At 41.8% G+C, this 144179-nt stretch overlaps 2 protein-coding genes and 1 pseudogene across 2 annotated transcripts; all 3 read right to left on the bottom strand.

The window, feature by feature from the left end:
• Positions 1-1710: 1710 nt before the first annotated feature.
• Positions 1711-5170, bottom strand: uqcrfs1 (ubiquinol-cytochrome c reductase, Rieske iron-sulfur polypeptide 1). Its single transcript, XM_070836226.1, has 2 exons — positions 4918-5170; positions 1711-2814 (listed from the first exon to the last, which is right to left on the bottom strand). Exons 1-2 carry the CDS (start codon positions 5126-5128, stop codon positions 2204-2206), a joined length of 822 nt encoding a protein of 273 aa, XP_070692327.1. The 5' UTR covers positions 5129-5170; the 3' UTR covers positions 1711-2203.
• A 40936-nt stretch (positions 5171-46106) lies between these two features.
• LOC139200920 (uncharacterized) lies at positions 46107-112807 on the bottom strand (annotated as a pseudogene).
• A 17191-nt stretch (positions 112808-129998) lies between these two features.
• Positions 129999-130859, bottom strand: LOC139200837 (uncharacterized; the record flags this gene model as incomplete). The annotated part of the gene is made up of 1 exon (XM_070830014.1): positions 129999-130859. A coding segment is annotated over exon 1 (861 nt), but the record flags the coding sequence as incomplete, so codon positions are not given.
• Between the last annotated feature and the right edge of the window lie 13320 nt (positions 130860-144179).

The following is a 144179-nucleotide window of genomic DNA, read 5'->3' as shown; positions in this document are numbered from 1 at the left end:
CTCCACCTTTATGAGCTGCAGTAAAATCATCAACACATTAATACATCAATAATTAAAATTCAATTATATGATTCTGAAATGGGCCACATTGCACAATGAGTATTGTTACTTTAAGTATATTTTGATATTAATACTGTTTGTACTTTTACTTAATATTTTGAATACATGACTCTTACTTGTAAGAGCATCTTTAGGTTTCAGTATTGTTACTAAGTAAAACATCTGAACACTTCTTCCACGACTCCCTCTTGTTCATGTAATTAGCGGCAGATTATGTAGGTCTTTCCAGTAAGCTTCCCATTAGGAAATCACTGACCCATAAAATGGAGGCTTGGTGGTTTTTGGTTCGATGCCGTGTGACCATACATTTAGTGAAACATGTTCCAGTCCATGTGAGCGCGTTACTGTGGAGACTGCAGTGAGGGAGGGGGATATAGAGGAGGGCCGGGTGCTTCTCCAACATGAGGGAACCACTGAGGCAGAACAGCTTCAACACAACTACAGCTCACCACCCAGAACACGTGCTGGACCTGCAGGAGATCCTCCTGCTGTCCATACAGTCAGTCGCTGCAATCATTGTGCCTGCATTTACTGTGAAGGGTTTACACAGTATAATAGACAAGGAATGTGCTTAATCTTTTTGAATTTCTTCTTTAAGGAAAAGCAAAACCCTTTTTCCACGAGTACCTTCTCACCATCTCGCTGAGTAGTTCCCATGAGATTTCTGACACGAGTGCAGATCAAGTTGGCACTTTGATGTTTCCGGCAACCACTGATTTATTTCTATGATGCTGCTCATCAACCGGTGGCTGCTCTCTCTGTTCCCTGCAGTTCGTGGGCCTGAATATATGCAAAACCAGCCCAGATCATCAACTACTACATGACGTCACTGCTGACCATTATCCAGGTCACTCAGTGGAGTTTAATGATCACATCTAATAAATGGCACATATATACAACAATATGTTTACAAGACTGTCAACATTCTAGCTTGCATTTATTGCTGACTGCACAGGGTCTCGTGTACATTTTCATTTGTTTTGACGCTTTAACACTGGAGCCCCACAGGCCTTCTTGGCAAACCCTTTAGCCTTAAATAGGCCATGTCAATGAAATACGTATTTGGTCTTTTATCGAGTCACACGGAGACTGCATCAGCTCCACAGCTTTGGATTTCCAATTTTCATTCAATTTCCAGAGTTCTAGATCTGAATTCACCATAAATGTTGGAAAACAATTGTATATCTAAATGATAACCACTATTTAAAAAGAAAATCCCAGACAATTTGTTACTCCTTAAATTGATTTCTGAAACTTTCTCTTGTACAATTAGTATATGGTTTACTTTTAGCTTTGTCAATGTGATGCAGATAAGGAGAACAAATTTATATACTGGATAACCTCCATGTGTGATGGGATTATTCTTGTCTCCATGCAGCCAAACTTGGATGTAATAATCAAGTCATCCTGCATGTTCTCAACTCAATACTTTCTACAGTCGCATTCTGACTCGGATACACTCTTCTGCACTAAACACTTGGCTGCTCCGTGGCAACAAGACTTCAAATAAATAGTGCATGTCCTCAATTCCAGATCACAACAGCATGATATTACTCACCATAAAACTCACCAGTCCTGCTATAAACATGTGATACCACAACAGAAATACACATTGTAGACATTATAAGAGAAAAGGCTAATCAGTCCAAGTTGTCAAATAAAATAGAGATCTTTATTTACCAGACCTGCACACATTTGCTCATTGAGTTGGAATATAAGTTAACAAGATAAGCAGGTGTTTATGTGATGTTCACATCATATTCAGGAGACGAAGTATTCACCCATTTCCCTCAGACACTGTTTGCTAAATGATTTGCATTTAAAAACTGAGATTAAAGGAAATAGCATCATCTGTTTGCTTTCATTATGTTAAAGTGAATGCATTACATTAAATACAACCAGTGGAGAGGACGACTAACATTGGCAGATTTGATCCTGTTTGGGAAAAATGCAACTGAGTGAGAGACGCTGCAGAGAACTAATAGTAGCAGGTCTAATCAATACTTTTCTCCAGCCGGCAGAACTGAAAAGACATGAACACAGTATTACACCTGAACATTTCCTCACTGGACTGAGTAGGCCTTTATCATAGATGTAGCCACCATGCTGTTGTACAATCAAAGCTCAGTCTGAGGAGTGTTCTTTATCCAACAATCACTGTGTCCTCATCTGGAAACTCATAGAAGGGAACCTCCAGGTTGAGGGGGGCGGGGCCTTTCCTGATGCGGCCTGAGGCGTCGTAGTGGGAGCCGTGGCAGGGGCAGTAGTAACCACCAAATTCCCCGGCGTTGGCGATGGGCACACAGCCCAGATGTGTGCACACTCCGAGGACAATGACCCACTTGGGGTTGAGGACCCGGTCTTTGTCGTGCTGGGGGTCACGCAGCTCTGCGAGGTTCACGCTGGCTTCTGTGGCGATCTCCTTTTCTGTGCGGTGACGGACGAACAGCGGTTTTCCTCTCCATTTGAAGGTCATGTTCTTGCCTTCGGGGATGTCGCCGAGCTTGATTTCAACCTTGGACAAGGCCAGGACGTCAGCTGAGGCGCTCATGGAGGAAACAAACTGAGAGACCACCGTCTTGGCAGCGTAGACACCCACCACAGTTGTGGCACCTGTGAGCAGGTACGAGAAGGCTCTTCTGGCCTCACTGCTCTCCTGGGAAGACTTGTTGGGGTTGAGAACCTCCTGGCGCCTGTAATCAGAGAAGTCTGGTACCCTCATGTCTGTGTGGGTGAATCGGACTCCTGCAGAACCTGCACACAGAAACAAATGGGCCATCAGTCACACTGCGGTGAATGTAAACATGATCACTGTGGCTGCCAGAGACAATCCGCTGCCACTTTGGTCAGCATTTGTGTGCCGGTCTGCAGCTCACATCTCTGATGCCTGAAATTCACTGTCTGTCTATTCAAATAAACTGTAATGATGTTTGACATTGACATCACATAAGCTTCTTACTTTATCACCACACATAAAACAGGAAAAGTAGTTGTCCTCGTCTGAAGTTAAAGAGAGAGAGAGACAGGGGAAAAGTGATGGAGGGAGTTAGTCTGTTAAATCTGTATTCAGTCTCCTCCTGCTCTCTCTGATCACCATCATCGAGTTTAAATGGAGCTGAATTCACCATGTACTTCTCATTTATAGACTTTTCTGTTTCTGATGCAAGACGGCTAAGCAGGCATGAAAGCTTATGGTGGCTCATTAATACAGCCGTCATTATCAAGCTGCTGTTGATAAAATGACTACTTTAAAATCACTAAGTTGCATCATTTCTGATACCTTTCCAGTGGACACTAAAACCTGGACAAAGCAAGATTCTATCTACTCTGTTCAACAAAGTTTAAAGAAGGTTTTCTATAAGGGATGGGAAGATTTACAGATTGGTGCACCAGCATCGAATTTCATGACACGACTGCCCCAATTAAAAAAAGCACACCAAAACCAGAGCATCTGCAGATTAATTCCAAACCTGATGTGTTATGATTGATAGGCTTACTCACAATACAGGATAAATAAATCCCTCTTTCTATTATCTATAGCTTCCATGCTGACTGTTGGGGACCCTGGGGCTGGTGTTCCCTTTCCATCCCATTTCTCTGGCACAGGTTGTCGGAATATTCTAACCAGGAGCAAAGGAAAGTTTAAGGCCTCTGCTATACTTTTTCAATTCATGAATGATTTGCTGATGGCATAAGAACCAAGGAAGTAAAATCAAACCCTCCCTAACATGATATTGTATTCTCTTGCATGGCATTGAATCTCATTATGTTGAGTCAAATTGGATCAAATCGCACTGCATTGCTATATGGGTGACATATTCTATTCTATTGCTCTCTTTAACAGGTCAAACATGCTTGAACGGGCCAAACAGGTCTTTATCTAGACCTGTTTTTACACCTGATGACTTTACTGCTTAACAATGACAGCCCTGAAATGGCTGGCTTATGGAAATCTTCAGTTGCAATGTAGGGAGATAAAGTGTTAATTTTGTCACTAGCTTAAAAGGACACCGTCTTTTTCAACCTGTTTTGTATCATTATAATATTGGTAGTATGTGCATATATGCAATGTAACTTTCCTCTGTCTCTAGAGTAAGGGTTTGGTGATTACTAGTGAGTTCAAAGTCATGATAGTTATCATAAATCTAAAAGGACATATGCTACAACACAGGAGATAGGGAAGGACCCCAAAATCCCCACTAACTGTTACCATAGAGTAAAATCTGGTTTGGTTACAGGCTGATCACAGGGACTGTAAAACACTGGACAGGTGACATCTTTAGTGCACACAATGACAATTCACACTGAAAACGGGGCACTTAGACAACAACTCACAGGGCTGACAGGGGGTCATGGGGACAGTAAAGCTAACGACAGTAAAGCTAACACCGGCTAACGTTACTCAACAGAACGACTTCTGTTGAGTAACGTTAACAAAGTCAAAGCTTCTGCAGTTTTTCCTTTATCCAAATCAAGGGTCTGATGATAGAAGATGCAGTGTGCTGTACAGGTTATACAGCCCCCTCAGGCAAACTGAGATGCTGGACTACATAAATAAAATATATTACAGGGAACAAGAGTAACATCTTTCCTTGAAGTTGACCTCAGGTTAGGCCGCTCTTTAGCCACACAGGCTAACATGGTGTTAGCTAACAACTTGGAAATGCCGGCTGCTAACATTAACTAGGCGAATTACGTAATAGCCAACTGCGTGGAGTTTGTAACATAAATGTGACGGGACGCTCTTTAGTGCACAGACACCACATAGTCTTTGACGTTAAGTTTCAATGCGCAGGTTAATGCAGAAAGTGTATTTAGCCATCGAACGCTAACGCTAGCAGTCAATGACAGACTTACCATTGATGCTAACTGTCACAGCAGGCCCCGTCTTCGGGCTTTGACCATTTAGCGACTCGCGGCACAGGAACTGTTTTTTCGGGTTCAGCAAAATCGTCTCTCCCTGTACAACAACCCCAGGTACCAGAGCTTTCAGGGGGCCGGCCACAGCAAAAGCCGTCGCCTGCATGTAAGGGGTAAATGGCCCCGAACGGGCAGCAAGGGACATCATGATTCCAGCTAAGTGTTGCTACGACGACCTTGTGTGCTTTTACTGAGCAGCCAACGGCATGACGTAACTAGATGAATTGCGTGATTACGTCACGTAATCACGCATTCTTAATTTAACTCAGCGTGTGACCAGTGTACATGTCAGTTATGTCAGCTTATTGTAGCCCATTTGTCATTTTCTCCCATTTACTAAAATAGAAACGAACGTCTGACTTTGGTTGTGTCTCATTTTCTGTGTGACTGAAGAGAAATATCTAAAAACCTAAGAGTACTCCTAACATTGTACTCATAGTACTCACAACATCCAAATTGTTGAATAAAGGTGAAAAATAAACCCATGTTGTCAATCCAACAATACATAACTTGACCTAACAACAATATGAAATACAGCTAAATATATTTAAAAACTTATAAAAACACTAAATAAATTAAATAGAAACATCTGCATTTATCCACACCTTCCTATTGACACACCAGGGAGGATAGAGAAAGGATTCATTTATCAGTTTTGATGCATTAGGGAAAATTTGCAGAGAATCCACAAACATATAGTTATGTGTGACACATTTCACTTTCAGATGCCCCGATCGGATGCCTCCTGGACACCTCAGATGCCTCCTGGACGTCTCCCTGGGGAGGTTTTCTGGGCATTTTCCGGAAGGAGGCCCCGGGGAAGACCCAGGACACGCTGGAGGGACTACGTCTCTCGGCTGGCCTGGGAACGCCTCAGGGTCCCACCGGACGAGCTGAAGGAGGTGTCTGGGGCCAGGGAAGTCTGGGCATCTCTGCTAAAACTGTTGCCCCTGCGACCTGACCCTGGATAAGCGGTTGAAAATGGATGGATGGACGGATGGATGGACATTTCACTTTCATTTTCAGTAAAAGCACTTAAAAAGTCCACTGCACATAGTCATTGTCCTGATAAAACAACCTCAGCACCACATCTCAAGGGTTGTATATATACTAGGCCAATATTTTATATAACAAGAATGTTATGTCAGTCGGGCCAATGCTTCACTCACAATTCATAGACAACAATAAACCAATATCCTGGCAGTGTGGACTTAGAATCCAAGGTCTGACTCCTGCTCCAGTTGCTTTACACTTAGCTGCAGAGAGAATTTGCAGAACCACATCATCTACCATCTACTTTCTCCTGTGTCAAGGCTTCTGTCCATGGAAATCCCTAACTGAATTGGTGATAAGGCACAATGTACACTTGACTTCCAGCTGAGAACACAGACACAGCTCTCTGTCTGGTTACACAAAGTCACTGCACCCCAAATATCTCCAATGGACATTCATTTACAATAGCACAGCTAACAGCTGGGTGTGGAGGAAGGAGCAGTGAATGTGTGAGTAATGTGATCGGCACAATCCTCAGCTACCTCATGTAAACCCTGGGGACTGCGCTTATTTAAGTAACATATATTGCTGTAGTTATTGAGTTGTAGTTCATTTACCAGAGAAAGTTTTATTGGTTTCATTTAAAGTTATACAGTAATTCTTCAGATGTGGTTGAGCAGCTATTTTATCAGAAATTCAATGTTAGAGCAGCTGGTGTATCTGTTTACAGTGCAGCCAAACAAACTCAAAAGTCAGTCAATAGTAATTACAACATCCATGTGATGTCATGCTGCACACTCAGCCAGCAGTTTCCCACACAACAGCAGGACACAGTAAGAGGAGGTGTGCAGCCTTTCGCCCACAGATCTTCATCTAACAGCTCACTGTGGCTGCTCCTCACTCACACATTGCTCCCTGCTGATGAAAAAAATCATGAAAATGTGACTTTTGATTAAATTTTTTTTTAATGCAGAACAACAGCAGCAGTACAAAATGTTGTGTTAGCATTAGCAGTCAGTCAATCTCGCTCTGATATAGTTGTAGTAGAGTGAACAGGAAACAAAAAGGCGGATATCAATGAGAGGAAACTGTGTGGTTTACATGCTGCATAATTAATGGGAATCATTCTGATTTAGGTTGGAAGTCTGAATATAACACAGGAATGGCATCATCATCTATACTGACTACTATATATAGACATAGTTGTTGAATGTAATTACATGAAGTGGCTCTTGCAGAAAAATGCTGATCATAATCAATATCAAAAATGAAGTTTGATTCCATGAAAGACTGATGAATCATTTTTGTTACAAGTGTAGAGATTGCAGTAAAATGTATTAAAAACACTTGCAGCAAACGTATGATTAATCTTGTCATTGATGGTATTCTGGGATTTTGCAACACACTGCACTTTCCACATTCTGTTTGGAAACTAGGTTGCATAATTATTTTAGCAGTCACACACAGGAAATGGTTAGCACAAAGAAAACCATAGAGAGCATCTGGTTTATGGCTGAAGATGATCAGGTAATAGTATCAGTGTGTTCTGAAAAATTACTTCTGTAGATAATGTTTGATCTTCTGTGAACAACCAGGACTGGACAGGAATAATAACACCATGACAATCTCTAAACCAGCGAAAAGTTTGGACACACCTTCTCATTCCATGGTTTTTCTTTCTTTCATTATTTCATTATTTATATTAATATTGAAGGCATCAAAACCATGATGGAACACATGGAATTATGTGGTGAACAAACAGTGTTAAACAAACCAGAAAATGTTTTATATTTTATATTTTAGAGGGCTTTGCTGGTGACACTGTTGGTGAATTATTCAAAATTCAAGGTACAATTAACCAGCATGTCTACCACAGCATTCTGCAGCGACATGCCATCCAGTCTGGTTTGTGCTTAGTGGGACCATCATTTGTCTTTCAACAGGACAGTGACCCCAAACACACCTCCAGGCTTTGTAGGGGCCAAGAAGGAGAGTGATTGAGTGTTGCTTCAGGTGATCTGGCCTCCACAATCACCCAACCTAAACCCAATTGAGATGGTTTGGGATGAGTTGGACCGCAGGGTGAAGGAAAAGCTGCCAACAAGCGCTCAGCACCTCTGGGAGCTCCTTCAAGACTGTTGGAAAACCATTCCAGGTGCTGATTGAGATAATATCAAGAGTGTGCAAAGCTGTCATCACAGCAAAAGGTTTGAAGAATCTAAACTATAAAACATCCATCCATCCATTATCTATACCGCTTATCCATCAGGGTCGCAGGGGAGCTGGAGCCAATCCCAGCTGACTTCGGGGCGAGAGGCGGGGTACACCCTGGACTGGTTGCCAGCCAATCACGGGTCAGACACGTAGAGACAGACAAACACTCACTCTCAGGGCAATTAACCAATTAACCTAACCTGCATGTCTTTGGATTGTGGGAGGAAGCCGGAGTACCCAGAGAAACTATAAAACATATTCTGGTTTGACACTTTTTTGTTTACTACATAATTCCATGTGTGCTCCTTCATAGTTTTAATGTGTTCAATATTAATCAACGATATAGAAAATAATAGAAATAAAGACAACCCATTGAATGAGAAGGTGTGTGCAAACTTTTCACAGCTATGGTGTTTTTACTGTTTACTGTTTTATCGGTAAAATAACTTTTATTTAATGTTAATACTCCTAAATATATCAAAAACAGTTAAAAACAGCAATGATCATTTGATTTTTGCTGATAAATCTTCATAATGTTTCTATACTTTTTTTGCACTTAAGCTCTGACTGGGCATGGTAGCTTGGAGTCACTGGAACTACTTCTATCTCAGAGAAAAGAATCAGCAGCTCTTTATTTTCTACACTATTTCCATGCAGACACATTTCCTGCCTTCCTACAGGGTATGATTAATTGTTGATGCCATTTCTACATTTTTTAAAAACACGGGATCAATGTGGGGAGGGCAGTTGTGATATTATGATGTGCTGAGTGTGACCCAGCAAGCGTGTATTCTAAATTCTAACCAAGTTTCTTCCTGGTGAAAATATCTGTAACTTTCCAGCATTTAGTGTTACTTTCCTGCAGGGCTTTCCCCTCTTGTCTCACATTTTCTATTTCTCTTCTAGTTCTCTTCTCTTTCTTCTGTACTGTCAATTTTCTCTCTGCACTGATTGTCCACGTGCCCTCCACATGGACTCCACGCTGAGAGATCACGGTGATGATGCGTATGGGCTGCGACTAATCATCTGTGATGACAGGCAAAGATCATGCCATCAGGTTAAATGTAGATTGGTGGCTTATGGTCCACAGGCCTGAGTGACACTTAATTGGGTATTTTTCCTGATTAGCAGGAGGACTTGTTAACAAAATCAGAGCTGTGTGTTCCACTTAAACTGACACTTACGCCCTTTTAGGTCTCAAATCTTTAACAAACTCAATCGTCTTCACCTCTTGTGACTCTCAGCTTCCCCTGTTCATGCGCAATTCACTTTAGGACTCCCACATTAAAGGACACTTCCAGCTCAATCTATCTTTTGCACTTGAATTTAAAAGCACTTTTACTGTTTCTGTAGCGTTACTGAGGACAGAGGTTGTCCTCCAGCTTTGGCTCATCTTCACAGATAGGGTTGTTAGGCTTTGTTTCAGAGGCTTTTTTTTGTTATTTTGATGAGGTTTTGAAATAGCCAAAGAAAGTCACAGTTAGCTTTTAATCATGTCTCGTAAAAGTGAATATGTGGGTCAGTTTTAGTTATAAGAGAGGTGTGACTGGATCGCTGAAAGTGGGGATGGCTTTGTGAATATGGTGCAATATGGAGCTGCAGAGTTAGAGCAGAGGGTTAGATGAATTAATAAGTAAAAGAGGTGTAGGAGCCAGAATCATTGTTTTCCCTTTATTCATTTCTGTTTTTTGAGCCAACCCCATCTAGTGGCCGGAGGATGGGGATAAAGACGAGGCAGACTGTCAGGAAGGTGTGGCTGACCAGAAAGAGACAGTCTTTTGACCTCACAGTCAAGACCTGGATCTGTGCACCTGATAATCCTGCGTTATCTTTAGCATCCTTATTTAAAATAGCATCTTCAGTTATGAGTTTTGTGGACATTATTATGTTAAGAATAAATAGTGCTTTATTTTGAACATTTCATTTATTTGTTTATTTTATACTTTCTCGGTGGACATTGGTCTTTTGGAGGTGTCGAGTCAGACGCTTCTGCTCAGCCACCACAGTGGTTATAAACTCAGCTGGAATAACCACTACACCAAGTCAAAAGACTCTTTTAGCAGGCGAATCGACAGGACTTCCATCAAGTAGAAGGAACTCCAGCAACAAATGCAGGATTGGAGTTGGAATGGAGTCATGGAGGATGATGACCACATGGCTTGATTGTTTGGGAGCTTGGTACGTACAGCCTTCTTTGCCTTTCTTAAACTAAGGAGCCAGAGGGAAATAAAGGAAATCTGCTACTGGAGTGGATTATATTGAAATTGTCCAAACCGTAAGAAGTCCACTATAGGAGAGGACTATTGGATGTTTTGGATAATTTCTGGACAAAGGATTAAGAAAAGATGGCTCATATTGTAAAAGGAACAGAAGAAGAGGAAATAATGGCCAGTAACTCAAACAAAGGTCAAGAGATGGATGAAATTGAACATATAGCTAAGTTAAGAAATATCAGAAGAGGAAAACTTGCACATTTAACAAGAAGGAAAAATATAATGATAGAACTTATGGAAGACGTGTCTTGTGCGCATGAAGTTAAAGATAATCTTCTGAAATACAGGCAGCTGTTGGAAGATTTTAAAGGCACACATGAAGCGTATTATGAACTTCTGAGTGAAGAGGAATCTAACCAAGATGAATATGAGTGGTTTGGGCCTAAAATGGCAGAAATTAATGTAATTCTTTCTTTGGTGTCTGAGTGGCTGTCCGGAGTATGTGAGCCCAGGCAGGCTGTAGGATCCCAAGAGATGGAAGTGGGCCCCAGAGACAGTGCATCCCAAGTCTCAAGAGCTTCTTCTGTAGCCTCTGCTAGGATCCGTGCAGAAGCAGAGCGAACAGCCATCATGGTCAAAATGGCAGCACTGAAGAAGAAGCATGATCTGGAGGAGCAGGAGGAAGCACTGAACAAAGAAATGCAAGCATTAAAGCACAAACGGGAAGCTTTGGAGCTGAAAACTCAGTTGAAGGCCTCAGCTTCTAAACTTGCTGTTCTTACATCTGCTATAGAAGAACAAGACACTGCAGAGGTCAATCCAACAGCAAAACTACACGCTGAAGAGCAGCAGCCATTTGCAGAAACACGGCCAACTGAAGGTAATGCCAACAAAACTGTTTCTAGCATACAGGTACCTAGTGTTCGCCCCAGGGATGGTGTCCATTTTCAGCCCGTCATAATGCAGTTAGACGGACTCAGTACTATCCATACTCAAGCCAGCGGTGACCAGGCAGCCAGTACTTTCAGTGATAACAAAGAAACGGTTCAAAATCCAGATGTGCCTAAGAGAGTGTCAGATCAGCTCATGGCATCCTCATGGAGCAGTATAAATCAGGATAAACTGACAAATATTCTTGAATGCCAAAACGAGACTACGGCAATTCTTGTTAAGCAACAACAACTCTCTAATCTCCCACATAAAGAGATCCCAATTTTTAGTGGTGAAGTTTTGTCTTATAGACCATTTATCAGAGCCTTTGAGCATACCATTGAGCTTAAGACTGACAGTGAGGCAGATAGACTGTATTTTTTGGATCAGTACACAAGCGGCCTTCCCAGAGATCTTGTAAGGAGTTGTCTCCACATGAGCCCAGACAGAGGCTATAGGAGAGCTGAAGCTTTGCTGAAGGAACACTATGGAGATGAATTTAAAATTTGCTCAGCTTACATGAAGAAAGCATTGGAGTGGCCTGCAATTAAAGCTGAAGACCCAAAGGCATTACAAATCTTCACAATATTCCTGAGAAGTTGCTTTAATGTTATGGAAGAAATGAAATATGCAGAAGAAATCAACTTGTCATCAAACATGAAAAACCTGGTCATGAAACTTCCCTACAAGCTGAGAGAAAGGTGGAGGTCATATGTGTGTGAATTTGAGGAGAAGCGAGGGAGACGACCCCAATTTAGAGATCTTGATGAGTTTTTGGAGAAGCACGTGAAGATAGTTTCTGACCCAGTGTACGGCGACATTCAGGATAAGCCCACCAGAGCCAAAGAAAAGTTGTCCCTTAAAATGAAACCTAAGCCAGGAAGCAGCTTTGCAACTAGTGTCTCCTCTGTGGTCTCTCAGCCTGCTGAAAAACCCAAGAGTACTAACCTTTTTCTCTCTTGTTGCCTGTGCAACGACAATCACACTTTGAAGCATTGTACTTCATTCCAGAAAAAGAGACACAGAGATAAAGTCAACTTCTTAAAAGAAAAAGGTCTGTGTTTTGGCTGTTTGCAACATGGTCACATAAGTAAACACTGTAGACATAGACTTACCTGTTCAGTGTGTGCTAAACAGCATCCTACTGTCCTCCATATTGAACAAATATCAAGCAAAGACAAGCAGAGGCAGAGCAGTGAGACAGAGATCACATTAAACTCCTCTAGTGAAGCTGTGGTAATGCATCCCAAAGCATGTGGGCACATTGGGGCTGGTACTGGGGCCAGCAACGTACTGTCAGTGGTGCCTGTAAAGGTAAAAGCTTGTAAAGGTCAAAAGGTCATCGAGGTGTATGCATTCATAGACCCAGGCAGCACAGACACTTTCTGTACAGAACGCCTCATGTCTCAGCTGAACCTTAAAGGAAGAAAATCAAACATCTTATTGAAAACAATGAGTCATGAAAAGTTGGTGCCAACATATGTGGTCTCAGATCTTGAAGTTTCAGAATTGAATGAACACAACTTCATCAAGTTACCTGATGCATTCACCCAAAAGGAAATGCCTGTCACAGCTGACAACATACCCAGAAAGCAGGATCTTGCTAGATGGTCTTACCTGCAAAATGTTAAAATTCCAGAGATAGACAGCAATATTGAGCTGCTGATAGGAACCAATGCTTCCAAGATCATGGAACCCTGGGAAATTGTTAACAGCCAGGGTACTGGGCCATATGCAGTGAGGACCCTGGTGGGATGGATAATCAATGGACCTTTAAGATGTGGTGAGCTCAGTGGACACAGTGACTGTTCCCATTCAGTAAATAGAATCTCTGTTGCAAATTTAGAAAAGCTTATGATTCATCAGTACAATTACGACTTCAATGAAAAGGCATCAGAGGAAAAGCGTGAGTTGTCACATGAGGATAAAAGGTTCCTCCAAATTGCAAATGATTCGGTTTCACTGCTAGATTGACACTATGTTCTTAACTTGCCCTTCAGGAAGGATGATGTGCAAATGCCAACCAATCGCCACATAGCCATGCAACGTCTCCTCAGCCTACAAAGAAAGTTTAAGAGAAATGAATCATTCCACAAAGAGTACACTGCCTGTCTCAGTGAGGTTATAGCTAATGGATATGCTGAGATTGTCCCACAGGAAGAAATGGATGGAGCTAAAGGAAGAACCTGGTATATTCCACATCATGGAGTCTATCACCCCAAAAAGAAAACCCTCCGGGTGGTGTTTGACTGTGGAGCTGTGTATCAGGGTAGGTCACTCAACTCTGAACTTCTTCAAGGTCCTGATTTAACCAACTCATTAGTTGGTGTACTGCTCAGATTTAGGTTGGAGCCTATTGCACTTATGGCAGATGTAAAGTCTATGTTTCATCAAGTCAGAGTCTCTAAGCCAGACATAGACTTCCTGCGTTTCTTGTGGTGGCCAGAGGGGTACATCGAACAAGATCCAGTAGACCATCGCATGCTGGTGCACATATTTGGAGCTGTTTCATCTCCTAGCTGTGCTAATTTTGCCTTGCGACGAACAGCTGAAGACAATCCTCACTGCAGACCCCAGGTAACAGACACCATAAAGAAAAATTTCTATGTGGACGACTGTCACACATCTGTGCCCACAGTTCAGGAAGCAGTGCAGCTGGCATCAGACCTTGGCGAATTGAGTAACAAAGGAGGTTTCCAGCTCACCAAGTGGGTAAGCAACAGCAGAGCCGTGCTGTCGAGCATAAAAGAGGAGGAGAGAGAGAAAGACATCAGGTCACTGGACCTCGACAAAGACCAGTTACCAGTGGACCGTGCCCTTGGACTTCAGTGGAGTGTGGACGACGACACCTTCAGGTTTGGGATTGTAGTACCTGAAAAGCCACACACACGGAGGGGAATCTTGTCAATGGTGAGCTCTGTGTTTGATCCACTAGGCATCCTAGCTCCTCTCACTCTTCCAGCCAAGCAGCTATTACAGCAGCTCTGTAAACAGAGCTGTGGAGCCAATACCTGCAATTCAGTCAAAACAATGGATTAGTTGGATTAAAGATCTTCCCAAACTAGCGGACTTTAATGTTAGACGCTGTATTAAGCCCAGTGATTTTGGAGAACCACAGTCCTTTCAGCTGCACCATTTTTCTGATGCTAGCGAGACAGGATATGGAGCAGTAAGCTACTTCAGGATGAAAAATGACCGAGGTGAGATGCACGTTTCCTTCATGGTAGGAAAGGCAAGAGTAGCGCCTTTAAAGCAAATGACAATTCCTCGGCTTGAGCTCACTGCTGCAGTGTTGTCTGTTAGAGTAGATAAGATGCTAAAAACTGAGCTACAACTCCCCCTAGAAAGTTCCCTATTCTGGACTGACAGCCAAGCAGTAATAAAATACATTGCTAATGAGAGAGCAAGATTTCACACATTTGTGGCAAATAGAGTCTCTGTCATAAGAGAAAATACTGACGTCCAACAGTGGAGATATATTGACAGTAAACACAATCCAGCAGATGATGCATCCAGGGAGCTGAGTGTAAAAAAAGTTCATGGAAAACAGAAGTTGGATCCATGGCCCAGAGTTTCTGTGGGAGCCCCAGCACACATGGCCAGCAGAAACTAAGAACCACGACTCTCTACCACAAAATGACCCAGAGGTCAAGGGTTGCACTGTTGTGTGTAACGTTGTGATCCAAGAAGTTTCAAGTCCAACTCATAAACTTGTGCATTTCTTCTCAGATTGGACCAAGTTACGAAAAGCAGTTGCTTGGTATCAAAGGCTTGGAAAGATCCTGCTAGCCCTGGCTGCTAAAAGGAAAGAGCTTGCTTCCATGGTCAACACACGTTCTCAACAGCAGAAGTCAACTAGCCAGCTGCCTTCAAGTCTACAATCGGTGGTCAACATATAACTCTAAAAGATCTTGGCATTGCAGAGAAGGCCATCGTAGCATATACTCAGAAGCAAGCATTCCAACATGAGCATGAAAACTTAAAGACACCATCTAGTGTCCAAAAAACAAGCTCCATTTACAGGCTGGACCCAGTCTGGACAGATGGGCTGTTGAGAGTAGGAGGAAGATTGTCTCGGGCAGCCATGTCTGAAACCATCAAGCACCCCATCATCCTTCCCAAATGGTGTCACATCTCTGATCTGTTGCTACGCCACATTCATGAAAGGTATGGTCACTGTGGAAGAAATTATATCCTTTGTCAGCTGCGAAAGAAATATTGGATAATTAATGGAAATAGTGCAGCAAGAAGAGTCATATCAAAGTGTGTTTCCTGCAGAGGGCTTAAAGGCAAAACAAGGGAACAGAAGATGGCCGATTTGCCTCAAGAGAGAACCCTACCAGATCTACCACCTTTTACACACGTTGGCATGGATTACTTCGGGCCAATAGAAACAAAAAGAGGAAGAGGTCTAGAGAAAAGATATGGTGTGCTGTTTACCTGTATGTCTTCCAGAGCTGTTCATTTGGAGATGGCCTGCTCCTTAGATACCGACTCTTGTATCCACGCCATAAGAAGATTTGTCTGCAGACGTGGTAAGGTAAAGCACATCTTGTCAGACAATGGCACCCATCTTGTCAGTGCAGAAAAGGAACTAAGAAAGGCTTTGTCCAGTTTCAACCCCAGTAAAATCCAGGATGCCATGATGGACAGGGGTATAAACTGGAGCTTCAATCCACTGGGAGCATCTCACCATGGTGGAGTGTGGGAGAAATTAATCAGAACAGTAAAGTGGGTTTTGAACTTCAACATCGACAGACAGTCAACGACGAAGGTCTCCACACATTGCTTTGCGAAGTTGAGGCAATCCTTAACAATCGTCCAATTACTACCACATCCTCGGACCCTTTTGATCTGGAGCCACTTACCCCCAACCACCTCCTTCTGCTGAATTCTCAACCTGTTCTTCCTCCTGGTGAGTTTTCCAGAGCTGACTCCTACGCCAAACGCCGATGGAAGCAAATACAGTACCTAGCTGACCAGTTTTGGGGGAGATGGACGCAGGAATACTTGACACTGATGCAGGAGAGGCAGAAGTGGTCCAAGGTTAAAAGGAACTTCAGTCCTGGAGACATTGTGGTAGTAGTAGATCCGACCTCCCCCTGGTCTTCATGGCCTCTGGGAAGAATCCTGGAGACTAGGCCTGATTCTAAAGGACTGGTCAGGTCAGTCAAACTTAAAACAAAAACGGGCATCTTAGAGCGACCAATTACAAAGCTCTGCCTGCTTCTGAAAGAAAGGTGACTTTATTTATTTTTGTACTACAGTAGTGAATGTTGGCTCCTTTCAATATTTTGATATGTAAATGTTAATGCTAAGGCTAAAACATTTAGGGGCTGGATGTGTAGGAGCCAGAATCATTGTTTTCCCTTTATTAATTTCTGTTTTTTGAGCCAACCCCATCTAGTGGCCGGAGGATGGGGATAAAGGCGAGGCAGACTGTCAGGAAGGTGTGGCCGACCAGAAAGAGACAGTCTTTTGACCTCACAGCCAAGACCTGGATCTGTGCACCTGATAATCCTGCATTATCTTTAGCATTCTTATTTAAAATAGCATCTTCAGTTATGAGTTTTGTGGACATTATCATGTTAAGAATAAATAGTGCTTTATTTTGAACATTTCATTTATTTGTTTATTTTATACTTTCTCGGTGGACATTGGTCTTTTGGAGGTGTCGAGTCAGACGCTTCTGCTCAGCCACCACAGTGGTTATAAACTCAGCTGGAATAACCACTACATGAGGCATGAATGAATAAAGTAATCTAAATGAGAACACATTCTTTGGAAATGAAAACAAAGTTTTTGCCAGCTGCCATTGTGCTGCAGCACCCTCAGAAGCTTTTATGGTTGGGCATTGCACCCCGGTGCATGCATGTGTTAGCACGTTAACCCACAAGATGGTAAACACGCTAGAACATCATACCTGCTAAATACATGGACGTATGAACAGAACTGGATACAGTGTTGGATGTCAGGCCCCCATTCAATCATGAAAGCTGCTCAGTGGTGCATGAAGCCTAAAGAGGACGACTTCACGGGTATGAAATTACCTAAATCTTCTACACATAGACAACGTCCAAGGGAAAAAGTCATTTGATGAACATCACTGTGGTAATTACGTGGTTTGGCAGCTATGTCAAATTGGCTTGACAGCTATTGCACCTCCCTGGGGGTTTGGCTAAACATCATTATCATAGTATTGTCATTGTGAGCATGTTAGTATGCTGATGTTAGCATTTAGCTCAAAGCACTGCTGCGTCTGAGTACCGCCTCACAGAGCTGCTAGCCTGGATTTGGCTTGTTATGTTAATGCTTAAAGGAAACGAATGGTCTATTTTCTTTGTTAAATTGTATTTTTATAATTGTAAAGTGTTGTCATATAGTAAAAGATTAAAAATCATTTTGTCTTGTCATTTGTTTGATAAATCTAGTCCTATGTGTTCTCTGCTTCTCAACAGAATTGTACAGAATATTTTTTTTATAGAACCTGTGTTGCACTTTTATGCTTTCATTGGATGTTTGTGTGTGCAGGTGTTCACCACCATTACCAGAAAAATAATTGCAACAAAAGTCTGCAGTGATGTGAAAAATAAGCAGCATCAACTGGAGCATTTTGTTATCCATAAATTAGCATTTCATCTCCTCCCTTTTATTTCATTGCCCAAATTCCATTTCAACTATGGCTTATCTGGACTGAAAGTAATCTCAGTCCATCGTGTTCAGGTGGATGGTTCAGTAAGTGTCCATATTACCACATTTACCCACATTACCCCCCTGTGATCCTTTGACTTGTCTTGTTTTGTGGTGCAGGTGAGCAGCCTGGGGGAGTGCAGTGAGGCTCAAGTGTGTGAGGTCTTCATCTGTTCCTCCCATAGTGTTTGAGCGGAGGAAAGCAGCAGGAGACAAACCAGCTGCTGCTTTTGGCTTTTCACTGCGAGGTCATGTGATGTGGGAGCAACTATGCAGAATGATACTGACCTGCTGCTCATATACTTATTATAATGGGAGACTCAAGAATTCGGAGCATTTGTCTGGATTCATGTGTGCATTGTGTTTAGGATCAGTGGGAGTTTTATGAAAGTCAGAGTAACACTCTCAATAACATGTCTTTCTTTTCACCAACTGCTCTGTATTGTGACCTTGCTTGTTATCTTTTTTTCTACTTTTATACAAAAGATGATAATTTCCCTCAGTTACCCTTATCTTGTCATAGCCAATAAATCTGAACATCCTCAGGCTTCTGTAAGTACAATGTTGCCTTACAACAAACACTGTGGCGTATGTCTATAGGCTATAGGCCTATAGTATGTTCCTACTCTGGACCTCTGTTTGAGGTGAGGATGACAAAATAAGGTATGAGCAAACACACAAGGTATGAGCAAACACCTTTTTTCCTTCCTGTTTTAGGTTAGAAAACCTAAAACAGGAAGGAAAAAAGTTGTTTATTTTGTCATCAGTACCCTCCAGTATTGGTAAGTAGTATCTGGTCATTTTCAAATGATTTATGAATTTAAATCAATAAATAGCAAAAAGTAAAAAGCTGCAGAACTTGGTAGCTCATCTTCTCCTGAACATCAACAGTTATCTAATCCCTACCTTCACACCTTGTTCACCTTGTGTAAGTGCATACTTCACTGGCAGAGAACTAGGAAGTATTAATGTACATTGGAATCTGTAACCTAAAATCTTACCAAATAACATCCTGCTGATCAAACCCAGATGATCTTATACCTGCTGTATTCTGCTGCAGAACTGCCTTGACTGGAGTTTTCTGTGGTCTTAGTGGCAGCTGCAGTCCTGAATCCACTCCAATGTGCCCATCCTCTGCACTGACACTGCTGCTGCCACCTGCAGCGCTAAATGCATTATCTGGTTATTTAGATGCCTCTCTTAAGCCATCTTTTCACGTTGTTTAGATTTGATATTCACGTAAAAAAAAGTGAGTCAGGAACAGTCCACTGCAGGCTGGCTTCCACAGAAATGAGGGTCAGGACCCAAACATGATAGGCTGGGGGTGGGGGTGGGATAGAGGTGTGGGGAGATAACAGCCACCCAGAACCAAATTGCTCTGCTCACTGAAGTGGGCTGATCGCCACAAAACAGCCCCTTGAGTCTGTTTTTTTCCCCTTTCCATTAGCCCTGAAATAAAACACCCTGAAAAAATTGAAATTTGAATTATTTGTACAGGGCTAATTTTAACAAAAAAGAAAGAAACATGCAGTTAATTTGTGGAGTTTGAAGTGGCAGCTAAAAGAGTGTTATATACAAACTCTCCCCAGGGGTCTCTGCAGGGAGCGCCCATGAACTTCTTGTCCTCCCCCTTCGGCTGTGGTAGCCAGTAAAATTTAATCCTGTAAAGAGGTAATCCCGCAGGGCTTTTAGAAGATGTGTTAAGTCCTTGTAGCTCCACTAGCTGCTCCACACAATTCACAACACATTAAAAAGCTGACAGCTTCACCTCTGACCCTCCAGCTTCAGTTGTCCGACTGCCTGCTAAAGTATTATTCTGGCACAGCTGGACTCCACTGAGAGCGCAGGGATTACACCGCCACTGCTTTGCCACAACTGTCATCTGGTGCAATTCCCCAAGAGGCCGACATCCATATACAACTTCACATAAGTCACATGCATGCACTCCTGAATACACACAGATGCATGCGTGCTCCCTGAAGACGTCCATTCATCTAAAAATAATACGCATTACATTTGCCCTGTGATCATGACCCTGTGGAGCATTTATGGCTCCAGTGCAGATAGCTTTAGTTTGAGTTACACAATTTCTAACTTGAATAGTGAGATCTAGAATTACTGTAGGCATGGAGTACCCTAGAAAAAAAAAAACATCATGAGTGTTACGCAAATTCTTGGGCCACCTTTTGCTCCGTTCTGCTATTTTGCCCGCTTCAAAGCTTCTAAAGAATATTCATATTTGTCATTTCAAATCAAGAGAATACTGCTCTTGTGTCAAGTTTTTAGCTCCTATAATTTGGGGCCTTTGTGGGAAATAAGTGTATAACATTGTCATGGAGTCTAAAGGTGGGTTTTTAATGTGCCTTTTCAATTTCCACAGTAAGTTACAATGCTGAAAATCACAAAATGTTCCATACTGTTTTACACATGGCTGAGTATTGATAAAAACAAAATGCGATTGGCAGTTTGATCCCCAGCTTCTAAACGTCCACTGAGGCAAGACACTGCAAAAATAACAGTGTATGAGTATGTATGAAAGAATAATCTCTTTGATGTAACATCAAACTGCTTTGTGTAGACAAAATATCTAGAAAGGCACTACACAAATACAGAGCATTTACTATTTAGATTACTTTGATATTGACAGAGCAGCAACTGCAGCAATCTGACAGATGTAAGGCATCTTAATCTCCTTCATGAGCTCCAACCGCTGACTATGTTGCTGTTACAACACCTGCCAGCACTTGTCCCCTTCACCTCCCACATTATCTTTGTCTCATCTTTCTCCCACCAGTGTGAGGGGTAATGCGTTTAAAAAGTTATGTTGCACACGTTATAATATGTTATATTTACTATGTCAACCTGGATCCGCAGCACAGCACCATGGAGGACATGTGCTTGGCGAGGGCTAGCCAGCACCGGGGGGAGAGATCCCAGGAGGGGGGTGCTCCCACGCCGAGCGGCTGTCCCTGCTGAGTTGAATCACCCAAGCAGACTGCATGGACCCCACCTGTTTACTTGTCAATGGTTTTCAAAATGTTTTTCAGCTTTCCTTTAAGGCTGCCCTCCTTGTTGACTATCAATCTCGCGTCACATAATGTATGCAGACTGTCCGAGGAGCAGCAGTGAAAAGTGTTTTTTTTTTTTTTTTTTTTTTAAAAATCGGCTACACCAGCAAGAAACAATAATTAATAATGGAAACTGTTTAAAAACTAAACTGCCAACAACCCCCTCACCCCCCCCACCCCCTTCCGCCACCCTTGAAAGACCTAAGAGAACCTAAAGTCTCACCAGTCATTACAACCAGAGGCTCAAGAACAAGGAGGACTCAAAAGCAGGACACCAGGAAGTTTTTAGTCAGTTTAACACAGGTTTTAATGATACGCTAGATTTCACAATACTATCTGAATACAAGACAAAAGGTGTAGCAATACTTTCCTTCGTTAGATGGACCACATGAAAACAAGACGATCTGGCACAGGACAAAGGGAGACGCAGACTATTTATACATGAGGTAATGGGGAACAGGTGGAGACAATCAGGGCGGGGCAGACAATCACCAAGGCGGGAAAACACACAAGGGCAGGAAGTCAAAACAAAACAGGAAGTGAGAGACGAGACAAAACACGAGTGAACAAAACCAACTTAACAGACACGACGAGACATAACACCAGCAAAATGAATTGAATGAGTTTTCCAGGGGGCAAAGAAGCCATGTCAATGGAAATCATACTTTGTAGTATTTTTTGTAGTATTTGGTATCTGAATTTGAGCTAGCATATTTGAGAAAGCAGTTTTTGACTACTTGGATAAAAGTTTTTGACAACTTGGATAAAACCTCTGAATATTAGGGAGGTGAAATCTGAATTTGAGAGTCCTAAAATATATACTGGATATAAAGGTTATAAAACTGAATGACATGGAAGTGACTATTGAGAATCTCACAGTGAGTGAAATTCAGACCACATAAATTCAGAAATTCAGAAATTTCAGTCCAAGTAACCACAGAGACTTCAAGGTCCTCAAGCTGCGAGCTAAATTCTACAAACTTTTTTATCAGAGAGAGTAATATACGTCTTGGTGCTCACCTCAAACCCTTTTCTTCCTGTCTGACTCTTTGCCTCAGTTATCTCTTTTTACTGGAAGGTGTGCACACATATACACATACAAATACGCACTGAAAACCTCTGCAGGAGGTCTAACGTGAACCAGATCAAGAATGATTTTTCAAACAGATGCGCTAATTAGTGGAAAAATTCGTGGATGAAAACTGAATGGATGGAAACATTAAGCAGGGAAACATATTTCATGCATCGTTTAGCAGCTGAGAAGCATGCTAGACCACCTTAAACTATCTGAAGCAATTTAGATATAATTATTTGAGGGTGAACAACTTTCTATTTCTCTTTCGATTTCTTCTGGGGCGGCTGTGGCTCGTCCATCAATCGGAAGGTTGTGGGTTTGATCCTCGGCTCCTATGAGTCAGCATGTCGAAGTGTCCTTGGGCAAGACACTGAACCCCAAGTAGCTCCTGAAGCAGTTTCAGTGTGTGAAAGCATAGTCTCCTCCAATTTAAATTCCTCCTGAATGAACAATGGGTGAATGAGGATGTAAAAGGATGTGAAATGACTAGAGAGGCGCTATACAAATACAGACCATTTACCAAATGCTTCTTTAGTAGGCTTATCTTTTATTAACCTATAGGAGCAGTGCAATATTTCAAAATGCTCAAAATTATACTTAAGTGCCATACTTGAGTAACCAATGTTTAAAAACCCAACTATCCACCCTGATCTGTTGGCTACAGCAACAATGTCTCTCCTCAGTTCCAGTCGCAGTGCAGAAGTGCAGCAGGCTGCACCTCAGGTTTAAAAAAACCTACTCTAACACCAATCTGCTAGATGCCCTGTGCAGTTAAGCAACTGAATTCATTAAAACAAAAGAGATGATGAGTGAATAATCATGCCACCAAATCAACTGAGGGGTGATGCGTAAGAGCATTTTGGATTGGACCACATGTAGTGGCTGAGGGTGCATCTTCCACTGTTATTAGCAAAACTGAAGTCATCTGGGGTTGCACCATTTCTGGGGCATCTGGATTAAATTTGGTTGTTAGAGATAATTAATAATTATCAGAGACAATTAATTATATTAATTAAGAGGTACTTTTGCATCATTTCTTCCAACAGAGAAAATATAGCTAATCTAACTCATTGAGTCTCATTGAATATCCTAAACTATCAGTTTGGAATTATGAATAATAATGAACTTAATGACCACAACCATAGTTAACATATTGATAGCTAGTTGAAGTATTTTGGAGTTCTTGGCAGAGTAGAGGTTGGAGTAGAGGTGGAAATAAGATTCATTCTACTTTCATCAGTAAATATCGAGTCCATAAACATGTGATTGTTGTGCATAAGTGAATGTTAGCTGAAGGTGAAGTGATTGCTGCTTGTTGCAGGTCACAGAATCTGACGGGTCACACATTAAGGCGTAAGAGCGACGGCAGGCTGAGCACTTGTCCTCATAAAAACATTTTAAAAAAGAAAAGAAAAAAACAAGTTCTTACTTGAACGTGTTAGGTGCTAGGTCAGTAAATAAGCAAGTACTTCTTGTTCCAAGCTTTAGCCTTGAGTATCTCCACACAGATATATCTGGAGGTTGCTTGGTTGATTTTGTTAAAGGTTTACGTAAAGGCGGCCATCCATGTTAGTCGGTCTTGTTAACAGCTGCATCTCTGAGTCAAGCATGTGTGTCAGTTCGTTTGCTGTGAAGCTTAATGTATCCAGCTATTGTACCACCTTAGAACCACATGCAAAATTGAAGAGTTATCTGAACCATCCCTTTGTGAAAGTCATAATGTGATACAAATTGTTTTCATTCTCATCAAATCATCCATACTTGGTGTGGTGATGAGTGTTTACTGGGCACATATTAATGTATGTGACCCTGATCTTACCTTATGATGAACTTACAGCAAATGTTAGCAATGAATAGATTTGCTCTGTAATTTCAGCCATCTTAATAGCATTTCTCACAAAGCACAGCCACATATTTGAGAGATTGTTCAGTATGAATAAATGATCCCATCTCCCATGAACAGTGATCACCTCCTGCTGATATGAAACACAGACAGACTCTCCCCTCTTCCATCCTCTCACTCTTTAGATTAGCTTCATACTATATTTCTCCCCAGAAAGCTAAGGGCACCTTCAAAGGCACTTCCCGTCCTCTGAGATGTGGAAAGCCTCGGGATGTAGAATTGAGTTTGCAGTCAGAGGGGGAACCACAGCAGGGATTGCAAACCATGGACAGAGAGCCCTAGGGATAGAGGTAGTGGTCAGGAGAATGGCTGCAAAGGGGAAGGAAACTTTTATTGCCGCTGTGATTTATGGATTATGGGTTTTTAATGGTTTGCTGTATACGACTGCAGATTTTTCTGGAGGAAAGGAATTTGTATCTTACTGCATGGCTACAGGGACGCAAAGAAAAATGGCACCTCTATTTTTTTCCAATAACAAGGTCAACCAACCTGTCTCCTGGCTTCTCTTATTTGCATTGAGAGGCGCTTATGACACACACTTAATTTGTTTTAAAGGATAATAGCTACTGTGCAACATGCATGTCCAGTTTGATCACACAATTAGGCTCTGCCATGGGCCACTTTTTAGACATTGTTCATTGGGAGCCGCATCATTTCACAGGCTTGGTATAAACATAAACCTACATGTTCTCGCTGTGTCTCGTTTTTTTCTTTTTAGTCCTTTAAGAATAAAATCTATTTGTATAACTTTGCACACCATGATTGATAAATACAAGTGTATGTTTTGTGTTGCAACATAATTTAAGAGATAGGTCATCCATGAAAGGCTTGAATCTAAGTTCTGGCGTGGCTGCTTTTGATGGAATTTCTTTTAAACTAACAACCTGTTTGCATTTGTGAGGCACCAATGTATTCTGGTAAATTCAATGGGCCATGTTTCATTTAAGTGAGGCAGTATTGTATTTACATGTTTATCTTAAAAAAGGTATATACTGTATGTCCAAATAAAAAAAAGATGCAACAAATCAAGTAAAGTGGGTGCAAACAGATGTTAGGTGCTTAGATTTAGACTGTCCAAGGATTAGAGTATTGATCTTTAGAGTGCAAAGAGTTCCAGCCGATTGGAGCATAAAACAAATAGCAGATTTTCTAAGCTTAGTACAAACTCTAGGGACTCTAGTAAACTCTGATCTTTAGACTGAACATGATCTGGTCCAAAGTTCTAGTTTAGCACAGCTGTCATTTGAAATGGAATCTTCCCAGTAGGGGCTTTGTAGATAAATAAATACATGTGTTTATCACATCTGGCAGACAGAGAAAACCACCCGACTTTTTCATACATGATGTGTGTTATAAGCATCGATCAAAAGAGATAAATTGAGGCTAAAAGAAACTCCTTTAGATTATCAGAAGCAACAGTCCACTAGTCAATGTTAAAATCATTTCCTAGTTGGTATTCCGGGAGAGTAACTGATCAATAGGCCTAGCAGCAGCTGCAGAGGGTCCATAAATCCCAATGACAATAGTATTATAACACCCAGCATTTATCTTTAGGCCAATAAATTCAGAACATTTGTGCATGGTAATGGCATGTAAAAGAGAAACATAAAAGACATAGATTACCACCACACCTTCCAGTGCTGTCAGTTATAAAAGTCTCCACACAGGAACAACCAGGCTGTTGATGAGACATGCAAACCTGCTGTAGCTAACCCTCTGCTGCTCTGCTGTAATCAAACCATGCATTAAAAAGCAGCTTGGAGCAGTAGTGCTAGGGTGTGTAGATAGAGGACTAGCTCACAGGTGATCCCCTTGGCAGGAGAGCACTGATAGAAAGGCCTACCTCCCTGCTATGTGATTGGATAGCAAATTGGTATTCCTGACTGGATAGTCAAATGACATGTTAACCTTAGCATCCCCATTGGCTATTGAGGAGGAAGTGCCAAATGTGGGACAAAAGTGCTTGTACTCGTAAATTTGATTTGTAACTGGTTACATGGTATTCACACATTCAAGAGTTCTGCGTGAACTTTTTTCACCGGCAAACACATAGACGTGTGACTGCAAACCTGATGTGTAACAGTTTTTGGCGTTGCAAAACACTGACTTGTGACTGCAAACCTTTGTATCCATCTATAACTTACACATTGCAAAATATTTGTGGAAATCTTTTTCTTTTATTCACAAAATGTCATACACAACTACAGATCTCACAGATTCAAAAATGTTTTTGTTTTTTTTACTCATTCACACATTTGAATGTATTCATACAAAATGTTTTCACACATTCAGACACAGTGGTACACAGCTACAGTACCCTTGAAACTTTTAAAAACTATTTTATTAACCAATTACTTCATCATGTACATCCATCCATCCATCCATCCATCCATTGTCTATACTGTTTATCCTTAAGGGTGGGGGGGCTGGTCATCAGTCAATTGCAGGGTAATGTACATATATGAAATATGATATTGATTGTAACTAATGGAAATGTATGCATTCTGTATTTTCTCAACCACTTAGAGATGGAATAGTACGTTTTTTCAGACATTAATTTAATCTCATCATCATAACAATCTACTTTTATGATATGGAATTGTAGTTGCTGTTGACCATTGCTGTTTGACTTTTAAAGTGCATTTTATTCGGGGAATGTGAACCTGTCGGATTCTCCACTGATCAGCACTTGATTATTTAAAGGCACACCCGATGTCAATCAAGCACAGAGCGAATCTGACGAGGCAACATGCGAAACACACGGCTGGCTCCTCTATGATTTTACTGTAATCTATGTCCTGGTGTGCATTGGAACATCATTTTTTTTTTGGTTTAATGTGGTTTACTCTGCCCCAGCTAGCACCCAGAAGAGAAGCACTGCTGTGCTCAGGGTATCTTCAGTTTTTCTTTTTTTTTTTGCCTACTTTTAACTCTTTTTGTTGCCATATCTCAGAGGCTGCAGATGCTTAACCTGTAGGAAACAGGCAGGAATATCTATCTGCCCGCTCCAGGAGCTCAGTCCATTGTCTGCGCTGAGACAATGGCTTCTGTTGTAGGAAATCAACTGTCTCAGTGCATCAATACACTTTTGGTAGTCAGGGATATTACAGTATCTCATATTATAGGTGAGTGTGTCAGAGGCTGTGACAATCACAGTTAATCATTCCGTATTTTGCTACTTTGGTATTTTTGCTTAAGTAAAGGATCTGAGTACTTCTTTCATCACTGCACAAAGGACACATTCAGTCTCCCTGCTTTAGAAGAGACTCCATATGGAGGAACTAAACTCCAGCAGTGATTAGATTCAAGCTTATTGCTTTCTGTATAGGTCCTCACTGCAGATACAGCACATACACTGATTTCTTAGTAAAAATTAAGTTCAATATTCTCCAGCAGAAAATACAAAAATACTCACGCAGGTAATTCACCTCTAATTGTGCATAACAACTTGTCAGGTATCCCTATAAATAGCAATATACAGTGCTGTGAAAAAGTATTTGCCCCCTTACAGATTTCTTCTGTTTTTGCTTTTTTGTCACACTTACATGTTTCAGATCATCAAACAAATTTTAGTATCACTCAAAGACAATCTGAGTAAATACAAAAAGCAGTTTTTAAATGATGATTTCATTTATTAAGGGACAAAAGCTATCCAAACCAACCTGGCCCTATGTGAGAAAGTAATTGCCCCCTAAACTTAATAACTGGTTGTGCCACCCTTGGCGGCAACAACTGCAATCAAGCATTTGCAGTAACTGGCAATGAGCCTTTCACATCGCTGTGGGGGAATTTTGGCCCACTCTTCTTTGCAGAATTGTCTTAATTCAGCCACATTGGAGGGTTTTCGAGCATGAACGGCCTGTTTAAAGTCATGCTACAGCATCTCAATCGGATTTAAGTCCGGACTTTGACTAGGTCACTACAAAACCTTCATTTTGGTTTTTTTGAGCTATTCGGAGGTGGACTTGCTGGTATGCTTCGGATCATTGTCCTGCTGCATAACCCAAGTGCGCTTGAGCTTAAGGCTGGACTGATGGCTGGACATTCTCCTTCAGGATTTTCTGGTAGAGAGCAGAATTCATGGTTCCATCAATTACGGCAAGTTGTCCAGGTCCTGAAGCAGCAAAGCAGCCCCAGACCATCACACTACCACCACCATGTTTGACTGTCGGTATGATGTTCTTTTTCCGAAATGCTGTGTTAGTTTTACGCCAGATGTAACGGGACACACACCTTCCAAAAAGTTCCACTTTTGTCCCGTCAGTCCACAGAATATTTTCCCAAAAGTGTGGGGGATCATCAAGATGTTTTTTGGCAAATGTGAGATGTGCCTTTGTGTTCTTTTTGATCATCAGTGGTTTTCGCCTTGGAACTCTCCCATGGAGGCCATTTTTGCCCAGTGTCTTTCATATTGTTGAATCATGAACACTGACCTTAACTAGTGAGGCCTGCAGTGCTTTAGATGTTGTTCAGGGTTCTTTTGTGACCTCCTGGATGAGTCGTCGATGCACTCTTGGAGTAATTTTGGTAGGCCGGCCACCCCTGAGAAGGTTCACCACTGTTCCATGTTATCTCCATTCGTGGATAATGGCTCTCACTGTTGTTCGCTGGAGTCCCAAAGCCTTAGAAATGGCCTTTTAACCCCTTCCAGACTGATAGATGTCAATGGCTATGTTTCTTGTCTGTTCTTGAATTGCTTTAGATCGGGGCATGATGTGTTGCATTTTGAGATCTTTTAGCCTACTTCATATTGCCTATTTAAGTGATTTCTTGACTCTACAGCTCTGGCAGTAATCAGGCCTGGGTGTGGCTAGTGAAATTGAACTCAGCTTTCAAACATGTGGTTAATCACAGTTAATTCATGATTTAACAAGGTGGGGCAATTACTTTTTCACATAGGGCCAGGTTGGATAGCTTTTTTCCCTTAATAAATGAAATCATCATTTAAAAACTGCTTTTTGTATTTACTCAGGTTATCTTTGTGTGATATTAAAATTGGTTTGATGATCTGAAACATGTAAGTGTGACAATAAAGCAAAAATAGAAGAAATCTGTAAGGGGGCAAATACTTTTTCACAGCACTGTAAATAGATTTGGCTTTAAGTATGCACCATCGCTTGGTTCCTGTGGGTCCTGGTCCTGGTCCCGCTGATGTGGTTCTCTGGTTCCTGTGGATCCTGGTCCTGGTTCTGCTGATGTGGTTCTCGGGTTCCTGTGGATCCTGGTCCTGGTCCTGGTCTTGCTGATGTGGTTCCCCATCAGCCAATGGATGTGCGTTTGTCCAAGGCTACAGTCTGTCCGTCCTTGGGAGCTGGATCTCTCCTTCACTGTGGTGCTCCCGGAGGTTTCTCTTTTCCCACTGGGTTTTTTGAGTTTTTCCTTCCCGAAGAAGGAGGGTCATAAAGGGCAGGTGATGCCTCAGACTGATCCATCGGACTGATCCATTGGCCTCATCGACTGCTAGACTTTATTAGATTGTTTGTTCGCTTACACTTCTTGTTTATTTCAGTGAACTTTGTAAAGCACTGTGAGACAACTGTGTTGTGATATTGGGCTATACAAATAAATTGAATTGAATTGATCCTTTTGTTAGATGGTGAACTCCTGTTTCCCATGGTGATTCTAATGTCAGTGACATGCTACAGTGTTTCATTTTCAGGACCAAGTGATATGAGAAAAGAAACATGCTGGATCCATGTTTAGTGCGTTCTTTATATCGTCAGTATGTATTAAGATCAGTGCCTCCAACCATCAGTGTTCTTAAATCAAAAAAGACTAATACATTGATTTTAATGGTACCACCAGTGATCCTCAGGAGATGATCAGTCACTTTGGAGAATGTTGAAAAATATATTTTATCTGAATAATACATTCCTCATGGCTCTGGCTCAGGCCATTAGCGTAATTAGAAAGTCAGACTGCATTAAATTGATATGGATGTATTGCCCGAGGATGGAGGAGGAAAGTGCATATGTGTCTGTGTGCGTCGTCAAGTGAATGAGAGTGAGGATGAAATTTGTAGTCAAATTCAGGAACTAGACAAGTCATTAATCATGACAAGACAACAGGGCTGCCTCGTGCATGTAGCTGACTGGCAGGAATTGTTTAATGTGATGTAAAGTCAGAGTCTACATACAATCCCAATGAATTCATCAACACATGATCAAACATTCAGTACTGTAATTAAACTAGTGTGGATGAAACATTAATGACCCATGTGATTAAACTGGGCCATGCAGCTGCATCAAGAAATGGGTTTAGTATAATATGAGAAATAAATATAGCAATGTTTACACGTATATCAGTACTTCCTGAAAATAGTAATGGTAAGTATAAGAAAATATTTTGCATAAATTATTAATATGGTTCAACATAATGCAAGTTCTCTCCTAACTTAGTTAACATTTATTTATTTAATTTCTCTTCAAAGAGTCAAAGGTATCAGTATATCAAACACCTGTCATTTTTAGGCACTGGGGTGTCATTAGTCAACAACAGTACTTGCAATGAGTGAAAATAGTCAGTGTGGCTATTTACACCCAGGTAAATGTTGGAAAAAATATGTTTTTTTGGTGCCTAAACCTAACCAATCAGTGATTGAAAGTTGACAATAGTAAAAGAAAACCCAGATGTACAAGTCAATATGTAAATTTATGTACAGTGGGGCAAAAAAGTATTTAGTCAGCCACCAATTGTGCAAGTTCTCCCACTTAAAAAGATGAGAGAGGCCTGTAATTTTCATCATAGGTACACTTCAACTATGAGAGACAGAATGGGGGCAAAGAATCCAGGAAATCACATTGTAGGATTTTTAATGAATTAATTGGTAAATTCCTCAGTAAAATAAGTATTTGGTCACCAACAAACAAGCAAGATTTCTGGCTCTCACAGACCTGTAACTTCTTCTTTAACCCTAGAACACTAACGTTAAAATTAGTAACACTATCACTAACGTCGGGTATATTTTACCCGATATAATATCCCGGATAAAATACAGTTTTCATCAATTTATCTAAAAGTACAACATTGTATGCAAAATTGTAGTACTCTTCTTTAATTTCCCAATATACAATATCACATAAAATAAAAAAAAGGGTACCATGGGGGACCCTTTAAAAAGGCAGCAAAATTATTGAAAAATCAGGTAATCCTTAACGAGAAATTTCCAAACAAAAAAAATAATGGAGCTGGGAACTTTTTCTTCGGTCCACCCATTCCTGGGACATGTGAGCCTTGTCAGGTGAAGGCACAGTCTTCCGGCATCACTGACAACTGTGGGATTTAAACACATACACACTAACATCGGGTAAATTCCACCCGTAAAATATGTTACTCTCTATCACTAACGTCGGGTGAAAATCACCCGAATGCATGCCTCTTGAAAAAACCATAGATGGGAGGAGGGAAACAAACATACCATTAATAACATCAGTGAGCAGCCTGAAGCTACCCAAGGACCCATGCAACTCAGACAGCAGCAACACAATGAAAACCACATGACAAGAATTGTGTGGGTGAAAATCACCCGACGTTAGTGTTCTAGGGTTAAGAGGCTCCTTTGTCCTCCACTCATTACCTGTATTAATGGCACTTGTTTGAACTCGTTATCAGTATAAAAGATACCTGTCCACAACTTCAAACAGTCACACTCCAAACTCCACTATGGCCAAGACCAAAGAGCTGTCAAAGGACACCAGAAACAAAATTGTAGACCTGCACCAGGCTGGGAAGACTGAATCTGCAATAGGTAAGCAGCTTGGTGTGAAGAAATCAACTGTGAGAGCAATTATTAGAAAATGGAAGACATACAAGACCACTGATAATCTCCCTCGATCTGGGGCTCCACGCAAGATCTCACCCTGTGGGGTCAAAATGATCACAAGAACGGTGAGCAAAAATCCCAGAACCACACGGGGGGACCTAGTGAATGACCTGCTGAGAGCTGGGACCAAAGTAACAAAGGCTACCATCAGTAACACACTACGCCGCCAGGGACTCAAATCCTGCAGTGCCAGACGTGTCCCCCTGCTTAAGCCAGTACATGTCCAAGCCCGTCTGAAGTTTGCTAGAGAGCATTTGGATGATCCAGAAGAGGATTGGGAGAATGTCATATGGTCAGATGAAACCAAAATAGAACTTTTTGGTAAAAACTCAACTTGTCGTGTTTGGAGGAGAAAGAATGCTGAGTTGCATCCAAAGAACGCCATACCTACTGTGAAGCCTGGGGGTGGAAACATCATGCTTTGAGGCTGTTTTTCTGCAAAGGGACCAGGACGACTGATCCATGGAAAGGAAAGAATGAATGGGGCCATGTATCGTGAGATTTTGAGTGAAAACCTCCTTCCATCAGCAAGGGCATTGAAGATGAAACGTGGCTGGGTCTTTCAGCATGACAATGATCCCAAACACACTGCCTGGGCAACGAAGGAGTGGTTTCGTAAGAAGCATTTCAAGGTCCTGGAGTGGCCTAGCCAGTCTCCAGATCTCAACCCCATAGAAAATCTTTGGAGGGAGTTGAAAGTCCGTGTTGCCCAGCGACAGCCCCAAAACATCACTGCTCTAGAGGAGATCTGCATGGAGGAATGGACCAAAATACCAGCAACAGTGTGTGAAAACCTTGTGAAGACTTACAGAAAAGGTTTGACCTCTGTCACTGCCAACAAAGGGTATATAACAAAGTATTGAGATGAACTTTTGTTATTGACCAAATACTTATTTTCCACCATAATTTGCAAATAAATTCTTTAAAAATCAGACAATGTGATTTTTTTTTTCTTATTTTGTCTCTCATAGTTGAGGTATACCTATGATGAAAACTACAGGCCTCTCTCATCTTTTTAAGTGGGAGAACTTGCACAATTGGTGGCTGACTAAATACTTTTTTGCCCCACTGTAATTTTCTGTTGGTCCGATTTCAACCCCGTTCTCTGAAAATCCTTTACCTAAACTACTGAACCACTATACCAACATTCATCTGAAATGGGATTTATCATTCTTTACACTGCCTGAGCAGAGTGGGTATAAATTGCTGTATACCGGCTGTCTGGCTATTTGCCCGCAAGCGTAAATAGACACTCCATGATGGTTAGCTTTCAACATCTAAATACATCTGTCATGTGACTTTGATCACATAACCAACCTGAAAATCAAAAGAAAACATTTATTTTGAGAAATGAAAAAAGTGCTTTGATTACAATTACAATCTTTAAGATTTGCATCTAATCAAACCCTACTTTTAATACTATTTATGTTTACGCTATAATCGCAGTTTAGTTGTTTTCATTGTGAACGGGGTAGTCTACCATGCTCACCCTGGATTCAGATTGCTTTCAGATGGATGAAGGGTTGACAGGACATTCTGCAGCATATAATCAAGTCTGACTGTTTGTAATTTGATCTGACTGATATCAGCCCCTCTGTTTACTGTTCACTCTGCTACAGCCATATCAGAGCTGGATTAGCTTACCGCTGATGTTAACACATTTCCCATTGCCTCTGCTTCACAAATACTTGACAAACACAGGATGGCATTTATCAAAGTGCACCTAACATACAAGACAACTTTTCAGTATTTTATCATCAGCAAATCAGCTGTAAGTCTGTCAGGAAGCAGTGGAGGAGTGAGGAGCAGTTACAGTGAGCTGTTAGATGAAGAACTGCCGGAGCCTTGCTGCACACTCGTCAACATGTAACCAACTCCTCCTGCAGTCCTGATGGAGTCATATGGAGCTCTTAATTGTTATTGACTGACTTCTTCATTACACCAACCCAAGTTTGTTTGGGCTGCACCGTAAACAAATGCGCCAGCTGCTCTAACGTTAGATTTCTGACAAGACAGCTGCTCAACCGCTGTTTGCTGTTGTGTTAAATCAAACCTGCTGTTGCCATGGTAATCATGGGTGTCGCCAAATCCACCAAGGCCTTATTTTTCATACATGGATAATTCAGGTATCCAGATTGGATGGTTGACAAGTTAGGCTAGTTTAACATTCATCTGGAACTGTTGGCAGAGCCACACATGATAACTGACCAAAACTTTTTGAGTGAACTAAATATATGAAGTAATTGTCAGATATATGTTCTTAGATTTATAATGAAAGAGTGTTGAAATTATGTCAAGTTGTTTTATTTCGTTTGGTCTTGTCTTGTGCCCATGTTGTCACATGACTTCCTGTCACTTCCTTCTGTCGTTATCTTTCCATTTTTTGCGTGTTAGTATTATTTCTTGACTTCGTGTTTTTTCCTGCACGTGGGATTTTCTGCCGCTCCTGATTATTTCCACCTGTGTTCACTTGGATTGAGCATATATTTAGTTCACATCTCCCTTTGTCCTGTGCCACTCTGTCTTGTGCTTTGTGTCAGAGAGCCAGCGTCAAGTCAAGTCAAGTCAAGTCAAGTTCAGCCTAGTCCAGTCCCTGTGTCTGTGTCTATGTGAGAGTTTTGAGCCAAGTTTTCCTTTGTATTTTGCATTTCTGGATTTCAGTACTTTTTCACTATAAGGAAAATATTTTTTTTTGTTTATTCATGTTGTTTCCTTACAAGAGTGATTTTCTGTTGTACTTTGATTCATGCCTCAGAGTCCAATCGTGACATTCTGTTTTTAGAAGGCAATGTGCAAGTTAGTGTAAAATCAGTATGATCTGTTATCATAATTATCGTGATTAAATGTTCCTTTGTAAAGAAACAAATGTAGTTTGAGAACAAAATGACAAAAAACAAAGACTCAACCTAAAAAAAACTCCTGTGAACACTAGGCGACAGCAGTGTGCTTGAATTCTGATGGCAGGATTTTACTGTATACCCCCTTGGACCCATGGATGTATAAAGAGAACTGGATATAGCATTGGAGGTGGGGCTCTGTTCATTCCTGCGAAAGTTGGTCAGTGGCCCATGAAGCCAAAAAAGTTTGACTTTCTGGGTGTAAAAGTACCTGGATCTTCTGCATTGTTGGGCCCGTAGAGCATGCGAACTAGCATCTTGGGCCTGCTGAGCCTGCCAGCCCTCCACTAATTTGAATGGGGATTAAATGAGTTAATTGCTTGGCTCCTCTAGACTTCACTAATCAAACTGAATGGATCAAATTCTGATGGTGAAACGAGTCATTTGATGGAGGTTGTGACTCTCCAAACAAAACATATCCGCTGATTCACAGAAGTCTCTTTCACAATGTAAGTCTATAGAAAAAACTAGTTTTGGGACCAGTGACATCACGTGACAGACGCCATTGTTGTAATTACATGGTTGTCTGATGAATAAAGATTGATTGATTGATTGATTGATTGGTTTGTCCACTATACAAGCCTCATAGCCAATTTCTAGGAGTTTGCTTTGACCACAGTGTGGTCAGCAATAGTAGAGTGGCATCATCTGTATTTCTAGTGGTTGATTTAACAGCACAGATTTTACAGTTCTTAATACAGGATGTTCTGTGTTACTTTGCTTGTCCTGTATACACCCTTCTGTAATGCAACCACTATGGTTACAAATGCTTGGACTAACATGAACATAGTGGAGCATTTAGCGGTTAAAGAGTTAGGAGTTGGTGGAGACCAAAAACCCACAAACGCCATTTCAAATCAGTGACCATGTTGTGCTGTGACTGATGGATGTAGAAATAAGTAACTGTAACAAGTTCAACATATCAGCTTAAAAGTTGATGTATTCAATATTGTCTATAAAGCTTGTTATAATGAGGCCAAAATATCCGTTCATGCAGGTGTAATGAAGCTGTTGGTCTACTGCTCAGGACACGATTTGTTAAATCCTTTTATTACAATTATGATTTTTTAAAAATTATACAAAAACAAATGATTTCCAATATCCAGGCATGTTTCCCCCTGTGCCACTGTCAGGACAAACTGTACATCCCACTGCTGAGCTCTAAGCCCTGACACACTGTCAGCACTACTTTCCTATGGTGCATGCTGCATGTCACAAACACTGCAGCCTTTAGGGGCTGCTAAGTCTAACAAGGTGTGCATGAGCTTTAAGGCTTTAGCCTTTTAGTCTGGTTATTCCCTGGGATTCCAGCATTTTACTCTTCCTCCAGTGGATGCACTGGAAGATGTTTTTAAAATGCTGACACAAATTTAACTGTGGTGAGAGACTTTAAAAGCAAGAGCAACACTAGAGAAAAAGCCTGCTATTCCCCAAAGATTTGGAGCAGACTTATGTCAAAACATTCTCCCACAATGTTGTGTGTGTGTGCGTGTGTGTGTGTGCGTGCGTGTGTGTGCGTACGTGCATGTGTATGTGAATGTGAGTGTGCGCAAATAAACACCTTGTCAAACGCAGGACTGCCATGATAAGAGGCTACTGTGCTCTCACAGATCTCTGCAGAGGGCAGTGGGGTCTGTGTGCTCCTGTTTGGGATCCACTAAAAACCTCCTGCACTTTAAAAATTCAGCGTCTATAAAAAGAGGTGCTCTGAGGGGAATTTGGTTCCAACTAAATAAACTGCACACTCACAACCATTCTTGGTAAACTCCATTTTTACTTGTTACTTGCATGACTACTCTGCTTATTTTCTGCACCCCCCCAAAAAGGGCCGGTATTAGTGGGTGTTCCTGTAGTGGGTCAGTACGTATAATCACTGCACTAACACAAAAGCCGCACATGAGTCTGCGGCAGTCCGACACATTTTTGTCCGCTGGTCAAAAATGTGTCCTTTATAAGTCAACAACATGACGGGTTAATGTTGTGACCATCCGCTTTAATTTGTTTCTCCTGCCATCCTGGAAAATCATGTTTTTTGTCAATTGTTAATAGTGGAAGCGGCTCAATCGTCTCTATGGAGTGAGGATGCTCCCCTTTTCCTCACTGTTGTCATTTCCTGTGAAATATTTCTCAACATAAAAACATGACAGTGTCCTTAACCACTGAACAATATGGCGCAATATGGCAATATGGCTTTCAACTGTAAGAACTGCCACATGTAAAATGTCATTTTCTAGAATACTAGCTTAAATATCTGACATAAACTTCTTAACATAGATCATCTAGATGCAGTGGTATTATTTGATATGTTCAATAGATATATCTCTTAAATAAGTACACCGTGTTGTGGGTGCGTTCCACTATTGTTTTAGGCTCTCCACCGTCAGTTGGCCCCTGTATCTTTTGAGAAAATGTCAGGAATGTAAAATGTGAAGTTCCTCATCTAATTCTATATTTAGTAGAATATGTGGCTGAGAATTTTTAACGTGAAATTAACTTTCTTAAAACAGTCAAGCGCTCATATGTTATGTGTGTGTGTCACATCCCTTATTAAGAGGGTCTTCGAAGTGCTCTTTGAAACAAGGTCTGGAATGCCTTGTGTCCATGAAATGAGAAAATTAAAACTTTGTCATTGACTTGTTTTTTGAATCAAGAAAGAAGTATTGTTGAGCTGTCAAGGACACTGTCCTCAATCAAGCAATCAAGCAATCAATCAATCAATCAATCAATTCATCAATTCATAATATTATCATTCATAATAAGTGTTATCTCAAGACACTTTCCAAGTCTCCAATAGAATCAGTCGAGCCGCATCAACTATTAAAAACAGACAAAAAACATAATTTTCCATGAAAAGGATGAGAAATGAATTAAGATGGATGGTCATAGCATTAACGTCTGCTCTCAGGGCCGTCAGGGGTGTGCTGAGCGATGCAGAGCTGGGTATGTAGAGGTATATTATGAGCTACATTTTGTGATAATAGTCATGCAGTCATTCAAGCTCCTGAATTTTGTGCACGCTAGATACATTATTCGGATTGTAGTGTCTCAGAGCTATGGCATAAACTTTGATATTATTCGTTTAATTTATTTTGTTGCTCTTGGTATGTGCCCAATTTTGATTTCTTAGTACAAAAACCTTGATATTATTTATTTTGACCTCCTTCGTTGTTGTTTACAGGACATTTAAATGTTAATGTTAAGCCTGCATAAAACATTTTGTTCTCTGAGCCCAAAATAAATAGATCCATTTGTGTATTTGCACAATTCTCATCATTGAAAATAGAAATGATTGCACGAAGAAGTATTTGAAGGTAAAAGCAAGTATGTTCCCCCAGTAAAACATGATCATTTCTACCACTGTCTGTTCATCAGCACACCATAATTGAGACAATATGACAAAATGTAAACTAATATATGCTAAAAATCAACATTAGGGGACATTACCTGTAGGCTGACAATGCTCCAGTAGCGCTGCATTGTATTACAATTAAAACCACTCAATACATGTCTGTCCTTAAATCTTACAATGTCGTATATGTACAATTATACGATAGATAAATGTACAGACTGCATCAAGTCCTTTATTGCCGAAGTCGAAAACTGGGACTGGATCTGTTTTTTCTACTTTTCTTTTAAATAAAATATCTGCACTCTCCATTGCCGATGTAAACTATCCGTCTAACCCTATCTGCCATGTGGACATTTGGGAATTTGGAGTCCCACAAGCTGTTGCCGGGCTGTGAGAGGACTGCAGCACACAGGCTAGGCCCACAAGTAAATCTGACATATCAGGACAGAGAAAGAGCGTCAAGTCTCTGGATTGTTTACTTTCCTCCATGGGCATTCAGCTCACATAAGTCTTGACCAGTAACAGGCTGTGAGGGTGGAGGCAGAGCAGAGCTGAGAATATGATGACTGTTATGGCTTGGAAAAAAAGAAAAAAAGCAGAGGGCAGCTGGAGGAGTGTCAGATGCAGATAGCAATTTGAAGGAGGACTGAGTAGAAATACTGCAAACTCTGGACTTCCTGGACTTCTGTCGAAATACATCATAGCTGACAAACATGAATGTTGTATCCTGTAAAAATTGTGCTCTGTGTAGATGCTCAGAGAGCTATTTTGTCTAGTGGCTGAGTAGTGGAGAGGCGTATGAACCTATTTACAGTGCTGTGAAAAAGTATTTGCCCCCTTACATATTTCTTCTGTTTTTGATTTATTGTCACACTTACATGTTTCAGATCATCAAACCAATTTTAATATCAGACATGACCTGAGTAAATACAAAAAGCAGTTTTTAAATGATGATTTCATTTATTAAGGGAAAAAAGCTATCCAAACCAACCTGGCCTTATGTGAAAAAGTAATTGCCCCACCTTGTTAAATCATGAATTAACTGTGATTAACCACATGTTTGAAAGCTGAGTTCAATTTCACTAGCCACACCCAGGCCTGATTACTGCCAGAGCTGTAGAGTCAAGAAATCACTTAAATAGGCAATATGAAGTAGGCTAAAAGATCTCAAAATGCAACACATCATGCCCCGATCTAAAGCAATTCAAGAACAGACAAGAAACATAGCCATTGACATCTATCAGTCTGGAAGGGGTTAAAAAGCCATTTCTAAGGCTTTGGGACTCCAGCGAACAACAGTGAGAGCCATTATCCACGAATGGAGATAACATGAAACAGTGGTGAACCTTCCCAGGGGTGGCCGGCCTACCAAAATTACTCCAAGAGTGCATCGACGACTCATCCAGGAGGTCACAAAAGAACCCTGAACAACATCTAAAGCACTGCAGGCCTCACTAGTTAAGGTCAGTGTTCATGATTCAACAATATGAAAGACACTGGGCAAAAATGGCCTCCATGGGAGAGTTCCAAGGCGAAAACCACTGATGACCAAAAGAACACAAAGGCACATCTCACATTTGCCAAAAACCATCTTGATGATCCCCCACACTTTTGGGAAAATATTCTGTGGACTGACGGGACAAAAGTGGAACTTTTTGGAAGGTGTGTGTCCCGTTACATCTGGCGTAAAACTAACACAGCATTTCGGAAAAAGAACATCATACCGACAGTCAAACATGGTGGTGGTAGTGTGATGGTCTGGGGCTGCTTTGCTGCTTCAGGACCTGGACAACTTGCCGTAATTGATGGAACCATGAATTCTGCTCTCTACCAGAAAATCCTGAAGGAGAATGTCCAGCCATCAGTCCAGCCTTAAGCTCAAGCGCACTTGGGTTATGCAGCAGGACAATGATCCGAAGCATACCAGCAAGTCCACCTCCGAATAGCTCAAAAAAACCAAATTGAAGGTTTTGTAGTGACCTAGTCAAAGTCCGGACTTAAATCCGATTGAGATGCTGTAGCATGACTTTAAACAGGCCGTTCATGCTCGAAAACCCTCCAATGTGGCTGAATTAAGACAATTCTGCAAAGAAGAGTGGGCCAAAATTCCCCCACAGCGATGTGAAAGACTCATTGCCAGTTACTGCAAATGCTTGATTGCAGTTGTTGCCGCCAAGGGTGGCACAACCAGTTATTAAGTTTAGGGGGCAATTACTTTTTCACATAGGGCCAGGTTGGTTTGGATAGCTTTTGCCCCTTAATAAATGAAATCATCATTTAAAAACTGCTTTTTGTATTTACTCAGATTGTCTTTGAGTGATACTAAAATTTGTTTGATGATCTGAAACATGTAAGTGTGACAAAAAAGCAAAAACAGAAGAAATCTGTAAGGGGGCAAATACTTTTTCACAGCACTGTATAGCCAGACATTCAGTGACATTCAGTGGAGAGACATAACAAATACAGCAGCCTCTCTCAAGACTTTCCATGTGTCATGGTTTTAAAACAAATTCTAACAGTTTATGATGCCAAACACAGCACAACAACATTAGAGCAGCATTTTAATTTAGGAAAATGTCTTTGATTCCCAACAGGAATCCAGAAGATGCTTTCACACTTATTCAATCACTGCAGCTCAAAGGAACATGAGAGGGCTCTATGATGATAATCAGAAATGAAAACTGCTGTTGTCTTTCTTTTTTTAAAACAAATCCACATTCTGTTAATTATCTCAGTTAATTGACACATTTCAGTCAGATAGACTATGAACTACTCCTCCCCTCTCTGCTTTGGCAGTAGAAACAGTCTCATATTTACTTTCTGTACTGTATTGTCAGCATTAATGTATCTTCATGTTTTTTAGAAGCATAGTAAAATATTGTCTTGACTTGGTGTTATATTCTGTTTAACGCTTCTGTAATAGTTACAGCAATAACAATACACAGTTGTTCATATAAAAAGTTGTAACAGCCTGTTTCTTGTTATTTACCGCTCCACTTTTGTCTCCATCAGCTGGGCTGGGCCACTGGAGCAAGCAATAGCTATTATTGTGCTAATGGTTAGGTTTCTCCTACAAATTAAGAGGCTGCTTTAGAAGAAGTTGAATGAAGTCAGAGCTCCAAGATTGGCAATGTGTCGCCCTGGTATTGATAATACAAATATTAAGATGAGCCTTTATTATCAAAAATTAGATTAAATAGAAAGTGTTTGGCATACAGTACAAATTATTGCAAGATATTGAATATTACTGCAGACCCACTACTGTTTGACTGATGCGAACACCATTTGAAACACTTGAATGAGTGTCAATTTTGTAGCATATGAATGAAGACTCGAGGAGATATGGATTGTAGTATTTATGTGCAGAAGGAGTCAGAATCAGGAGAATAGTTATAGCTTTTTTAATAACAGAAGCAGGGCATAGGTACAAACCTAAACTTGACTATTAATAGATTCTTTTCAATTTCATTTCATGTGCCTCAGTAGTGGATGGAAATTTCAAAACACCTGCCATTTTATGTGATTATTGATGTTAAGATTTTTGTTGCAAACACACACATAATAATAATAATCAGGGCTCCAGCAGCGAGTGATGCTGCTTAGACCTCCAATAAAAACAGTCCTGATTAGTCTGCCTGGAAGTAAAAGTAGGTGCTGTGCCATGTTGTAAAAGATAGAAGCAGCAGAATTTGAGCCATTGCTGCAGTCTGTACATGTAAACCATTAAAGCCTTACACTCAGTGCAGCAGCGCTAAATACAGAGCAATTACATCAAAAATGTATTGAAACCATGTTTATATTCAAGTGATTGGAGATCGAGGCTTAGCATAGTTGCAATTCAGTTCCTCTAGTGAAACAGTTCACCTCAGCATCTCTTCGAACATCACCATGTTTATTCTACAGACAAATTGGCTTGTCGTAAAGGGCACTCAGCTCTTTCCTCTTTCTTCAGCCGTGTTGAGATCTATTCTTCGCCTCACTGGATGTCCAATAGGTTTGAGTGTTCAACAGATAGAAGCTCAGTCAGCCAGCTTGATGATGTGTATTTAAATGGGTTAATGCTGTCACACGCATCGACTGGGTTACACGTGCAGTCAACTGTGAAGAGCTTCTTTGCAACAATTAACAGACAGACAAAGGAGCAGATAGATGAAAAATGGCATTGTAAATATGACAGTAGTGCAAAAGACAGGTGTGATAGAGCTATGCACATGTCGTTACAGAAGCAGTGTGAAAAGAGAGCTGTTATAGAGGTGTGCAGATGCCACTCTAAACATGGTGGTAGCGCAAAATAGAGTCAGAAGTCGAGTTCAGTGGGCAGCCAGGTTCAGATGAGTAACAGCTTGGGAGAAGAAGCTGTTTCTGAGCTTGGTTGTATTGACTCTCCCTGTAGAGGGAGAGGGGAGAACAGTCTATGTCTGGCTTGTGTGGAATCTCGGCTGATGCTGAGACCTCTGTGTAGGCAGTGTTTGTGGTAAATGTCTTTTATGGCTTGTAGCTGGGCACTGGTGATATGCAGGGACACCTTAATGACACACTGCAGCCCTCTCTGCCGATGCTCTCAGCGGAGCTGTGGTAATAAGAGGTGAGACAGGCTGGGGCTCCTGAGCCTCTACAGGAAATACATGTGTTGGTGGGCGTTCTTCACCAGGAAGTGGGTATTTGATGTCCAGGACACGTTGATGTGGACACCAAAATAATGCTGGCAACATGCTCCACTTCAACCTCATTGATATGCACGGGAGAGTGGCAGCAGCTTCTGGACTTTATGAAGTCCACGATAAGCTCCTTCAAACTTCTTTTCCTCTCTTGCACATTGAGGAATAGATTGTTGGAGGTGCACAATGATGTGAGGTGCACGAACTGAGCAGTTAGAACATAGTTAGAAATAACCTTGATTATGAATTTCTACAAAATTGATATCATTGTCATACATGTGTGTAGTTTAAGGGCCACCTGGTGGGTTGATAGTACATCTGCACAGATAGGGGTCCTCTGCACACCATATGCAAGAGAAAAACATGAACTGGAGGTGGGTACATTTGAGCAATGTTGCAACTAACATTTTTATGTTTTATGCTTTAAATTTGCAATTGCAAAAGACACTGTTAAGGAGGGTTGTGTGTTGCTTATTTTGTACCACATTGGCTTTGTTAAATGCGGGTTTCACATATTGCATTTATCACTTTTGTGTGAAATGAAGGCTTCTGTTGACTTTCACGGACTAATGCTGTTTCATATCCCATTTACAGCCTGTTACAGAGGTAAGACATGGTCACCAGTATAAAAGAAAATATTTTCTTCTGTCCTAAAATGTTGATGGAAGGTTTTTGAACCGCAGCTATAATATGTTGCTTTATGTAGGCCACAAAATGGTGTTCCATTGAATGTCTATGGGCAGGTATAGCAGATTCACCCTCTTTTTACAATGTTGAAGTCTTTTAGTCTTTGCAGTGGTACGTTTGAGAGTGGATCATTTTACCACTGACAGTGACTCTTATAGTAGTCAATAACCTCCCACTCAACATGATGAGTAACACTATGTATGCAAAGCCACTGGGTCATCATTTTTTTTCTTGGGTAGTCCAAGAACTGTTATCCCCTCACACTTGGCACTCACTTTTTGCTTCACAAGCAAATCGAACACATCTCTGCATTCCTCTGATGGATTTTTAAATGTCTTGGCATACAGAGGAATGGCCTTGGTCATTCAGAGGGATTTGCAAATCTGCATGGGCACACACAGTGCTTTTTATTATGTCTAATAGTTCCATGATGTAGACCTAATAAAAGGAAATCTGGATGATCCCAGAGTGGCCCCCAGTTTCCGGCAATTGTCGTTAGATGTAGACAGAGTTTGTGACATTGCTTAGACCAGACGGGGGCTCCACTTCTGGAACAAATTATGAAAGAAGATCCAGTGCCTCGTGTCAGCAGTTGTGTTGCAGTAGATACAGTTAGAGGTACTGCTACAGCAATTGCTAGTTTAATCCTTAGAGGTCCGCGATCACACCGGCATGATCAGATTACGTGACGTTTTCAAAGCGGCAAAACAAAACTGGAGCACTGATGTACTTCACTCGAAAATGCAGACTTGAAACTCTCTCCCATTTTTGTACTATCAAATTAAAACTATTATATCTCCGGTTTTACATCTATCTTGTCTATCAATGTCAAACAAAAACTGAGAGAGAGTTTCAAATCTGCACTTTCGAGGGAAGTTGACAGCAGCGCTTTGAAAACGCCACATGATCTCATCACGCCGGCGTGACCACGGACCTCTAAGGGTTAAGCCTGTGGTTTAGGTACTTATTGGGGAGAAAACCCATTAGAACAGCAAAGCTGTAGAAAGCAGCCACATCACCCATTCACAGGCTTCCCAGTGCTGTCTTCTCAGTTATGGTCAATTTGTGAAACTGATCTGCCCATATGCCAAGGGCACTGGTGCTTTTTGTATGCAATGTTTGCAGACAGCACTTTAGCCCCCCAGGATAATTGTATGTAGACCATCATCTCTTCACAGTTGTCCACATTCCCAGAAAAGGTCCGAATTGTCAATGTAGGAGACAATATGGAAGTCACAAGCCGAGGAGAGCCACGAGTCCGGCGATAATAGCCTGCTGAAGCGTTGTAAGTGGGGATTGGATCAGCTATATAAATGTGATTTCCTGATTAAGTGTTGAATAGATGCACAAGTCACACACAAGTATCTTGGACTGCTGATGGATGTCATATGCCCCAATATGTAGTATAATCTTATCAACACTGGATACATCCTCTGAGTCTTTGACACGAATTTCACAGACAGTGATACCAGGAAAACAGCAAGTTGTTGCTGATCTCATCCTGACATTTTTGATTATTGAACCACCTAACATTAAGGTTGTGAGCTGTCTGGAGGAATCTGAGGACTCTGAAGCCCTCTGTAATACCAAGTGAGATTGCAGTGATCAGGGGAGCTGAACGGTTGATCTGGGATTGATCAGTTGGAGGGCCTGATTCACACACTAAAGCTATGCTTCAGGAGCAAGTTGGGGTTCAAGTTGGGGTTCAGTGTCCCTCCCAAGGACACCCCTTTGGGTGAAGAAAAGCTGAATGGTAAATATAATGATCTGGAGATGGTTGACATGATTCCACTATCACAAGGAAGAAGCTCTCATTCGTTTTGATGCATTTCTCTGTGGTCAGACGCACATCATGCCTGGTGATGTTTTCTAGAGACCACCTCATTTCATCATTGAAAGGATCATCATGTGAAAAATGTGGTTTTCCTCTTGTGACTGTTAACCAGTAGTTTAGTATTTGAAACCATAATTTGTTAACTAAAATAATACTAAACAATTCACAACAGAGTACTGATGCTGCATTTTATTGCTATAATCGAAGAATGTTAACATTATAGTCTAACAAAGTAATAATAACAATAATAATTCTATTCTCTTGCTGTTTTCTGTTTTCTGAGTCAGGTGTACACTGTAAAATTTTGCGTTGTAAATTTACAGTAAATTACTGGCTACTAATTGCATTACTTTCACAGTAATTTGCTGTAAATATTTTTACAGTAACTTACTGTAAATATTTCACAACAAATTACAATAAAACTACAACTGTATACTGTAATTTCACAGTTGCTGTGACTTTGACTTTACTGTGATAGAGCAGCATTTACCTGTATAATTACAGTAATTTGCTGTAGTTCATTTTACTGTAAAAGTACGGCAATTTGGTAGCCAGTAATTTACTGTGAAATTACAATTTAAATAATACTGTAACATATTGTAAATTTTACTTGTTAACTGTGATTTTACAGTTTTTTACTCTTACAAACATGCTTTGGATCTGTAAAAACAATGGCCATTTTAAACTTTTAATACTTTTAAACATAGAAAAAAAAAAAAGCGCTTGAAAGTGTACTTTTAAAAACATTTAAAAACATTTTTGAACATTACAGAACAATCAAATTTTTGCATTTCTACTTTGACAGCCATTCAAAGTCCACAAGTTTTTTCAAGAGAGTGCTCACACGTGGGTTGACACCACTCCGCTTCTTGCCCTTTGAGCCGGTCTCAGGGTTGATTCCCAAGAAGCACCTGTAAACAATAGGCAAAGAAAACAACTTTAAGTTTTACACCAATTTATATATTGCATAATTTATCCAAGGTACATGCAGTGGTGCCCCTTTCCCTTTAGGTAAACCTACACCAAGGCAAGAAATAAGAGTGATACAAGCAAGCAGATCAGGTATGTAGAAATAGAGACACACATGGAAACACTGAAAAACACTAAAAAAGAAAGAATTAACAAAGGTGAAAAGTAACAAATGACATTTACTCATGTAACTGTAATTGAATGGCTTTCTGTGTACTTGTACTTTTTTAGTTTATTTAAAGGGTGACTAAACCCCAGAGTTTCAGCTTAAGTGTCTCTGATTGGAAATTTAAAGTAGAAAAGCACTCGGAGAGTGCAGACCTCTTTTTGAACCTGGGCTGTATTTAGGATTGGTCAGTAGTGCAACTGAATGATAGGAACCAAAATCAGGCTGATCGGCACAATTAAGTTTAATTTTTGCCTGAAACCAAAAGTAAGTTTGAACTGGGATGTCCGGGCAATTTCTGTTTGCGTCAAAAGTATCCAAATAAAAGTGTTTGTTTTGCTACTAACAGGCTCAGATTGTTATAATAAGTATTATGGAGATGACCTGTACCTTTTTATTTATGTGACGTCGCTCATGCCCTTGATACATCCTGTTAGGAGTCTGTGTTAGGGGTGAATTTTATTTCTGATTATTATTGAAGATTATTTTTGAAGTCATGAAGTCATATGTATGTATGTCAAATATTTAGTAATAATCTGAATAGTAAAATATGGGTAAATGATGGCAGCACAGCTGATCGAGGCTCCCTGCTCTTGCCTCTGTGTGTGTGTGTGTGTGTGTGTGTGTGTGTTGCTGCTTCTGCGTCTCAGCGGTGCTGTTACCATTTACTGATGTTTTTAGAAATAAAATTCACCCCTAACACAGACTCCTAACAGGATGTATCAAGGGCATGAGCGACGTCACATAAATAAAAAGGTACAGGTCATCTCCATAATACTTATTATAACAATCTGAGCCTGTTAGTAGCAAAACAAACACTTTTATTTGCATACTTCTGACACAAACAGAAATTGCCCGGACATCCCAGTTCAAACATACTTTTGGTTTCAGGCAAAAATTAAATGTAATGAATACAGTGCCGATCAGCCTGATTTTGGTTCCTATCATTCAGTTGCACTACTGTCGATCCTAAATACAGCCCAGGTTCAAAAATCCATAAGTTATCCTTTAAAGTACATTGTGAATAAAGTACTATTTACTTTTACTTGAGTAGATTAACAGACTGATAGTTCTACTTAGTAGTAGAATGTTGTCAAAGTAATGGTACTTTCACTTGAGTAGTACTTTAGCCCTCTTTCCACACCTGGAATTAAGCAAGCTATCAAGTCATATACTTGACACCCAAGTTAGAAAGGTGTATGTGGTGACAGTGGTGACCAATATTGGTAGGGAACATAGTGGTAATGAAAAATTCCTGACACAATGATGTGCTAAAATTGATGAGGTTGTGTTACCAAAAAGGAGCATATGCCAGCAGCTCATAGGCTGTGTGCTCTCTTTACCATGCTATCAAAAGGAAAAAGTTGAAGAGCGTTACAATACCTTTGGATAAACTCCAGAGTGCATGAACCATCCTCAGGATACTGCAGATTGAAGCTGTAGTAGCTCGCAAAAAGTGCAGCTATACCATTGATGAATCTGGCATGTGGTCCCATCACCACTTGTCCTTCGATGCACAGCATCCAAGCCCTTGGCTTCATCATGTCACCTGAAATGAACAGCAAAGAAAATCTAAGTCAATGTACTCCCCTGGAATGATGGAAAAAAGCAATCTGAAATATCTGAAGCCACTGACTGGACACCAGCTAATGGCACTACTTTTAAATATCAGTATCAGAAAGATGGAGACATGCTACAATATTAGAAAAAAACATGTCAAAACATTGATCAGCAAGTTATTTAAAAATATCATTTCTAGCTTACAGCTACAAAAGTCAATATAAAATCCAGATATACCGTATCTTGGACAATTAAGCAGGGGGTGCTCGGTAATGCCACTGTCCTCTGCACATCAGCAGCAGTGTCACACGGCTATAAAATAAGACATAGCATACATCTATAGTAGCAAAGTTTCAACATGGTACATAAGAGATAGTCCACTGGTCTCACTGATTTAGAAGTTAATCATAGAAAACATTATGTGTTAACATGTGAATGAGTGTGATTAAATGTATGCAAGTGTCAAAGATATCATACAGTACTGTCTAATGCAATCACAACCAGCTTTTTTTTTTATCTTTTAAACAACTTACATCAGTCTTAAGCATAATGGCATTCTCTGGCTCTTTGAAATATGCCATCAGGAGCAGAAGGATACATGCAGCCTTGTCTGAAGCCTCTGGCTTGTAGTTTGCCACGATTTCCTCGATACCTGGCTGACGGTTGAGTTCCTGGCAGAACTGAATGACAGTACTGCCTTTGTTGTTCAGGGCCTCTTGCATCTTAATAAGGATGGAGACATCCGTCAGCAGACCAAAGTGGGAGTAAAGGCCTCTTTGGGAGAAGAGAAAAGGCCATTCCTCCTTAATCTCTGTGATGGCTGGTGCAGGCACACTGTTGGTATCGGCGCTGGATTACGTATGTCTTCTCCATCAGAGGTTCAGCTCTTTCTGCCCCGCTCATCCCTTCCTCGGAGTAGATGTTACGCAGTTGCCTTTTGATTTCATCCAAGGTTGCCTCGGTTTCTCCAGCAGGAAGTTCTGCAGGACACCACCTGACACTGGTTCATGTTGTGCTTCAGAAATATCAGAGCTTGAGTCACTAGGCCCAGGCTGGCTCAAAGGCTCTGTGGGACCAGACGTATCTAGAACTGAATCTTCTAGATCTTCTACACGTCTATTTGCATGTTTCCTGGAAACATGTGAGGCAAAACTAGATGCAACTGTACAGCTGCAGTCACAATCTCTGAATGGGCATTTGATTTTGAATCCTTCTTTTGAGTGTGACTTCAAATGATTTACAAAAGAGGTTACTGTAACACACTTGAATGCACAAGACTGAGCCACACACTTTAAGGATGTGTCAATTGGCTTGCGACTATAAGATCCTTTGTGGTCTCTATACATGTGGCTTTTCAGTACAGTGGCTTTGCGGTACATCCGAGTACAGTAAGGCACACCACATTGATAGTTGTAATGGGGAGTGTTACTGTGATGCTTTGTGTGCTGAATAAACAGTCTCAGACACATACCAAATTTACAGTGGAACATCATTCCTCAAGGTCGCAGTGATGATTGCCTGGGTGAAAAAAAAACAAAAAAATAGCTGTTAACTGATGCTGTAGATTACTTTATTTCACCTGAAATACAAATAAGTTCACTAAAGTGCTGCACAACCCCCTAATGTTACTTGCTGCTTTACTTTGAATTTTCCACAACTGGTGATACTGCAAATCAAACTACACAAATATATCCATATAAAGGTGATTCAGGTCCAGCTGCGTTTTGTAAAGCAGTATCTCAGCAACCGGCCTCCGTTACCACCGTCGTGACCAGCGGTGCACGCTCGTGTTGTCACTGAAGTCTGTTACAGCTTGCATGCACCCAGCTAACAGAGGATCCTGGTGCAGCGAGCGCCCTGCCACTTCAGTGACACATATCGCCGACACAACAACTCGAAAATTAAACTCGTTTATTTTACCGACCAGCTGTTGCAGTCCTAGACTGCGGTCAACCCGTTTAGATCCCCTCCAAAGTTCACAGCAACCCGGAAAATGTAGTTAAACGAGGACGTTAGCATTAGCAAGCTACAAGCAACACGACAGTTGTAATAATCTACTAACTCGTTAGGTAGCATGTGCAACAAAACCCTCGGATCAGAGAAATAAGACATTATCATATGACACACACATGCACACGTTTCAAATGTTACAAAAATATATCATGGACAAATGTGTGTGTTGGTGCAACAGAGCGCACCGATTATTTTCAGACTGTCTGCAATCACATTTAACCGTGCTGGAGCAACACTGAATGAAAACAGACTAGCTATCATTAAAGAAAAGAAATAAATGGAGAGTAACGAGGATGTGACCGCCAAAAGATTAGGCATCGAGCCAGCTCCCACAATGCAGTGTGGTTCATGTAATTTGTTGTGTTATCACAGTAAATGGACTGAATACAGTATTTTATTGTGAAATAATACAGTAAAATGTTGTAATGTCATGGTAATGCAAAGCTTACTGTAATTACCTGTTCCTACATTTCACAGTAAAATTAAAAATTACAGTATTACATTGTGAACAGGGATCACACTCCTCAGCCTCCCCGGGAAAGTTTATTCCAGGGTACTGGAGAGGAGGATACGGCCGATAGTCGAACCTCGGATTCAGGAGGAACAATGCGGGTTCCGTCCCGGTCGCGGAACACTGGACCAGCTCCACACTCTCCATCGGGTGCTCGAGGGTTCATGGGAGTTTGCCCAACCTGTCCACATGTGCTTTGTGGACTTGGAGAAGGCATTCGACCGTGTCCCTCGTGGCATCTTGTGGGGGGTGCTTCGGGAGTATGGGGTCCGGGGCCCTTTGCTAAGGGCTGTCCGGTCCCTGTACGACCGGAGTAGGAGCCTGGTTCGCATTGCCGGCAGTAAGTCAGACCTGTTCCCGGTGCATGTTGGACTCCGGCAGGGCTGCCCTTTGTCACCGGTTCTGTTCATTATTTTTATGGACAGAATTTCTAGGCACAGCCAGGGGCCGGAGGGGGTCCGGTTTGGGGACCGCATGATAGCATCTCTGCTTTTTGCGGATGATGTTGTCATGTTGGCTTTGTCGGGCCGAGACCTCCAGTGTGCACTGGGGCGGTTTGCAGCCGAGTGCGAAACGGCTGGGATGAGAATCAGCACCTCCAAGTCCGAGGCCATGGTTCTCGACCGGAAAAAGGTGGTTTGCCATCTCTGGGTCAGTGGAGAGTCCTTGCCTCAAGTGGAGGAGTTCAAGTATCTCGGGGTCGTGTTCACGAGTGGGGGAAGGATGGAGCGTGAGATCGACAGGCGGATCGGTGCAGCGTCTGTAGTAATGCGGTCGCTGTATCGGTCCGTCGTGGTGAAGAGGGAGCTGAGCCAAAAGGCAAAGCTCGCGATTTACCGGTCGATCTACGTTCCTACCCTCACCTATGGTCATGAACTTTGGGTCATGACCGAAAGAACAAGATCTCGGATACAAGCGGCCGAAATGAGTTTCCTCTGCAGGGTGGCCGGACTCACCCTTAGAGATAGGGTGAGGAGTTCGACCATCCGGGAGGGGCTCGGAGTAGAGCCGCTGCTCCTCCACATCGAGAGGAGCCAGCTGAGGTGGCTCAGGCATCTGTTTCGGATGCCTCCTGGATGCCTCCCTGGGGAGGTTTTCCGGGCATGTCCCACCGGAAGGAGGCCCCGGGAAGACCCAGGACACGCTGGAGGGACTACGTCTCTCGGCTGGCTTGGGAACGCCTCGGGGTCCCACCGGATGAGCTGGAGGAGGTGTCTGGGGCCCGGGAAGTTTGGGCATCTCTGCTAAAACTGCTGCCCCCGCGACCCGACCCCGGATAAGCGGTTGAAAATGGATGGATGGATGGATGGCATTGTGAATATTACAATTAAAGCCTGTAAAATGACAAAACAGTAACTTATTGTGAAATATTACAGTTAAATATTGTGAAACCCTGGTAATATTTTACAGTGTAGAGAAAACAATGTATTGCAGCAGTTGGAAGGTGAAGATGAAGGGATGGAGCAAAGCGTGGACGGGAGCAGGACAGGACTGAGAGCGAAGCTGGCAGAGGTGTGGAGTGTTGCCATGTGAGCTGGCAGGAGGACAGAGAGCAGAGTGATCCTGAAGCACATGAAGCAGCGGCAAATGTAGGATACAAACGCAAGGAAAGAACGTCACAAGAATTATCAGTGGTGACAAACTCAAGGAAGGAGCGAGGAAAGGGAAACTTCCACATTTGCGACAACAATCTGGTGGGTAGAGATACAGATGAGGAGATGAGTTGATGAACGGCAGGTGTGTGAGCAGGGGGAGATGAAGAGCCAGGTGTGCAGGGAGGTCCCGGAGCCTGAAGCTGGGAGACTGAGAGGACAGTAATGACAACACACAGACAGATAGGGGAGTAGAGACACACAGGGAGGGGTGACACAAGACACAGGGAAACAGACTGGCCAAGTCCACAACACAATTTTTCTTCCATGTGAAATGAAAGACATCTTTGCTTGTTAAATCCCTTTTTCAACCCTCAGTGCCTTGATTTACTGATGCAGTACATGCTCGTCTTCTCCTCTGATGATGTTGTGTTCAGGAGGCCACGTTTGGACTTGTGGGTAATACCCTTGGAACAGTGCTGTATTCTCTGTAACGGCAGGAAAGCAGGTGCACTGGCAGATGAATTGGGAGGTCACTTGGTGTGTCTGGCCTGATTAGCATGAAACCATTTTTCTAACTTCTGCTGCTGAGCTCACACTTTGCTAAGTAGCACAATATGCTCTGAAAAGATACACAGAACTATGGGGATACATATTAGTTTTTTTTTTTCTGGGTCAGTATCACTATAGGGTTTTTCTAGGACCTCTTAACTCCCAAAACAATGTATTCAAATTTCTTATGGACAGAAAATGAACTAAACACTGAAACAAAAGCCTGATCAGCAAACTGCTTAACCATCACGCTGAGCTAAATTCCTGACTGAGGCCTGTACTACAAATCAAGTACAAGATATGCATGGTATCATCTTGTTGCCTGGTTTTACTAACTGTAACAACTGCAATCAGGGTAAATCTTCACAAAATGGTGGTTATGAACTCGGTAGGTTGATAACTACTGTCCCAGTCCCAGTCTACTTATGTTCATATAAAAGGGGTGGTGTTTGCCGCATATGACCAATCACAAAGACAGACAGGCATATTTCACAAATGAAGAACAAATTATCATATCAGAAAAACATGCCAAATTTAAACACATAATTCAGGCAAAAAGCAATGCAGTCACAGATGCCAAGTAGACCAGTAGCCTCAATCACATCAGACATATATAATAGTGTGACCACAGCTCTTCTCTGCCTGTTGGTGTCCTTATAACCACACAGTGGATGGTGCCCAGAGGTACAGTGTTCCAATACAAAAGTATCCCATAGCACAATGAAACAACATGAAAATCACCATACTGAAAGATATAGGTTAATTTTTGAAAGCAACAGCTTTCCATACACCAGGAACAAGATCCAGGGTTTCATAATAGTCTATCTTACAACACATCCTGAGATATCTGCTCTGGTCATTTCTTAGTTGAAATTGGCTGCTTTTAAAAATGTTAGTGTAAATGTAATTACTTCAGAAGAGCGTTATTGAAGAAGACCTTATCTAAACTAATTTTCATAAAAACAATACAAATGAATATGCAGCCTGTCATGTCTGATAGTGCCGCATTTTACCTAAACTGTGTGGACAGCAATTGATCTTATTTAGTCTTAAAGCTTTTAGCAAATAGAGAGGGCAGTAAGACTGAGAGACAGCACAGATACAAGTCTGATGCACTGAAGTGAATGTATTTCATTCCCAGTCGTCACCCAAAGGCATTTGCCTTTAAGAAACTATTCTCCGCCGCTAACTCAGCCCTTCAACCTGCATGCATAATTTCCTTGGCAAGAGCCCTGTTGTTATTGAAGGCCACTTAGTCAATTGACTTACAGAATGCATCTGCAATTAGCTAGTTTATAATTGCTTGTGGGCCATTATTGATTCACCGTTCTTTAGTACGTATCCCTCGGCTGAATGAGGTCACTCTTAGCATAAAATGATAATCATGGCTATGTATTCCAAATCAGAGAAATACAAGAGCTGAGATTACACATTTCTGCCCCTCAGCTTTCCATTCAAGCTTGACAGTGATTTCAAGTGACACTATGTTTAGATAAAACATGACTGACTGGAAAATTACAATACTTAACACTACACCCCTTCTCTATCCCTCTTAATTTGCTTTACCCTGAAATTGAAATGACTGAACAGACTAAGTGCGGCGTGTGGTGCTTTTGCTGCTCCTGGGGAAGAGGTTGATGCCCATATACTTCAACAAACCTACACTCACAAGCTATCAATAGTGAGCAGAATAATGAGTGCAGAAAATTCATATGGCTGTCATTGCTCAAGTCATATCCTTTTTGGACCTCACATATCTGACAGGTGAGGAGCTATACCTGCATTGAAAAGAACAAGCATTTAATCTCACACTCTTCTGACCGCCTCCCTGTGGAGGCATCTCAACCAAGCTGAACTGGGTGGAGACCACAGATCCAGAACACATGCAGGATTTTAAAGTACCAGCCATCCACACATGTCATGGTGACAGCAGGCAAACTAGCCCAGACGGCCCTCTCCTTGGCCACATTCTTCAGCTTTTCCTGGGAGGCAGGCCAGATGTGTAATTCCCAGACTTTCTATTCTGTGTCTGCCCCAGGCTCTCCACCAAATCAGATCTCCCACCATCACAATGGACTCCTTTCATGAGGGAGCAGTGGCGCTACTGCAAGCTCCCTCTGGACATCTGAGCTCCTCACCCTTTGGCTAAGGCCAGACACCTTGCCAAGGAAAATGCAGGACGCAGAGCACATGTGCAGCGCACATGCACAGGCCCAGGGCCTCCTTGCCAATTGGGGGCTCAGAGAGAGGGGTGAAGTACCTCAACCTTTATTTTAAAATGCTTATGTTAGATGTATTAACATAAACAACCTTACTTGTTTTTCCAGTTCTATGGAGATCACACTCAGTGGTGGACAGTCACATAAGCTAGCAGCTTTTCAGTTTGCTTTTGGGTGTAGCAAAAGAAAAAAAAAAGAGAAAAAAAAATAATGAGGAAGGTTTTACACAAATTTCTCTCTGGTCCTTCAAAGCTCACCGACTGCAGCTGTAAGACCCTATGCTGTGGAGGCTCCACACCAAGCCCCCAGGAAGTGCGGCAGGCTTTGATGCCAATTTTACATAGTGGCTGAACCGTGTAATTACAACAATGATGTCCGTCATGTGAAGTTATTGGGCTCCAAAGACTCACATTGTGAATGAGACGCCTATAAATCAGCTAATAAATTTTTTTGAGAGTCACAACCCCCATGAAGTGACTCATTTCACCATCAGAATTTGATCCATTCAGTCTGATAACATTTGGGAAGTCTATGCTTCCGCACAATGAATTCATTTTATTCACATTCATTATAGCCAAGTAAAAGTATAGTAAGACAATCAACCCATGATTGCTATGTAATGTTAGTATAAATTACATGTATAATATAGAGTTATACTTTCCATTGTAAGGAATTAAGAAAAATACAGTCTGTCTGGTACAATCTACCCATTTAATCTGTCTCTGCCCCTCCAGGTCTGTCCATTATTGCCCATATGAGCCGTTCTGAGGTCACATGTAGATAAAGTAGCTACTAGTAGGCCCACAGAAAGTGCCTAACAAAAAATATAATGTCTTAAAACTGAAGATCATACAGATAAATAGATAGCAATCTCCTTGGATAGATTAAATACTTTATTAATCCCAAAGGAAATTAAAGTAAACGGCATCCACTTGACATTAATCAAAATACAAAAACAACGAGGTAGATAAAAGAAACCAATTAAAGGCTGAATTATATACAATAACTACACATTGTAACTCAGAATCTTTAAAACTAGAGTAGAGACTCTAGAACCTCAACCATAAATATAACTTTAATATATTATTTGCAGTTCGGTGGTTTGGGCATTTGGTCAGGATGCTTCCTGGATGACTCCCCTTGAAGGTCCTTAGAGACCTGGGGCAGACCCAGAACCTGCTGAGGGGAACACCTTATGCCTTAGGATCACCCAGGAAGGAGCTGGGAGAAGGATGTCTGGTGTGCCTTGTTTGACTTGTTTCCATCAAACCCGACCCTGGATTAGCGAATGAAAATGGATAGACATTTCCTGAGTATACACTGTTTCAAACGCTGCTGTAGCTGGCATGCCAACTTTGTCTGGGGGTGTAATGAAGCTTCATTTAGTGCAAAGTGCATAAAAATGTAAAAATGTACATTACTGAACAGGAATTGTGGGCAGAGAGAAGAGGAGCTGAACTGATTAAAGAAAAACATATGATTTGTTGACACTGGACTGCACCATTGGAATACAGAAATAAATGTTGAGGTCAATTTGTCAACATGTCAACAACATGTAAAAGAGCTATTTTGTTAATTATGTGACATTTAATAAAATAGCTAAGTTGTCCCCTAACATAGGTTTGCACAGGTGAAGAAACCGAATGCTGGGCCCATTATTTGGCCAAGTTTAGCTAGCTAACTAGTCTAGCTTATTAAGTCACAGACTTAAAAGCTATTTAACTAGCTAATGTTACAGCTAAATTAGCTGTGGCTATAGTTAAGTATTGCCAAGAATGGGTTTCCAGCATATGAATGGCACTTACAATTTGTTTTACATTTAGCTACCCCCAGCTATCTAACATCAGCTAACTACTATTTGTCATTCTAGCAGAACTAGGGTTAAGGGATAGTTTGGATTTGTATTGTATGAAAGACGTGAGTGGTGTATAATACGTGTCTACCAAAAGATTGGGGTCCGCACAGTCTGTCCCAAGAGTCTTGACACAGACACCAAGCAATGTAACTTTCCTGATAGGGTCAGCAGAAAAAAACATGTTTTAGCGATCTAAAGGACGGCCCACTTTAAATCCTGTCCTATCCTGTCCTTGGTATGTGTGACAGATATGTGTATTAGATTAGCATTGAGTAAATTAGAGTAGCATTGTAAATGGTTCCCATGTTCATGGAGAACCTGGAAATTCAGAGACTAGTTTTCAAGTCATGTAAACACCTGGAAATTAATTAAATGACCAAATATCCTGAAAATAATTTATGTTATTTTAATCTAAGTACCTCACTCTGATTGCCTACTTATTATTAGTATTATTAAATACATTTAAAAACTGAAACTACAGTGTACATTATGGTGTGATTTACCACTTTATTACATTTTGAAATTGTTACTGAGGAAGAACATATTCAATTTTGTCCCTGTTCGAAGTTCATTTGAGGGGCCTGGAGTATAAACCAGTCTTTGGAGTGACCACTTTAACTGGCAAAATTCAAGAAAGTGTAACACAGAACACAAACAAGGTGAGGACAACTTTGCAAGGGGAACAAGAAGTGCTTAAACATTATTTTAAATGTATAATTTTGGTAATTTGCATCACTAGTCTAGACTTGCAGTCATTTGGCCAGTGCTACTGTGAATAAGGAAAATTTTGAGGCAAATCAATTAACCTGAATTTGGGTTTTCACAACTTTAGTTACAAGCGCAGACTGTAGAGATTATGAGTAATTTATCTGGATGTCACTTGATTGTACTTTTGATAAGTTAATGTTACATGTGAGGGTAATATTAGCCGTTTAGAGGTATTTCGATTAATCTGTACTGGCTTGTACAGCTATAATTGTTACAGTAGAAACAGCCTAATGATCGCAGTTACAATGATCAACTGCTTATACTGCCTAGACTGCCTGTATAAAAGCAGTATAATAATTCACTTGTAGTAATAGTCTCATTTTGTGTCTTTTCTTATATGACAATGTATGTAAGAACATTTTAAAACTATGGTAATTGTATTTTTCTTTTTACTTTACTCACATGAAACCCTTTCTTAGCAGTAACATGTCTGCCTCCGGCTGGCTACCTGAGGCTGGTGTTGTGCACACATTTTTCTCGATGAAAAATGTAATGTCCTCGAAGTCTATGACAAACTGTCAAAAACAAGCCAACGATTATAGAGTATTTGAATGAAGCACAATAGCAATTTGTACAGAACAGTAATTTAAAATAGCGAAGCTGACTGTTTCATTACTTTATATTCATGTAATAAATATACAAATGTTAATTAGGTGCCAATCTGCATGAGAAATAAAGAAAAATAAGAAAGTCTGTTGTAATATTCATCCAATTATAGTGATCAATTTGACCTGGACAGATGTGATTACCATAAGTAGTTTACACTATATTGCAGCTTTTTTTCTTTCTAGCCTTTTTGCCTAAGGGTTTATATCTTCAGTTAATCTTCAGTTCCTTTATCAATCAGTGCATAACAGTTTACATTAAAGATTATTATTCCCTATACCGCTATAGCAAACAGTAGAAGTCAGCGGGGACTGAAACACAGGTGTACTGCTATCAACAGTGCTGTTTGAATATTTTTAATAAGATTGTTAAGACAGAAATGCTTTTATATTTGTTATGTTTGTGTTTATTTTTTTCAGTACATCTGTCCTTATTGTGGTCATGGTCGCCTCCACCATGCCTGCTTCACACAGCATGTGTGTCACTACCTGTCTTGGCTACTTGGCTTTACAGCTGCTATCACACTGTCCATCTTAAAAGAACAACAATAAAAAACTGTATTTAAAAACTGTTACCTATAATTTGAGGTGTTACACCTCTGTTATGTTACATAATAGTGTTGTCAACATAAGTCACCCATTATAGTTAACTTTATATTTAATTATAACTGAAGCATTTATTCCAAAGAAAGTAAGCAATGCGGATCTTCCAAGACTCAATGATTACAACAACCATGAGGACCAGTGCTTGTTTTGCCACAACTTGCAAGTTTGACCTTGTATTCTTTTCTATTTTCCAAAAAATCTTTTGGGAAAGATCATCAAGACCATCAAGAGGAGAAGTTGAAATTGGAGACTTCTTCTGCTACACCTTTCTCAGAGTGATCTGATGCAGACTCTGCCCGTTTTCCACTCCGATTTTTTGTTGTTTCGGTTTCTAATGTTTCGTTGCTCGTTTGTCAGAGCAGTGTCATCGTGCACGACATCTTGAGCAACAAATGACATTGCTCACATTGGCAACAAGACTGCTGGCACTACGCCCATTATCTATATTGGTATTGGTATTATAAAGTACAGCGCCTTACTATGATTTTGCATGTTGTTATATATTTGTATTAGTAGTATTATTATTAGTATTATTAGTAGTGGTATTATTGTTATTATTATTATTATTATTATAAGACTCTGGACTCACCTGGTGCAGTATTTTACCTCTGTGTAATAATTTGTCATAATAATTTGAATACATCTTTTTTTATTCATACTTTTATATATTTATATTTTACTTTGTGTTTGAAGTGTATTCTTATTCTTATTCTTTTGGAGCTGTGTGTAACAAAAAGCAATTTCCCCCTGGGGATTATTAAAGTAATTCTGATTCTGATTCTGATTATATGTGCACCCTCCTCATAAGTATTTACAAGAGATATAGGGCTGTCACTTTCATCCTTTGCTCTTGGAGAAGAAGAAAATAGTGGCACAGTGATGTTCTTCAGGCATGTACTTCCCTAATAAAAATGATTTGAAAAACATAAAAAATATGACATTATTTCAGAGTATTTGGCTGTTATTCATAAAAGAAGTTTGTGTATTTTATGTCCTGTAGATATTCAACTTTGTATTTGGATGCAGTTTAAATTTAACAGTGTAACATCAAGGTAACTGAACTAGATGAATATACAGTATGCAGTTCATCCACATGACAATTGTTGCTATTAAAAGAATATTTAAGTGTTTTCAAAGCTTCCTACCACTGTAGAATCATGCTATGTTCGGCTGGCTCACTTGGAGAACAATTCTTCCTAGACATTATGCTGGTAAAAATGTGACAATTTTCTTTTTTAAAAAAACTTTTTTTTCCATTGAATGTATTGAAATGTTTAAGTTGGCAAAGAAGTTTTGTCTCATTGCTTCATTGGTAAAATTTTGCATAATGCTCAGCCTGGAAGGGCATTATCCCACTTATAACATGGTCACTGGAGTAAGAAAATAAAAACAAGACAATTGGTAAATATTTTCATGGATTTTTCAAACAAAATCTGAGGTTTTTCACAAGCCGTAACGTTTCCCTGGTAAGACCTGAGGGTTCCCCTTCCACAAGGTTCTTATGCAAAGGAATCTTTCACTACTGTAAAAAAAAAATCACTATGAATCTTAGATACAACTTGGCAACAGGAAATATTTCTAGACTACTCAGCTCATAGAAGCCTTTGGCTTTAAGTATGAGCCAGAAAGCTATTGTTATCCCAAAAAGATTCAGACTCATTAACACTGCGTACAGAAGACAAACAGTAAATATAATTTCACAGTATGTGTAACAATAAGACTAGACTAGCTATGCAACCATGTCATTGTCCCCAAATTAATATCAAATTAATTTCACGAGCAAACAATAGGCCGTGTGTATTGTTGCTGTCGTCTGCAGCCTGAAGAAGGTAGGTGAATGAGGGATGCGAGATAATTGCATATGCTTATGTTTACCCTGCTGAATTACCGCCCTGATTTTTCCACACGCTGGCACTTCTTGAAGATCGCCAACAAAAGCCCCAGATCACAGGCTCGCTCCTGTGGCTAGCAATCACTGTGTATGAACTGTTCAAAGATGCAATCAGGAAGTGATGATGTGGTACAAATTGTCCGCAAGCTCAGACGGGCACTGTACTTGGTGCAGTGTGTGTGTTACAGTCTCCTACAGTGTTCAGAGGATCAGACACTGAAGGACGACACTCACGGCTGGAAATAGGTTTGCTTGTTAACGTGTTACAATAAATCGTAAACAGGGGCTCTGGCTGTGTCCCAGTTGCTATGGTACCTACTTAGTAGGTGTTCTATATTACATTTTATTGGACATGTTGCATCCAATCAGAATCGAGTATTAACCCAGACAATGGTATAATACATATTATGGTAAATACTTCATCAGTTTAAAACAATAAGTTGCCTGATTCTTTTTGAGGTATGAAAAAAGGTCTCTGTGCCTCAAAGTGCTCACCACACGGATAATAAGTCTGGTCTCCACGTCTGTCTTCTCATGCTCAGCATTCACTGGTTCAGCCTGTATGGATCACAGAGAGGGAGACTTACCACAGACAAATACTGTAGATTTATTAAGGAATCCATGTGCCAGGTTATCTCCATCACAGGTGTCTTTAAATGCAAACAATATAACTTCAATTACTTAAATGTTCAACAGGTCATAATGACAAAAAAGGTGGTGGACATCAAAGTGCTCAAATTGTATTTGTTGCCTATTAATTTTGAAGATATTTCGTGATCACCTAATACATGTCCTGATAACTGTATTTTACAAATACGCTACACACACACTAATATATGTGTTTGCTGCCTGAAGAGAAAATGCCAAGATTCAGTTGTGTTAGGAGAAACTTTATAAACACTGTGAAACGCTGTGGACAAGATATTCTCAGCCATTTGCAAGTTCTTGTAAATGTGTTCTTCCTCAGATTGAGCTGGACAGAAGGGTGCAGTACACATGGTCACAGACACAGTTTTTTCTTACTCTATCATTTCCCACCTGTATTGCTTTATTTTTTCCACACAGTTCTGTTGAATAATGCATCTCTTGAAGCATTCACAGCACAGAATAGAAGCCACACTAAAATAGTCAGTAGAGGCACATCTCTTGCCCAGCCTCTAATTTTGAGTAACAATCAATATGTTAGTTACTGTAGAAAAACAACAATCTGTATTAGTGTTTTACTAAATGCTGGGGTATCTTATTTCAGTGTCAGACAGGGACTATTTCTTTGGTCACAGAGACCGAGTGTCACACAGAGGCCGGTGGAAAACGTAATGGGTGTGCTATCATTGTGCAGGCTGTGACTTCTTGCAGTGAACAGTCACAAGTATGTACATCACTAGCCATAAATACACTAGCAGGACAGAAAGCACTGAAGTAAAGTCATGGATACATTTTATATACTATATATACTATATACACTGTTGCCCATAAAGTTGGAATAATTGTTCAATACCCCCAATTTTGTTAAAGCCTGAATACACAGTTTGCAAAGGTTAATTGTGGTTTAAGTTTCACTGTGATATGTTTGGAAGAGTTTGATCAATAAAGTTGAGAAGATATACACTTTATTTATCAAGAATAAATCACATTGTCACAATCATTTCATGAGAAGAGGTAAAAAACATTTTATTCCAACTTTATGGGCAACAGTGTATATATATATATATATATATATATATATATATATACTAGTAAGGTGATTTTGCTCAGTTTATTACCCTCTAGCAACTTGTCAGGTTGACTCATCTCTGATCAATTAAAAATGATGCAGTGTGGCATAGAGACATCCAAAAAGGTACTATATGTCAAATGGTGTGGCATCAAAAATAATGTGCAGAGTAATTGTGCCTTAATGCTTTTAGGTGCAAAGCCAGAAAATGTCCTTATAATAAACTACCATTGCTTCCGGACAGCAGCTGACAGTGTTTGATCATTTTCAAAATGATTTAGAGCAAATTATGTTCCCTTGAAAAGATGTATGAGCTTAAATGAGTGTTAGTTGAGGTTAAGAATGTTGGTGCTGTGATTGAACTCTCTGCATTAGACAATGATGAAACAGCAGCAAATAAATTGGCACTGATGGAGGTAAGATGGCCTGTCTGAGAGCCAGCACTTTCATTATTACCATTCACACTCTCATTTCACTCTCCACATTCCTCATTGTGCGCCCCCCAACCCCCCCTCTATTTTTACCCTTGGGTCTGGATGGAGCTCTCAATGAAGTCAATACCACCCACGAAGAACTTTTCCGTGGGGCAAAGAATTTATCATCGTGAGTGGATTTCAGTTATGCTCGATCAATTTCTTGATTTCTATTAATACAAACATGTAAGCCATTGAGCCTCTTCACAACATGCAGCCGCCCAATTGATCAGGGCCTGCAGCAGATAGAGGCTGGTGGAGAACAGCCCTGAATACAAATTAATTTACAATGTTGAACCTCTTAAAAAGGGAGGATGGGACCCTGACTGGAGATGTGGAAGGCCTTGTGTAATTATGTAATCCTAATTAGCAAAAAGGGGTCACTGACACTTATTCTAGCAGAAAAGATATGAGCGGGCATTAAAACCTCAGGCAGCTGGACTCTAAATCCTCACTGGAATAATGATGCAATGTACAGAGTGCATACATTTCACATTCATTTCCCTACAGGGACTTTGATTATTGGCAATAACATTTTAATGGTGTGAATTAGAATAACAATGAGCTATCAGACTGTAAAATAGCTATTTATTACTACAGAAGCAATCAGTCAGCCTTGTTACAATTTTGTGGTTAAGAAATTGTGTTTTAATCCTCAGTTCCTCATAAAATACCCTGTACCACTAAAGCTTTAGCAAGTGCTCATTAACTAGAGGGTTTGTCAGGGTGATACCTAAGCATCACAGTTATTCTCTTGTGTTATCATTTTCTGTTCTGCTGAGTTGGTGGAGAGTTTTTGTGAAGACTTTGGTCTGGTGCTGTACATCCGAATGGAAAACAGCTCATTGTATTTGACACACGTTATTATATATCTTATTTTGCAAATCATTTGATATATTGTGATCAATATCTGAATAGTCTTACTAATATTTAACTCGTTCCCAAGACTGCTGTCACAGGTTAAAACATGAGATTAGTCATATTCTGTTTTCTTATCAACAAATCCCATGAAAAGACACAAATGAAAAACGTGTTAGCTCTTATCTCAGCATTGTCTGATTTCCTGTCTGAGGCTCCCTGCATCAAGCCCACTGGTTCCTACTGAAGATCTTTAAAAACATGTCACAGATATATAGTTTATTTCTTACAACAGCAAATGCTTGTCAAACAGGAGGAAATAACACATTTGTTGTTGTCCATTTTATTAAGTTAATTAATTAAATGAGCAAAACCTGTATTGAACAAATGTGAAAAAAATGTTTCTGTATTGCTTTGTTAACGTTAGGAATAGAAGAAAAGAGTACATACATTCCAATAAACTATTATACACAAGAACGTGCACTAGTTATGCCTGGTTGAAATTGGTGGAATTATTTTTAAGCTATATCAGATGTATGCTTGAGACCAATTTTTTATTTTTATTTTGATAAACTAAACTGTTCTAGACTCAGCAAGTAGGTGAGATATCAGTCCTCTAATCATTGCTATCCACGCTGTACCACTTACAAGGTGCTCATCGCTGACAGTAATCAGTATTGTATGGGCATGCACCCCAGAATAGCTAGCTAAACTGGAAAGTGACTGAGGACAACTTTCTGCAGATACAATGCAGCTCAATTAGTTATTAATTAGTAAGATATAATAGCTGTAATAGCCCTTAGCCAACTCTTGATTTGTGAGCTACAGTATGTGGGGGCTGATGTAGTTGCTTGTGACTAACATAAAGCAACTCACCGTAGCAGTACTCACACTGTTTTTATTTCAGGGAAACCATCTCGTGGTGCCAACGTTACTACAAAACTAAATGGTTCATTGACAGTTGAAAGATTTTGTCAGAGCTACATTAACAGCAATGGTGTACTTTGTTAAGCTTCAACAGAGGACTGATTAAAAGTCTTTGAAATTATATCAAACATTTACAAAAATCACCCTTGATAGTTACCTTATTTATCAGGAATCAGGAATCTTTATTGTCATTATACAAAAGTACAACACAATCGTATGCAATCCCCTTCAGTGCATAGAAGGAAACTTTAGATAAATAAAAAAATAAAGACATATAAAAAGGTTAAAAAGATTAAAAAATGGATGGCACAAGGTAGAATGTTAGTTTAGTTTAGTTCGGATTATTAAGTGGTTTGCATGGTTAGGCCAGCAACGTGAGGAAGGGGCCTTTGAAGACAGCACCACTAGAGTGCATGCATCCTTTATATCTCGTATTTTCCACTTTTAAATCTTAATTTCAATTTTTAACTCATAATTATGATAAATGATCTCATAATTATCTCTTAGACATGAGGGGAGTACTTACACTTGTTGCCTACTTTTAAAAAATAGTGGTCTATAATATGCTCAAACTGATGTTTTGCAGGTATAATGTTTACCATCTTAGTTTAGCATGTTAGTATGCTAACTGTTTCTAATTAGTAGACCTGAGGTTGATTGGAACATCATTAGTTTTGCAGGTATCTAGTGTTTACCAAAGTTTTGGGAAAAAAAAAAAATTGGTGCCAGATTGATGGTGCTAGATGAAAAGTTTTAGAGGATCACCAAACTCATTAGGATTCGTCCTGCTGTTTAATACTACAGCCAACAGTGGTTTAACAGCCACTTTGTCAGAAATCTAATCTTGGTGTATCTCTTTACCGCGCAGCCAAACTCCTGTTGTTTTAATAAAGTAGCCATGGAATAATACAGCCTCCATCTGATTTCGATGCTGCACACACAGCCAGTGGTGTTCCCACACAACAGCGGGGCACAAAAGTTGGAGTTGAATTTGAAGTTTTAATGTGAAGCAGCTGCAGTGGGGTGTGATGTGTTAGCATTAGCAATAACTTAGTGTTCGCTCTTCAGCTCTGATATGACTGTAGAAGAGCGAACAGTAGTGAAGCAATTGAGAGTAAAGTGAAGTATCTAATTTTGTCATCTGTGTTTGTATTGTTTATATCACCCAGCCCTAAATTTAACAAGTCAAAAGCACTTTCTCCTGAAGTGTGAAATCAAACTAAAAGAAACTCAACTAGATTGAAAGTACTTAAAAATCGTAAGGCACAGACTAAATGCACCTGTGGTTCTATTCACCTTTAATGACTTGGTGAAAGTTCAGTAGTACTCCAGGCAGCTTATTTTCTCTACCTGCCATTCTCTGAGCCACATTTGCACTTTCAGTATGTAGAGGTCAGGGCTTCAGAGTAGGATTTGGCAATTGATTCTGTCTGCCATTGTAGTATCTGATGGATGCATCTAAGGAGTGGTATTTATGATTGTGTCCACTTGGTGTTTATGGCTGTGCCTGTTGGTGTCTGTCTATCTAAAGGAAGCATGAACTCGACAGGAGTGATTGATTATACCTCCTTGTTTGGGTACAAATGGTTGTAAGTATTTTGGTACATTCCTGTACCTTTTTAACAAAGACATCAGCTGTTGAACTAGGAAGTCGAGGAGAAGTATAAAAGATGACCAGAGAATGGGCTCAGGAGAAGACAGGGGACAGAGGCAGCAGATTCGGCTGGGGATTACGCTGTCTGGTCCTACAATTGGCTGAACGTCTTCCCAGGCTTCCATGGTGCCTGTTAGACAACTGACCTTTTTGCAATAAACCTATTTTATTCACTAAGTCGTTGTCAGCGGAAGTTTCCTTTCATCAACTGCACATCATCGGCATCAGAGAAGACACAACACCATCATTACCAGCTCTGCAATTATACAGTGGGGCAAAAAAGTATTTAGTCAGCCACCAATTGTGCAAGTTCTCCCACTTAAAAAGATGAGAGAGGCCTGTAATTTTCATCATAGGTATACCTCAACTATGAGAGACAAAATGAGAAAAAAAAAAAAATCCAGAAAATCACATTGTCTGATTTTTAAAGAATTTATTTGCAAATTATGGTGGAAAATAAGTATTTGGTCAATAACAAAAGTTCATCTCAATACTTTGTTATATACCCTTTGTTGGCAATGACAGAGGTCAAATGTTTTCTGTAAGTCTTCACAAGGTTTTCACTCACTGTTGCTGGTATTTTGGCCCATTCCTCCATGCAGATCTCCTCTAGAGCAGTGATGTTTTGGGGCTGTTGCTGGGCAACACGGACTTTCAACTCCCTCCAAAGATTTTCTATGGGGTTGAGATCTTGAGACTGGCTAGGCCACTCCAGGACCTTGAAATGCTTCTTACCAAGCCACTCCTTCGTTGCCCTAGCGGTGTGTTTGGGATCATTGTCATGCTGAAAGACCCAGCCACGTTTCATCTTCAATGCCCTTGCTGATGGAAGGAGGTTTTCACTCAAAATCTCACGATACATGGCCCCATTCATTCTTTCCTTTACGCGGATCAGTCGTCCTGGTCCCTTTGCAGAAAAACAGCCCCAAAGCATAATGTTTCCACCCCCATGCTTCACAGTAGGTATGGTGTTCTTTGGATGCAACTCAGCATTCTTTCTCCTCCAAACACGACAAGTTGAGTTTTTACCAAAAAGTTCTATTTTGGTTTCATCTGACCATATGACATTCTCCCAATCCTCTTCTGGATCATCCAAATGCTCTCTAACAAACTTCAGATGGGCCTGGACATGTACTGGCTTAAGCAGGGGGACATGTCTGGCACTGTAGGATTTGAGTCCCTGGCGGCGTAGTGTGTTACTGATGGTAGCCTTTGTTACTTTGGTCCCAGCTCTCTGCAGGTCATTCACTAGGTCCCCCCGTGTGGTTCTGGGATTTTTGCTCACCGTTCTTGTGATCATTTTGACCCCACGGGGTGAGATCTTGCGTGGAGCCCCAGATCAAGGGAGATTATCAGTGATCTTGTATGTCTTCCATTTTCTAATAATTGCTCCCACAGTTGATTTCTTCACACCAAGCTGCTTACCTATTGCAGATTCAGTCTTCCCAGCCTGGTGCAGGTCTACAATTTTGTTTCTGGTGTCCTTTGACAGCTCTTTGGTCTTGGCCATAGTGGAGTTTGGAGTGTGACTGTTTGAGGTTGTGGACAGGTATCTTTTATACTGATAACGAGTTCAAACAAGTGCCATTAATACAGGTAACGAGTGGAGGACAAAGGAGCCTCTTAAAGAAGAAGTTACAGGTCTGTGAGAGCCAGAAATCTTGCTTGTTTGTAGGTGACCAAATACTTATTTTACCGAGGAATTTACCAATTAATTCATTAAAAATCCTACAATGTGATTTCCTGGATTCTTTCCCCCCATCCTGTCTCTCATAGTTGAAGTGTACCTATGATGAAAATTACAGGCCTCTCTCATCTTTTTAAGTGTGAGAACTTGCACAATTGGTGGCTGACTAAATACTTTTTTGCTCCACTGTATGTTAAGAATAGGACGATGTCTACATCAATGTAGTGACATGCTGAAACGTTACACCACTCCTCCTTCTTTCTCTGATGAGATAGTCTTTAATGTCACCCTCCTTAATGGGGGTAGAGCAGTTCACACATTACTCTATTTTTCTCCTTTTTCAGATGGACCTGGAAGAAAGCTTCATGACCAACCCAGTCTCAGGGAAGTTCATGAAATAGTCACAAAATGTAATCTAAATTTAATCGTATCCCTGTGCATGAATTTCAAACCAATGTATTTCTATACATTCTCGCTATAGATAACGAATAAAAAGCTTGATTGTTTGTAATATCGAGGAGGTAATAATTCAAACTGATGGCTGTAATGGTAGTCCGCCGTATTGTTGAGCCTTCAAGAACACTATCGTGTTTTTATGTTGAGAAATGTTTAACAGGAAATGACGCCAGTGTGGAAAAGCAGAGCTCTTCGCCTCCACAGTAACAGTCGCACCGTTTTCACTAATAAAAACTGACAAAAAACATGATTATTCAGGATGGAAGGTGAAATGAATTAAAATGGATGGTCATGTCACAAACCCCTCATATTGATGATTTATCAAACACGTTTTTCTGACTGGCAGCGGACCCTCCGGGAAAACAAGGATGAAATCTTGTGGCTAAATGTTGAGTAATGTAGCGGTTATAGTTAAAACACAAATAAACAGTGACATGAAAAAATGAGAAATTCTCAGATTTGAATTTTGTGATTATTTCAAGAACTTCTGTGAGACTGGGTTGCAGTTGCAGTTGCTGCACAGCTGATTTTGTGAGTAAATAGACCATTACAGTAGTCTAGTCTACTTGCTTGCTTTTGACAGGAAACCCCTTAATTTTAAAACATTCTTATGGTGTAGAAAACTAATCTTGAGTTGACTGATATGAAGCTTAGCAGAATTTTTGTCAAAAAAGACAATCTGTGTTCATTATTCTATCGCAATCAAGAACAATAAAATGTCCACTAGAGATCAGTAATGCAACTTGAGAGAACATTTCATGCTCACTCTTTATTCTTTTTTTCGCTCTCTGTCAGTCTCTGTTGCTCTGTGTTTTCACTCTGGGCATTTCACTGCTTGAGTTTAACCTATCGTATTTTGCCACAACCTCAGTGATCCAATCATCTCGTTGCTGTCAATGTTTGAAACTGTTTCTCTCTCTCTTGCTGTCAGTTCTCATTTCAGTCAAATTGATGCAATGTTTAAACCCCAGGGTCAAAGCCATTTTTTCCCTATTTTTGCTTCGGCTCATCTCCTCGTGTAATAATCTTTGTATAACCTCAACCCTGCAATACATCAAGTTATAAGCATCCCTCTTTTAGGACCATCTGTGCTATCGGAATATGTAATGCCAAATTCACAACAAGTTATTGTGGAAGTGATTTCACTCATGCAGACAAATTTCCAAGCTCCAGGTAACACCATAAGAGTTTTGGTGGAGTTGTGGTGTGCTCCCATCATCTCGGTCATGGGGGGGGATCACCTGAGCTTCATCAGTTCACTCAGATGATCTGTAAAACATGTCAGACTCGGTGCTACTTGTAATAACAATTACATAGCAGTATTACATCATAAGTACAACTACTGTAGATCAAACTAGTCCTGATACATCAGGCAACAAAGCTGCACCTCCAATATGAGGCTAAAGATGAGCTTCTGAGTCTAGCAGTTGAGAGAGGGAGCACTGCAGCCAGATTTAATAGAAAATATTCAGAAGCTAATGTGCGCTTGCAAGAAACATCCTGTTAGGGATAGTACTTAGCTAGCTAGCCATACGTAAGCGTAACATTATAGTAGATTTTGAGGGCTGCAGCAATTTCTGTCAACTTTTTTTCCATCTCTACTGTGTCATAGTACAAATGGGAGGACACAACACTCTTCGACATTCCATAACTCCCACTTTCTCACCTTTTCCACCATCCAAGAAAATCGAGACTCGCAACCTTTCTTGCGTCACTCTTGAGTCTCCTTTATGTCTACTATCTACCCAGTTTGGAGCCCATCAATTGGCTGTTGACAATGGTCACATCATTGATTTTACTGGAATATCAAAACGGGAAACACACCGTGTCACCAAATAATCAAGATGATGGGAACAGGCCCCAGCTCTACCAAACCTCCCATGATTTTATTCTGACATTGGACATTTCTTTGCGTCAGTGAAATTGATTGAAACATTGTTTGGTATAAGGTGCATAAGATTTTTGTAAAGCTTGGGATCTTGCAGGGTCACTATTTGCAAGATTACAACTAGATTCTTTATGAGATTATTTCCTATCTTGTTCCAGGCAGACATTTGAAAGCAGGAAAAACTGTTGAACAATGAAGCAGAAACGGAAACAGCTTTTGGCCACAGCTACCCTTATATGTGGAGTAGTTTGGTCTGAAAAACCAGCCAAAAAGAAAAAGAGAAGATGCTGCAGAACATGTACATGACCGTGGTTGGGAAAACAAGAACAGCAACGTCTGTCCTACAAAAAGAATTGGAGTTAAGTTATAAGAACTAGCTCTGTAATTCATAGTAATGTCAAGGCGTGTTCTGCCATACAATATGGCTCAATGCCACAGCTTATTGGCCAAGGTTTTCATTTAATGATAGTCACCAGCTCATTGGTTACAATCACCTTCTGTTTGTGACCAAGATGTCTGTGATCAAATACCATGAATAGAAAATTGATTTTAATAGCAGCAAGCGCAGCTATCTCTTCATAGTATTTGATCAGGTGGTTATCAGTAAATGACAATAGTGGCCAATGAGCTGTGTCACTGCATCATATGATAATACTAGTGATAGTAATTTTAGCTACAGGTGTGTAACCCCATGTGAGGAAGCAACACTCCCTCTTTTCCCTCCCTCACAGATCACTTGGTAAAATTTGACCTGCTGAAATAAATGCAACAAAGAGCATAATTCTTGCAAAATGTATATTTATTGAGCTTTTCTTTGTCTAAAGCTCCAACGCTGCACAATAGGACCAAATAGTGTGAAATAGAGGAGTAACTATTAAAGTGCGTTACAAAGACAATACAACCTGCTTTTAAAATACTGTGCCCATTATAATGAGAGGATCCCTTTAGCATTTGAGAACACACCCCTCAAAAAGTAAATACATGACTAAAAACAGAAGAGTCAGCTACACAGGCTGTAACACCCGTTGGTCTACACCTACTGAACTGTAGAAATCGGCTTTATCTGTTAAATCCAGATACGCATGTAATTTAGGAAACAAATTCACAAAGTTGGATAAGATGAGAAAATCTGAACTGAACTGAACATAATGTCATGTTTGTGATCATAAAATGCACATTATGCATTTCTATTTTAACATTTACTGTCTAGCACTTTGAACAACTTTTAACTTTGTAAAATTTCTAAAATGAAACCATTCCTGTCTGCAAAGACCTTGAAACAGTTACTCCTGCTTTTATGTCATTACAGCTAGCTTATTGCAAATCACCTCTTGCAGCAAAAACTCCCTCCCATCACTACAATTAATCCAGAATGCTGCCACTAGGATTTTATGAGAAAACAAGAACGCATTACATAGTTTTAGAGTTAATTTTAAAATTGTACTTATCCCTTTTAAAGCCCTGAAGGGGTTGATGTCATGGACCCTGAGGTAATCTAATGCAGTTGTCCTCGTGGTCCCTAATTACAGACTGAAAAACAAAGATGGTAAAGCATATGCCATCAGGGCCCCCAGGCTTTGGAACAACCTTCCTGAAAAGATCAGGTTGAATTAGTCTATTTATTCATTAAAATCTCTTCTTAAAACACACTTTTATGGTCTTGCCTTTCTATGACTTGTGATCATACCTCCCTCACCATTTGTTTTCTTGTTTTATATCTTATTGTTATATTTTGTTATGTATTATTGCTTATACTATGTATTGTTGTATTGATGATGCCTGTCCTTATGTGTTAATGATTAATACGTTTAAGACTCCTGTTTTGTGTTGTCTAGAAGTGTCTAGAAGGCTATTTGATGTTAAGTAGTTGTTTTTTCAAGTAATTTGCAGAGGAATGGTAAGTTGGAAATGGGCATATTATTAGTAATAAGTGTTGCATCAAGAATGCTTTTAATCAGGAGTGGTTTAATGACCGTAAAGAAGTGCTGCAAGGAATACACCTGACTGAAGAGAGCAGTTAATAATTTCTAATACCTCAAGTGCTAACCAGTTAAAAGCAGTTTTAAAAAATATGGTAGGGAGTGTCAAAGAAGCAAGACCTGTGCCACTCAACAATACTCTCTATACAGACTTTGTTGTGCATGTGTCTGTCCACCTACCTGAGGCCTGTGGCTCTGTCTTGTATTTTCATCCTGTTTTTATCCAGTTTTTAGGCCATATTTTAAGTTACATCTTTCAGACCTTGATTATTTTAACTATACGTTTAGCAAATCTCAGTATTTCAGTCATTGGATGTGAATTTTAAATTGTTTTTTTAAGATCTGTTCTAAAACAACCATGCCAGTAAGGAGGACCATAAGCTTCTGCAAAAAGCACATTAAAAAGATGGCTAACCTGAAAGAGGATATTTGTGGACTCTCTGATGAGCCAGTTCCATGGCCGTGGCATCAGGGCAATCGAAATGGATCGCCTATCTCAGTGCTGCCATCCAAGACACAGCTCTGTAGGACCTCTCCACCGGTCCTCAATCGTCCTCCTTCTCCGAACCCTCTGTCATCCTGGGCCGGGGTGGTGGTCCAGGGTTGCAGAAAGACATTCTTGGATGGTGCTACCTCACCCCCTGGCCTACATCTCTCCAATTGGTACACAACCCTGTCTGATGACCCACCCAGCTAAGGCCGATGCTTCCACGGCTCAGCAGCCCTAATCCCGTGCAAAGTCCTGTTCTTCCTATCTCTAGCCATTGGAAGAGGCGGTGGTCAAGTCAAGTGCTAATTCTAGAATCATTTCCCCCTCCTTACAATGGACAGAGTCCACCCAAACAGGCTGGGTAGTTGAATGCTAGGGATTGATGTCATGGACAGCTAACGGTACAGTCCACTCCATTGAGATTCTCCGTGTCCATCCATCTCCACAGAGTACTATTTTCTCCGTCAGCTCCCTCCATCGGCCTCATCTGTCATCAACCCTCTCACCAGGAATTTTCCAAATACAGACCATTACCAGGCACAGAGCCTCCTGTTCATAATCTTAAGGTGGGAACAATAACAATTTATGATTTATTCACTGTGTGACCATTTCTTTCCCATCTGCTCTGAAACCTTACAATGTTGAACTCGTAAATGCATGATCTCTTGGGAATAAGTCCTTTATCATTAATGATTTTATTGATTCTAATCTGGACAGTTTTATGATTACTAAGACCTGGCTGTCTCCAGGGGATGCTGTTCCACTCATGGAGACTAGCCCCCCCAATGTTGCATATTTTAATATTCCCAGGCCCTCAGAGAGAGGGGATAGTCAAGCTGTGTTTTATAAGTCTGATCTTAAGTGGTAATTTTATTTTAACAAGTGAGTGATAAATTATTACACATTGAGAAACCAAATGTTAACATATCAGAAAGGATGCAAGAATGACTTACTTTTCCAACTTAATACTAAGAAACAATCACAACCCTAAAACACTCTTTAATGTAATTGAATCTCTTATCAATGGTCCTCAACTCCTTCACCTGAACCTGATCTTGGGCTTTCTGAGGAGTTCCTTGCTTATTTTCTAAATAATATAGTGAACATCATGTCCCAAATCCATCTTGATTGCATCCTCTTTATTCACAGTGTTAACTCTAACTTTTACTCACTTTCAACCCGTTACAATTTCATTATTTGAAAGTGCAGTCTCCCAGACAAATTCATCCTCCTACATTTTTTTGCATCTTTTGCAAATTTTCAACAAGTCTCTGACCTCTGGTTCTTTTCCTTAGAGTTTTAGGCATGCTATTGTTCATCCCCTGCTAAAGAAATCCAATTTGGATCCCCAGTCCTTAAGCAATGACAGACCTATCTCCAAATTGTCTTTTTTAGCCAAGGTTCTGGAAAAGATAATTTCATCCCAATTGATCTCTCTGAATAATAATAGTGTTTTTAATAGTTTCCAGACTGGTTTTAGAGCACGTCATAGTACTGAGACAGCAGTTATTAAAGTTATGAATGACCTGCTGCTGAAAGCAGACAGAGACGATTGCTCAGATTCAGTTTTTATAGATTTAAGTGTTGCCTTTGACACTTTTGATCACAATATCCTACTGTATCGCTTGGATCAAAGGCTTGGCTCTCAGCCCGTAGCTCACTTATCCCTCCAACAGAACTTTTTTCATTGTTCTGAGTGACTGTACTTCCTCAATAGCTCAACTGAGTTACGGTTTCCCTAAAGGCTCATTCTTGGCCCCATCTGTTTTCCATATACATGCTGCCACAGTTATTAATGAACTGAGACTCATTAAATCTTATCTTAATATTTTTCTCTTTGAAAGCTTTTGATAACGCTTGATGTGCTTTTATTGTAACTGTTCCTAATTATCTAATTTTTACATCCTATGTGCTTTTATCCTTTGGTTTTATTCTCATTTTAACTGTCTTGTCTGGTTTTACTTTGTTTTGTAAAGCACATTGTTAAGAAAAGTGCTATATAAATTAAGTTATCATTATTATTATTATTATTATTATTATTATTATTACAAAGTGAGACATGACAATATTATTCCAGAAAAATTGAAGGGTAGGTTCATTTCTGGATGCTGAGGCACTAATGTTTTTTGTCATGATAGTAATCTTCTCATTAAAAAAATTAAGGGAATAGCTCACACTTGTCTGATGGGTTGTGATGGTGGATTAATAAATTGATCGACTGTGGAGAGGAGCACTTTGCTTACGCTGATACTTTCATTAATGATTTTAGACAAGAAAAACTGTCTGGTCTGTGAAATTTATTTGTGGCAATGATCGAGTCTATCCTTGAAGATTTCATGGTAAATCTCAGGTTTTGTCTTTCTCCACTTTCATTCTGCCTGGTGTTCTGCCTTTTTATTTTTATTTCTAGTTTCTAGTTTCAACAATATGAAATAAATATAAATGGATATAAATAATATTTGACATTTTTGAGTTGAAAAATAGCATCCTTAATTCATGATGCCAAGAACAATGATAACTCGTTTGCATTTTTCTTAAAGTAAAGTAAAACTCTGACTTTCAGAGTCAGATTTACAGGAAGAGCATCCAAGAGGAAGCATGTCGTTGAGCCGCGGACACACACACACACACACACACACACACACACACACACACACACACACGGCCTCATTACAATAGTTTCACTGCAGCTCAACTAAATATATGAATCCACAACAGAGTACCTTAAATTCACCATTCAATTGGCAGCTTGCACAATGCCTACTATCTCATATCACCATTCTTTACAAATACATAGATAAGGGACATATTTGGCCAAGGAAGAGGGTTAAATTTGCTCAGAAAAAGAACGCATTTGCTCTGTACCTTCTGTGTGTTCTTAATTTGCCATCGCATTTCCACAATTCACACTCATTCAATACAAATAAAAGTATATACTGTAGTGTATGCATGTTTTTACCTTTACTTGTAAATGAAGTCCATTCGCTTGTCCTTCTGGACAAAAATCTCTGTGACTTTGTTGTAAACTACGCAGGGTCAAATGTGAAGTTTTATATTGCATATTTTATGTTTTATATTTCTATTAGTGCGTAGAAGAAGAGCGATAGCAGAACAAGCATAAACGCGTGGGCCCCTTCAATGAGGCAGAGGTACTCTCCAATAATTCAGCCTGTTATCTGCACTTCAGTCACTGTCCAGTTTGGATCAGCCACTTAACAGGACAGGGACAGGACAGACTACAACAGATTGTCAGAACTGTTGAAAAACATATTATTAAAAAAAACTTCCCCGTCATTTAGGATGAATACATTCCCAGAGTCAGGAGACAAGCATCACTGCAGACCCATCACATCCTGGACACAACCTGTTCCAACTCCTACCCTGTGGTAGGCACTACAGAACTGCATTGTATGCCAAAACAACATGACAAAAAAAAATTAGAGATCCTGTTAACCTGTTAGAGTAAAATAATAGAATAACAGTGCAAAGCCTTTCAGGACAATAAGATGGCATCGCAGATGGCAGCCTTGATGTTGTGCTCTGTGGCTTTTTTGGTGATTTGTTCCATTTTCCGCTCTCCCTCTCTGGATCATATTCACCTGTGAGCTTTGTGAGCGCTTGCTACAGTGAGACACCAGGTACTTTGAGCTCCTGACGATCCCTCTGATGAATGTCGATCTCAAGCCAACAATATAGATGAATTGCTGCTTTTCAATACAGCAAACTGGGACTTTTTCCTCATCTGCCTTCCTGCACCTCAAAGATGGCTTGGTGAGCACATCCTGAATAGTTCACTATATCTGAACGTATTTACGTAGACTGCATAATGGAGCTACTGAAGAGAACAAAGGGAGGCGAAAGCTGTTCCTACGTAAGTGAAGGTTGGTGTACCGATGCCATACTTTTAAAGAAACCATGCAGCCCTCACCTAAAGACTATTTTCACTGGCTGCAAACCATTTTAGTCACCGCAGTATTCCAGGTTGGTGTTTACGTCCCATCTCAGGCCTGTGCTAGTGAGGTGTTACAAAACATGGCTGACTAGACAACTATCATGGAGCACAAACACTCAGATATCCTCTGGAGGATTTCTACAGAGCAAACCTCAGCCAGGATCTGCCAAACTACAGACAGCATGTTAAGTATCCCACCATGAGTAAAAACACACTGAGGCATTGCTACATCATATTAAGGATATGGCTCTGCCACATGTCCAGCTGTCCTGAAACTGAACAAGGGCCAAAAAAGTCACCAAAGCGTCAGATAATTTAACACGTAGCTTACTCATTCCAGCAAAGACCACAGTATAGTGACAGGTCTGCAAACTCTCATGCATTGACCAAGAGACTAACTCTCAGGGAAGGGATTCAGATCCTGTACGGCTCATTCAGCACTGTTTTGGGTTTGGCAGGCCAAGGAGGAGACCTACAGCGGTCAGGGTAGAATTCAGTGCAACCAGGCCAGAAACACACTAAGAGGAGATCAGAGTACCAAACAACCAAGGACCCTGCTTCAGAGAGGAGTGGCCTGTACGACATCCCCAACTTCAGGAAACCACCCCCCTACCCTGTAGAAAACTGTCAACTTTCCAACACCCTGAAGGTTTTATCCCGCAGGTTTGATAAGCACACATTCGCACCCCTCAGCCAACAATATCACACAATCATCTGCACTTTCTGTTCAACTCCCCAGGGATATTAGCAAGGGTCCTGTTTGTTGACTTCAGCTCTGCATTCAACATCATCATCTCAGAAGACCTCCACTCCAAACACCCAGCTCACTGCACCAGCCAACACCTGTCAGTGGATCACAAACTTCCTGACAGACAGGGAGCAGCTGGGGAAAATCACATCCAGCACCAAGACAATCACATTCTAAGAAATGGAACATGGATGTTGTTTGTATTAGATAATATGGTGTGACTACTAAGTGCATTTTTGACAGTTAAAACAAGAGTGTTGAATATGTACTTGATGCAAAGTCTAGCAAAACCTTTAAATCTATTCCTTTACTCAAGTCTCTAAAACAACTTGTTGATAGTCACACAGCCTGTTCTGTAAATCAAAAGCAGTATTTGTCTTTTCAGGATGATGAGTACTAGAGAGAACAATCTGTTCCTTGCAGGTGAAGATTTAAGAATCACCCTGAGCTTGTATATCGATGACTTTGAATCGTGTAATCCCTTGGGAAAACCATGGAAGAAACACAAACTTTGTGCAGTTTACTGGGTAATTTACCTCCTGGTAGTGGCTCAGCCTTGTCCTCAAGTTACCTAGCGTTCTGCAAAAGTTTTTGTCAAAGAGCTGAGAGTTTCTATGTTGAGAGTTTCTCTAAGTATTTCTGTCGATTTTGTACAGCTGAACTTGCCGACATTCAGGCCCAAGAACTGAAATCAGGAGTATTTCAGTGCAGAAGCAAGGAAATTCATCAGCTTCATATCACAGCAGCTCAGAAAAAGGAGTAAACTACTTTGGTGTTAAATGAGCCTTTGCCTTTTGACTGATTTGACTTCCAGGAAGGTTTTCACTCCTGATCACATCAATAATCTCATTAGTTTGTTTCCATACAAGTGGGGAGATAAGATGAACCACCCTCATTTGTTAACACTGACCTTTCAAGGGAAAGAAACAATATGTGGCAACACCATTAAAACTGGTGTCTCATGACATTTTGTCCTTTGATGATTGGAAAACTTGTTCCCTAATGATGAACTTGCATGGCAGGTCATTTTGGATTCAAAGGAAATTGTGGAGTTAGTTGTTACCCCCTTACATATTGCAGTCTGTTTGGATATCTTAAGTGAAAAATCTCTGCACACCAAAAATGATACCAGGAGTTCTTTCCTGATCAAAAGTGGCCACTAAAACATCATTTTCTGGAACGATCTAGAACTGATTCAATGTTTTGGTTCCCTTGTAGCATTATGGACCATAACTTTGAATTGAAAGGGATGATGAACAAATATAGAAGTCTGAAGTCAAACGCAATTCAGACGATATATGTTCATGACTAATAAAAAATCACATGTAAGGCATGAAGAAAAAACATGATCACAGAGACATTGAAACATCAATCTGCCTCATCACTGCCCACATTTCCTGGTCACTGTCAATCAAATCACATTCACAAACAACCCAACAACTGTCACATTTTATTTTGAACATCGCTAAATCCCAAGCAGTGCCCGGAAGTATTTCTCTCCATATTTATTTTTAATCAGATTCTTGCCCATTTCAAATCAGCAAGAAGAACCCCAGTACACCAGCACATAAAAATACATGTGAACAGCACAGACAGAAATCTGATATGTGAAAAGCCAAAACTGTTGTAACTTTTGAAGAACATCTATTTACGTACAGTGTCACATTACTTGTGGTCAGAAGTTGACATAATGGGTACCATTTTTTTTTTTTTAAGACAATGCACAGATAATTGGTGACAAATGATATATATACGATATTTTATATATGATATTTTATGAAAACATTGTTTTGTTTAGTGTGAAGCATAGCCTGAATAATTTGTAATCACCAGAGCTCTAATAATTACCCACCATTCTTAAAGAAATGTGATCATGTTTTTGTCTCAGATTGAAAACAAAATGGCTCCAACACTAAGCCACACAGACAACGCATCCAAATCGACTCTTACAACTGGAATACCAGATTCAGTCGAGGACGTTAAAGGAGAGATTACAAGATGCTTTGGGCTTGTCTGGAAATTTCAGACTGCAGTAAATTGACATTGAATTTGACAGTGACTTTGTGAACATGTACGTACGGCTTTTAAGACAAGAGCACCAATAATTGACGTACAAAATGGGTCAGGCTCTAACTATGCTCACTATGCTGCTCCATCATTATCAGATGCAGGAATTACTGTCCTTCCCTTAATCTACATCTTCAAGGTCATCCCTTGTAGATGGTGTAAATGGTGTGTGTGGTATATAATGTGGTTAGATAACATGCAGGCTATACTTTTGTGTGGCATACTCCTCACAGTATCTAACCTTAAGTTTTAGACATGAGTGGTAGTTATTTGAATTAGGGAGTAGATGGGATTAAATCATGTCAAATGAAAAATGCAAAATACAAAACAGTCTTTCTGTATTTTGTATTTATTTGCTTTTGCTGATTAATGACTTGGAATGCTAGTAAGTGTTTGCTAATTCTTAGGTTATTACACTGTTTTTACTTGCCTTTATCCTAGCTGTGTATCCTAGCTGTTAACTGTGTGAATTATATCCAGTTTAGGTGATGTGGAGGTTCATAGGCTCTTGTTAAGAAATCAGAGCCTCTAGACTATTCACACATATTTGTTGGTACAGTATGTGTATAATGACCTCGTCTGAGAGCGGGAATTTTTGCAAGCCTAGCAGGGGTTGAAAGACTGATCTCCGGAAGCAGTCTTGAGAATTCAGGCAACATCAGGCAGTGTTCACATGCTGTTGAGAATCTGTCTGTTCTCCTCGGCCGAACATTTCTGCCAATGACATTAAAGCCTCTAAATGTCTATTTTGTTGCATGAGTTGACCAGCTTCAATGATTTCCATCACATTTACAGTATCTATTGACAACATTACCATCAACACTGATTGGACACCCACATAGACTTTGCCAATAAGATTACATTTAGAGAGTAAAAAACTCATACTGAAGACACACAAATGTAGATCAGTGGTTTGGATTTAAGATGGAGGCCACATGACAAAGGCCCAAATACTCCTAACCAACAGAAGTGAGAATTAAAACAGTAGAATACAGATGAGAAAACAAGCTCTTGATTAATCTTGATTGATAACTCAAAATAAAATACACAGTTCATCTGGAACCATAAAAACATGTCTCATGGTCTTGACAGGTTTGGTCAGTAAAAAGTAACTTGAACACTTTCTCCAAAGACACTGATATTATGTTTTTTGTTAGATGTGTGTAATGTCATCAGCCTCCCTGCTTCTCTTCTCCATTTCATCTTCTCAGCATTCAACACTCTCAGACAGTGTCTCATTCAGGCATGCTAATAAAGGGCAGGGTCACTGGTGTGCCTGAGGCTTTTTAGCCCTACGTAGCCACAAGAGCACATGAATCCCACAAAGCCCTGCATACACACACAACCAGTGTATGTTCGTGTGTCTCCTTTCTTTCCAGCTGTCTTGCCAAGCTCAATAACATAATCCTATCTTCCTCTGGCACTTCAGTTGCTGTGACAATGCACCTGACAACCCCCCCCCCCCCTGTTCCAATTCCTCTTTCCTTCCAAATCCTCCTCTCCACCTCCACCTTCATCCACACACATCAATTAGATCAATAGCAACGAAGGGATGTGGAGTTTGTGGAATAGAAGGATAGGTTGATTTGCATATAATTTGAATTATATTTTGATGTAAATGAGTCGAAGCTGAATTGATTTGAATTGATGACGTGATTTGTTTGCACATTTAAGTGACCTGATGTATTTGAAGCCAAAATGAGCCAAGACAAAAAGACATTACAGTCTTGTTGATTACTTCGACAACTTTTGCAGAGCCTACAGTCATAAAAGCAGCTCTGTGAGGCTGAGCTTTGTCAGCATGCTAACATGCTCATTATAACAATGCTAACATGCTGATATTTATCATGTTCACCATTCTAATTTAGTGTGTTAGCATGCTAAAATGATCTAATTAGCACCAGTCCAGCTGAGGTTGATGGACATGTCATTAGTTCTACAGGTATTTCATTAAGGTTTTAAACAAGGTTTTAATTGTGCTTATTATTGTTGATTTATGCAACACTGCCAACAAAGAATCACATTGTTCAAAACCACTTGACAAAACTAACATTCTCCGCAGAAATTAACAGAAGTTAACAGAACTAACAGGCCTGAATCTGATGCTGTCTTCCTCTCCAACTTGCTGTATTCATTGGAGCCTGATCTCACAGAAATACATGATATATCCACAACTTCTTAACACGGTTTTCCATGATATGTAATTTTAACACATTACGTGCCACCACCATGGACGTGTGTCAGTGGGAATCAACAAACAATAGAAGTTTTTGAAATATTCCCAAAATGTAATCTATTGATTTGTTTTTCTTTTTTTTTCATGTCTCTCAGCTTTTTCAAACAAATGTAATTCATGTTTTTTCTCTCTTTTTTTTCTCTCTTATCATTTATCTTTTTCATTATCAGTCCACAGTTGTCTGGTCAAAAACATGTCCTTTATGATTCAGCAATACAAGCAGTTAATGCTATCACCATCCATTTTAATTTTTTTCTCCTTCCATCCTAGAAAATCATGTTTTTTGTCAGTCTTTAATGGCAAAAGCTGCTCAATCGTTTCTCTGGAGCTAAAGACGCTCCGCTTTTCCTCACAACATGTTAAACATTTCTTAACGTGAAAAATACGACAGTGTCCTTGACAGTTCAACAATACAGTGACGACCGTTTTTCGTTCATTTTTCATAGTGGAAGCTGACACTATTATATCATTTACATAAATTCATTTACTCATAGATCATCTAGATGCAGTGTTATTACTAATTCTACTGTACTAGATATTTGATATCTTTTTACACCCTACTTTGTAAACTGTTAGAACTACCAATTTAAAACCTAATTTTCTAGAATACTGGCTTGAATATCAGACATAATCCAACGCATTTACTTTTGCTAACCATAGATCATCTATATGCAGTGTTATCACTAATTTGGCTGTACTAGATATTTGATATATATATAAATACTTTGCAAAATGTAAGAACTGACATTTTAAAATGTCATTTTCTAAAATACTTGCTAAGATATCTGATATAAATCATCATATTACATTTTTCTTAAGAAAGATAGTGATGCTGCTTCTGCTATGAAAAATAAAACAAAAAAATGTTTTGCTTTTAAAATTGAGGAGGATATAATTCAACCTTAGCGATAGTCCGCCGTATTGTTGAGCTGCCAAGGCCACTGTTGTGTTTTTATGTTGAGAAATATTTAATAGGAAGTGACGACAGGAAAAGCGGAGCGTCTTCACCACAGAAATAGCTGAGCCGCTTCCTCTATTAAAAACTGACAAAAAAACATTTCCCAGGAGGAAAGAGAAACAAATCAAAATGTTATATTGTTAAGAGTCTCAGGCGGATTGATGTGGACTGATAAAATAAGAGAGGAAAACAAGGATAAAATCTTGTGGTTGAATGTTGAGTAATATAGCAGTTAAAATTAAAAACCAAATATAAAATGAGAAATAAGAAGACAGCGTCTGTGCTCCTAAGTCCTACTGACAGAAAAAAGATGCCATGTAGACAGAAAGATAATCGGTACATATTGAATAAATACATTAGTCTGAAAATAGTGCTCAGGGACACTACTTTTTTTTAAATTGTGTAATTGAGTCGAATCAATAGATTGAATTTCGTAACTGTTTCACAAACTTCTATGGGTTGTTGATCTCCATTTGCATTGTGTGCCTCATGTAGCATGTAATTGGTGGCATGTAACTGTTAGCAGTCCATGTTTAATTAATGATTGTTACGCACTCGTTTTAAGTAGGTGACAAATAGCTGGTTAATATGATATATTTGTTGCCATTTGTGCAGTCTTAAAAATAGTAGTAATAATAGATATTGGACAAAAGTATACTTGTATTTGGATGCTACTATGTTTTTTTTTAATGTCTGTTCAGATCCAGAGGCTGGCAGTTGAGACTACAAAATACCCATCTGGTCATATCAGGATCGCATGGCCAATGTTTTGAAATACTTGGACAATGACAGGAAGATCATTTTAATCCTTGACTGAGAAAAGGGAGATTTCATTACTCTGATCCAGATTACAAGTTTTGAAATACTGGCCCAGGATGAATCCTATTGACTTTGGTAATCCCATCTAGCACCACCATGAGGTTGACATGTATGGTGCAGACTGAAATATCTCAACAGGTATAGGATGGATTGTAATGAAATGTGGTTCAGACATTCATTTCTCCTCAGGAAGGCTTGTAATAACCCCTCTGACCAAAAACTAGTGACATTTCATGAGCCTCAGCTGTACTTTGGACTCTATTTTTGTGATCCCTGCAGCATGATGTACATTGCAGTGAAGTACCCTCTGTCCATTGAGTTGGAGCGTGCCAAATGCACTTCTGGTAATTTTGTGGCAAGGCTCACCTTGCACACCTGTGGTGCACTTGGACTTGAGGTGGGACTAGGAGGAATTAATTATTATTATTATTATTATCAGGGGCAGGTGTTAAAACCACCAATCAAATCATTTCTTGCCTTGACAGTGTGCTCTACACAGGCAGTTTGCCAAGTCAGTGATGGAAGGCACAGACAGCAGCCCAAAATTTCTCCCCACAAGGAACTCATGTCCTTGTGCTGGAGGTGCAAAAGTGCTATTATACAATTACTTGGCCTAATTAACACCATCACAGAGCCAAAAAATATGTGCATGTTATTCAGAGCTTTTTAACTATATTTTTTCTTAGAAATGAAACAAAACACAGAGCATTTTGAGTAAATAATGTTTTATTTATTTTGAACTAATGAAACTAACAACGTGAAGGCACTCCTTCCAGTCCCCCCATTCAGCCTAAGGAGTCTCCCATAGCCACAACTGCTGTAAGAGAAGAGGGGAGAGAAGTAATAAAGAAAAGGGGAGGATAGCGTTGCAGAGATGCTGGTGACAAACTCGACTAGTGAGGTGGATTTAATATGACAGAAAGTGAATTTAACTCTCTTAGATGCATGTTAACTACCCGCCAAGTAAGGATGGAAGTAGTGATACAAACAGGGCTGGTCAGCATTCGTGGAAATGGAAGAAGGCTGGCAGATGCAGTAGAGCAGACAGACAGTAGCAGATACCAGCGCCACCTGCCACATCCAGTGGAGAAACCAGCAGTCACACAGGCAGAAGGACTGTCATTTCTTTCTTTTCTTTTGTCTCTTTTTTGTTATTTCAGACATCTTCATTTTGTTGCCTCATTTGACCAAAATGTTAAGACAAAGGGAGATGAATTCTGGAAAATGTAAATGTGCTGTTTGTGCAGTCTTCACTTTGAAAAACAACATTCTGTAAAGCTGCTTCTGTCACATTCATAAACCATTGAGATGTTGTGCACAGCTTGCTACAAATAATATCCTGACTCTCTGAGGGCTGTACCACACTGTTTAACCTGGTCTATACAACTCAAATGCTAATGTATGATGCCATCCATCACATTTTTAATGGACATAACTTGTATCCTAGCTGCTACCAATCCAGAGGAGTATCTGATTGTTGTATGACAGTTGTCCAGGATGAAAAACTTTTAACCCATTTATAATCCTCTAACCTGAGCTCTGCAGGTAAATATGTTTTAACCCTTTAAGCGCCAAAGTCGCAAAATTGCGACAAGCAACATTGCTGAATAAAACAGGCTGTATCTATAAATGTGGTGCCGAATCTTGTTATTACTTTTCACCAGGACATGGCGGACATGTGTGCCTGTAATCTGAGCAGCATTTGTGGGTGTGGTTCTATTCAAAGTTTTAGAGTAATGTTGTGCTTTAACAAGTGGTAATGTTCAATTTGGCTATCAGAAATAATTAATGATTATCAAAGATAATTAATAATTATTAAAATAAATGAACTTTGATTAAAGTCCACCTCGATTGGGGCACCACCTCGAAAAACGAGGAAAAGACAGCCGTTTTAATTGATTTAGTCTCTTAAAAATACTAAACTATCAATTTGGAATTATGTTTTATAATTAATTTAATAATTACTACCAAAATTACCACATTGATAGCTAGCTGAAGGATTTTTGGAGTTCTTGACAGTGTAGAGGTTGGCAGTGTCCACAATTGTACAACATTAACGGAGACAGCAAGTATTAAAACATTTATTAAAACAGAGCAAAATTCAGGGACATCATTTGTTATGCATTAAGGACTTGTACTTCGGTTGTAAGTACGGCTGAAGCAGAGTAGGTGTTAAAGACATCTGCTGTTGCAGAAACAAAATCAATCAAACAATCTAACTAAATCTCTATGACTAAACTAAAATAATATGAGTGTAAGAGTGTGTGTGTGTGTGTGTGTGTGTGTGTGATAAGGCTGAGGAATGTGAGATGGGTCCCACAAAGGTGGGGGAGAGAGACCAAATGGTGATGGCCAGACCCCCTGGGGTGTGGGTCAGAGGCAGACAAAGGAAAGCTAAGTGCTGTTAGCTTAGCTTTGTCCCTCAGTGGCCTGTTGCCAGACTGTGTGTGTGAGAGAGATAAAGGTGCAGGTTAAGACAGGATGGTTAGTTTGTAGGCTAACATCAACTAAACTTAATGGATGCACAGTAATCTGCAACACATCACAATAATCAAACTCACTGAACATTAAAACAAGTCAATACATTAACAAGGGTAAACCATGTATGCAGTAATGCTATGCTAATTATGCCCAGTTAGAGTTTGTTACCAGTCCTTAAAGGGGCAGGAGAAGTGTCCTTGAGGGTGCTGCTTTCTCAGCTTGTTGCTGGAGGAAAGGTGTGGTTCGTGTCCGTGCTGTGGTTGCAGGCTGGAGGAATCCGGTCGCTCCTTTGTTCCTGTTAGTTAGCAGCTCTGTGCTAACTTGCTGGTGTGCTCCTATTGTTGGTTCTGGTTATCAGCTGGCAGACTCTGGGTCGTGCCTGCTGGCGCTGATCTGCTTACTTCAGGCAGGACCTTGTGTCGCTACCATGAAGGAGGCGGCTGCTCTGGACAGACCACACTGAGGCAGAGCTTAGCTGAGTTGAGCTGGTCTCTCCTCTTCAGGAAAGATCAGGAGAGCTGGTCTCTCCTCTGCAGGAGGAGAGGGAGCAGGAAAGAGCTGGTCTCTCCACTTCAGGAGAGACGATGAGAAAAAGAAAATTCAGTGGGGGTGAACTGGTTTTGTGGGCCTGCGGTCGTAAAATCATGTGTCCCCTCCGGCCAATGGTGACTGTGGAGCTGGGCGCGGGGGTGATTTCACACCTATCTGTGAAACTGGGGGGCATTGGGGAAAGGAGCCCAATAGTTTTACAGACAAAGAAACATGCGGTCTTCACTGTATAGTGAAGCCCAACATCCCCCCTGCCATCAGGATGTCACCTGATGTGGGATGCTGATGGGATAATTATGCATGTTTCGGCCATTGTTCATTTTTGTCAGTCCAGGTGAAACAAGTTGGTAACTACTGGGCAGTTTGTTATCCAACTGGGCATATGCTGAATCTATCTTGGCTAAGCTAGAACAGACATACATTACAAAACAGTTCTTCATACACAACAATGACATACTGCATCCAAATAACCTGTGTTTCTCAGTTGTTAGTGAGGGTTAGTGGGAACAGGAAATGTCAGTGTGTTATGTAGCAGAGATAGAGGCACCTAAAATGACAAAGTCATAACAGTGTGTCCTACGTGTGTTTTGTATGATTTTACTGACAAAATATGAAGTTGGTCCAAGTGTACTTGGAAGTTGAGCAGTGGTGTTGAATCCAATCAGAATTTAGGCTTTCAGTAATGTTTGTTTATTACTGAGTGCTCAAATGAGTTTGTTGCAGTTGCTAACAAATTCAAATTTACCTAAATAACTGTAGTGAAGGTGAGGTAGATTGGGTGTCTGTCATCTGGTCAGTGCTGCCATGACCAAAAGGAGTGAGCTCTAGAGCTCTTATTCTTTCTTGGCCCAGGGCTGTAACGCTCCTGGTAGCCAGAGGGAGAGAGACATTCAGAGTCACTATCAGTGTCGGGTAGATTATGGCCATGTTCTGAGCTGCAGTCAGAGATGCTGTAGTCATCATCTGACCCGTACACTACCTGGTCATTGTTCCTTGCCTGGATTTCTGCATATGGCAGTCTCCTGCTCCTATGCTTGGAATGTCTATCCCTGGGCAGTGGACGGACCTGGTGGTTACGCTCAGTGTCCCTATGTGGTCTTTTGTCACCCCCCTTTCGTTGGTTGTGAGGGTGAACTTTTGGGGCAGCTGACCTGTCTGACACCTTGGTGTGTGAGCTGGGTGGCTCACTTGTCCCCCCTCTTGCTTTGGAAGAGACAATAGTTTCCCAGACTACCTGTGTCATCTTCCGTATCTCCTGCAATGAGGGGTCACCTTCCTGTGTCCTGAGTACAACGTGAGTGCGCACACATGGGTGGAGGTTCCTCAAGAATAAGGCCTTGAAGGTGGAGCTTTCTTCTAAGCCTGGTGCATTCTTTCCCTGGAAATATGCGTGTCTCAAACGTTGGTAGTACTCTTTTGGATGCTCACGACGGGCATGCTTAATTTGTAGGGCTGCAACTATTGCTGTGGTGTCGTCAGTAGCACAGGAAAATTCTTCTGTCAGTGCTTGACGTAGCAATTTATACTCATTTCTGACACTGGGAGGTCGTGACTGTATAAACTTGTGGACCGCTTTAGAGCTGGTTTTCCACACAAGTCTAACTTTCTCCCTTTCAGTTGCATGGGGTAAGTCAATTAAGTTGTAGTCTAGCTCCCTGAAATAGTCCTCAACTTGGTGATCACAGTTGTCTGGATCAAACCTGTCAATGCTTCTAGCTAGAAGCTCAAGCTCTTCAAGGCGGGGACTCTGTGAAGGCGAGACTAAGCTAGTGTCATTGATATGTAAATCATGCCCTACACTTCTCTGTGGTGGAAGAACAGGGGCTGAACAGCGGCCACTCTGACGGTGATGCAGAGAGGAGGCTGAGCAGTCCTGGACTGTTCTAGTCCCATCTTTGGAGGGACAAGCATGGAGAAATGTGTCGTGCAATGATGTAACTGAGGGACCTGGGACAGAATATCTTCTAGAAGATATACTAGACAACTCCTCTATGTCTGTTTCAGAGGAATGGGAAGTCAGGCGGCTTTGAGCTCGGTCTCTCAGCGGAGGCTGAGGAGCTGACTTCATTCCCAAGAACTTGTGTTCAGGTGGGAATAGTTCATGTCCTCTGTTGGGGGAAAAACTGAACCTGTCACTGGTAGAAGAGTGTGAATCGGAGTAACCGGAATCACACTGGCTGATCGACTCTGGTCGGGCCAAATGTTCTGACTTCAGTCTATACATTTCTTCCTTCTGCGAACAGAGATCTAACTCTGCTGTGTGCAGGTCTTCTAAGTAGCGCAGGGCTTTCTTATTAGCCATCTGAACCTCATGGAAGAGGCTAGCATTTTGCGCTCTCAGGATTTCTACCTCCTTCTCTATGGCTGCTCTACTCTGAAGGGCGAGGCTGGTTTGCCTGTGAAAAGTCAAAAGCAAGCATTTTAACAAGGAGCCCTTGGATGCAGTCTGTGCATCACACCTGTTGTTAAGTAGGGAGTCTATCTCTTCTGTACACTCACTGAAATTCAATTTGTTAATGAATTCGGGGTAGCCAGGCTTTAGGCTCTGTGCTAGGGAAGAAATAAACTGCTCTACACAGGGGTTCTCCATTGTTGCCTAAAAAGGGGTGAGGTAAAACAAGTTAAAATGCGATGATTTTAAAAGTGGTTGGCTGTGGTGTTGCGGTGGCAGACACCTTGAAGCGTAGCTTGGGGAATACTACTAGCCTAACACTGTGGTGGCCTACACTAGAAGGTAGCTGTACACTATCTAGTGGAACTGGTGGGGATAGCAAACTGAGGCCAATTAAGGTAAATGTAGATTTACACAAAATAAGTTTGCTCACCAAAATTATGACTCTCTAACTGAAATGCACGGCAGTAACAGTCAGGAATGTCTCTTTAAGTTACTCAAGCTGGAACACGTGACAGTTGCAGCTAGGTACTAACTTCACAGGGCTGATAGCACGCTGTGGCTCTCTCTCAGGCTCTATTTCTTATTCAGGCTGAAATGCACGGCAGTAACAGCCAGGTTCAAGCTCTAAGTTCACAGGGCCGGTGGCACGCTGTGTCTTAACAAACAGGAAGCACTTTGTTTAACAGCGAATGGACAGCTTGCATTGAATGTGTGACATTCAAATGCCGAACCAAATTCTTCCTACAGGATAGGTTTACCTGAAGGGTTAGCAGCAGTAGCAAGCTCTAAATGTAACACTATGGGGCTTTCAATGTTTGCTTTCAAACATAGGCACCAGTATTAGCATTAGCTTTAGCCTTAATTCACAGTACACTAACTCTTCAAATTGCTTTTAGCTTAATTTAGTTAGATTGATTTTCACCACAATGCACTTGAAAGTACAGCTGGAAGTACTTCTGTGACTGACTAGTGGTTAAAAATGATAATTTTGCTCGTTTTAAAGTTCTTTCAAAAATTTTGGTTTTGACCAAAATTCTGCTGAAAATTAATATTGTACAAATATGAACAATTGCCAACAGTACTCTGCCTCACACGGGACGCACCATTTGTTGTGCTTTAACAAGTGGTAATGTTCAATTTGGCTATCAGAAATAATTAATGATTATCAAAGATAATTAATAATTATTAAAATAAATGAACTTTGATTAAAGTCCACCTCGATTGGGGCACCACCTCGAAAAACGAGGAAAAGACAGCCGTTTTAATTGATTTAGTCTCTTAAAAATACTAAACTATCAATTTGGAATTATGTTTTATAATTAATTTAATAATTACTACCAAAATTACCACATTGATAGCTAGCTGAAGGATTTTTGGAGTTCTTGACAGTGTAGAGGTTGGCAGTGTCCACAATTGTACAACATTAACGGAGACAGCAAGTATTAAAACATTTATTAAAACAGAGCAAAATTCAGGGACATCATTTGTTATGCATTAAGGACTTGTACTTCGGTTGTAAGTACGGCTGAAGCAGAGTAGGTGTTAAAGACATCTGCTGTTGCAGAAACAAAATCAATCAAACAATCTAACTAAATCTCTATGACTAAACTAAAATAATATGAGTGTAAGAGTGTGTGTGTGTGTGTGTGTGTGTGTGTGATAAGGCTGAGGAATGTGAGATGGGTCCCACAAAGGTGGGGGAGAGAGACCAAATGGTGATGGCCAGACCCCCTGGGGTGTGGGTCAGAGGCAGACAAAGGAAAGCTAAGTGCTGTTAGCTTAGCTTTGTCCCTCAGTGGCCTGTTGCCAGACTGTGTGTGTGAGAGAGATAAAGGTGCAGGTTAAGACAGGATGGTTAGTTTGTAGGCTAACATCAACTAAACTTAATGGATGCACAGTAATCTGCAACACATCACAATAATCAAACTCACTGAACATTAAAACAAGTCAATACATTAACAAGGGTAAACCATGTATGCAGTAATGCTATGCTAATTATGCCCAGTTAGAGTTTGTTACCAGTCCTTAAAGGGGCAGGAGAAGTGTCCTTGAGGGTGCTGCTTTCTCAGCTTGTTGCTGGAGGAAAGGTGTGGTTCGTGTCCGTGCTGTGGTTGCAGGCTGGAGGAATCCGGTCGCTCCTTTGTTCCTGTTAGTTAGCAGCTCTGTGCTAACTTGCTGGTGTGCTCCTATTGTTGGTTCTGGTTATCAGCTGGCAGACTCTGGGTCGTGCCTGCTGGCGCTGATCTGCTTACTTCAGGCAGGACCTTGTGTCGCTACCATGAAGGAGGCGGCTGCTCTGGACAGACCACACTGAGGCAGAGCTTAGCTGAGTTGAGCTGGTCTCTCCTCTTCAGGAAAGATCAGGAGAGCTGGTCTCTCCTCTGCAGGAGGAGAGGGAGCAGGAAAGAGCTGGTCTCTCCACTTCAGGAGAGACGATGAGAAAAAGAAAATTCAGTGGGGGTGAACTGGTTTTGTGGGCCTGCGGTCGTAAAATCATGTGTCCCCTCCGGCCAATGGTGACTGTGGAGCTGGGCGCGGGGGTGATTTCACACCTATCTGTGAAACTGGGGGGCATTGGGGAAAGGAGCCCAATAGTTTTACAGACAAAGAAACATGCGGTCTTCACTGTATAGTGAAGCCCAACAGTAAAAAGAGTTTGTAAAACACCCTCCGGCGCAGAGACGCGGCGGTGATGCCGAGAGGTCGGTTTACCATCGACGAAGTACTTTGTCAGGTACTGGCTGACTCCGATTCCGAGGAGGAAGACATGCAGTTGTCCAGTGAAACAGAAACTGACATTAGTAGTGACGGCGAGTCCGCGCACCATAGTCCACAATCAGCACATGGTATAGCGGATGCTTCACCTCAGCGTGGCCGGGGTAGAAGCATTCTGTGATCGTCAAGCAGGGGACGTGGTCGAGGTGGCAGGGGGGCTCATAACACCGCAAATATGGGTGAATGTAGCGGGGATGAAAACAACCGTGGTTGTCGTGGCAGACGTGGGAGAAGCCGCGGGAAAAAACACACCGCTAATAGCGCCGGAGGTGGCGTTCATTGCCGCACCGTAAATCACGGCAGCGATGATAATGATGATGATGGCTGGCAGTTCTTGAGAGAAGAGGAAGAGTATCAAAAGTGGATCCGAAATTTTGATGAGCCTGTTGGTTATTGTGGAGACGATCTGACAAATTCTGAGCCCATTGATTTCATCTCTCTTTTTCTGAATGATGAATTCTGCAGCCTATCCCAAATTTCGTTTCATACTAAAGATATTTCACATTTACAGTATGCCTTTATCTCAAACCACTTTAAAGTTATAGCCTTTTGAAACCTTGATATCAAAATTGAACATTTTCCAATATGTCCGCCACCTTGTGACGTCATAATATGCAAATTAGATGAATAATTTCACTTCCATCACAGACTTTGAGTCATACTGAACAATTTTCTCATTGACAGTATACCTTTATCTCAAACTACTTTCAAGTTATAGCCTTTCGAAATCTTGATATCAAAATTGTATATTTTCTTGAAAAAACTCCGGCGCCTAAAGGGTTAATATCTCCAGTATATTCTATCACAAATGTTTATTCTGTTTACATTCTCTCTTCTATTGCTTCATTTGCAAGTTATATGATCTCTTTTATGCAGCATTAATTTTGACAATAAAATTAAATTTAGTTTTAGTCTTCGTTGCTTACTTACAGTATAATAGTTAGTTGCATATTTTAGTCTATTTGTTTTGTTTGTGTCAAGATTTTGCCAGTAATCTTAGTCTAGGTTCAGTTAATGTTTTAGTCTTAATTTTCTTAGACAGTTAGAGGATACTGAAAGGGATTTTGCTGAGGTATATTTCTCCTGACGGTAAAAATTCCATTGAGAATTAAGCACATTAAAACCATGCGTTTAGTCATCCAGACGAAGAATAAGTTGTGGCAATTAGCGCCTTGAAGGACGCACCCCTCAATGTCACACACACCCGAAACAGGCGTCTGCTTGTCGCTCACAGGGAGGCAACTCAAGTCTTTCTCCGCAAGCGATTCAGACTGACTGGTGTATTTTTGAACTGCGGATTGAATTGTGCGGCACTGTGGGTCGAACTGTGGGGTATACTGTTTGTTGCATTGTGAATTATCTGGGTGTTGCATTTATTGGTGGAATTTGACACTCATGCTTTTATAATACACTGTGGAGACAAATGTATCATTATTATTGTTATTATTATTGTAATTTTGTTATATTAGTCAAATGATCAGCCTGTGAAGGGCTCTTCTGTCACTGTGCTGTTTGATGAATTTTAGTAAAGGTCACAGCCTACTGGTGCTTTATGGAGGGTTAGCACTTAATACCACCGTCAATAGAGATGCTTGGATGAAGTGTGCAGTGAGGTAACAAAGATGCTGCACATGGGTTTTGTTTCTATGACAACACATCAGCACTCTGACTGCTGCTATATGAGAGACTGACATGGTCACTTTGCTTATTATATACACTACTCACAAAAAGTTAGGGATATTCGACTTTCAGGTGAAATATATGGAAAATGTAAAAAGTGATATTATATCATGAAAGTAGGGCATTTAAGTAGAAGCATGCAATGGTAATTTTATTCATCTTAAACAATTTATTGAAAGAAAATCTAACAACAGTGGTAGGTATACCACAACAACAAATTTTCAGTGTCTCAATAAATTGGGATGTGGCCAAAGGACGTCCACTCCTCTCCTTTCTGTGACTCTTCCAGTCTCTCTGTATCACTTTTACAACCTCCTGATGACACTCTGTGACCCTCTAAGCTCAGTGAACACCTCCGTCTGAGGACTTCCTGTTTGAAGCCTCGCAATGGCGAGGTGCTACTGATCAATTGTTAGGTGTCGTCTTGGTCTCATGATGTCAGAATGTGAACAGCATGATGAGGAGGACTGTTTAAATACCAATTCTAACTGAAGCAGGAAATGTATTGGTCGATTCATGGATCAAACCTGTTGTGAATTTTGCTGTTAAGCTTCTTGTTAGAGAACAGCAACTTGTGCAGAAAGTACTGAAACACTGAACAGTTGGACATGCGCATTCAAAAGTTTAGAGAAGGTCACATTAAGTTCACCTGGAAAGTTTAGAATGCATTTTAGGTTCATCCTGAAATTTCACCTGAAAGCAGAATATCCCTAACTTTTTGTGAGTAGTGTATTTGTCTGATTTTGAACTGAGAGACATTAGCGAAGAAGCTAAACCCTAAGTTAACAGAGGGTTAGCTGGCCAGCTAACAACAACTCGCTGTCTCTGTTGCGATAGTTTCCGTTTGAAATATCATAAAGCTCTGGATAGATGGACATGACTAAAATAATCTTCTCCATTTTCTTGGTTATCAGGTTGATGAGTCATGGCTCATGCCCCTTTTAATAGATGATTGGATTGATTGTCTGACAAGGAGCAACAGTGACCAGTACCTTCCTGAAAACTGCAAAGATTTTCAAGAAGAAGCACTGGCATCGTCCTCACAAAAGGGCTCTGAACGCTGGGTGCAGCACTTTTTGCCATGTGCTGTTATCAGGGCCAGGTATTTGTCTCATCTTTACTCATTATGGTATAATGAACGGAGATTTCACCAGATCTCAATGTTTTTTCCATTTACGTCATGAAACAAAAGGACATCAATCAATATTTCAATCGACAGAATTAAGACTGCTTTTATGTCTTACAAACATGAATTTAATATGCTTATTTTGCCACAGTATCTAGATATTTTTAATGGATTCGTTTGATCAAAAAATCTCTTTATCAGCCAGTTGTTTTGGCCTTCAGAGCTGCCAATGAAGAGATGATTTTTCTCTTTTCTTCTCTCTCCTCTCTCCCTTGAACATTAATTATGTCCAATACTTACTTTGGATCCATCCGCTATGGTACTTGAATTCTAAATGTCTGTCAGATATTAGTAAAACATTACTACTATACAAAAAGGGCTGTACTGGAGAGGTGGATGACACAGAGAGACTAATCCTTTTCTGTTCTGTATTATTTCTAAAATCAAACTAGCATTGAGTAAAGTCTGAGCTTGTTTGTTCAAAATGTTATGACATTTGAGTTTTGGTACCCAATGCTTTTGTTTCATCTGTGTTTTATTGGTTTTTGCATGAAGACTGAAAAGACGAACCAAGGCATGAATGTGCAAGATATAGAGAAATACAGACAAATACAGCAATAGAAATTGTTTTACCTCAGCTCTTCTAATTTTAGTGCTGTGCTGCTGCATCTTTGAATGATGGAGTCCCGACCTTCCACTTAAGAAGAATCAGATGAGGGATGCAAAAGCTAGAGTTTGATTGGCTTTTTGAAAAGGACACCTTCTCTGGGGCTACTCCAAAACAGCTGTTTGCTTTGGGGGTATGTTTTGGCCCTACACCTTGTAAAACACAATATAGAGGACCAAAATGGAGACTGACAGGAAAAAAAAAATGATATAGGGAAGCAAGGGCAGGTGGGATCAACATCAAGGTTAGTTAGTTAGTTAGTTAGGTAGGTAGATAGGTAGGCAGTTAGTTCCCCAAATTCTTCTTCCAAGGCACATTTCAGATGGTGAAGAAAGGGGCTAGTGATGTTTTGAATAAAATATATGGCCTTGAAACATGGCCGTACGGATGATAGTTGAGGTTAAAATGTTCTTTGATCAGGTCGAGTAGCTGGAAGGAGGGAAAGTGGCTTTGGGTCAGACCTGTGGATTTGTGTAACTCAAGTCTGGTCCTGGAGGCCCACTGGCTTGCATGTTTTAGATGTTGTCCTGGTCCAACAACAACTGATTCAAATGAATGGGTTGTTATCAGGCTTCTGCAGATCTTGATGACAAGTTAATAATCATGCATGTTGTAGATCTATAATAATGCTCCCTTGGGATGTCATATTCTTTAAATGTTCCAATGAAAGACCACATTGTTTTCTACTAATTGGTAGAGGGCATATAGCAAGGAGGCAGGGACCAGGGGCTCACATGAGTCTGAAACAAAATGATAAATATTAGCAGCCTAATGGTAATACATGAAGTTAGGTAGTGCAAGACTTGCACTTTGCTAGAAATCTTCTTGTTCCAAACAATGTGGACAAAGATTTGTCTAGCTATTTAAAGAAACATTTGGGGGGGGGGGGGGGGGGGGGGGGGGCTGAAAGTAATGTAACATTCCTGCCATTTTAATGAAGTTGTAGTGTAAAAAAGACAAGTGTTGTGCTAAAAAGAAATGAAGTTTGCACGCTGCTATATTGATTTAAACACTGGAACTATTGGAATAATGGAGTAAACACTGGAACAGCTACATATATGCTGGAGGATGTTATGTTGATTGAACTTTTAGTAATTAGTCTGTCTATGACATATTCTTCACCATGGTTTGAATACTTATACTCCTCACTATGATTTTACATGTACTCATCACTGGACTGACAGTAAAACTGTGTGTATCCCTCACTCGTTGACCCTCACTGTATCACATATCTGCTCTATGTTAAAACAAGTGCACTTACATTAAACACTATAATTTTTTAAAAAGGCAACAAAAGGAAGCTAAGAAATAAGGGTGTAAAATGAAGAGAGAACTTAGAATAAAAAATAAGAACAAGGTAGGTCAAAGAAATATTGGTGTAAAATTTATACAACATGGCATATAAAAAAAGAGAGCATGCCCGCACTAGTGCAGGTGGCTGGAAAGTCCCTACAATCCCAATTTAAGGATGCATCATCCATGCCCGACCTGGTCAAGAAACATAATGGTGTAATGTTACACTACCCACACCTGACCAATGATTATAATGGTGTAATGTTACAATATAACTAGATTGGTTATTTTGATGCTGTGATGAAAGGAAACCAGGTGGAGCCTCATGAGAATATAAGCTGATGTACTGTATGTGAGAGCTCAGAGCTCTCTGACTGTATGTACTGTGCAGATAGAGTGTTCTCCCTTTGTTTGCCGGCGATTAAAGGACTGTTTGCTGCTCTGAACTCTGTCTCCTGAAGGCTGTTTGAGTCTAACTGCTGAGATTGATTTTCCTCATCACTTTTCTAACTCCAAGTTTTGATCTATTAGCCAAAGTGTTCTCAATTCATTGCGCACTGATAAGACAACTATAAATCTGGCCTAGTGGCTTAGAACCTTGGTTCTTTGCCACGTCAAAGTTAATGCTGCCTCCAAGGAAAATGTGCAGGGACACCCTGCATTTGAGGTCCTCTTTAGCCTTCTCAATGGCTGGTTGAAGATTTATTTTTAAACAAATCTTTATACCCCTGTGTCACACACACTTTAAAGGACACCATTTTAAGGGCAATTCTGTGAATGAGAGTTGGCATACATTTGCAGAAATGTAAATTGTATGGTCGTGGATGTATTAATTGTATACCCAGATGCACTGCTAAAGAAAACGATGATATCAAATGCAGTTGGAAGAGATTGTCTATATACAGACAGTTTAATTTAGTTTATAGCCTCCCCGGTCTTCAGACACAGAGTTAAAGCTTTGGAAAGTGTCTTGTGTGATTCAGACTTAGTTTATGAGTCAAATTTCTTTGGGTCTTTGCCCCTTTTAGGGGCGACTAGTATCACAGCCTGAAATAGGCGGCCAGTGAATCATTTTGGAATGCATCTGCATATGCTTTGTGCAGGACAGGTTTAAGTCTACTGGCATTTAAAAAAAAAATTCAATAAGAAAGCCATCAGGCCCTGGGGCTTTACCACTCTGAATAGCTTGATTGCCTGGTCAATGGTCCTGGTCTTTATAAAAGTTACTTGTGGAGGAGCCATCAGAGACCTCTGAGGAGTAAAGATTCTCATAGAAACTCTTCAATTGGTCGTAAATGCCTCTCCAATCTGAGGTCGTTGTTATAGTGTCAGCTATTATACTGCTTGCTGCAGACTTAATTGATGAGAGAGGAATTTAGTGGCCTGTACCTCATGTATATCAGTAGCAAGTGCTTTTACAACAAATAAAATCACTTTCACCAGACTCTTACAGGTGTTTACAACAGCAAATGTAAAACACCAGACCACCACACCAGAGAACACAAAGGTGGCGCCGCTGATGGCAGCGCCGGTACTGCGCTCTCTCATACTTTTTCTGTTTTTGCTTATTTGTTGCAGTTGTAAGCTCTCCCTCAACCACCCTCACCCCCTGCCACCACGCCACCCTCCACAGCTGACCCCCTACCTGCATTCAAGATCTGTGAGGAGGATGTGAGTCATCTCTTTCAGAGACAGAAGATCAGGAAGGCTCCAGGCCCAGATGGCCTGTCCCCCTTCTGTCTGATCTTCACACAGATCTACAACAGATCACTGCAGCTGTGTGAAGTCCCCTCCTGCTTCAAATGCCCCACAATCATCCCAATCCCCAAGAAACCCTCCATCACAGGATGAAATGACTACAGGCCCATTGCCCTGACGTCTTTGGTCATGAAATCCTTCGAGAGACTGGTGTTGAAACACCTGAAGGACATCACAGGCACAGTGGATGATGCTGTTAACATGGGACTGCACTACATCCTGCAACACCTTGACTTTCCAGGGTCATGTGTCAGGATCCTGTTTGCAGACTTCAGCGTGGTGAACAACACCATCATCCGAGAAGTCCTCTGCTCCAAATTCAACCAGCTCACTGTGCCAGCCTCTACCTGTCAATGTATCAAAGACTTACTGACAGACTGGAGGCAGCAGTTGTGGCTGGGGAACATCACATCCAGCACACGCATAATCTCAGGGATGTGTGCTCTACCCTCTGCTCTTCTCCCTGTATACCAATGACTGCACCTCAGGAGACCCGTTAAACTCTGACGGTTTGTTGGGTTTGTTCTCTGTCTGGACAGGAACAGACTACAATGGACTGTAAGGACTGCAGAGAGAATCATCGATGCCAACCTGCCCTCCATCCAGGACTTATACACATCCAGAGTAAGGAAATGGGCAGGGAACATTATTTCAGACCCATCACACCCTGGACACAACCTGTTTGAACTCCTCCCCTCACTGCATCACTGCACACCAAAACAACCAGACACACAAACAGCTTCTACTCACAGGCCATCGCACTATTGAACACTTAAATCTGTCACAGTGTCAGAAATAGCTAATAGCTAATTCTAATAAGCCTGTTACATTGTACCTACTCTCTCTAAAGTATATTCTTTGAAGTCCAGAAAACAGTTTTGGTTAGCACACCATTACTATACTGTATACACCCATATCCTACCTACCTCATGTATATAATGGTACCTGTACTGTCATATTTATTCCACCATCTTTGCACTCTGCATCGATGCATTACTGTTTTCTTCACACTCCTTGTCATAGTTTTATATATATATATACATACAGTGGGGCAAAAAAGTATTTAGTCAGTCACCAATTGTGCAAGTTCTCCCACTTAAAAAGATGAGAGAGGCCTGTAATTTTCATCATAGGTACACTTCAACTATGAGAGACAGAATGGGGGGAAAGAATCCAGGAAATCACATTGTAGGATTTTTAATGAATTAATTGGTAAATTCCTCGGTAAAATAAGTATTTGGTCACCTACAAACAAGCAACATTTCTCACAGACCTGTAACTTCTTCTTTAAGAGGCTCCTCTGTCCTCCACTCGTTACCTGTATTAATGGCACCTGTTTGAACTCGTTATCAGTATAAAAGATACCTGTCCACAACCTCAAACAGTCACACTCCAAACTCCACTATGGCCAAGACCAAAGAGCTGTCAAAGGACACCAGAAACAAAATTGTAGACCTGCACCAGGTTGGGAAGACTGAATCTGCAATAGGTAAGCAGCTTGGTGTGAAGAAATCAACTGTGGGAGCAATTATTAGAAAATGGAAGACATACAAGACCACTGATAATCTCCCTCGATCTGGGGCTCCACGCAAGATCTCACCCCGTGGGGTCAAAATGATAACAAGAACGGTGAGCAAAAATCACAGAACCACACGGGGGGACCTAGTGAATGACCTGCAGAGAGCTGGAACCAAAGTAACAAAGGCTACCATCAGTAACACACTACGCCGCCAGGGACTCAAATCCTGCAGTGCCAGATGTGTCCCCCTGCTTAAGCCAGTACATGTCCAAGCCCGTCTGAAGTTTGCTAGAGAGCATTTGGATGATCCAAAAGAGGATTGGGAGAATGTCATATGGTCAGATGAAACCAAAATAGAACTTTTTGGTAAAAACTCAACTTGTCGTGTTTGGAGGAGGAAGAACGCTGAGTTGCATCCAAAGAACACCATACCTACTGTAAAGCATGGGTGTCATGATCCTGTATTTTGTCAAGTTCCGTTTTTGTCTCGTCTCATGTTGTCTTGTCATTTCCGGTTTTATTTTGTAGTATCGTGTTTCCTCGTTCCAGTTACATTTACTTCCTGTCGTCTGATTGTCTGGCTCCTCCCTGATTGTTTCCACCTGTTCCCCATTACCCTGTGTATTTATTGTCTGCGTCTCCCTCTGTCCTGTGCCAGTTCGTCATGTCCATTGTTGTGCCTTCCTGTGATTTCTGGTTCATGAATTTGATGTTCGGAGTACCGTTTTGGAGGTCTGGTTATTTTCAGTTGAGTACTTTGTTTCAAGGCTTGTCTTGCTCCTTTTGTTGTTTACTTTGATATTAGTCCAGCTAGTCATTTTTAGTTGCTACTTTGTTTTGGGTTTTGAGTGCCCTTTCTGGCCTGAGTTTTTCTGTTATGTTTTGATTTTGTTTTGTAAGATCACTCCTGTGTTTTTTTTCACGGAGTCGGCTTTTGTTAGTTTTAGAGTTTTTGCCTTTTTGATTAAAGTTTCTTTGTGACTTTATTTGAGTCGAGCGTGTGGGTTCCTCAGTCTTGTCTGTCCGGTCCTTGTCAATGGGGGTGGAAAGATCATGCTTTAGGGCTGTTTTTCTGCAAAGGGCATTGCCAACAAAGGGTATATAACAAAGTATTGAGATGAACGTTTGTTATTGACCAAATACTTATTTTCCACAATAATTTGCAAATAAATTCTTTAAAAATCAGACAATGTGATTTTCTGGATTATTTTTTTTTCTCATTTTGTCTCTCATAGTTGAGGTATACCTATGATGAAAATTACAGGCCTCTCTCATCTTTTTAAGTGGGAGAACTTGCACAATTGGTGGCTGACTAAATACTTTGAGTGAGAGTGAGAGACCTAAAGTTTTTTTCTTTTTTGGCTTAAGTTAAATGTATGTTTACTTTGTTGTTCTTGACAGTTTGTGTAAGTACACGAGAGCAGTGGAAAAACCAAAGTCAAATTCCTTGTATGTCTTCATATACAGGCCAATAAAAGCTGATTCTGATTCTAAAAGCCTTAAAATAGCAGTGGATTGTATCACTACTATGGCAACTTACATGGAAATACAGTAAAACAATTAAATTATGATTTATGAGTGCTCATTATCAGTATAGTTTATTTTTATTTATTTTGTTTTGCTTAGTTTAAAGCACAACCAGACATTGAGACAGAGACAACAACATGAATGTAGATGCAAGGACAGGGTAGACTATCCATCACCGTCACATTTTTGCACGTGAATGTTTGCTGTGTATTGGCTGGTAAGCATATTCAGCAGGTCAGAATGACAGTGGGATAATCCAAACTGACAGGGCAGCAGAGCATTGGAGAACCACCACGCCAGCCTATTACGCAACACAGGGCAGTTCAGCACCAAGAGCTACTTCAAAGTGACATGATTATACAACGTCTGGCCCTTTGCACTTATGTCTCTCTTCAGTGTGTGTGTGTGTGTGTGTGTGTGTGTGTGTGTGTGTGAGAGAGAGGGGCATCTTCAGAAAAAAAAAATCTCATTAGAATCTGTTTTGACATTATCATCTGATGTACTTCACCAAATTGTTTGTATTTCATAAAGGAACAGTGTCGGGGGAAGGGGGGGGGCAACCAAAGTGGCGATTTTAGCTGATTCTAATCTGAGCTTCAAAAGCTGCGCCATGCTTTCATCATGGACTATCAGAGCAACAACTTCAAGTTGTTCAAAGGAGAGAGTTTCCTTATCAAAATGCTCTCTCTCTAAAATTAACTGCAAAAACTTTCACACAAACTGTGCTGCAAACATGATGTCATGATAAAGGAGTGTTTGAATGAGACCATGTTAGAGATGAAGATGGTGATATCAGTCAGTCTTTTGTCAGGATTTGTATGAAAGGTGGTGTGGATGTTCATGATCCCCACAGGATGAATTCTAATCTTTATTATGACCTCTTGACCTTTATTTAGTAATTGTTATCCATGGAGATTCCTTCCTAAATCTATGGAGTGAGATCATTCTCAGTAGTAATGAATGCACATAAAAGGGTTCATAAATGTATTTTACAATAATAATTCCACATAAATATTTTGTCTACAGAGTTATTGTTGTGTTATACATATATGTATTTATTTGCATCTACCGAGATAAGCGTAGATTCTAGGATATCATTTAATATGATCATGTAGTGTCATATCCTTAGACATACACACTGTAGACTGTAGTCTGAGAGATGCTCTCCACAGGTAAGTCATAACTTTCCTGTCATGCATCATTAAATATGTTTGCGTTATCAGTGCTTGCTAACTAAGTGATGGGGCGTTTAACACCAGTGTTAGCTAAGAAGTTAGCTATATAATACTAATAAGATACCTAGGATCATCCGTTAGCTAACTGACTTAGCAAGCATTCAGCACTCAAACATTTAATGCACAACAGCAGAGTATCTGCCTGAAGGTAGGTGTAATGCCAAATATGTACACAGTCGATATATACAGCAGATACCACATTCGGGCTTGTGAGATGCGTCTCTGTTGCCATCTGGCAGCAGTGTTCTGACCCTTTGAAATAGCAGAAAATAACTTTGTGCTGCTGTAAGATGCTCTATTAAAGGAAAGGCTAAAACTAAGCAACAGTGACATTTCACAGCTGAGAAGTTATTTTACAATACTATGTATCATGGACTGTATATATCTATGGATGTGATGCTACACTGAAAAAAATTATACTTTGGACCAACTTAAAATTCCCTCCCTATATATCTTATTTGTTACAGCTAAATTTATTTTCATTTAATTTTAACCTTAAATTTTTGGACAAAACTAAAAAGTTACATTCAGACAAATTTGAAATATTACTTCTTATAAAGACCATTAAACTTTTTTTGTGACTTTATTAGAGTTTAAATATTTGAGTTAGGAAAAAAAATTTCTTTAATATATTTCCACAACCTAAAACTTAACTTAATGTAGGTCAATATATAAATAAAATTTTCTGCTTTACTATAACTTAAATTCTACCAAAAAGAAAAGCTTAATTGGTTATAATAAACTAATAATTAACATTTTGTAACAGTCAATGTTAATATACTCTAGAGAACAAGACAAAGACAAGAGAAAGTTCAATCTCTAAAGACTGATCAAAAGTTTACTGTGCGTAAGTGCAAGTTAAAGAAAAATGACCACGTTAGTAATACTTTTTAATTGGTTATTTTGATACAAGCATTATGCACATTTCTAGTGTTTGTGTAAGTGCCACACTAAATATACAATACCACAGAAACAACTGTTGAACTGTTCAGACAATGACCCAGTTTTGAGTTTAAATATCTTTCACTGTCCTATTAAATTCAACAACGACCCCTTCTATTATCCAGAAATACATTTGAATATATGAAAACAGAACAATAAAACATACTGTATCCAAATGTGTTTCTTTGGGAAGTCCAATATTTAGAGTTTGTCATTTTCCTTGGCTCTATTTCCAGGAATATTTTCTGCAGTGCATCTAATGTGTTTGAGCTCGCCTGGATAGCTCAAATTAAGAGCCTAGATGAAGTCAGATAGCATGGCACATGCATGTGCCACTGATGGCATCTCATTAAGGACTTCCACACCTTCAATAACGATGCCAATGTCATGTGGCGCCTGGAGAGCTTCCTGCTCCTCTCTGATGACAAATACTGCCATTGTGCACTCTCTCAAGCTCAGTTTCAGCTTCATTTTTCTGAACAACCTGATAAAAGCTGAGACATAAAACGTCATTCTGATGAAACCTGTGTCTCATATACCCTTACAAAACACAATCCTTTCAGTCAAATCTTAGTAAGGTATCTGTCACAAAAAAGTAGTATGCATACAAAGATTAACCACAATGTTAAGTGTGTATCATATTTTCATTAATTTCAGATTCTGCCCAGCAGGCTATCCCCAATGGATGATTTGGCTATGGTATCCATTTTATGTGCAGGTTATTACTGTACCATCTACACAGCTGCTGCTCCTTTAAAGTGGAAAATGTTTCACACTATGAGATTTTCACAAACAGGAAATCTATCAGAATGTATAAAAAGCCCTTAGTATTTTTCTGAAACCATATATGAGCTTCAAAATAGAATTACGCCATGTTTTATTTTGTCAAAGGCTGAACTGATAACACAAACTACTTACCAGATACTCCTTGATAAGACTGTCCTCATCTTCCCCAGGGTGTACAATAAGGCACTTAAGGCATTCTCTTTTTAGATCCGGTCAAAGCACAAACACACAGCATGTAGAAATCCTGTCAAATATTTCATCTTGTCTTAAGATGAAAACAATGTACAAATGGGCGCTTGGCATTTGAGTAATTGTTATGTGCAAATGCTTTTTTCTTACGTGCAGCTGAGAACATCTGTTGAAAGTGTACAGAGGTTCCTGATACAAATGTGTATTTAACCCTGGAGAACCCAAGAACCCTTTTCTTCTTTGGAAAATTATGAACTATGCATTAAATGACTATAGTTATAAGTTCACTGAACACCAACATATCCAATTTTAACCCTTTATTCCCAAATTTAGGATTAGGGCCAAATTTGACCCATTGGGCTTTAGGCGTATCATTTCAAAGAATCACAATAACAAACACTGTCAATGCAAACTATTTAAAACTTAGGAAAATAATCAGTTAACCACACAGCTACATTTAACAATGTTTTTTTTGCATGTTAGAACTGGATTTCAAATGTACAAACACACTTTGGCCAATGGAAACAAGAACACAAGGCCAAAAAACACCATGGGTCTTTGCTTATCAAAAAATCTGTTCTGCTAGAGAGAGGAACTCACACTAGACATTGTGGTAGTCTTTGAAACAATTTCTTTTTTTGTTGATGCAGAGAGGAACTGCACATTTTTCACAGTGCATTTCAGTTTTGAGGTCCTTGCACACAGCACATCGACGGCAATTTACTTATTATATATATTTATATATAAAATAAGTAATAAGTTATTATATTATTATAGTTATTATAAGTATTAGTCTCTGGCCCTGTACTACAGAGACATTTTTTAACCCATACACCCAGAGGGTCATTTTTGGCCCATCGTTTTTTGAACTAGCTCAGAGTTGCTAATTTATCCAAAAAGAATATAAAAGGTACTTCTAGGCATTCTGCAAGCTAATACTAAATAGATTAACAAAAAATACACAATTTTACCAACCACTGGTTTGCTGAGAAGACGATTTTGTTTGGGTAGGTTTCCAGCTCAACGAAACAGCATGTGGTCAGTCATCTTGTCACTACCACTCTGGCTCATGTCAGTTCAATATTCATCCACTAAGTGTCTCTATGCAGGGGCCAGAAGTGGCACTCTGGGTTTTTGAAGTTAAATTTGACAATTTTTTTTTATGTTTGTTCATTTTGGGTAGCAGCAATTAACAGCGGCCAAATTTGACCCCGTGGGTTCTCCAGGGTTAACAGCTAGCTTTGAGAGCTGCGGGTATCTAATACACCCTCCATTTTAGAAGCAAACCATACGATGTTATAGATTAGTTTAATGATAGATGATAGATGATAGTGGGTGCTGACATGAAGATGTTTTACATTTCATGTTGCATTACAACTGCAAGGTGTGTGAGATCTTAAGATCAATGGCTAAAACATGAATTTTAAATTGGTTTGGCTCAATAATTGATTGGGGATAGCATTTGCTTCGCAGGCCACCACTGACCTATTGCCCATGGTAAAAAAGTTTCTTTCGTCATCCAGCATGAACAATGTAGGCCATCTCTCTTTCAGCTCTGCCACTCTTACTTTCTTTTCCACAATTTCCCAACGTCTTGGCCATTTTGTCCTTACTCAACGCATGATTGTTTTGCTTCTTCACTTCACTTAAAAGTGATGTTTTCCAAGTAATTTGGCATCTCTTTAGTTGGAATGTCAGGTATGTGGTTGGCTTCTCCTCTCCTTGGCCTCTTTGCTTTTTTTGCTGGCAATGCATTCTCTGGAGCTTTGGACTTTAGTGAATTTGCAAGTAATTCCAAATCTGGTAGTTTCCCATTTTTGTCTTCAACCACTGCTTCCACTCATAGCAACCACTATATGAACCTGGTTCAGAGAGGCATGGATGCTTCCCGTTTAGTGCTTCGGCAACATCACTTAAGTCGCCATCTGTTGGGTAGGCTTTGGACTTGAATATCTCTTCAGCTACTTTTTCCAGAATATCTGACTTTTTGAACTCAGTGTCGACCTTGTCATGTTTGACTTATACTCAGAGCCGGCTCTAGCCATAATGATGCCCTATGTGAGATGCGCACCGATCACTCGCCCCGCGGCCCTTCCATGGTGTAGGACCAGGGGGGGGTGCGTGCGTCTCAGGAGCGCCGGACGGAGGGGGGCTGCGCGCGTCTCAACAGCGGCGGACGGACGGGGGCCGCCACTCGGGGATGCGAATTATCACCGGCAGCGCCCCTCCAGCAGCTGCCACTCTAAGCGACGGCCTATGCCTAGAGCCGGCCCTGCTTACACTCTACATTTCCCTTTTCAAAATGCAGTTCAGTGTCATAGGATAATGTTGGCATTGGAAACTTGCTTGGCCACATTTGAGTTTGTGTAGGAGGGTGAGGAAAGGAGCTCCATGTCATCTGAACAAGTAGACACTAAGTCGTCACAAGCAGTGAGATTAAATCCATGCCAGTAATCATCATTTATTGGGATGACCTTGATAGCAGCTAAATCCTCAAGTTCTGCAGTAGATGTCAAGTTCACTTGTGCATCCCCAAAGTCTCTATTTTGGTACTGCAGTCTTAAATTTCCATTTCACCCACACACTTTCCTGACTTCATCCACAAGCTTTTCCATCCTCTCTGGATTTCCATCAGGCAGAATTAGCTTTTTGGTGTCATCGGGATTCAGAATAACTCGTAACTTGGCCAGCCTTTTCACTGTCATGTCAGCCCACCCAAAAGACTTAAAGAATGAAAACAGAAGTATTAGCATTGGTACAAAATTGACGACAACTTTCTTAAATCAAATTTTTATCAAACTTGAATTAGCTCAGGATACATTTAATGGGAGAAAATAAGGTGCACTGCACAATAAATGAATATTATTGCAAGAAAACCAAGTGAAGCCTGTAGAGGCCTGTAATTTTCATCATAGGTACACTTCAACTATGAGAGACAGAATGGGGGCAAAGAATCCAGGAAATCACATTGTAGGATTTTTAATGAATTAATTGGTAAATTCCTCGGTAAAATAAGTATTTGGTCACCTACAAACAAGCAAGATTTCTGGCTCTCACAGACCTGTAACTTCTTCTTTAAGAGGCTCCTCTGTCCTCCACTCGTTAACTGTATTAATGGCACCTGTTTGAACTCGTTATCACACCTGTCCACAACCTCAAACAGTCACACTCCAAACTCCACTATGGCCAAGACCAAAGAGCTGTCAAAGGACACCAGAAACAAAATTGTAGACCTGCACCAGGCTGGGAAGACTGAATCTGCAATAGGTAAGCAGCTTGGTGTGAAGAAATCAACTGTGGGAGCAATTATTAGAAAATGGAAGACATACAAGACCACTGATAATCTCCCTCGATCTGGGGCTCCACGCAAGATCTCACCCCGTGAAGAATGCTGAGCAAAAATCCCAGAACCACACGGGGGGACCTAGTGAATGACCTGCAGAGAGCTGGGACCAAAGTAACAAAGGCTACCATCAGTAACACACTACGCCGCCAGGGACTCAAATCCTGCAGTGCCAGACGTGTCCCCCTGCTTATGGCAGTACATGTCCAGGCCCATCTGAAGTTTGCTAGAGAGCATTTGGATGATCCAGAAGAGGATTGGGAGAATGTCATATGGTCAGATGAAACCAAAATAGAACTTTTTGGTAAAAACTCAACTTGTTGTGTTTGGAGGAGAAAGAATGCTGAGTTGCATTCAAAGAACACCATACCTACTGTGAAGCATGGGGGTGGAAACATCATGCTTTGGGGCTGTTTTTCTGCAAAGGGACCAGGACGACTGATCCGTGTAAAGGAAAGAATGAATGGGGCCATGTATCGTGAGATTTTGAGTGAAAACCTCCTTCCATCAGCAAGGGCATTGAAGATGAAACATGGCTGGGTCTTTCAGCATGACAATGATCCCAAACACACCGCCCGGGCAACGAAGGAGTGGCTTGGTAAGAAGCATTTCAAGGTCCTGGAGTGGCCTAGCCAGTCTCCAGATCTCAACCCCATAGAAAATCTTTGGAGGGAGTTGAAAGTCCGTGTTGCCCAGCGACAGCCCCAAAACATCACTGCTCTAGAGGAGATCTGCATGGAGGAATGGGCCAAAATACCAGGAACAGTGTGTGAAAACCTTGTGAAGACTTACAGAAAACGTTTGACCTCTGTCATTGCCAACAAAGGGTATATAACAAAGTATTGAGATGAACTTTTGTTATTGACCAAATACTTATTTTCCACCATAATTTGCAAATAAATTCTTTAAAAATCAGACAATGTGATTTTCTGGATTTTTTTTTTCTCATTTTGTCTCTCATAGTTGAAGTATACCTATGATGAAAATTACAGGCCTCTCTCATCTTTTTAAGTGGGAGAACTTGCACAATTGGTGGCTGACTAAATACTTTTTCGCCCCAATGTATATATTTATATATATATGAGGCGCCATCCACCAACCACGTAATAAACAAGAAGGTAGGGATCTGTCAGTTCATGTCTCACAACAAGCCTTAGTAATTTAGTAGTAGCAGATGAGACCATGTCATAAGCTCGATAATGTTCCAGGTACCAGACATCCAGTTCCACATTCATTGGAAGACTAGGAAACAAAAACAAAAGACCCACCTTACCTGATTGGAACTAACAATCTACAAAATGCAGTAAGGTAGATTTGAATTTCATTTATAAAACATGTTGACTGTCATCTAATTTTGATTACATTACAAGTACAGTCAATAAGTATAGTTCAATGCGATTCTGTAGAGGGCTACATTTCTATGTTTGTTTTGTCATTCCTATTTAAGCATACATGAAAATACCTTTCAGTTTTTCATGTTTGGACTCACCAAATTCAGCAATATGGCCAAAATTGTCACCTTTGCAGGGAAGAAGGGCCAACCTGTAAGCAAAAACCAAAATATGAGATTTCACATTTACCTTAATGTTTAGACAGTTAGCATCACCCAAAAATTGCAAATCAGTCCGCAATTTGATAAAAGGTTTTCTTTTCCTCACTTAACGCTATGGGGTCTGAAGCCGTCGTTTGTTTGTTTGATACCCTCGAATCTATGCTTATCTCCAGGAGACACATACTTCCTTTGTTGAATAAATGAATTTGTGAATTGAGCCCTGTCACAGGAGTTTCAACAAACCAACATACAAATGTAGTGAAGTTCACACAAGCAATTTGTATATACAGTTTCATCCATCCATCCATCCATCCATTTTCAACCGCTTATCCGGGGTCGGGTCGCGGGGGCAGCAGTTTTAGCAGAGATGCCCAAACTTCCCGGGCCCCAGACACCTCCTCCAGCTCATCCGGTGGGACCCCGAGGCGTTCCCAGGCCAGCCGAGAGACATAGTCCCTCCAGCGTGTCCTGGGTCTTCCCCGGGGCCTCCTTCCGGTGGGACATGCCCGGAAAACCTCCCCAGGGAGGCGTCCAGGAGGCATCCGAAACAGATGCCCGAGCCACCTCAGCTGGCTCCTCTCGATGTGGAGGAGCAGTGGCTCTACTCCGAGCCCCTCCCGGATGGTCGAACTCCTCACCCTATCTCTAAGGGTGAGTCCGGCCACCCTGCGGAGGAAACTCATTTCGGCCGCTTGTATCCGAGATCTTGTTCTTTCGGTCATGACCCAAAGTTCATGACCATAGGTGAGGGTAGGAACGTAGATCGACCGGTAAATCGAGAGCTTTGCCTTTTGGCTCAGCTCCCTCTTCACCACGACGGACCGATACAGCGACCGCATTACTGCAGACGCTGCACCGATCCGCCTGTCGATCTCACGCTCCATCCTTCCCCCACTCGTGAACAAGACCCCGAGATACTTGAACTCCTCCACTTGAGGCAAGGACTCTCCACCGACCCGGAGATGGCAAACCACCTTTTTCCGGTCGAGAACCATGGCCTCGGACTTGGAGGTGCTGATTCTCATCCCAGCCGTTTCGCACTCGGCTGCAAACCGCCCCAGTGCACACTGGAGGTCCCGGCCTGACGAAGCCAACATGACAACATCATCCGCAAAAAGCAGAGATGCTATCATGCGGTCCCCAAACCGGACCCCCTCCGGCCCCTGGCTGCGCCTAGAAATTCTGTCCATAAAAATAATGAACAGAACCGGTGACAAAGGGCAGCCCTGCCGGAGTCCAACATGCACCGGGAACAGGTCTGACTTACTGCCGGCAATGCGAACCAGACTCCTACTCCGGTCGTACAGGGACCGGACAGCCCTTAGCAAAGGGCCCCGGACCCCATACTCCCGAAGCACCCCCCACAAGATGCCACGAGGGACACGGTCGAATGCCTTCTCCAAGTCCACAAAGCACATGTGGACAGGTTGGGCAAACTCCCATGAACCCTCGAGCACCCGATGGAGAGTGTGGAGCTGGTCCAGTGTTCCGCGACCAGGACGGAACCCGCATTGTTCCTCCTGAATCCGAGGTTCGACTATCGGCCGTATCCTCCTCTCCAGTACCCTGGAATAAACTTTCCCGGGGAGGCTGAGGAGTGTGATCCCCCTATAGTTGGAACACATCCTCCGGTCCCCCTTCTTAAAAAGAGGGACCACCACCCCGGTCTGCCACTCCAGAGGCACTGTCCCCGACCGCCAGGCGATGTTACAGAGACGTGTCAACCAAGACAGTCCCTGTACATCCAGAGACTTGAGGTATTCAGGGCGGATCTCGTCCACCCCTGGTGCCTTGCCACCGAGGAGCTTTCTGACCACCTCGGCGACTTCGGCTTGGGTGATGAACGAGTCCACTTCTGAATCCCCAGCCTCTGCCTCCTCAATGGAAGACCTGGCGGTGGGATTGAGGAGATCCTCGAAGTATTCCTTCCACCGCCCGACGACATCCCCAGTCGAGGTCAACAGCTCCCCACCCTCACTGTAAACAGTGTTGGTGGGGTACTGCTTCCCCCTCCTGAGGCGCCGGACGGTTTGCCAGAATTTCCTCGAGGCCGACCGGTAGTCCTCCTCCATGGCCTCCCCGAACTCCTCCCAGGCCCGAGTTTTTGCCTCCACAACCGCCCGGGCTGCAGCACGCTTGGCCTGCCGGTACCTGTCAGCTGCCTCAGGAGTCCCACGAGCCAATAAGGCCCGGTAGGACTCCTTCTTCAGCTTGACGGCATCCCTTACTTCCAGTGTCCACCACCGGGTTCGGGGATTGCCGCCACGACAGGCACCAGAGACCTTACGGCCACAGCTCCGAGCGGCCGCGCCGACAATGGAGGTGGAGAACATGGTCCACTCGGACTCAATATCTCCAACCTCCCCCGGGATCTGTGAGAAGCTCTCCCGGAGGTGGGAGTTGAAAACCGCAGCGACAGCGGGTTCCGCCAGACGTTCCCAACAGACCCTCACGATACGCTTGGGCCTGCCGAGTCTCTCCGGCTTCCTCCCCTGCCAGCGGATCCAACTCACCACCAGGTGGTGATCAGTTGACAGCTCAGCCCCTCTCTTCACCCGAGTGTCCAGAACACACGGACGGAGGTCAGATGACACGACAACGAAGTCGATCATCGACCTCCGGCCTAGGACGTCCTGGTGCCACGTGCACCGATGGACGCCCTTGTGCTCGAACATGGTGTTCGTTATGGACAGTCTGTGACTAGCACAGAAGTCCAACAACAGAACACCACTCGGGTTCAGATCGGGGAGGCCGTTCCTCCCAATCACGCCTCTCCAGGTCTCACTGTCGCTGCCCACGTGGGCGTTGAAGTCCCCCAGTAGAACAATGGAGTCCCCAGTCGGCGCACCATCCAGCACCCCTCCCAGGGACTCCAAGAAGGCCGGGTACTCTGCACTGCTGTTCGGCCCATAGGCCGAGACCACAGTGAGAGACCTGTCCCCGACCCGAAGGCGCAGGGACGCGACCCTCTCGTTCACCGGGGTAAACTCCAACACATGGCGGCTGAGCTGTGGGGCTATAAGCAAGCCCACACCAGCCCGCCGCCGCACACCGCGGGCAACACCAGAGAAATGGAGAGTCCAGCCCCTCTCGAGGAGCTGGGTTCCAGAGCCCAAGCTGTGAGTGGAGGTGAGCCCGACTATATCTAGCCGGTACCTCTCAACCTCCCGCACAAGCTCCGGCTCCTTCCCCCCCAGCGAGGTGACATTCCATGTCCCTACAGCTAGAGGCTGTCTCCGAGGCCCAGGTCGTCGGGGCACTCCGCCTCGACCGCCACCCGTGCCACATAGCACCCGACCCCTACGGCTCCCTCTGCGGGTGGTGGGCCCACAGGAGGTCGGACCCACGTCATCTATTCGGGCTGGGCCCGGCCGGGCCCCGTGGGCAAAGGCCCGGCCACCAGGCGCTCGCATGCGAGCCCCAGCCCCGGGCCTGGCTCCAGGGGGGGGCCCCGGCTGCGCCATACCGGACGACGTCACGGTCCTTCGTTGTCTCCTCTTCATAGGGGTTTTTGAACTGCTCTTAGTCTGGCCCGTCACCTAGGACCTGTTTGCCTTGGGAGACCCTACCAGGGGCATAAAGCCCCAGACAACATAGCTCCTAAGGATCATACGAGCACTCAAACTCCCCCACCACGATAAGGTGGCAGCTCAAGGGGGAGTATACAGTTTCAACAGTTTGTAAATATATATTAATGTAACATTTAACTAGATACAATAATAGATATCTATGTGGAAAGAGTCATTTAAATCCTGACATACATTTGTGAATCCTTCTGTGTACATTGTTGTGCTTCACTATACGGTGAATAGCACATGGTGAAGACCACGTTTCTTTGTCTGTGGAACTACGGACTCCATTCCCCAGTGTTCCCCAGTTCTACAGATAGGTGTGAAATCACCCCCGCACCCAGCTCCACATTCACCATTGGCCTGAGGGGGGACACATGATTTTACGACCTCAGGCCAACAAAACCAGTTCACCCCCACTGAACTCTCTCTTTCCGATGCCTCTCCTGGAGAAGAGACATCTCCCCTCTTTTTCCTGACGTCTCTCCTGCAGAGGAGAGAACAGCTCTCTTTCCCCTTGTCTTCTCCTGGAGGAGAGACAACTCTCTCCTGAAGAGGAGAGAAGCTCAACTCAGCTAAGCTCTGCCTCAGTGTGGCCTGTACCAGAGCAGCCACCTCCTTCATGGTAGCGACACAAGGTCCTGCCTGAAGTAAGCAGATCAGCGCCAGCAGGCACGACCCAGAGTCTGCCAGCTGATAACCAGAACCGACAACAGGAGCACACCAGCAAGTTAGCACAGAACTAACAGGAACAAAGGAGCGACCGGATTCCTTCAGCCTGCAACCACACAGCAACGGACAAGAACCACACCTTTCCTCCAGCAACAGGCTGAGAAAGCAGCACCCTCAAGGACACTTCTTCTCCCCTTTAAGGACTGGTAACAAACTCTAACTGGGCATCATTAGCATAGCATTACTGCATACATGGTTTACCCCTGTTAATGTATTGACTTGCTTTAATGTTCATTGAGTTTGATTATTGTGATGTGTTGTAGATTACTGTGCAGCCATTAAGTTTAGTTGATGTTAGTTTGTTCACACAGACACAGGGTCTACAAACTAACCATCCTTTCTTAACCTGGCACCTTTATCTCACACAGTTTCCAACAGGCCACTGAGGGACAAAGCTAAGCTAACAGCACTTAGCTTCCTCTGTCTCCTGTGCCCCACACCCCAGGGGGGCTGGCCATCACCATTTGGTCTCTCTCCCCCACCTTTGTGGGCCCATCTCACATTCCTCAGCCTTATCACACACACACACACACACACACACACACACACACACACTCACACTCTATTATTTGTTAGTTTAGTCATAGAGACTTAGTTAGATTGTTTGATTGATTTTGTTTCTGTAACAGCAGATGTCTTTAATACCTACTCTGCTTCAGCTGTACTTGCAACCAAAGTACAAGTCCTTCACCTTAATGCATAACAAATGATGTCCCTGCGTTTTGTTCTGTTTTAATAAATGTTTTAATACCTGCTGTCTCCTTTAATGTTGTACAGGGGTGAACACTGCCAACCACTACACTGTCAAGAACTCCAAAAATCCTTCAGCTAGCTATCAATGTGGTAATTTTGGTAGTAATTATTAAATTAATTATAAAACATAATTCCAAATTGATAGTTTAGTATTTTTATGAGACTAAATCAATTAGAACGGCTATCTTTTCCTCGTTTTTTGAGGTGGTGCCCCAATCGAGGTGGACTTTATTCAAAGTTCATTTATTTTAATAATTAGGGCCCGAGCACCAAGCGGTGCGGGTGAAAACGAGCAAGGGAGGAAAACGGGCGAGAACCCAAGAACCGAGAGGTGTACGGACCTCATAGGCCCCGAGCAGGTAGGCCTGGAAAAAATACGCGACATGGAAAAAAAACAGCCGACCAGGGGGCTCGAAACATAGTTGAAATTGAAGGAATTGTTATTATTATTATTCTCCGTAAAGAAACGTAAATTTGGGGGCCTGAACATGCACGAAAAGGTTTTTTTTGCACAAAATTCAGACATGGCGAAAATTTCGTATTTTATGGGTTTCGTAAACGGGCGTGAAAAAATGGCTCTACAGCGCCACCAAAACTCAGCCCTGGAACTGCGGTTTATGTACATGGGTGAAATTTGGTGAGTACATGTATCTCTTCAAGACGAAAAAAAAAGCCTCTTGGTGAAAAAATGGTGAAAAATAGGGCTTATAAATGAACGAACTAGTCCGAGGGGGTTGAAGCAATGGACTTCAAACTTGGTCAGCTGGTAGAATCAATATCAAGGATGAAAAGTTATCAAAGGTTTTGTATAATCTTTAACGGTTTGGGCGTGGCGAGCTGTCAAAATTCAGTACCTCGCCGTCAAACAGGAAGTTGTTAATAACTTGACTGTACGTGATCCAATATGCACCAAACTTCACATGTCTGATGAGAGTCCCGCCCTGAACAGGTCTACATGTCAATATTCATTCACAGCGCCACCTGGTGGTGACAGGAAACGTTATGTTTTACGCTACGATGGCTCAAGACCAGTCAGTTGATCGGATCCACTTCAAATTTGGTCGGGAAAGCCTCAAGATGTTGATGTTGGTCCGGAGTTCATTTTTCATGGCGAACGAGGCGTCGTCCGGTCTGTCACCGTGACGACGCCTCGTTCGCCATGTTGACGTCCCCGGTTGAAAGATGGTCTCTCAAACTGATGGTTCACAGCCTTTATTGATTAACCTTAAGGTGAACACACCGTAAGAGCTACAGTGCAAATAAACAGGAAAAAATGCAGTTAATAACTCACAACAGTATGTTTCCCTTATCCTTTCACCTTATTTACACCATAAATTAATTAATACCAACCTTGATCCCTTCTCAACCAGGTGCCAAAAGAAACCGTTAGCAGCTAATTTGTCGTCTAATTTGTCGTTCTAATTTGTCGTAGCCCTTTGTCATTTTACCGTGGCATACGGTTCTTCTTTGCACATTGGAATTGGTGCTACTTCTATCTGCCTTGCAGCAGCTGCTACAAATTTACGACACCTGGTTTTCCGATGTCCTTCAAAATAAAAGCATCAGCGGTATTATTGCATTACCATAGCAATAACAGCAAGGTCATTTACACTCCCACCAAATCATTAGAACTCAGCTGGTGACTAAACAGAGCAATAATGATTTCCCAATGAAGAAATTACCTATGACCTTTAACATCCATAAACCTTAACAGTACAATGTGGTTAAAGAGTCTCTAGGAGCAGAACCAGTTTCTGTACCGGCCGTTCCACGGTGGAAGGTTTTCCAGAACATTGTCCTTTCTCAGTCCTCTTTTCTCCAAAACGAATCCTTGCCTTACTCACGAGTCCATCCTTGTCAGTTACCGTGTCCACTACACGTGCTAATCTCCATTCATTGCGGGGCAGATCGTCCATCTTCTCCATGACAACATCTCCAACTTTCATGTTTCTCCTGGGAGTGTGCCATTTCTGCCTTGTTGCAATGTTGGATAGATACTCCCTTTTCCAACGGGACCAAAACTGTTCCGATAAGTACTGCACTTGCCGCCACCTTTTACGTGCATAGATGTCCTCTCTAATAAATTTACCTGGAGGGGGCAGGGCTGTCTTTGACTTCATGGTAAGCAGGTGATTAGGAGTTAGTGGCTCTGGGCTGTTTGGGTCACTTAGATTGTCCACTGTAAGAGGCCTGCTGTTCACGATCGCCATTGCCTCATAAAGGAATGTCCTTAGTGATGCATCGTCCATTCTGCCAGATGAAACAGAAAATGTTGAGCGCAGAATGTTTCGGACTGTCCTGATCTGTCTTTCCCAAACGCCTCCTGTATGGCTTGAATAAGGAGTGTGCATTCTGAAATCACACTGTTTCTCAGCAAGAAATGTGGTAATGCGGTTAGAGTCTATTTGGTTTAAAGCTTCTTGTAGTTCGTTTTTAGCTCCGACAAAGTTGCTTCCTTGATCGCACCTTATCTCACTGACTGCTCCTCTTATAGCTATAAAACAGCGGAGCGCATTGATAAAGGCGTCTGTAGTCATGTCGTCTAGCATTTCTATGTGCACTGCTCTGCAGCAAAGGCATGTAAAAAGAAGTCCATAACGCTTGTGCACCTTGCGAGCCTGTTTAGTTAGGAAGGGGCCGAAACAGTCCATTCCACAAAATGTAAACGGTGGAGTTGGATCTAACCGCTGTGTTGGTAGATCAGACATTTTCTGTTCCTCTGTGCCTCTTCGGAGTCTGCGACACTTTACACATTGGTGCACAAAGGTTGCTACTGCTTTGTTTATGCCTGGAATCCAAAATCCATTTGATCTGATCTCATTTATTGTTAGTCCTTTCCCTTGGTGTTGTACTTCACTGTGAAAGTGAGCGATTATAAGTTGAGTGACATGGTGATTCCTTGGAACTATCACTGGATGTTTAAGCATAGAGGAGCATGATGCGTTTTTGAGCCTTCCTCCCACCTTAAGGAGTCCATCATTATCAAGAAAAGTATCCATTTGGAATAGTTTGCTTTTGTGAGGAAGTGCCTTTCCATTTCTGAGCATCTTTATGTCCTCTGCATACTCATTTGCCTGTATGTCCTTCAGAATAACACATTGTGCGTTTTGTCTTTCTTGTACTGTACTATGGCCTGTCGTTTTATCTCTCTTGGCACAACGAATGAGTCGAGCAATAGCTTGAGTGGCTTTGTACCATGAGGAAAACTTTGTTAACTTGTCTGATATTCCTTCGTTTTCTGTTTTAAGCGTGTTCAGTGCATGTACCTTTTTGACCTCTGGATCTCCGAGTGGTACCTCTGTATCAATGTCTGCAGCTGGAGGTATTTCTTTATCCCATAGAAACCGTGGCCCTTTAAACCAGTCCGATGTGATGAGCTCACTGGCACTTGAACCTCTGGAGGCAATGTCTGCAGGGTTTTGCTCAGACGGGACATATCTCCACTGCTGGGGGGAGCTGTTGAGCCTTATCTTTTGAACTCTGTTGGAGACAAATGTGTGGAAGCGCCGTGCTTCGTTATTAATGTAGCCTAAAATTACTTTAGAGTCCGTCCAGAAATACTCATCTACCTGTGTCAATCCAAGCTCATCCTTTAACATGTTACTTACAGTAATGGAGACAACAGCAGCTGTCAGTTCGAGTCTTGGTATTGTCGTTACCTTAATAGGAGCAACTCTGGTCTTTGCTGTAACTAAAGCACAATGCACATTATCATCTTTACTTACATGTCTCAAATATGAACACTGACCATAACCATATGAGCTTGCGTCAGAAAAATGATGCAACTCTGTTTTCACTATTTGGCCAAAGTCCTTAGGAACATAACAGCGTGGTATTTTTATTTCCTCCAAGTTCTCCAAGTCACTTTTCCATTTGTCCCACACTGGCCTTAGTTCACTGGGAAGGGGATCATCCCAGCCTGTGCCTTGTTTGCATGTCTCTTGGAGCACTCTTTTGCCTGTGAGTGCAAAGGGGGAGACAAATCCCAGTGGGTCGTAAAGAGATGCAACCATAGATAGGATGCCACGTCTTGTAGCAGGTTGGTCGTTGGGGCGAAACCGAAACCTAAGTGTGTCTGATTCGATGTGCCAGTGAATGCCTAGCGCTCTTTCAAGTTTAAAGTCATTAAAGGCTAGGTCACATGCTTGCTGTGGTGTGGCACGTTCCGAAGCAGGAATGCTTTCTAACACTGATTTGTCGTTACTTACAAACTTGTGCAGTCTGAGCCCACCTGATGCACAGAGTCTCTGAGCCTCCTGTGCTAGCTGAATAGCTTCCTTAATGCTTGCCGTACTTGTTACACCATCGTCCACATAGAAATCCTTCATTATGAACTGTGCAGCAAGGGGAAACTGTGTCTCGTTTTCTTTTGCAAGATGCTTTAAGCCGTAATTGGCACACCCTGGCGAGGATGTGGCGCCGAAAAGGTGCACTTTCATTCGGAACTCTTGGGGTTCAGTGTTAAGGTTACCATTTTTCCACCATAGAAATCTTAAATAGTCTCTGTCTGCTTCATAGACATGAAATTGGTGGAACATTTTTTCAATGTCACACAACAATGCAACTTGATGCCTTCTGAATCTGATGAGAACACCGTTTAGATTGTTCAGCAAATCTGGGCCTGACAGCAAATGATCATTAAGACTGTTACCTTTGTATTTTGCTGAGGCATCAAAGACAACTCGGAGTTTGTCTGGCTTTTGGGGATGATATATCCCATGGTGGGGAATATACCACTTTTCTCCTCCCTTTGCTTCACTGTGCACTTCCTCTGCGTCACCTTTTTCTATGACTTCACTCATAAACTTTATATATTGCTCCTTGTACCTTTGGTCCTTGGACAGTTTATTTCTGAGGTTTTGAAGTCGCACAGCAGCCATTTGCTTATTGTCCGGTAAGTATGGCCTCTCCTTAAATGGGAGCAGCATTTCGTAATGTCCTTTAGTATTTTTGTAAATGCCTTCCTTCAACGTGTTCAGAAAGAGAATGTCGTCTTGAGACACTGACTTGTTATCCTTGTTATCATCCTTGAAGTCAGACTCTAGAACCTTGAGCGCATCAGCTGGAGTCACTAGGGGGAGCTCTTTGACTGTAACTCTGTGGCACACAGTAGACATGCTTAAAGAGTCATTGTAAGATGGTGTAGGGCCTACAACACTCCAGCCTAATGCTGTGCGGACTGCATAGGGTTCATTCTCTTCTCCTAAAATTACCTGTCTTGGAGCCAGTGCCTTAGAACAGCTGTAACCTATCAGCAAGCCAACTTCACACTCCAACTGTGCGGGAATCTCATTCACTATTGCCTTGAGATGATTCCATTGCCTTGCTGTTTCACAGGTGGGAATGTGGGAGCGGTTAACTGGTATACAGTCCTTAGTGTAAGCAGGAGGGAGTTCAATCATTTCTGAAGAGTTGTAGCCTCTCACTTTGAGACCTGAGACACGTTCGCTTGGCACTACAGCATCCTTACCAATCATTGTAGTGAGCCTTAACCTTATTGGGGTGGACTCTGCATTTAGACTATTAGACACATCTTTGTCAATGAACACTGTGTCACTTTGGGTGTCTAAGAGTGCATAAACTAGCCTTTCCGTACTTGGATGTGGCTCTGAAGAAACCCATACTGGTACAATCATAGAAGTGCTAACACATTGTTCGTTAGGTTCTGCATTGAGAGACAGGGTAGTTGCTGCCTGTTCTATGTTGCTCTGAGTTAAGCTTATGGCTGATTTGTGATTGTCATAATTGAAGTCATGCAGACAAGTCGGGTGTTTTTTCTTACATATTTCACATACAAGTCTGTAGCGACAGTCCTTTGCACTGTGTCCAGGTTTGAGACAGCCATAACAGAGTTTTTTCTCCCTTATGTACTTCCTTCGTTCCTCAAGTGATTTGCCTTTAAACCGTGGGCAACAGTGAAGTTTGTGTCCGTTGTCTTGACAGAGCATGCATGATGGTTTGACACTTGACCTTTGGATTGTATTTTCAGTCTCTGATACCACCTGCGTGTGGAGAACACTGGAGGTGGGCCCTTTTTCCCTTTGATAACTTTTACCAGTGATTGTGGTGAAGTCTGTTGAGCGGAGAGCATGAAATGATGTTATCGGATTGCATACGATCTCTGCTTCAGATGACATGAACTCAGCAAAGTCCTTTAAACTTGGAAACTTCCCACTTTCTTTCATGAACTGTGTAGCCTGACGATTCCACCTTACAGCTGCCCAGTCAGGTAACTTTTGAACAAGTTTTTGGTTTTCTTCACAATCGTTGAGAATGTTCAAGCCTTCAATGTGTGGCATAGCTTCATAACATGTTTGAATGAAATCAGCAAATGCCCTAAATCCTGTCGAGTCCTTCGTTTGTATCTTTGGCCATTTTGCCAGCCTTTCTCTGAATGCTTTCTGAATGACAAATGAATGTCCATACCGTTGGTTGAGGCGCTCCCATGCGTCCATGTATGCATCACTGTCATTCCTGTAGAAGATGCCATCAAGAGTCTTTCGAGCTGGACCTCCTACATATTTCTTTAAATAGTACAATTTATCAGCAGGTGAGATGTTCTTTTTATCTATGAGTGCAATAAATGAAGCTTTCCACTCAATGAATTGTATTGGATCACCTGTGAATGTGGAGGGCTCTGGCATTGGCAGTCTGTTCATAGCAATACTGTCCTGGACTGCTTGTGCTAAGTAAAGGACTTCTGATTGCGGAGATAAGGTGGACACCGCATTACTGTTAGGAACTTGAATTAGAGCAGAAGCTGTGGAGGGCTGCTGAGCTGCTCTGCTTATGCTGACAATGCTGTGAACACTGCTCTCACTTTTAATCTCTTGATCATATATCATTAGTCTAGCTCGAGCAGACCTTACATCCCTTTCTACTTTTAGCCTTTCTAACTCACGTTTTTCAGTTTCAAGTTCCTTTCTTTGCGTCTCCTCTAAAAGCTGAATCTTTTCCTTTTGTTTTTCCTCTTCTAGTAAAACCTCATACTCTACTTCTTTGGTTGCTAACTCTGCTGCCGCCTCTGCTCTCTTTGCAGCCACTACCGACGTGGCCGAATATGACTTACTGGCATTGGAGTGCTTACTTGAGAGCGTGCCGGAGGAACTGTAAATGGATTGAGCATAGTCTGATGTAAGAAGTTCACGGAGACGTATCTTCACTTTGTCACTATCATAGTCATCTATGCCTGAAAGTCTTTCATGTGCAACCTTGATAATGTCTTTGGTGACTGCTTCACATGCATCTATGCGTCGTCTTGTGTCACTGGAGGGACTTAAGAACATTGTCTCTTTCCTTCTCGACAAAGTCCATGAGTGAAGCGATTTGACTGGTTGATAGGTCTCCTTTTAATTGCTCCCGTGTTGTACGTACTTGTTTCTTCCATTCATCATAAATTTTATGAAGCCGTTTTACCTTTTTATGGGCCTCCTCCTCCTTATATTTTTGCATCTTTTCTGTGGGCTTCCTTTGACGAGCCGTGCGTGAAAGTTCCTTTTCCTTGTTGACCTGGAGGTCCTCCGTATACTCTGTGTCCTCGTCAGATGCTTCCATGCTGAGGATAGGCGATGCCGTTGACCATCGGATCCCAGATGACCTTGATTGAAGCTGTGGAACTGGAACCTGGAGTGGCTCTCACTGGGACCTTGGTGCTGAGCGTGGGTTGAGCTTTTACTCAGCTTGGGCCAAGCTCTTACTGTTGACGTCCCCGGTTGAAAGATGGTCTCTCAAACTGATGGTTCACAGCCTTTATTGATTAACCTTAAGGTGAACACACCGTAAGAGCTACAGTGCAAATAAACAGGAAAAAATGCAGTTAATAACTCACAACAGTATGTTTCCCTTATCCTATCACCTTATTTACACCATAAATTAATTAATACCAACCTTGATCCCTTCTCAACCAGGTGCCAAAAGAAACCGTTAGCAGCTAATTTGTCGTCTAATTTGTCGTTCTAATTTGTCGTAGCCCTTTGTCATTTTACCGTGGCATACGGTTCTTCTTTGCACATTGGAATTGGCGCTACTTCTATCTGCCTTGCGGCAGCTGCTACAAATTTACGACACCTGGTTTTCCGATGTCCTTCAAAATAAAAGCATCAGCGGTATTATTGCATTACCATCACAATAACAGCAAGGTCATTTACACGCCATGAAAAATGAACTTAATTTTGAAGCTTACGCATGCGTGCACACTGACCAAATTTGGCATACATGTCAGGAGGCCTAAAATGAGTAATCTTATTTAGTTCATGGGTTTGGGTGGGCCAAAATGGCTCTACGGCGCCCCCTACAACATTTTGACAAACTAGCCCCTGGTCTACGTTTTACCTACATATACCAAATTCGGTACACTTATGCAGGACGATAGGACCTACAAAAAAGCCTCTTGTAGCGTTGACCTAAACCCAACAGGAAGTCGGCCATTTTGAATTAAGTGTCCAAATTTCAGCCATTTATAGGGCTCGTAAATGAGCGAACTTGTCCGAGGGGGTTGAAGCGATCGACTTCAAACCTGGTCAGCTGGTACAAACACTATTCAAGATGAAAAGTTATCAAAAGCTTTCTATAATCTTTTACGGTTTGGCCGTGGCAAGATGTCAAAGTTCAGTGTCCCGCCATGGCACCGAAAGCTCTTCCAAGTTCACTGTAGATTCTTCTGCGTGTTTCACACTTCTCATGTTGAGTCACAAAAGCCTCAAGACCATCACAGTGTACTCAACACTTCATATACTGGAATACAGGACGTCATTAGCGGCCATTTTCTAGCCCAACATAGGGGACGCGGGAACTGACGTGTAAGTCCTTCACGCGCTGTCCAAACTACATGCACGTTCTGAGCCGCGTGGAAGGGTCAGAGTCTGGTACCGGGGCGGAGCCGCCGCACGCCCCGACGCGCGCGGAGGTGCGAGGGCCCTCCAACGCTGCTTGCAGCTTTAATTATTAATTATCTTTGATAATTATTAATTATTTCTGATAGCCAAATTGAACATTACCACTTGTTAAAGCACAACAACATTTATTATCATTCAGACTGATCTGATCCATATTAATCAGCTTTTGATTATATCTTGTCCACTTAGAAACAGCAGGAAACACAAATCTGACACATCATCAGCTTTGAAGTTGGTATGGTGAACTTTTAAGTTAATGAGCAACTTGATCATTTATTTGGAGTGGTGTTTGTGTCCATCTGATAAAGCAGGTCCAATATTCACTCTCTGCTCCACTATGTTCACCAGCTAGCTAGTAACTGTGTCTGTCTGTCTGCTGTTTGCTGCTGACCACATAGTTTTACTGATGCTATGAGAATAGTGTGAAACAAAACAAGCTAAATAATGTGCTGAAAGACACTAAAAGAAGCTCTGCAGAGCTCAGGAGAACTGCGGTGTCAGGTAATAACGTTTTTAGATATTGGACAGCACTGCCACACAGACCTTGTGCTCACTTTGAATTCTTGAGCTGCTACAAAAATCAACAACACACAGTCCTCATAAATAATGTGTTATCCAACGACAAGCTTTCAGATCTCCAGCTTGAAAGTATTTTTCTTTGCTGAACTTTGTATCCACTAAGAGGAATTCTATTGGTGCAGTTGTGCTATCAATTAATCAATCAATCAATCAACCATCATACAGTGCTAATTCACAACTGTTGGGCCTTGCCTCATGGCCAGACAAATAGGGGCCTACATGGACCTGAAAAAGCCTAAACAAAGGAACAAACTTGAACAAAGGGCCATAAAATAAACGGGCGCCAAAGTTTGTCGGCATTGTCTCCCATAAATCCGGGTAGGGGTTGTGGCCAGGATCCAACACCAGGAGTTCTCATTCGGGGAAAACTCCCCAAATCCACAAGGAACTCCCAATACGACCATGACGTCACTAAAAGTTTATTTCCACTGTAACGTAAAGTTACTACAGGAGGTGCTTTCTGATCGGACCCCCCCCCCCCCCCCCCCCCCCCCTTAAACCTAGGTAACAGCTTCCCCCACACTCGCTGGACGAGCACACTTACATGAGAAATGCCGAACAACCTGCGGCTTTTCCCTCAATTTTTACCTGCAGAAGGGAGAGACAGTACGCTGTCCTCTCCAGGGAAATAGCACCCACGTTCTTCTCCCTCTAAGTCGACTATCGCTGCTCCACGCTGCCACACCAGTGCGCCGTTCCCCGCTAACACAGCGACTCAACAGACCCATTCCTCGCCGCCACCCGAGACGGACCGAAACCCGCCAGGCGTGCAGGATTTGCACACACTAATCGCTCGCGAAGCGATTGCAAGTAAGAGGCAGATAGGATTTAAGTGTGCTACCTTTGCTTATAAGTTAAAGTGCCGGACCGCCGTGTCCCGTGTTACAACTGTGTGTTTGCTGCTGTTGTTTAGTCTCCGGCGTTGTTTTGTGCGAAAGCCCACGCAGGGACTTTGTTGTGTTTATAACCAAGACGTGGAGAGTCAGTAAACATGAGTCTATCAGTTAAAGGACCAGCGCCGCTATCGGTAAACAGAGTTTGCTGATCGAGCCGCTGAGTGATAGACATACGGTTATTGTGCGCTCCTGTGACGGTTAAAAACCATATTTGCAGTGTTTTGTGTTGAATGCGTTCCTTTCCTCTTTCTTCCTACTAACCCACATCACATTCACATACATACACACATTCATACCGTCCCTTACAGGCACGGTCGGCGCCACTTCAGTCGAACTCTAGAGTTCAGACTTGTAATTACAGTCGCCATTACACTCTTAGCAGTCGGCACCTAGTGTTAAGCTCGTAACTACAGCCATTACAACACCCGGCAGCATCCTGCCCCTAGTGTTGAAACCGGTAATTACAGTAGCTATTACACACTTAGTAGTGCCCTGCCTCTAGTGCTCAGGGAAGGGATTTCTCGTGAGCTCGTCTGCCATCTTGGAGTGACGTATTCACTTACGTGATAACGTGATTCACTTACATGATTACGTCACCACTCTGCAGCCTCCTCCTCGCCCCCCCCCCCCCTTTTTCCTTCACACACACACACACACACACACACACTCCCTCACACACACATGCTGGATGCTTGTATATATATAGTGCTGTGAAAAAGTATTTGCCCCCTTACAGATTTCTTCTGTTTTTGCTTTTTTGTCACACTTACATGTTTCAGATCATCAAACCAATTTTAATATCACACAAAGATAACCTGAGTAAATACCAAAAGCAGTTTTTAAATGATTTTATTTATTAAGGGACAAAAGCTTTCCAAACCAACCTGGCCTTATGTGAAAAAGTAATTGCCCCTTAACCTAATAACTGGTTGTGCCACCCTTGGTGGCAACAACTGCAACCAAGCGTTTGCAGTAACTGGCAATGACTCTTTCACATCGCTGTGGGGGAATTTTGGCCCACTCTTCTTTGCAGAATTGTCTTAATTCAGCCACATTGGAGGGTTTTCGAGCATGAATGGCCTGTTTAAGGTCATGCCACAGCATCTCAATCGGATTTAAGTCTGGACTTTGATTAGGTCACTCCAAAACCCTCATTTTGTTTTTTTTGAGCTATTCAGAGGTGGACTTGCTGGTGTGCTTCGGAAGTGCGCTTGAGCTTAAGGTCACAAACCGATGGCCGGACATTCTCCTTCAGGATTTTCTGGTAGAGAGCAGAATTCATGGTTCTATCAATTACGGCAAGTTGTCCAGGTCCTGAAGCAGCAAAGCAGCCCCAGACCATCACACTACCACCACCATGTTTGACTGTCGGTATGATGTTCTTTTTCCGAAATGCTGTGTTAATTCAATTCAATTCAATTCAATTCAATTTTATTTGTATAGCCCAATATCACAACAGAGTGTCTCATAGTGCTTTACAAAGTTCACTGAAATAAACAAGTGTAAGCGAACAAACAATCTAATAAAGAGTCCAGCAGTCGATGAGGTCAATGGATCAGTCCGGTGGATCAGTCCGAGGCATCACCTGCCCTTTATGACCCTCCTTCTTCGGGAAGGAAAAACTCAAAAAACCCAGTGGGAAAAGAGAAACCTCCGGGAGCACCACAGTGAAGGAGAGATCCAGCTCCCAAGGATGGACAGGCTGTAGCCTTGGACAGATGCACATCCATTGGCTGGTGGAGAACCACATCAGCGGGGCCAGGACCAGGATCCACAGGAACCAGGGAACCACACCAGCAGAACCAGGACCAGGATCCACAGGAACCAGAGAACCACACCAGCGGGACCGGGTCCAGGACCCACAGGAACCAGAGAACCACATCAGCAGGGCCAGGACCAGGATCCACAGGATCCACAGGAACCTGAGAGATGAGAAAGTACAGAAACGCTCCGGGGAAGATAACAAGTTAGAGGCAGACATTTGGCTGACATGAGACATAACGATGGAGAGGAAGAGGAGGATAGAGAATAGAGGAGCTCAGTGCACCATAGGAGTCCCCCGGCAGTCTGAGCCTATAGCAGCATAACTAGGGGCTGGTCTAAGGCCTGATCCAGCCCTTAAATATATGCTTTGTCAAAAAGGAAGGTTTTTAGTCTACTCTTAAATGTAGAGAGGGTGTCTGCCCCCCGAACCCAAACTGGAAGGAGGTTCCACAGGAGAGGAGCCTGATAGCTGAAAGCTCTGCCTCCTGAACTACTTTTGGAGACTTTGGGAACCACCAGTAGACCTGCATTCTGGGAGCGCAGTGCTCTAGTGGGGTAGTACGGTACTATAAGCTCTTTAAGATATGATGGGGCCTGACCCTTAAGAGCCTTGTAGGTGAGGAGAAGGATTTTAAACTCTATTCTGGATTTTACTGGAAGCCAATGAAGAGAAGCCAGTACAGGAGAAATGTGGTCTCTTCTTTTAGTTCTCGTCAGAACACGAGCAGCAGCGTTCTGGACCAACTGGAGAGTCTTTAACGACTTATTGGGGCAGCCTGATAATAAAGAGTTACAATAGTCCAACCTAGAAGTGACAAATGCATGGACCAATTTTTCTGCATCATCAGTGGATATGATGGGCCTGATTTTGGCAATATTACGTAGATGGAAAAAGGCAGTTCTAGAAATCTGTTTAATGTGGGAGTTAAAGGACAAATCCTGATCAAATAAGACTCCCAGATTCCTCACAGTGGAGCTGGAGGCCAGATTAATGCCATCCAGAGCAGTTATGGTAGTAGAAAAGCTGTCTCTGAGGTGTCTGGGGCCGAGCAAAATAACTTCAGTTTTATCTGAATTTAGCAGCAGAAAGTTGCTGCTCATCCAGGACTTTATGTCCTTAAGGCAGATTTGAAGTTTAATCAACTGATTGGGTTCATCTGGCTTTATTGATAAATATAATTGTGTATCATCTGCATAACAGTGGAAATGAATGGAGTGCTTCCTGATAATATTACCAAGAGGAAGCATATATAAGATAAAGAGTATTGGTCCAAGCACTGAACCTTGTGGAACTCCATGTCTAACCTTAGTGTGGACAGAGGATTCGTTATTAATATGTACAAACTGAAATCGATCTAATAAATAGGACTTAAACCAGCTTAATGCAGTTCCTTTTATACCAATGAACTGTTCCAGCCTCTGCAACAGGATGTGATGGTCGATGGTGTCGAAAGCAGCACTCAGGTCTAACAAGACCAGGACAGAGAGAAGTCCTCTGTCTGATGCCATAAGGAGGTCGTTTGTAACCTTCACCAGTGCTGTCTCTGTGCTGTGGTTCGCTCTAAAACCTGACTGAAAATCCTCAAATAGACTATTACAGTTTAAAAAATTACACAGCTGGTTAGCTACAACTTTCTCCAGGATCTTGGAGAGAAAGGGAAGGTTGGATATAGGTCTATAGTTAGCTAACACATCTGAATCAAGAGTAGGCTTTTTCAGGAGAGGTTTAATTACTGCTACCTTAAAGGACTGTGGTACATAGCCTGTTAGTAAAGACTGATTTGTCATATCCAGTAAGGACGTGTTAATTAGGGGCAGGACCTCTTTAAGGAGTCCAGTAGGAATGGGGTCTAGGAGACATGTTGACGATCTAGATGAGGAGATTATTGAGGTCAATTCAGCAAGATCAATTGGAGAAAAACAGTCCAAGTACACATCAGGTCTAACAGCTGTTTCTATGGTTCCTAGGTTTGAAGTTGGACCAGACCCTGTTGAGGGCAGGAGGTGCTGAATTTTGTCCCTAATAGTTAGGATTTTATCATTAAAGAAGCTCATGAAGTCGTTACTGCTGAGCTCCAAGGGAACACAAGGATCAATAGAGTTCTGGCTCCTTGTCAGCCTAGCTATCGTGCTAAAAAGGAATCTAGGGCTGCTTTTATTTTCTTCTATTAATGAGGAGTAGTAGGCGGCTCTGGCATTACAGAGGGCCTTTCTATAGGTTTTAAGACTATCTTGCCAGATTAAACGGGATTCTTCCACTTTGGTGGCCCGCCATGTCCTTTCTAGCCTTCGTGAGTGTTGCTTAAGCTCACGTGTCTGGGAGTTATACCAGGGAGCTTGTCTCTTTTCTTTAATTCTCTTCTTTTTTAGAGGGGCAATAGAGTCTAGTGTCATTCGCAGTGAACCTGCAGCACTATCGACCAGATAATCAATTTGGGAGGGGCTAAGATTAGCATGGGGGTCATCCGCAGCACAGGGACACACTGGCTGAAATACTGAAGGAATCACCTCCTTAAATTTGGCAACAGCACTATCAGATAAGGATCTAGTGAGGACCTCCTTGTCATATAGAGCATAGTCCTGTAGCAAGAAATCAAATGTTATCAGGTAATGGTCTGATAAAATAGAGTTATGTGGAAAGACTGTTAACTGTTCAATTTCAACACCATAAGCCAAAACAAGGTCAAGAGTGTGGTTAAAACAATGAGTTGGTTCATTTACACTCTGGGAGAAGCCAATTGAGTCCAGTAGTGAGACAAAAGCAGTGCTAAGACTATCATTATCATTATCCACATGAATATTAAAGTCACCTACTATAATCACTTTGTCCACACTGAGGACTAAATCTGATAAAAACTCTGAAAACTCAGTTAAGAATTCAGAGTACGGACCAGGAGGGCGGTACACTGTGACAACCAACACTGGTTTTAGAGTTTTCCAGGTTGGGTGCGAAAAACTAAGAGTAAGACTTTCAAAGGAGTTATAATTAAGTTTGGGTCTAGGTTGGACTATTAAACTAGAGTTAAAGATTGCTGCAACTCCACCTCCACGTCCAGAATCTCTGGGAATATGAGTATTAGTATGACTGGGAGGAGTGGCCTCATTAAGGCTAACATACTCCTCAGGACGTAGCCAGGTTTCAGTCAGACACAATAAATCAATATGATGGTCAGATATCAGATCATTTACTAAAACAGCTTTGGATGGCAGAGATCTGATGTTTAAAAGTCCACATTTCACTCTCCTGTCCTGTTTCATAGTACCAATGGTGGTATTAATTCTGATTAAGTGTTTATGCTGAACTCCTCTCCTGTTGGACTTAATAGATCTAAAAGATCTGAGTGGTCGGGGGACAGACACAGTCTCTATAGGATGTTGGGTGGGTGACTGTTCTAACGGAGGAGCAGAGAAGTGTGTAAGACTGCAGCTCTGCCTCCTGGTCTCGACTCTGGATTGTCAGGTTTTAGGACTAATAAACTTCGCCATATTTCTAGATAAGAGCGCAGCTCCGTCCAAAGTGGGATGGATGCCGTCTCTTCTAATGAGACCAGGTTTTCCCCAGAAAGACTGCCAATTGTCTATGAAGCCCACATTGTTAGCTGGGCACCACCTCGACAGCCAGCGGTTAAATGATGACATGCGGCTGTACATGTCATCACTGGTCAGGTTGGGCAGGGGACCAGAGAAAACTACGGAGTCCGACATTGTTTTAGCAAAGTTGCACACCGACTCCACATTAATTTTAGTGACCTCCGATTGGCGTAATCGGGTGTCATTAACGCCGACGTGAATTACAATCTTGTTAAATCTACGTTTAGCCTTCGCCAGCAGTTTTAAGTTTGACTCTATGTCGCCCGCTCTGGCCCCCGGGATGCACTTCACTATGTTCGCTGGTACCGCTAGCTTCACGTTCCTGACTATGGAGCTTCCAATGACCAGAGTCTGTTTCTCAGCGGGTGTGTCGCTAAGTGGGGAAAATCGGTTGGAAACCTGAAGGTGGTGGTGCACCGTGGGCTTCTCCTTTGGACTATGTTTCCTCCGTACAGTCACCCAGCCGCCCTGGTTTCCCGGCTGCGCGGGAACCGCCGGGGGAGTAGGAGCTAAGCTAGGTCGGCCCGCACCGGCTACTGGGGGCTGGCTAGCTACAGCTGACTTATGCTCCATGGTGCGGAACCGTGTCTCCAACTCACTAAGCCTCGCCTCCAGTACAGCAAATAAACTACATTTATTACAGGTACCGGTTTCGCTAAAGGAGGCCGAGGAGTAACTAAACATATGGCACACTGAGCAGGAGACAGCAGGAGACTGAGAGGGAGAGAGAGAAGCCATTGCAGTGGTTTTAGTTTTAAGAAGCTAGCTAGTGATTTAGGTAAAAACTACAGAAATAACGAGATTATCACCACAAGAAGTGAGAAATATGTGTGCAGGTTTGTAAATTTAAATGTACAGCTGGTGGTTAAGACAGTGAAACGTGAAAATAGATCCAGTGGAGAAAAAGGAATGAGAGACGCTGTTGACAGCGCAATACACGGAAACTCCGATAGCCGGAAATGACGCTTACTGTAACAGGAAGGAAGGAGGAGGTTACATCTGGCGTTAGTTTTACGCCAGATGTAACGGGACACACACCTTCCAAAAAGTTCCACTTTTGTCTCGTCAGTCCACAGAATATTTTCCCAAAAGTGTGGGGGATCATCAAGATGTTTTTTGGCAAATGTGAGATGTGCCTTTGTGTTCTTTTTGGTCAGCAGTGGTTTGCGCCTTGGAACTCTCACATGGAGGCCATTTTTGCCCAGTGTCTTTCTTATTGTTGAATCATGAACACTGACCTTAACTGAGGCAAGTGAGGCCTACAGTGCTTTAGATGTTGTTCTGGGTTCTTTTGTGACCTCCTGGATGAGTCGTCGATGCGCTCTTGGAGTCATTTTGGTAGGCAGGCCACTCCTGGGAAGGTTCACCACTGCTCCATGTTATCTCCATTCGGGGATAATGGCTCTCACTGTTGTTCCCTGGAGTCCCAAAGCCTTAGAAATGGCTTTTTGACCCTTTCCAGAATGATAGATGTCAATGGCTATGTGTCTTGTCTGTTCTTGAATTGCTTTAGATCGGATCGCATGATGTGTTGCATTTTGAGATCTTTTAGCCTACTTCATGTTGTCTATTTAAGTGATTTCTTGATTCTACAGCTCTGGCAGTAATCAGGCCTGGGGGGTGGCTAGTGAAATTGAACTCAGTTTTCAAACATGTGGTTAATCACAGTTAATTCATGATTTAACAAGGTGGGGCAATTACTTTTTCACATAGGGCCAGGCTGGTTTGGATAGGTTTTTTCCCTTAATAAATGAAATCATCATTTAAAAACTGCTTTTTGTATTTACTCAGGTTATCTTTGTGTGATATTAAAATTTGTTTGATGATCTGAAACATGTAAGTGTGACAATAAAGCAAAAACAGAAGAAATCTGTAAGGGGGCAAATACTTTTTCACAGCACTGTATCTCCTTTTGAGTGTTTAACAATTTGTACTAATAGCTACTTTTAGATTGTTGAATAGCAGATAAGCAGATATTTGAACTAGTATTATTGATTACAACATTGATAACTGTAATTACAAGTCTGAACTCTAGAGTTCGACTGAAGTGGCGCTGACCGTGCCTGTAAGGGACGGTATGAATGTGTGTATGTATGTGAATGTGATGTGGGTTAGTAGGAAGAAAGAGGAAAGGGCAGGACATTTGCTTATAATCTCAAGTCTAAACTATAATCGCACTGTTTAAATTGCCTCAGTACAGATGGATAATGAGACTTCCACTAAAGAGGAGCTTCCACTATGCCCTAAACTGTGTATTCTTTTTTAATTCCTCCCATTAAAATGCAAACTTACCAATACAAATATAACAGTGACTATATTTATGGATTATTTCTGCTGTAAAGTTGGATATTTTAACATGGCTTCATTTTGTAAAAGACTAGAGAGACGAACAAACAGCAGACCACTGTGATTTTTTGATGTGCAGTGTGTATAGTGAAGCATTTAAGTTAAAACACTTTGGTAAAGGGCAGAGAAATGCATCAATGATCAGATATCACACAGGTCAGAATGCACAAAGCCAGTTTGCGTGATCACCCTTTAAGAAAAGGGACTGTTGTGCACAGAGCCCACTAATAATTTAGCAGTTAAAAAACAGTAAATGTCTGAGCAAGCTGCAATCCTGACTTCTAGGATGGCAAGCCACAACTGCTGCAGTGCTGCAGCCTGAGAGCTCAGTCCCTGATAAAGATGTGCAGCTAGTAGACACATTGTTTGTGTGGAGATTTTTATTTGACTTTATCTCATCAGTTTGCACTAAAAGGTTAATTTGCATCTTCTTTTTACACTTGCTTGAATTTTTATACACAAAAGAGGATGTTACAGATGAGCATCAGACAGGAGCAGAGAGAGCGGTTAATGTTGAATTGCGTCTGTGTTTCAAGTAAAATGATACAATATTTATAATTGTCCTTTTTAACATTTTTTTTGCCTGAATTGTTTTTTTTGTAATCTTTTGGCTATGTTTCAGCCTTTAAAAAGTACATTTCCAAATCATTCGTGTTCTAAAAGAGCAGGTGTAAAACACTAATCTGGAGGAAAAAGTACATTTTTGAATGCCACTAAGTCTGTACTGTACTGATGGCTTATTCTTCCTTTAGTCAATAATACACAAATCTACTTTCCATTTCTGTTTACTTCCTCTCCTGTCTAATGTCTGCAGCTTATCAATCAATCAATCAATCAATCAATCTTTATTTATATAGCGCCAAATCATAACAGCGTTATCTCAAGACGCTTTCCATAAAGAGCAGGTCTAGACCAAACTCCCCTTTAACGGGAAGAAACCTTGAACTGACCCAGGCTCAATGTGGGCGGCTTCTGTCAGGGTCCGTGTTGGGTGGAGGTTTGGACAGAGAGAGGGAGAGACACAGAGAGAGAGACACACAGAGAGAGATGGACAACACAAACAGCAACCAACATACTAACAGTGACTATAGCACTAACAATAAGAATGTAACTGAAAAATTTAATCAGGATAAGATTCGTGATTCTAACGCAGGGGTGCTCACACTTTTTCGGCTTGCAAGCTACTTTTAAAATGATCAGGTCAAAATGATCTACCTACATTAAAAAATGCTAAACATATATTTATTTATATATATACTGAGTATACTTTATATATACAACATATGTTGGTGTACATTGCATAACTGCAACTAATGTAGCCCTTGGTATTACACATAAACATTGACAGCAGTAATGCACATAGGTGACAAACAGTGATGTAACCATCAATATTGCCTATCACTAACTTACTCTGATGACTTGCACTTCGTTTGCTGGAGTTTTACAGTAGCTAGCGCGTTTGACCATGCATGTCCCTGCCCGCGACCCGTAGCAGAGAAGAGATCTGAGACTGGCCACCCTGTACGTCAATCAAGTCGCGAACACCATAGGGAGGCTATATACAGTCATTCATTTTCTAAACCGCTTAGTCCTAATTGGGGATGATAGATGATAGACTAAAATCTATTTTTTTTTTAAATGTCATGCTATCTACCTGCACTACCTTTGCGATCTACTGGTCGATCGCGAGTGACGTATTGGGCACCCCTGTTTGTAAAAATGCTTCAATCAATCATTTTTATCAATCATCTTTATTTATATAGAGCCAATTCATAACAGCGTTATCTCAAGACGCTTTAGCGCAGGTCTAGACCAAACTCTTTAATTAAGAGAGAGACCCAACGATTCAGGAGTTCAAAATTAAGGATTCAAGAATCCCCACGAGCAGCATCAGATATTATATTGAACAACAGTGACAGGAAAAACCTCAAACAGGACCAGGCTCAGAGGTGGGCGGCCTTCTGTCAAGGTCCATGCTTATGTTAAATGTTCTCTTAAAATAATATACTTCCTTTCTCAAACTTACCTAATAAAGTGCTATGGGACATTTTTTGGCAGAGGCCACCCAGGTGGTTGCCTCGGGCGAGGAAAACATCTTCACAGGGTTCGCATAGTCATGTTCAGGCAGATCAGTCAAGATCACTTTTTTAAAAATAGTAAAGAGTTTCATAAAAGATAAATAAGACATAATGGACAGACGCACAGATAATAATATCAAGCAGTTACAATATATAAGAGATGATATTAGATTAGATCAGAGTATTTTCAATTCAATTCAATTTATTTGTATAGCCCAATATCACAACAGTGTCTCATAGTGCTTTACAAAGTTCACTGAAATAAACAAGTGTAAGCGAACAAACAATCTAATAAAGAGTCCAGCAGTCGATGAGGCCAATGGATCAGTCCGGGGCATCACCTGCCCTTTATGACCCTCCTTCTTCGGGAAGGAAAAACTCTTACACTTACACTTTGTGGGTAATGTGAGTGTGGATGTCTGGACTTTTGTATGAGAGGCAGTGAAATCTGCATTTATTGATGCTGGAGATGTTGCAGATAGTGCTTTTATTAGAGTAAGTCAATAGAGTTACTATATAATGTTACCACAATATCTTATTATTATTATCATCATCACCATCATTATCATTAATCATAGTAATAACAATAATATCAATATTAAGTCATATGATTAATATTATTTTCTTATAGACATTGAAATATAATCAATTACTGATAGTGATATTGACAGTAAGCTACAAGTATGGTACTTGTGTAAAGGGTTGAAACAAGCTTCCACTACTTGTAAATCATATGGCTACTATATTCTTGTTTCCATCTCTGGACACTCCACTCAGTTGTGCACTTTTCTTTTTTTCCACTCTGGTTTGAAAGACATAATCTTCTCAGTGGATTGTAGAAACAGCGAAGCAGCAATGATTAGGAGCTGTTGTGAATCTTTTCCGGTTCTGTGAGCAGAGGAAATGGAAGCGGTGCTGGCAGGAAGCTGGCTAACTGAATAGGGTCATAATGAAGGACTACAGGTAGCCGCTCATAGAGTCAGCTGAATGACGTAGAATGGCCCTCTACACCCTGCAGGGAGAGGAGGGAAGACTCACAAGACACAAAGCTCTGCCTTGCATGCCTGTGGCTTCAGACTGAATGCACATGAAAAACCTGATCAATGCTGTTTGATTTGATCCATTTTTCCTAATCAAACGTGATTATCACAGGCACATGGCAATAATGTGCGAACTGAGTGTTAAGCACGGGGCTCAGAAACAGGGAGGACCCAAATGCACGAAGCGAGACACTCAGAGATAGATTAACAAACTTTTAATTGAACAAGATACTTACAGAGGCAAGATACTTACTACTAACAAGGCATGGAAAAAGTATGGCTTGGTTTAGAGTACTATGGACCATTGACGCTCGAACAAGACAAGACAATCCGGCACAAGACAAAGGGAGACGCAGACTATTTATACACAAGGTAATGGGTCACAGGTGGAAATGATCAGGGCGGGGCAGACAGAGTTTAGGGTTTCAACATAAGACAGGAAGTGGGAGACAAGACTAGACACAAGTGAACATAGACAAACTAACACACACGACGAGACATGACAGTACCCCCCCCACTAGGGCCGGCTTCAGACTGAATGCACATGAAAAACCTGATCAATGCTGTTTGATTTGATCCATTTTTCCTAATCAAACGTGATTATCACAGGCACATGGCAATAATGTGCGAACTGAGTGTTAAGCACGGGGCTCAGAAACAGGGAGGACCCAAATGCACGAAGCAAGACATTCAGAGACAGATTAACAAACTTTTAATTGAACAAGATACTTACAGAGACAAGATACGTACTACTAACAAGGCATGGAAAAAGTATGGCTTGGTTTAGAGTACTATGGACCATTGACGCTCGAACAAGACAAGACAATCCGGCACAAGACAAAGGGAGACGCAGACTATTTATACACAAGGTAATGGGTCACAGGTGGAAATGATCAGGGCGGGGCAGACAGAGTTTAGGGTTTCAACATAAAACAGGAAGTGGGAGACAAGACTAGACACAAGTGAACATAGACAAACTAACACACACGACGAGACATGACAGTACCCCCCCCACTAGGGCCGGCTCCTGGCGGCCCAGGAGTGTCAGGGTGGCGTCTAAAAAAAGTCCTCAATCAGATCTTGGTCCATGATGAAACTGGCTGGAACCCAGGACCGTTCCTCTGGCCCGTAACCCTCCCAGAACTGGCGCCCCCGACCCCTCCCCCAAACAGCCAGTAGCTCCTTGTCTGCATACACTGGGTCCCCTTGGACCAAACGAGGTGGTGGAGGAGGCGGAGGGGGAGGCACCATTGGGCTGTCCTTGATGGGTTTCAGTCTGCTTACATGAAATGTGGGATGGATTCTGAGAGACCTGTTCAATTTCAAACAGAGACAGGATTAATGACTTTTGAGATGGGGAACGGACCCACAAATCTGGGGGCCAACTTCCGTGAATGTACATGGAGGGGAAGGTCTCTCGTGGAGAGCCAGACCCTCTGCCCCAGCTGATAATCCGGAGCCGGTCTGCGTCGGTGGTCCGCCGTGGTCTTCATCCTGTCCCAGTTTCTTAACAGGACCTCGCGAGCCGCGGTCCCGATCCGATGACAGTGGCGCACCATAGCCTGTGCCGACGGTACGGTGACCTCCCTCTCGTTGGTAGAGAACAGTGGTGGCTGGTATCCGTGTACTACCTGAAAGGGAGAGAGTCCAGTGGCTGTGGTAGGAAGAGTATTGTGGGCACACTCCACCCAGGTCAGATGGTTGGTCCATGACGTCTGATTCTGGGAAATCAGACATCACAAACATGATTCAAGTTCTTGGTTAATTCGTTCAGACTGACCATTAGACTGGGGGTGATAACCGGAGGACAAGTTAACTGTGGCCCCTATGAGATGGCAGAACTCTCCAGAATCCCACCACAAACTGGGGCCCCGGTCAGACACAATATCCACAGGGAATCCATGAATCCTGAATATGTGTTGCAACATTACCTTAGCAGTTCGGGCAGTGCCACAAAGTGAGCCATCTTAGAAAAACGGTCCACTACAGTCAATATAGTTGTGTTGCCACGTGAGGGTGGCAGCCCGGTAACACAATCCATGGAGAGGTGCGACCAGGGGAGCGCAGGAACCGGCAGGGGATGCAATAGACCCATCTGCGTCTGCCTGGAAGTCTTATTCATGGCACAAACATGACAAGCAGAAATACTCCAAAACATCCTTTGCCAACGTAGGCCACCAGAAACGTTGTTGGATTACAAAGATAGTACGTTTTGTTCCCAGATGGCATGTGAGCAGTGCCGTATGAGCCCAGTGTATAACCCGCGGACGCAACCGCACCGGAACGAATAGCCTATTATCAGGACATCCGCTCGGCACTGGGTCATCACCAATGGCCTGCTGCACATCGTTTTCTATTTGCCAGGACACCGCTCCAACCACACGGTTGAGTGGCAGGATGGGTTCGGAGTCCCTGGCATTGGGGTCAGGATCATACAACCGAGACAAGGCATCTGGCTTAGTGTTCTGGGAGCCAGGTCTATAAGACAGAGTGAACCTGAAACGACTAAAAAACAGAGCCCACCTGGCTTGATGGGAGTTTAGCCTCTTGGCTTTCCTGACATAAGTTTTTATGGTCTGTCCAAACAAGAAATGGCTGTTCCACTCCCTCCAGCCAGTGCTGCCACTCTTCCAGGGCTGTTTTCACAGCCAGTAGTTCCCAGTTGCCCACGTCGTAGTTCCTTTTGGCCGGGGTTAGCTTCCGGGAGAGGTAAGTGTCGTGGAAATTTCTGAAAGATAAAGTGTGCTGCAAAGAGTTCTTGTGCGCATTTATTTTTGCAAAAAGGAACAGCTGTTACAGAGACAGTCACGCAGTCTAACAGTTCTGAAACAGAGTCCCCTGAGTCTCTGTTGCTTTTTATGAGGTGAGGACCTGTAGGCTTGGGGGTTTGGCCTGTAGACCCTGGGATATGCAAAACAATACACATCCTGTTGATCAGACGTTATTTCAACACCTCCTTTGTTCCCATACCTGGCCAGGATGCATCCTGACAGACCAAATGTTTTAACACCTCTTTCTTCTGGTCTGGTCGGGACACACCCTGGTGGATCAAACTGTGAATATACATTTCTTTGTCTTCTGACATGCGAATTCCCATCACAATTCCTCCCTTTTGATTATACATTAATCACAATATTAACATCAAGAATATTACATCAAACAAAACCACCTCAGGTAGATTTAAGGTTTGTCATCATAAGGTATTCATGAGAAAATAATGCTGTTTTTCTGGGGTATGGGCACATTTGGAAAGAGTTGGGGGGTGTAATGAAGTCCATGCAGCCTAGGCTGTTCACACAAATTCCATCGGAGTCCACGTCCGTGTTCCACCGTTGGCAGATCGAATCTACTCATGTATGTGTATTCTCTGGATTGTGTATGTGCGTTATGTGTTTCACTGGTGCAACACTAAGCGGCGCTTGGCTCGCACTTAGTTTTGGGAAGAATCAACGCAGCCTCGTCTCGTGCGAGAGCGAGTGTTCACTCCTGTGCGTTCTCTTGTGGTTTCAAGTTGGTGCACAGGAGGAGAGATGTCCTCAGCTGGAATTGGGACCTTTCTGCAGTGGCTAGCGTGGATCCAGGTGACTCTTTCGGAGATCTTTATGGCCGTGTGTGTGGTTAGGAGGATCTGGAACGGACCCTGCCAACGCTTATGTTTCCAGTGACGCCGTCGGAAATCCTTGATGACTACCCAGTCTCCAGGCTTGAAATGATGCAGCGTGTGATCAGCAGGTTGAGGGAGGGCTGTCTTCACCTGCTGTGAGATCTGAGAGCAGGGTAGACATATTTTTGCAGTACTGTAACATGGCATCATCACAGAGAGGTGTTGGTGGAAGTGGTCTTGTGGGAGGGTTTATGCCCAAATTTGGTGGTCTGCCGAACAATATTTTAAATGGACTGAGATTAGTGCATGCGCATCATCTAGTCCTCATGTACATTAGCACAAGAGGGAGGGCTTGGGGCCAGGTTAAGCCTGTTTCAGCACAGCATTTTGCCAATTTAATTTTTATGGTGCCATTTTCTCGCTCCACAGCACCACCACTAGCTGGATGATATGCACAATGGTATTTGAGGTCAATGCCCAAAAATGCGCCAACAGAACGTACAACATTATTCACAAAGTGAGGGCCGTTGTCGCTGCTGAGGTATTTTGGGATGCCCCATCGTGGAACGATTTCAGAGTGTAACAATGAGACCTCTGCGTGGGTTCCCCAGCACACAAGACACCTGACAACTTAACTCAACTCAGGGGTGTTTATTTACTGGTAACACAAAGTGTCCGCTTTGCTGGCGGTACGGGCACACGGCGCTGCTCTCCTTCTCTCCTTTTCTCCCCCTCCTGGTTCCTGGCGTGCTACTGCGTACAAATAGGGAGAGAGGCAATTTACTGCAGGTGTTCTCAAGTGCTAATTACCTCTCTCCCACGCCATCTCCTGGGCCAGCCCTGCACCTCTCTCCGTTGCAGCCGAGCTCAAAACCAGCCCACGCCTCCACACAGAGCTTTGGCAACTGTTTGGCTGTCTGCATGTTTGGCAGGAAAAACTTCAACCCATTTTGACCACATATCCACCATCACCAGACAATATTTCTTTCCCTCTGCCGGTGTGAGTTCAATGTAGTCCATCATGATGTGTTCAAAAGGGCCATCAGGTGGAGGATGTGCAGCCTGTGGAATTGGTTTTGTACGGCCTGTGTTGTGAGTGGCACAAGTCATACATCTCTCACAAAATGCTTGAGCTGCAACTGAAAATGCTTTAGTGAACCAAGACTGTGTAATTTGATCCAACATTCCCCCTTTTGACACATGGTCAGAACCATGTGTCAAACGGGTATAATGTGGAAAGAAATGTTTGGGTAGGCATGGCCTGCTGTCAGGGCCGATCCATACACCTGTGGGAGAAACATAAGCATTGCATTTGCGCCACAATGCCTTTTCATCCCCAGTGGCAAACTGCTGTATGGAGAGAAGTGGATCATCAGAGTCAATAGGGAGAGAAACAAAAATGTCAGAAGGTGAGATGGAGGGGAAACTTCCACTTTGTAGCAACCTTAGCAGCTGCATCTGCACGAGCGTTGCCTGTGGAAATAGGATCAGAGTTGCTGGTGTGAGCAGCACACTTGCAGACAGCAATAGAGGAAGGCAAAAGAATGGCTTTGAGAAGGTTAGACACTTGTTGAGCATTGGAAATAGGTGTGCCTGAGGAGGTAATGAAGTCCCTTTGTTTCCGAGGGCACCAAAATCATGAACGACTCCAAAAGCATACCTGGAATCTGTATGTATAGTAACAGATTTCCCTTTTGCAATTTTACAGGCTTCGGTGAGCGCTACAAGCTCAGCTTTTTGTGCAGAGAAATGAGGGGAGAGAACTTGAAGCAAGAGTTTCAGTTTGAGAGCACACAGCAAAACCCACACAGTTTTGTCCTGTAGTGGGGTCCCAGGAAGCTGAGCCATCTACGAACAGAATTATGTCAGGATTAGTAAGAGGTTGAGCAGACAGATCTATACGAGGGGTACAGAGTTGTTGGACTACAGCCACGCAGTCATGTGGCTCGCCATCATCTGGAAGAGGGAGGAGAGTAGCTGGGTTGAGAGACACATTGTTTGATGGTGATGTTTGGCATCTCAAGGAGCAGAGAGTGATACCGTAGCCATCGAGCAGCAGAGAGGTGAGATGTTTTCTGCTCGAGGAGGAGTTTACATACAGAGTGAGGAACAGACAGGGTGAGAGGAGCATAAAACACAATATCCTGTGATGTCAGCACAGCCTTCTCAGCTGCTGCAACAGCACGAAGACAATGAGGGAGTGCTGCAGCCACAGGGTCAAGTTTTGCAGAGAAATACCCAACAGGGCGCAGTTTCCCTCCATGGTCCTGCAAAAGCACAGAAGTCATGCAACCTTGTCGTTCGTCTACAGTCTGTATGAAGGGTCGAGTCGAGTCAGGTAAGCCTAGAGTAGGAGGAGACACGAGTGCTAGCTTCATGTCCTCAAATGCTCTGTCAGCTTAGTCAGTCCAGGTCAGGGGCGCATGGGGAAGGCCTATCGTGAGCTCACGGAGTGGTTTGTCTATAATGGCAAAGTTTGGAATGAATGTGCGACAGTAAGAACACATTCCCAGAAAGGACATCATTTGCTTTTTAGTCCATGGTTTGGGAAGCCTGTGAATGGCTTCAGTTTTTTTTTTGAGAGAGAGATTTGCCCTGTGGAGAAATAGTGTGTCCTAGAAATGTTACTTCTTGTTTCACAAATTGAAGTTTTGATTGGCTAGCTTTGTGGCCTCTTTCAGCTAGGTGTTTCAACAGTGCCACAGTGTCATGTTCACATTGTTCAGCAGAGGGTGCACATATCATTAAATCATCAACATAACGCAGAAGCGCAGAGCCAGAGGTTAGCTTGAGGTCAGCTAAACTGTCCCCGAGAGCTACATTATAGATGGTTGGAGAGTCACAGTATCCTTGACAGAGGCGCGTGAAGGTGTAGGTTCGTCCTTCAAATGAGAAGGCAAACCAGTACTGGCTGGGTGCACTGGGACACTGAAAAAAGCATTAGAGAGGTCTACAACAGAAAACCATTGAGATTGTGGTGGAACCTGTGACAGAATAGTGTATGGGTTAGGAACATTTGGAACCCGCGGGTGAACAGCTGAGTTTACTGCCTGGAGGTCCTGCACAAATCGCCATTCAGTGGGCTGACCCAGATCTCAAATTTCCTTAACTGGAAAAATGGGTGTGCGCACTGGTGATGTCTCACACGGAATAATAACGCCTGCCTCCAGTAGGGAGTTGAATACAGGTTTAATGTCATCAATGGCATCCTTTCTCAGAGGATATTGTGGTTGGCAGGGTCGATAGTCAGATTTTGGGGTAATGTGAATGGGCTCACAATCTTTTATGAGGCCGACATCATATTTACTTTTAGCCCAAAGTTTTTCAGGGACTTCACGCAATGCCGAAATCTCAGCTGCCTCAGCTACCGACAGGAAAGTTCCTACCGACACTTGATGGGAGGGCTGTGGGACCAATACAACAGTGCGAACAGTGTTCAAGAGTAAATGATAAGGCATTTTGTACGTTTGAAGGGATGGTGAAAACATGTGAGAGTCAACCAACTGCCAGTCAGGTGCCTCCACACATGCCTTTGTAAACGTACCAGCATCCCTCCACTCAGCCGAGTGTGGCTTTGACAGTGTAATGTGAGGAACAGAATGAGGGACTAAAAAAAAATGTTAGGGACACAGAGATAGTAGCAAAACCTTGTTGTGGAGACCAGAACAGGTGACTCAGTGACAGTGTTTCTGCTTGGGACGGAAACCAGACCTTCTCATAATCAGTATCTAACTCTGGGGAGACATGAGAGGTGCAATACAAGTTCCCTGTTGTCATAAACTCTAACATGTTAGGGTCGGATAACATGAAGGTTTTCACAGTGTCTAAAAGCATATCTTGCTGGGTGGAGGAGGTAGCCTTCCACTCATAGACATGCAGAGCAGTAGATTTAACATGCATTTTGGTGAGTAGATGAGAATTTTTTGTTATCATCAATCCAGTGGGGGTAGATATTGGTGAAATACCTAATGTACAAATAAGGTCTCTTGCCAGTAAGTTCACTGGACAATGAGGGGAAAACAGAAATGAATGTTTCACTGTGTCACCATGTTCGTCTGAGCAGGAGAGTGGTTTAGTCATGTTTTCCTTAACAGTGTTGCCAGATGCGCTAATTGAATATATGGCTCTGCCACTCATTTTGGGAGAGCTTGGCAGAGCATCAGCTTTTAAAACACTGTGTGTGGCACCTGAGTCGACTAAAAAGGAGACATCATGTCCAGAAATGGTTAAAGTATACATCGGCATTCTGAGACATGTCTCATTATCATATTTTGTATATGTGCCTAAAGGAGGTCTTCTGACATGCAAATTCCCATCACATAAGCACATGGGTGTATTCGTCCAGTTGCTGCAGACCTCTGCTACAATTTCAATTCAATTTATTTTGTATAGCCCAATATCACAACAGAGTTGTCTCACAGTGCTTTACAAAGTTCACTGGAATAAACAAGTGTAAGCGAACAAACAATCTAATAAAGAGTCCAGCAGTAGATGAGGCCAATGGATCAGTCCGAGGCATCACCTGCCCTTTATGACCCTCCTTCTTTGGGAAGGAAAAACTCAAAAAACCCAGTGGGAAAAGAGAAACCTCTGGGAGCACCACAGTGAAGGAGAGATCCAGCTCCCAAGGACAGACAGGCTATAGCCTTGGACAAACGCACATCCATTGGCTGATGGAGAACCACGATCCACAGGAACCCGAGAACCACATCAGCAGAACCAGGACCAGGATCCACAGGAACCAGAGAACCACATCAGTGGGACCGGGACCAGGACCCACAGGAACCAAAAGACAAGATGGCTCCCACCCCCTCATTGGAGGCGTCAACCTCCACCACAAACTGCCGTTGCGGATCAGGAACAGTGAGGACTGGAGCGGTGGTGAAGGCCTGCTTCAGGCATTCGAAAGCCTCCTCAGCCTGCGGGTTCCACTCAAACGGCTGTTTGGAAGAGGTTAGGGCATACAATGGAGCTGCAACAGAACTGAAAT

Source organism: Pempheris klunzingeri, chromosome 1, assembly GCF_042242105.1.
Source record: "Pempheris klunzingeri isolate RE-2024b chromosome 1, fPemKlu1.hap1, whole genome shotgun sequence".
In the NCBI taxonomy this organism is placed as follows: Eukaryota; Metazoa; Chordata; class Actinopteri; order Acropomatiformes; family Pempheridae; genus Pempheris; species Pempheris klunzingeri.
This window is presented reverse-complemented; position numbering and strand designations above follow the sequence as displayed.

What these genes read in the sequence shown, in the direction of transcription:
- uqcrfs1 (XM_070836226.1), bottom strand. Translation starts at nt 5,128, where the DNA reads ATGATGTCCCTTGCTGCCCGTTCGGGGCCATTTACCCCTTACATGCAG. An exon ending in TGTGACAGTTAGCATCAATG is followed by an intron (nt 2,815 to 4,917) that starts GTAAGTCTGTCA and finishes TTCTGTGTGCAG; the next exon opens with GTTCTGCAGGAGTCCGATTC.